Source organism: Trichomycterus rosablanca, chromosome 5, assembly GCF_030014385.1.
Source record: "Trichomycterus rosablanca isolate fTriRos1 chromosome 5, fTriRos1.hap1, whole genome shotgun sequence".
NCBI lineage: Eukaryota > Metazoa > Chordata > Actinopteri > Siluriformes > Trichomycteridae > Trichomycterus > Trichomycterus rosablanca.
The window spans coordinates 3,512,345-3,656,523 of NC_085992.1; the positions used below are offsets into that span (position 1 = coordinate 3,512,345).

A 144,179-nucleotide genomic window follows, 5' to 3' on the forward strand; every position below is an offset into this window, starting at 1 on the left:
ATCTGGTTTACATTATGAATTTATTCATCATTAGCTGATGGTGTATCATATGGAGGATGAGCGGTTTACTGTTTGTAGTTATCTTTTTATTTACATTGGATTCAATAAGTATTCAGACCCCTTGACATTTGGCACATTTAACTGTTTGTGGATTTCATTTTGAATAAATATAATTGCCATTTTACCAATTAATTTACTCTAATTCAAGTTTTTTGAGAATTAATTGAAAATCAAAAACAGAAATCTCACAAAGGGCGGCACGGTGGCTTAGTGTGTAGCACTGTCGCCTCACAGCAAGAAGGTCCTGGGTTCGATCCCCAGGCGGGGCGGTCCGGGTCCTTTCTGTGTGGAGTTTGCGGATAAGAAAATGAATGAAAGAATGAAATCTCAGAAAGTCTAGAATTCATTTGGAGTCCACCTGCTGCAACATGACTTGACTGGAATTCATTTCGGAAAGGCACACATGGGTCTATAAGGGCCCACAAAGTCATGAGGTTCAAGAACCTAACTGTGGATCCTCGCAATCAAATTTTCATCATAGAATGTCATAGATAGTCATAGATCAGGGCGAAAATATAAAGCAACATGCGCAGCGTTAAGTGGGCCGAGGTTCCACAGCCGCCTCAATCATTTTAAAACAATAGAAGTTTGGCGCAACCTTAAACCTTTCTAGTTTTGGCAGTTGGGCCAAACTGAACATCAAGGCAAGGATGGGGGTGTAACAAAGAACCCAACTGTTGCTCTAAAAGTGCTTAGAATGTCAAGTACAGAGACGGGAGAACCTATTAGAATGGCCAACAGAAGCCACCGTTAAGTAAATGGATTTGACAGCTTATTTGGAGTTTGCTAAACAGAAAAAATGTCATCTTGCTAATACCATGAAACACGGTGGTGGCAGCATCATACTATAGGGCTGCTTCTCAGTACTCAGTGGCAGGAACAGAAAACCTAGACAGAACTGAAACAAATAAGTGAAAAGAGTGCATATAAACTCAGGCTCAGGCGAAAGTTCACCTTTCAACGAGACAGTGACCTGAGAAGTGGCTTTGGGGCATGTTATTCTTCAAATATCCTTAAGTGGTCCAGCCAAAGTCTAGACTTTAACCTTTAATCCAGTGATTTAAACACGGCTCTTTATGTGGCTCGTTTTCACATTTGTATTCTGAATGCTTGTTACACTTTTTTAAAATCAAAATATACATGAACAGGTCAATAATTTCCCTGATTTATCATTTGTAAATATGTTTTCTTAGACACTTAGACTTTAGTTTAATAGATATTAACGTTATTACACGTTAGGGAGGCTGATCATAATCTATCATAAAGTCAAGAGTTTCCATACACGTGCATTTCATGTATTTCAATGCAATCTAAGAATCTGAATTGTTTTGCTGATGTTCTTTTTATAAGACTAAATAATTGGAACATAATTCTTGACATACTAATGAAACATCAGAGGTTTGAGTTTGTTAATACATGTAATGTGTTTTTGTGATGAGACAGCCCCAAACCCTTAATTTTTATTAAAACATTTACTCCACAAGACAAGAAATGGTGCAAAATTGTCACTTTCTACTGTAAGTGACACCAGCTACCCAAGTTTTCATCATCCACTCACAGGTTATACTTATATCACTCCTCCAAGGACTATCAAGAAGAATCAATGCCAACTAATGTTGTTTTTATTATTTTTAGTATCACTATAATTACTATTACTGTACACATATTATTATTATTATTATTAGTAGTAGTAGTAGTAGTAGTAGTAGTAGTATTAATTATCATTATTATTATAACTGTTGTGGTAGCTCAGTGGTTAATGTACTAGTAATTATAAGGTTGTCACTGTTGGCAACCTTATTTGAATGCTGAAAATGTAAAAAATCTATATGTTGTTGTTGTACGCAGAAGTCTGAGTTCTATTATTAACAATAGCATTATTATGATTGTTCTTCTTATTATTATTAGGGATGTAATGATGCACCACAAGACAGTACAAAATGGATTCACATGTGTAACGATTCAAATCGGTTTACATGTATAATGAATCAATATTCACTTTAAACAGCAGAGGGCGCTGGCGCTATTCACCTCACCTGGTTGACGTTACTACAGGGTTGCCAGGTTCGGAATTTTCCAGCCAGATGTTTTCATGTGAGGATACCTCTCTACTCTTTGTTTGTATTATTCATTTATTTATTTAATGTGCGATTTGTTTTAAAATTTCATTTACACGAAAAGGGAAACGTGCAGCATTGTTTTGCATAGTTTGTACCTATCTCAGAAATAAAAGGGCATTCATTATTAAGATAAATAAAAGATAAGCACAAATACAGTATTTTATTTTATATTCAAAGAGAAATAATAAAAGGAAACGGTCATAATTTGTCTTCAATTTCATTTTGTTTTAAAAAATCAGGAAAAAATTGTATCGTGAACCCAGTATCGTGAATCGCATGGCATCGTCTGTAGAGTGTATCGTTACATCCCTAATTATTATTATTATTATTGTTGTTATTATTATTATTGCACAATAACAAGTACAATGTATGCAATATGTCATATGTGTACATATGTGTTTTTTAAAAATATACTGTTGTGTCTTCTAGTGATAATGGAGCTCAGAACCTAAGTTTCTTACCCTAAACTGTTACTGAATTGTGATAATAAACATGATTTGATATAAAAGCAACTTTTTTGTGTTTAATTTAAAACTGTCCACATTAACAGACATTTAGAACATTAAAAATACTAGAGGGTGGAGGGGGTATGAAATCAGAAACAGCAATGATTATAAACCACAATAATAGAATGAAACCGTGACTGACACATGCAGACTAACACGTCATTTCACTTACTGTTCTCCCTTTCAGGTACATACTGATTTAGAAAGTGGGTTTCAGATGGATTTCGGACACCGGGACCCCATGTTTATTGGTTACACAAAAGGCTCTGGCAGTGTTAGGGCCTCTCACGGGTGGGCTGGCTGCAGGCAGCCTATTGAGGTCCACCACACCCAGCCGCTTTGATAGCTTTCCACAGAGTGGTTTTGATCATGTTCAGAGAGAGACGCCGCACCTTGTTTAGATGTTGGCGAGGGTGGTCGACACGGTTGGCCTGGCCAACGGACATTTGTTGCAGTTTAAACACTGCATCACACAACATGGAGCGCAGTCGGCAGTGCAGATTAACAATGCAACTGTATCATTGTTTACAACTGGTAACAATTTAGTGGCTAGAGGTAGTAAAATGTGTATAACCATTGTTTCCCAGCCAAGCAACATGACAGAGCTTTACGCATGCCAACGCAGTGCATCAACGCATGCCGCACAGCAAGTGACCCAAGAGCAGACAAAATTAGAAAGTAAACCAAAGCACATTACACAACGGTGGGAAGTAACACGTTCATGCACTTTGATGGCGGTGGGATTTTGGTTTGACTGTTCAAAATTAGATTGTTGCTACATTGGAATATCTTTTTAGGGGTCACCACAGTGGTTAATAACCTCTTTATTTTAATCCAGGCTTGGTTAGGCTATCGGTCACCCCACTCCTGACATAACCAAACATGTCTGTGTAGATGTCCGACCATCCGATAGCACCACTGAGATTAGCACCCAGGATCTCGGCAGTAGTGGGCCAGCATGATTTACCACTGTGCCACCCAAACGCCCCTGTAACATTGGAATAAAAAAGCAACAAAAGGTATTAATCTAGATAAGGATAGCCATACTGCGCACACATCAATAGTTGGCTCTAGTTTATTAGGCTATAGTTGATTAGGGTGTGGCTTTCTGTACACAAAGCTGATCCGCATATGAACTCATCTTGTGCAGGTGGAAAGATGCAGTCAGCTCCTGCACACGTGTCAGAGGGGGCATGTGTCAGTCTTGCTCTCCTCAATCAGGGTGGGGATCAGCATAATAAAATTGGGTTATTGGATACGGTAAGAAAATGCATAAACAATATACACCGATCAGCCATAACATTAAAACCACCTCCTTGTTTCTACACTCACTGTCCATTTAATCAGCTCCACTTACCATATAGAAGCACTTTGTAGTTCTACAATTACTGACTGTAGTCCATCTGTTTCTCTACATACCTTTTAAGCCGCTTTCACCTTGGTCTTCAATGGTCAGGACCCCCACAGGACCACCACAGAGCAGGTATTTGAGTGATGGATCATTCTCAGCACTGCAGTGACACTGACATGGTGGTGGTGTATTAGTGTGTGTTGTGCTGGCATGAGTGGATCAGACACAGCAGTGCTACTGGAGTTTTTAAATACCGTGTCCACTCACTGTCCACTCTATTAGACACACCTACCTAGTTGGTCCACCTTGTAGATGTAAAGTCAGAGACGATCGCTCATCTATTGCTGCTGTTTGAGTCGGTCATCTTCTAGACCTTCATCAGTGGTCACAGGACACTGCCCACAGGGCGCTGTTGGCTGGATGTTCTTGGTTGGTAGACTATTCTCAGTCCAGCAGTGACAGTGAGGTGTTTAAAAACTCCAGCAGCGCTGCTGTGTCTGATCCACTCATACCAGCACAACACACACTAACACACCACCACCATGTCAGTGTCGCTGCAGTGCTGAGAATGATCCAGAATAATACCTGCTCTGTGGTGGTCCTGTGGGGGGTCCTGGCCATTGAAGAACAGGGTGAAAGCAGGCTAACAAAGCATGTAGAGAAACAGATAGACTACAGTCAGTAATTGTAGAACTACAAAGTGCTTCTATATGGTAAGTGGAGTTGATAAAATGGGCCTACTTACATTATTAACAGCTTTCCACAATGTAGTCCCACTAAATAGTGCAATTTGGTTTAGTACATTCTGTTCTGTTAGTAACTTATGCAATTCAATATAAACCTAAGTGCACCAATTTAAGCTGATATTCACTCTTGCGGTCACAAATGTATTTTCCCACTGTAAAATATTTGCCTCAAATTGCTTTTAATGTTTTTATGTTGTTTTTTCTGTACAGAGAAACGTTTTGTAACTGTGAAATGCTTTTTCACATCTGCACAGTTTCTTTTCATGCAGTTTAGAGCAGGATTAATATTGACAATCCCTGCCAAACAAATAATAATAAAGAGCTTTTCAGGACTGAGTAGTTTGTATTTAAACAGCCGCATTACAATAATATGTATATCAGGAAAACCACATTTTACATTGTTTAAATCGAATTAATTAAAAGCAAAAAGCATACATGACCCTAAACCACTGTAAATGATTTCTGTTATTTCTAGCTGTCTGTCTGCCTCAGATAAAACCAATAAGAGAATGAAAACATTGTCAGCTAAATTTGTTAGCCTTGCAGTGGATAAAAGCCTGAATAATAATAATAATAATATTTTGGTTTATAGCTGCTATTCCGGCCACAGTCTACATAAAACTTGGGTTATTTTGTTATTTTTGCAACCAAGTCATCGTTAAAGTATCAGCCAGCAGAGGTTGCAATTGCATCTGTTATGAGGTCCCGTCCGGCTCCCACCTTGTATGAACAAGCCAATCGTTGTTCATGTAGCCGCCAAACCCAGCCGGGTGGCAGAGCTGAGTTTCGAAACGACGAGTTTGACATGTCATCTTGGTTGTGCTAGCATGTTTTACCGCTGTGCCACCTGAACGCCACAGCACTCCTATTTCTATTCGGGCTTGGGACTGACACTTTCGGCCACCCTCTTCCTTGGACATTATCCGATCGTGTCCATGCAGACGCCAGACCAGCTGAGATTTGAACCCTGGATCTCCAGATCTCAGCAGTAGCGAGACACTGTCTACTTCGAATTTACCCTCATAATGTGTTTTAATTTATACAAGTCAAGTCAAATTTATTTATATAGCGCTTTTTGCAATAGACATTGTCTCAAAGCAACTTTACAGAATCCAGGACCAACAGACCAAAAACCCCTATTGAGCAAGCCGAGGGTGATAGTGGCAAGGAAAAACTCCCTTAAAATTACAGGAAGAAACCTTGAGAGGAACCAGACTCAGCAGGGGCCATCCTTCTTGGGTAGCCTGGAGGAAACTTTAAATAAATAGGATTTACACAAATGATACAAACACAAAATTAAATTGAACTGAAAGTTATAACTAGCAAAAAATAATTAGAGTTCTTCATTGTTCAGTTCAGTCTGTGATGAAGTCCGTTGTAAGTTCTTGACATTTTTGGTGCAAACACACCAGGTTTCCATCCCATCTAGCAGGAGAAGCATTGTTGGCACTGCAGTCTCGACTTGCAATCTTCAATAATTTAGTTATTAGACATTTTTTATGTCACACATGCATACAACATAGAATGTTTTGCCAATTATTCAGCTTGTTATGTTTAGCGAAAGAAGGACTGTGTGTATTCCAAGAACAAAAACTTCATGCTATGAGCTGCTTCACTGCAAATGGTATTAAGGCATTACATATAATCAAAGGGAGGAAATGAATAAAGTGAACCAGAACATATAGGAGGAAAATTTAACTTATCAGCCAAGATAATTACACCAGATCTTTCTGTTCACGTTCATTTATTTACGTTAGGACCTGTATGTTTTCCAGATAGTTTGACTTTAGAATAATAGGTGATGAGCTGTTGGGGGAACTTTATCTGGTCAGATTAATCGCTAGTTTTTTTATTTGTACATTAGTCTTTTACTGTGATTCACTGAGAGCAATACATGTGATGTTGTAACCATTACCAGACACATATAAATCAATAACTTTCTTTCTTAAATCTTCCAGAATTTTTAGTTTAGTGCATATAGTGTGCTGATTTTTGAGACCCTTCAGTCCTAGATGTCTAGGCTTCAACGCCACTTATCAATTAAAACTGGTTAACTGGTTGATGGAGTACTTAGATAAACAATTACTTTTTCACACATGGATGTTGGCATTTGATAGCTTTTATTTCCCTTTAATAAATTAATTGTTTAGCAGTTTTAAACTGTATTTTTGTATGCACAAAATGAAGTGTGATGAATCTGCAGGAACAGAAACCTCATAAACATGTCTACGACAAATGTGAGCTATTTTTTTCCCCGCAAACTCACCCCCTCCACACTCCCACGCTATTCCTCCCAGTTCCAGATAACCAGTGTTTTAAGATTCCAAGCCAGTGAGTTTTTATCAGTTCTTAGTGGCTGACTGAAAGACTTTAGACTTTACCATCACTCCATCTATCAATATGCTATTTCAAATGGTAGGTAAAGATCTAGACCCAGTCGTCCCATTACTCTCCCTCCAGTCCACAGTTTTCTCAGTGTCACTCCTATTTTTATTTGTCAGATTTTCAGAAAGCAGTGCAAGAGCACATTGTAGTAACATTATTAAATACCATTAAATACTTTTTTCCCAATTGAATTAGGATTATTTTTTCATCTTAATAAAAACGTATGCCCTAAAAATACGGACCATGGTTGGGAAGAGTTCTAAAGGCATAGGGTGGGCACAGAAGTTATATTTATCACATACAGATTGTTCACTGCACATGACCTGGCTTATAACATTCAAACTGTAAAACGCGGTGGTGGCTGCATCATGCTATGGGGGTGCTTCTCAGTGCCAAGGACAAGAGGATCATTAAAAATTGATGAAGGGGTGCAGCCGAATACAGAATCATCCTTAGAGAAAATCTATTGGGCAGTAGTAACTCAGTGGTTAATGTGGATCAGCCATAACATTAAAACCACCTCCTTGTTTCTACACTCACTGTCCATTTTATCAGCTCCACTTACCATATAGAAGAACTTTGTAGTTCTACAATTACTGACTGTAGTCCATCTGTTTCTCTAAATGCTTTGTTAGCCCCCTTTCATGCCGTTCTTCAATGGTCAGGACCCCCACAGGACCACCACAGAGCAGGTATTATTTAGGTGGTGGATCATTCTCAGCACTGCAGTGACACTGACGTGGTGGTGGTGTGTTAGTGTGTGTTGTGCTGGTATGAGTGGATAAGACACAGCAGCGCTGCTGGAGTTTTTAAACACCTCACTGTCACTGCTAGACTGAGAAAAGCCCACCAACCAAAAATATATCCAGCCTACAGCGCCCCTTGGTCAGCATCCTGTGACCACTGATGAAGGTCTAGAAGATGACCAACTCAAACAGCAGCAATAGATGAGCGATCGTCTCTAACTTTACATCTACCAACTAGGTAGGAGTGTCTAATAGAGTGGACAGTGAGTGGACCATCCATCACTCATATCAGCACAACACACACTAACACACCACCACCATGTCAGTGTCTCTGCAGTGCTGAGAATGATCCACCACCTAAGTAATACCTGCTCTATGGTGGTCATGTGGGGGTCCTGACCATTGAAGAACAGGGTGAAAGCAGGCTAAAAAAAGTATGCAGAGAAACAGATGGACTACAGTCAGTAATTGTAGAACTACAAAGTGCTTCTATATGGTAAGTGGAGCTGATAAAATGGATAGTGAGTGTAGAAACAAGGAGGTGGTCATAATGTTATGGCTGATCGGAGTATATGGTCACAATTGTAAGTCACTCTGGATAAGAATGTAAATGTATCACTCTACATGAGATGAGATTAAGTTAGATGCTGCTTTCTGTCGTAGCTTCCCGATGATTTAAAGAAAACTAGATTAAATAAATTAGAAATGAACACCAGAATATGAAAATAGCAACTCGCAGCTAATATGTGCTTGTAAACGGAATAAAAAATCTCCCATGATCACACTGTGCTAGAGCTCAGAGGGACGAGAGCATCAGCGACAGGTTCTCTGGTTACACAGTGAGATTACACTATCATCAGAGAGCCTCTCTGAACCTGTTGAATTCAGCAGGAGCTTAAGCAGAGGGGCCCACTCCGCCCTTAGAGAGGTTTGCTTTTATGCAGTTGATTCCTGCTTACTGATAGAGCTCATGGGAATGTAAACTTTGTCTAAACTGAGGAGCAGTCCCATGTTATGATGCTCCCACCACCATACTTCACTGTGGGGATGGTCTTCTTGGGTTTTTTCTTTATCAAAACAGCTAAATTATTATTATTACTATAAAAGAGTAAGATTTTTGTTTGGTCTTTTGTGACGGGTGTAGGAATGGAAACTCACTCACTCACTCACTCACTGTCTTAACCGCTTATCCAGTTAGGGTCACAAGGGGGGGGGGGGGGGTGCTGGAGTCTATCCCAGCTTTTCAATGGGCGCAAGGCACACAGTAACACCCTGGACGGGGCGCCAGTCCATCGCAGGACACACACACACACACACATTCACTTATAGGGCAATTCAGTGTCTCCATTTAACCTGACTGCATGTTTTTGGACTGTGGGAGGAAACCCACGCAGACACAGGGAGAACATGCAAACTCAGCACAGAAAGGACCCGGACCACCACGCCTGGAACCCAGGACCTTATTGCTGTGTGCTGACAGTGCTACCCACCGAGCCACCGTGCCGCCCTATATGTATTTAATAATGAACAAACGTGATGAGAGTTCTATGTGGAGAATGGTGCTGAGGATAGAGACCAAGAAGAGGAAGACCAAAAAGGGGGTTCAGGTGATTGGTGTGGCAGAGGAGGATGTTCAGAACAGGGTAAGTTGGAGATGAATGATCTGCCGTGGTGACTCCTAATGGGAGCTGCCATAAGAAGAAGAACGTTTCTCTCTTAACCTTCAATTGCTTAGACAGATTACTGTCACAGTCCTGTTAGTCGCTTTGGATAAAAAAGCGTCCGCTAAATGCTAAAAATGTCAATTTAAATGTACATGCAGGTGAGGTGAATTGGAAATACAAAATAGTTCATGACTTACTGTGTTAACATTAAAACTTGTCAACTGATGAATCTTGTGTAAGCAGTAACTACCTGTTCTGCCATGAATGTAACCAAAGTGTGTAAAACATGACGTTAAAATCCTAATAAATAAATGATATATTTACATTTTCTGCATTTAGCAGACGCCTTTATCCAAAGCAACTTACAGCACTCTGACAGTATACAGTCTAAGCAATTGAAGGTTAAGGGCCTTGCTCAAGGGCCCAACAGTGGCAACCTGGCAGTGGTTGGGTTTGAACCAGGGACCTTCTGCTTACTAGTCCAGTACCTTAACCGCTAGGCTACAACTGCCCTATGAAGTCCAAAAATGTCATGTGTGTATACTGCACTGCAGAGTAAACTAAAAAAAAAACTCAAACAAAAGTGGTTGAATACTTTTACTCCAACCAATCACAAACAGCTTCCTCATAAATCAAGAGTCCAGAATCAGAATGTGAGTTGAAACAGTACCGCTGGTATTTGAGTGAACTGAGCTGACGTGCCATAGTTTAGTCTGTCTGGTCTTAACAGCGACTATAACAGGCCCATAACAGCCAGAAGAGCTTAAAGTGCCATCAAGCACACCCAAATATCACAGCTGTGTTTGGCCTCGTCTGTCAGCGCAACAACTGAGAATGAAACTCAAGAGGCCACTTTGTGACGCCTGTTGCTGTGGAAACCGCCTCATTCTCACGTCACAAGTCTGTGATTCATGGTGTGTGTCGGTGTAACTGCTGCTGAAACACTTTCTCTCAGCAAACACAGCTCTCACACTAAATTGATTGCAATAAATAAAGACTTAGAAATGGTAATATAATGGACATGAGTGCATGGCTCGTTTAAAATGCTAAATCATTTTAGAGTTCCCAGCTGCTAATGAAGATGAATTTTACAGCCTCTGGAACAGAATGCCTATTTGCTTTGAGTATCTCAATGGTATCTCAGAAACATGTGCACGTTTATAAGAACAACCTTTTTAAAACATAGCGCTTACATTAAGCGTTCCATGGCCAACAGCGCCCTCTTGTGTTTGGTAATAAGAAGTTGCATGGTGGCTCAGTGGGTAGCACTGTCTCCTCACAGCAAGAAGGTCCCGGGTCCTTTCTGTGTGGAGTTTGCATGTTCTCCCCGTGTCTGTGTGGGTTTCCTCCGGAAGCTCCGGTTTCACCCCCAATACAAAGACGTGCAAGTGAGGTGTTTGTTTGTTTGTTTATTAGGATTTTAATGTCATGTTTTACACTTTGGTTACATTCATGACAGGAACGGTAGTTACTCATTACACAAGATTCATCAGTTCACAAATTTTAATATCAAACACAGTCATGGACAATTTTGTATCTCCAAATAACCTCACTTGCACGTCTTTGGACTGTGGGAGGAAACCGGAGCCCCCGGAAGAAACCCTCCACACAGGGAGAACATGCAAACTCCACACAGAAAGGACCCAGGACCTTCATGATGTGAGGCGACAGTGCTACCAATCAAGCCACCATGCCGCCCGGACATGAGGTCACCAGTTCAAGATTGCGAATTCAAGTCTCAGCACAGCCAGGTTGCCACTGTTTGCCCCTGAGCAAGGCCCTTAACCCTCGCTGAAATTGTATTCAGTCATAATTCTAAATCACTTTTGATAAAAGCACCTGCTAATTGACCCAAATGTAAATGTAAACGTGTCCTGTCCAGGGTCTGGAGAAAGCTGACTTACTTCGACTCTGATCAGCATAAAGTGGTGGTAAAACAACACTAATGATTAAATTAATTGAATACAAGGGCGGCACGGTGGCTAAGTGGGTAGCACTGTCGCCTCACAGTAAGAAGGTCCTGGGTTCGATCCCCAGGTGGAGCGGTCTGGGTCCTTTCTATGTGGAGTTTGCATGTTCTCCCCGTGTGTGCATGGGTTTCCTCCAGGTACTCCGGTTTTCTCCCACAGTACAAAGCTGGAGCCTAATGGTAACGGTTATTACTGGTTACACAAGATTTATCAGTTCAAAAATTTTATATCAAACACAGTCATGGATCATTTTGAATCTCCAATTTACCTCACTTGCATGTCTTTGGACTGTGGGAGGAAACCGGAGGAAACCCACACAGACTCGGGGAGAACATGCAAACTCCACACAGAAAAGACCTGGATTCCACCTGGGGCTCGAACATGTGAGGCGACAGTGCTAGCCACCATGCCTCCCGGACAGGAGGTTGCCAGTTCAAGGTTGCCTCACAGCAAAAAGGTCCTGGGTTCAAGCCCCAGGTGGGGCGGTCTGGGTCATTTCTGTGTGGAGTTTGCATGTTCTCCCTGTGTCTGCGTGGGTTTCCTTCGAGAGCTCCGGTTTCCTCCCACAGTCCCAAGACATGCAAGTAAATGTGTCCTGTCTGGGGTGTGTTACTGCAATGCGCTGAGTGATTCTGGAGAAAGCGGACTCACCACGACTCTGACCAGGATGAAGTTGTGAAAAAACAACACTAATGATTACATTCATTGATTAAACATAATAAACAATGCAAGGAAATGTATAAATTAGTATCGAATAAAATAATTAGTTAATTATGAAAAAGTTAATATCTAAAATATTCGTAATGATTAAAAATGAAATCACAGCTCTAAAGATTTTCACTTTTGTGATGTGTATGAATGATTTATAAACAAATCTGCACATTTACAAAACTGTGGCAGTTATTTACATTAGATTAGATTAAAATAACTCATATAATTTCAGTAAAAGGTTTCTGGGTACTGCTCATGAATCTTATTTGTAGGTAATTATTATGGTCTTCTCTTCCTTTACAGATGGCATGATGGATGTGACCTGATTATTATTTAAATGCTGTCTTATCATATATACACCGACTAGGCATAACATTATGAGCACTGACAGGTGAAGTGAATAACACTGATTATCTCTTCATCACGGCAGCTGTTAGTGGGGGGGATATATGAGGCAGCAAGTGAACATTTTATCCTCAAAGTTGATGTAAGAAGCAGGAAAAATGGACGAGCGTGAGGATTTGAGTGAGTTTGGTCTGCAGTGGTCAGTATCTATCAAAAGTAGTCCAAGGAAGGAACAGTGGAAAACCGGCGACAGGGTCATGGGCGGCCAAGGCTCATTGATACACGTTGGGAGTGAAGGCTGGCCCGTGTGGTCCGATCCAACAGACGAGCTACTGTAGCTCAAATTGCTGAAGAAGTTAATGCTGGTTCTGATAGAAAAGTGTCAGAATACACAGAGCATCACAGTTTGTTGCGTATGAGGCAGCAAAAGGGGGAACAACACAATATTAGGAAGGTGGTCATAATGTTATGAATCTGGTTTTTAACCCACGCGGTTATGTGAGGTTCCTCCACAAGAGGGAGATGTTAACACAGTTCTGATATACAGGGTGTCCCTGAAGTCTGGATAAGTAGGAAATATCACTAACTATATGTTTACTAAAATACACACATATACAGTATGTTGCATCACAAATAGTGATGCACATTAAAAGTATTATTGATTAAATTGTAATGAATTAAAATGTTGTTGAAAAATGTATTAAAATTGATTGAAAATTAGGACAGTGGTAGCCTAGTGTGTAGAGCTTTTGGCTATCACTTGAAACGTTGAGAGTTTCGAATCCCAGCTCTGTTATGCAGCACCTGTTGGGTCCTTGAGCACAGCCCTTAACCCTGGCTGCTCCAGGGGCGCCGTACAGTGGCTGACCCTGCGCTCTGACCCCAGCCTCCAAACAAGCTGGGATACAGGAAGAAAGAATCTCGTTGTACTGTACGCATGTATATGTATATATGACAAATAAAGGCATTCTATTAAAATATGCATTTTGCGTATGTGTGCAGACTTTAAGGACACCCTGTGTTTTACTTTGACAGTGCAAGAAAAAGAGTGGTACCTATTTACATTCTCCAGAACGTGAGCTACAAAGTTTTAACATCAAAATAGTTTACCTGGATCAATTATTACAGTAGAGTTAATACAATAGAAATCAACATTCTCACTAGTTGGCAGTTCAGATATTTCTGTAGGCAATTATGGCTATTTAAAACCATCAGATGTCTTTACACACTTTCAGCTGCCACGTACAGTAGGTGTCATGTATCATATTTTTTTGGGCTTTTTCAACATTCATTTTGGTTCAGAAAACCCCCAAACATCACAACACAGCTGTGTTTCCTGTGTGACACCTCATTCTGTACATGTGAGTTACACATTTACATCTGTGGCCTTGATCAGGGGCCCAACAGTGGCAACTTGGTGATGGTAGGGCTTGAACCCATCAACCTTGTGATTGCTATGCCAGTACCTTAATGAGCTACTGCCGCCCTTACACATCAAATCTCAGACGCTTTTATCCAAAGCAACTTAAAGTACTGTGACAGTCTAAGCAGTATACTGTCTACGCAATTGAGGGTTAAGGGCCTTGCTCAAGGGACCAACAGTGGCAACCTTGAACCAGTGACCTTTCGATTACTAGTCCAGTTTCTTAACCACTAGGCTGCAACTGCCTATTTTTTATTCCCCACATCTCATATTCATGGCATTATAATAATTATTTTAATGTTTTATTATTATCATGCAAATCAAAATAAATTTGATTTGACTTGACTGCAGAAAAACGTAATGAAATGTACAATAAAAACACTAATTATACATACACATAAACAATTAATTGTATTTTAAAATAATACATTCCAGCAGGATAAATGGGCGAATCTTAACCACAATGCTGTAAAAGCTTAAAAAAAGAGTACTGTACACCAAAATGCCAATTTTCTACGATTTTTACTATAGTAAAGTAATGACGGTAGGTGGCGCAGCTGCAAAAAAGTTTGTGAACCCTTGAACAATCACTAGCTTTTCATTCTTTTCCATACTGAGCTCTAAATGATTAATGACTACATATTATAAAGACAATTATAATTATAAATGAGTACAAATTAAGGTAATTTTAAATGTATACATGAACAGTATAGTATATCCTTACATTTACATCTTCTGCATTTAGCAGACGCCTTTATCCAAAGCGACTTACATTACTGGGACAGTATACAGTCTGAGCAATTGATGGTTAAGGGCCTTGCTCAAGGGCCCAACAGCAGCAGCCTGGCAGTGGTGGGGCTTGAACCAGCGACTTTCTGATTACTAGTCAAGTACCTTAACCGCTCTGTAAATGCTTGCGGCAATGAAAACGTTGAGCTTCTTTAAGGTATTGTTAAAGTAACTAGCAGGTAGGATAAAGAGGTACTTGAATCTTTTTTGCAGACGTCAGACACAACACATTTTTGTTTGTTTTGTTGTTTAATAAGTCTTACCGAGGGGATTCACCATGCAAAATACTAAATTAAATACAAACTGCAGACCCAAAGCAATATTTTACATCAGATGTCAGACCTGAGATCAGCTGTGTGAAAGAAAAACTACTTAGGCAGGGCTACAGAAACCTAAAGACCACAATAACCTCAGCAGAGAAAACCACCAATCATCTGTTGTCGCTACTACTGGATCAGACACAGCAGCGCTGCTGGAGGTTTCAAATACCGTGTCCACTCACTGTCCAGTCAGAGATGATCGCTCATCCATTGCTGCTGTTTGAGTTGTTCATCTTCTAGACCTTCATCAGTGGTCACAGGACGCTGCCCACGGGGCGCTGTTAGCTGGATATTTTTGGTTGGTGGACTATTCTCAGTCCAGCAGTGACAGTGAGGTGTTTAAAAACTCCAGCAGCGCTGCTGTGTCTGATCCACTTATACCAGCACAACACACACTAACACACCACCACCATGTCAGTGTCACTGCAGTGCTGAGAATGATCCACCACCTAAATAATACCTGCTCTGTGGTGGTCCTGTGGGGGTCCTGACCATTGAAGAACAGCATGAAAGGGGGTAACAAAGCATGCAGAGAAACAGATGGACTACAGTCAGTAATTGTAGAACTGCAAAGTGCTTCTGTATGGTAAGTGGAGCTGATTAAATGGACAGTGAGTGTAAAAACAAGGAGGTGGTTTTAATGTTATGGCTGATCAGTGTATAATGTGAATCTTTGTAGTGTGTCCTATTACTTTTGATTTATCTAACTTGATACTGAGGCCTTAATTACCTTCAGGAATAATAAAGTCTATCTATCTATCTATCTATCTATCTATCTATCTATCTATCTATCTATCTATCTATCTATCTATCTATCTATCTATCTATCTATCTATCTATCTATCTATCTATCCATCAGAAACAGACATTAGGACATTTACATATGGTACATGTGTGTATTTGTGTGAAACGAAGCATAATATGTCTTTTGAACTCATTTTAATTTAACCTGATCTGAACCAAAAAGCTCTTTGAGATAATACTGTTTAAAAGGTGCTGTGGAGAAGATATCATCATCAGCTTATCAAAACAGAAGCTTTACTATAGTGTGAAAGTGAGTCCAGTATTCTGTGACTTCATTTTCAATAGTGAATAATGGCAACACTCCATGCATGACATGGCTCATACAGATACCCCCTCTATGTTAGTGTGTGGTGCTTTGTGCTCCAGGCAAATCTGCATATTAATACAACCTACTCACTTAGTCCAGTCATTTATTCAGTGTCTCGGGACACTCTCGCTGAGCGTGAGCACAGTGATTACAAATGGTTTATTGTTTTTATGGCATTATCATTTAGTCTGACTGACTGACCAGTACTCAAGAGTACTAAAGACACTTGTCACTGGAGGTGTTATGAATAAAGACATTGCACCAAAGTACCAATACCGAGGCTGTCGAAAAATAGTGCAGAATATTTTGTACTATGTTTTTGGAACAATAAAGTACATAACATTATGACCACCTTCCTAATACAGTATTGTGTTTGTCCCCCTTTTGCTGCCAAAACAGCCTTGACCCATTAAGGCATGGACTCCACTAAACCCCTTAAGGTGTGCTGTGTTATCTGGCACCAAGATGTCAGCATCAGATCCTTCAACTCCTGTAAGTTGTGAGGTTTGGCCTCCATCGGTCTTGTTTTTCCAGCACATGCTCGATTTGATCGAGATCTGGGGACCAAGTCATTCGGAGACCAAGTCAACACCTCAAATTCATTGTTGTGCTCCTCAAACCATTCCTGAATAATAATAGAAGATGATAGCCATATTATCCATGCTAAACAGTTTGAATCATTCTTGCGTAATGTATGCTGGTTAGAATGTTACGTTTTCATGAGAAAGAAAGCAACACATGTTTTTGTTGATGTGAAATCCAACACATATACTGTATATGCATGCTGTACAGATACTGTATTTGTAGACGATTTCCAATGTCTCTCTATCTATCTATTTCCTCGACTGCTCCCGTTAGGGGTCGCCGGCGGATCTTAATCCGCATTATTGATTTGGCACAGTTTTTATGCCGGATGCCCTTCCTGGCACAACTCTCCCTATGTATCCGGACTTGGGACCGGCACTACAATGCACTGGCATGTTTTTGGACTGTGGGAGGAAACCGGAGCACCCAGAGAAAACCCACGCAGACACGGGGAGAACATGCAAACTCCACACAGAAAGGACCCGGACCGCCCCACCTAGGGATCGAACCCAGGACCTTCTTGCTGTGAGGCGACAGTGCTACCCACTTAGACACCGTGCCACCCACGATTTCCAAACAGTCATCCGAAATGTTAAAAAGGTAAAAATCATGCATTGATGTCCAGGTGTATTTTCATATTTATATTACACGTGTTTTTACTTATAAAAATAACCTCATTATGCAAGGATAACAGTTTGGATTATCAGAGTGGAAATGAGTATATAACCAGCGTGTTTACATAATGCAAGAGAGAGAGAGAAAGAGAGAGAGAGGGGGAGAAAGAGAGAGAGAGAAAGAGAGAGAGAGCATGACAGCGAGAGGATATAAAGAAATGACTGTGTTGAACCCAGAGTCTCAGAGTTGATGCTCTCATATTTAACAGGGATTTTCATGCGGGTGGACAGACACATACAGGTAAGCCAGCACTGATGCGGCATAACTACACATGGGTATTACAAACAATATTAATATTTAATAATAACATAATTTATAACTTCATTTTCCACCTAATGTGTTTTCTTGTAATCAATAATGTTTAATTGTTTATCATACAGTTAAATCAAACATTTACACATGGCAGTATTGATACCTTTTAATTTTCTGTGACAGAATGAATGTAGACAAAAGTGGTCGTGCACTGTAATCTCCAAAGCATGGTGGTATAAAGTGTCAATCATCTTCTGGACGATCTTAAATCACGATCGACCTGGTTTTGACCTGTTTAATGGGACCATTCAGAGGCGGCACGGTGGCTAAGTGGGTAGCACTGTCACCTCACAGCAAGAAGGTACTCGGTTCGATCCCCAGGTGGGGTGGTCCAGGTCCTTTCTGTGCGGAGTCTGCATGTTCTCCCCGTGTCTGCGTGGGTTTCCTCCTGGTGCTCCAGTTTCCTCCCACAGTCCAAAAACATGCAGCCAGGCTAACTGGAGACACTGAATTGTCCTATAGGTAAGGCAAGGCAAGGCAAGTTTATTTGTATAGCACCTTTCATACACAGTGGCAATTCAAAGTGCTTTACATAAGGAAAAATTAAAAGTGTTAAAACATTCCTGGGATCTAGAACCTCAGAAAGACTTCTTGCAAACATTTAGTTACAATTAAGACAACATGAAATTCAAACAAGAGAGATAAAAATTAAGAACATGAAAAATTAAAAGAAAATATTGTAAAAAGGTACCTAGCCTCTAGGATGCATACAGTGCATTATATTACCGGTACCAAGCCCGGATAAATAGGGAGGGTCGTGTCAGGAAGGGCATCCGGCGTAAAAACTGTGCCAAATCAATAATGCGAATCACGATCCGCCGGCGACCCCTAACGGGAGCAACCGAGGAAATAGGAATGGGACCATTCAGCCTTATTTTATAGACAGAGAATTCTAGAGTTATAGTCGACCATAATCACAAAGTCAATTGATGGAATCAAACGTTCTACATCAATAAATGAATATGCTATAAATCATGTTTCTTGGACAGTTTGTAAAATGCATGAAAGCAAGAATCTGTGATTTGATGATGATTCTTGATCTTTTCCAACATTTCCAACATTTTTACTGATCAACTTCATTGTATTGTTTCACTGTAAATATTTAGAGACATTTACAATTTGATTCCTGCAACACACTAAAAAAGTCGGCACACTTTTTACACTGAGGACACCAGAATTTCTGCCCTTTCTTGCATGACTCAGGACTCTGTGGCACCATACATTTTAAATAACAGATAGATCTGGACCTCAGGCAGGCCGCACAAGCACTCTGTGTGTACGAAGCCACACTGTTGTAGCATGTGCAGATTAAGGCCTGGCATTGTCTTGCTGAAATGACCACAGACTTCCCAGGAAAAGATGTTGTCCTGATGGTACCTTCACTCATTTAACATTTTCATATACTGCGGTGATGAAATTGAAGTGAATTGATTTGTATCATTTGATTAAAATTGACAAATTTCTAACACTCTCTAAGGCTACTTGAATATATCTGTTCTGCACATCCGGATCTGGATACTTTCATGTTTTGTACATTTTTGTTGACACAATTGCTAAAGCTCTATCAGACTAGATAAAGACCATCAGTATACAGCAAGTTTACATCCTGCCACAGATTATTACTCAGATTGAGATGTAGGCTTTAATAATTTCTATTGTAGCACAACACTGGTTCTTGGTTTTAACCCATTCCAGTGTAGCTTTGGTGGTATGTTTAGGCTTACTGTACTGCTGAAAGGGAAACTCAACGCCAGTCTCAGGTCTCAGCGATCATGATTGCCCTGTGATCGCCCACGTCCCAGTATCTGATGCTGGCGAGCATAAATAACTCGGTGCTGCCGCCTCCATGCATCACTTTGGGAGTGGTGTTGGGTTCCTGCCAGACAATTTCTAGTTTCCTGTTCCACATTTACTGTGTATACAACATGCCAAATGAATCTGAAAAGGCTTTTCTGTCAAATAACGGCTTTCTTTTTGCCACTCTTTTATAAAGCCTTGCTTTGTGGAGTGTTTAAAGATATGGTTGTTCTATAATCAGCGCCATATGAGCTTTGGATCTCTTTTTGGCCTGTGGCCTTTTGTTTGCTACTCTGACTAATAGCTTTTTTACACAGATTTTTTGTAGACAGCATTCTTTTTACAGAGTCAATGTTGTACTATATTCTGTTCATTTTTAAACAATGCTCTGTGGGACGTTTGGGATTTTTTATGACCAGATTATACACAAACTTTATATATTTTTTAAACTTCAGTATTATGGTCTGTTTCGATAAGATCTGTCAGACTCGCCACAGCAGATCATTCTGGTCTGCATACCTGATTTGGCACAGTTTTTATGCCTCCTTATTTTATCCAGACTTGAGACTGGCAGTGGGAGAACACTGACAGATTTGAACCCCTGATCATGATGATTTTACTGCTGCACCACAGATTCATGACAAAGAATTCAGATTAAAAAAATATCATTTAAATTTTTAATATTACATAATATTACATATTTTTATGTATTAATAGACCCAATCCACTTGATGTCACGGGGCAACTAATTTTTGTTTTGTGTATTCTGTCCATTAGTATAAATAGAGCTGCTGGTGTACTGGTGTACTCAAACTTTAAGTAGAACTACATTTACTTGCAATAAATGGTAGCCTAGTAGGTAGACCTATGGGTTGCCAACTGCATGGCTGTGGGTTTGAATCCTGGCTCTGCAATGCAGTCAGACTCTTAAGCAACACCCCTAACCCTCTCAGCTCCAGGGGTGCTGTACATACAGTATGTGATATGTGGAAAAAGAATTTTATTGTACTGTACATGTGTATATGACAAATAAAGGTGTTCTATGTTATATATCAAAACAACTATTTTACAAAACTAAATAGTTAACTTTTAACCTTTTAAACGTTTTGCCACCCCTGCATGAGGTGTTTTGTAGTATGTATTTGCTATCATAACAACACTGTCTGCTCTTGTAATGCTTGATGCAACTGGATTCTCAAGACAGGGAACCTGAAAGCAGTTTCTTAAAACAGCATTTCTCCAGATCTAGCTCCTAGATTCTATTTTGTAAATGTTCACTGGCTAGAGATTTGGCCAACACGGTAACATTTTAGGGTCTCCTGGATCATCAGGGTCTACAGGATGCCCCCTTTCTGCCAGCAAGTTAGTGTGTGGTGTTTACTGGATTGTGCTGAAACTGGGGAACTGTGTTCTATGGTCAGATAAAATAAAAGGAGCTCATAGTAATAAACACCTAAGATGGGTTTAATGTAAAATTAGGAACGGTCAACAGAATGTATGTTTTTGTGTGTTGGAGGATCTGTAAGCTTTTGTTTTCTTAAACTGCATAAAGTATCAGCATGTTTTAAATAAAAATGCGCCTTTTGTAATGGAGCTAATGAGATGCATTTGGAATTTCCAGCAGTATAGTGATCCAAAGGATACCTTACTCTGCACACAAAATAGATTGATTAGCACTGAATCAAGATTGACCATTGGCCATGACCACCACAGGCTTCTAATCTTAAACCAGTTAAAAAACTGTGGGTTAAACTGAAAAAGTTCCACAAAAAGTCACTCTCAGATTCTCTGCTCTGAATTTTCCCATCACATCAAGAATTTCTGGAAAAAATATTGGCAGATAAAGGCACAAAGGTACATAATTCTGGGTGCCATTAACTGTGACAAGGTTTAAATATATTTTTATGTTTTACCCCTCTTTACCAGGGGTCCCAATAATTCAGGAGCTGCATCCACACAGTCCACAGTTCTGAATGAACAAAAGTGTAATTTGACCATTACTCTCACCAATTACAATTATGTTTGTCATCTCTTCCACTGTCATATTGCTTAATTATTGATGCTTCATTTCTTTTGCTTATTACCTAAAGGATCAGAGAATGAAAGTATTACTCTTTACCGCCGTTCTCCTGCACATGGGTTACACGATTCCACAAAACCGCTTGTCCTGCTACAAAAAGGTCCTGAAAGACAGTGAGTGCCCTAATGTCGGACAGGACAGGATGAGACGCATCGACTCACTACAGAACCACTACTGGGAAGACAACGACTGCACCGTGGTGTGTTACTGTAACTTCAGAGAGCTGCTCTGCTGCCCCAGGTATTGGCACTGTTTGACCACTAGATGTTGCGTCTTGTAAAGTTGTGACCCAGAGTGAACCTCAGAGGATGAAAGGCTGTGGGAACCAGCCACAGACTAAAAGTGATACCATTGTACCTAGCATGAGTTTCCTATTAATAAACAGCACAGCATGAACGTTGCCCTACTTCTCTGACTCACAGACCTAATGAGCCACAGGGCACATTCAGACACAAATACCACCTAAAAATAGAGCATTAATATACTCTTATAAAACATAATTAAAACAATTCGCTCAGGTCCATGAATAAAGTAGGATATTTAATGATTCTGTAAAATAAGAACAGATCTAAATGATTACTAATATGCAGACATTTAAAGACAACCATTGTCAAGTGTCTTAGTGAAGCGTTCAGGGCAGCTGCCTTGACATAGAATCTAGAGGTGTATTAAACTATTATATAACATTATTTTCCCTTAAATTGTTTGTATAACAATGGTCAATCACTCTCACACATTGCTACTATCATCTACAAATTCTCAACTGAGATCCCTAAAAAGGATCACCCCCTAGTCATCCTCCTAACTGTGCATTGTGAATCATTTTTCAAATAGGTTCATCACGGCTCCAGTCAAATGAAACACTGGAAAATTAAGTCATGGAGCTTCATTTTGTTTTATAGTCAATGCTATGCTATGAAAGTCAACTGATTTGTGTAGTTTCTATAATGTTAAATGACTTATTAAACCTATATACACAGATTAGCCATAACATTAAAACCACCTCCTTGTTTCTACACTCACTGTCCATTTTATCAGCTCCACTTACCATATAGAAGCACTTTGTAGTTCTACAATTACTGACTGTAGTCCATCTGTTTCTCTGCATGCTTTGTTAGCCCCCTTTCATGCTGTTCTTCAATGGTCAGGACCCCCACAGGACCACAATATATCCAGCCAACAGCGCCCCGTGGGCAGCGTCCTTTGACCACCGATGAAGGTCTAGAAGATGACCGACTCAAACAGCAGCAATAGATGAGCGATCGTCTCTGACTTTACATCTACAAGGTGGACCCACTAGGTAGGAGTGTCTAATAGAGTGGACAGTAAGTGGACGGTATTTAAAAACTCCAGCAGCACTGCTGTGTCTGATCCACTCATACCAGCACAACACACAGTAACACACCATTACCATGTCAGTGTCACTGCAGTGCTGAGAATGATCCACCACCTAAATAATACCTGCTCTGTGGTGGTCCTGTGGGGGTCCTGACCATTGAAGAACAGCATGAAAGGGGGCTAACAAAGCATGCAGAGAAACAGATGGACTACAGTCAGTAATTGTAGAACTATAAAGTGCTTCTATATGGTAAGTGGAGCTTTATTTATTAGCTTTTTATCTATCATTACTGAATCTCAATAAATCTGAAGCTGACCATAATTCATTTAAATGAACTCACATCACCCACGCCGGTTACAACAGATCCATCAATTATGTGGCCAGCAAAGTACATAAACTGAAAATCTAAATCAATTTAGGGTGACAGGATTTACTGTGGCTTTTGACGTAGAACTGTCACACATTCAAACTGTCTTATAATCAATTGTGCACCCAATTGATTTATGAATTAATTTAAACACATTTTGGTTTATTCTATGCTTAATAAAGACAAGGATGTAATTTGTCCTGTTTGCGATATTTTACTTTCTTAAAACAGTACTTTACAACAAACTGGATAACGTTTATCCTTAAAGCAAAGTTAATTCATTATAGCTATTAAGTTTAAAAACGCTATTTTTGTTTCAGGCAAATCTTCTTTGGACCAAAGATCTCCTATGTGATTCCATGCAAAACATCTGAACTTGCACTCTGAGGGCAGAGCACCATTCCATGCTACTTCTCTTGTTCATCATACAGTAATACTGTTGACAATAAACATAATCTAAATAATATAAAGTGTTTAATGCCACAATACAGTACGGGGAAGAGGTATTGTACCATCAGGACTAACAGGCTAAGGGATAGCTTTTTCCCTAGAGCCGTAGCCGCCATCACCTTCCCCCACACACACACACACATGTGGAGGCACGCGCACACTTGGAGCTGGAACTTACGTCCCCCTACTAAACACACTCACTCACAGGACTTGAATTAAACTGGTCAAGAACTAATACTATCACTACTGACAATCTGTTATAAATTATTATACAGAATGTGCTATGTGTGACTGCTATATATGTATGCATTAGCCTGAATTGTCTTTCTTTTTCTTTTTTAAGCTGTGTTTTTAGAGTGCCAACTAAATTTCGTTGTAGAAATACAATGACACATAAACTTTTAATACTTTAACCATATAAGCTCTCTGGAAACTAAAAAAATGAATAAAAATGATAAGCATTAAAGAAAATAGCCAACAGTTTTATTTATTTCATAAAAATGTTTTACACTATGGAAGTGGTTACTGTAAATAGTATTTTTCTTTTTCTGGAAATACATAAATAAGGTATTTTTAAGTAAAAATGTTTTATTGTAGGCAAAGTAAGCACTCGGGTGGCGCAACAGTAAATTACACTATAGCTTACTCCAGGCGAGATTCAGTGTTCTAATTCCCAGCAGTTCTATCAGCTATGATTGGCTATGTTTGAGGGTATGTGGATGAGGATCTGTAATGGATTGGCATTATGTACTGGGTGTGTTACTGCATTGTGCCCAGTGATTCAGTGACCCTGACCAGGGTAAAGTGGTTGCATGAAATAAAAAGAAATAAAAATAAAGGGTCATGGGCGGCCAAAGCTACTTGATGCACGTGGGGAGCGAAGGCTGGCCCGTGTGGTCCGATCCAACAGACGAGCTACTGTAGCTCAAACTGCTGAAGAAGTTATTGCTGGTTCTGATAGAAAGGTGTCAGAAAACACAGAGCACCACAGTTTGTTGCGTATGGGGCTGCATAGCCGCAGACCAGTCAGGGTGCCCATGCTGACCCCTGTCCACAGCTGAAAGCGCCAATAATGGGCACGTGAGCATCGGAACTGGACCACGGCGCAATGGAAGAGGGTGGCCTGGTCTGATGAATCATGTTTTCTTTTACGTCACGTGGCTGTAACGCCGGGTGTGTGTGCGTCGCTTACCTGGGGAACACACGGCACCAGGGTGCACTATGGGAGGAAGGCAAGCGGGCGGATGCAGTGTGATGCTTTGGGCAATGTTCTGCTGGGAAACCTTGGGTCCTGCCATCCATGTGGATGTTACTTTGACACGTACCACCTACCTAAGCATTGTTGCAGACCATGTTTATCCTTTCATGGAGACGGTTCCCTGATGGCTGTGCCCTCTTTCAGCAGGATGATGCGCCCAGCCACAAAGCAAAAATGCTTCAGGAACGGTTTGAGGAGCACAACAACCAGTTTGAGGTGTTGACTTGGCCTCCAAATTCCCCAGATCTCAATCAAATCGAGCATACAAATCAAATCAAATTAAATCACTTTATTGTCACGTCACATTAACGCAGGTGTGAAAGGTGAGTGAAAATCTTAGGTGCATAGTCCCTCACAGTTGCAATACACATTAATTACAAAAAATATACACATTAACTTACATAAAACTTATATAAAACTTACATAAAAGTAGCACCATGTGATTAAAGACTCTTTATGTACAGATGTACAAAAATGATAAAATGTGAATGAATATAAATATATAAAATTTTGAATAATAAGTCTGAGATGTATAGTTATTGTACAAGATATGAGTTATTCATGGTATGTGTGCAGGTGTGGTGAATATAGTTCGAGTGAGTAAAGTATATTATAATATATTATAGTATATTATATAGTACAGTATATATACAGTATATACTGTATGTCGTTATTCACTGAAGCTTAGCTAGAAAATGACATTTTTGAGGTAAATATTATTGTTTATGTGTAAATGGTGTCTTGGTAGTGTATGAAAATTTACCAGATACATGGGGGGGCTAAATAAATGTTAAATACCACATTTCAAAGGAACAAAACTTTTTAGTAAGTGTATGCCTTAAGAAAAAGGTCCCAAGTAATAAACATGTTGACGCTTTAAATATTTCAGTATAGAATTTAGCAGCTGATCAATGTACTGACTTTTACAATCCAATCTGCAACATTTTGAAAACATGTAATTGGTGTAATGAAAGTAAAAATTATTAATGCTTTAGCTGGTATGCTACTCCTAATTTTATTCTCTTGAGCAACACCCACCTAACACAGATATTCAGATAGGCCAATTTGCCCCCTTCGTACACACCTTTTGTGTTCTCTGAAAACTCTGAGCTGTTCATTCAATAGTAATGTGGCAACTTCAAAGTGCTGTGGCACCTCAGGTTCTCCTGGGGTTTTTCTATTGTTTAAAAACACTGGGCTGCCATTATCTCTCCATCCCAAGTGCTGGAGGGGGAAAGTGAGAAGTGTTTTCTAGTGCTTGGTAAACATACAGGACTATGGTAACAGTATGATGGTAATTGCAGCCTAGACACTTTAGCATGTGAGAATGTCCTTCATTGTGCTTTGAGCCTTCCAAATGGAGCAAATACATCTAAGCCACAGTCAACCTTAATGTAGTTTTAAACAGGTTTATTTTAAATAATTTGTTTCCTTGCTGCTGAGATTCCAAAATTTGTATATATTTTCACAACAGTTTAAACAAGGAAAGTACTATAATATAATAATTATTTGTCATAATTGTTTAGCTATTTTAGAAACACAGGTAGTACAAGTTGTAGCCACAGCTCAAGTCAAAGGTTTACATACACTAGGACAATTGTTTTTCTTTTTTGTGACTGAATTGAACTTTCTTGTCATTAGATTAATCAGCATCTCAACATGTGTGGCATTACCATCGGGTCCTTCAACTTCTGTACCATGCAAAGTGATTCGTCCTACAGTGGTAGCTCAGTGCTTTTGGGTACTGAACTATTGACGTCAAGCCCCACAGCTAACACTGTTATAAGTTTATTATGTTTTCCAAAACAATATGTACACACGTCATATACACATCTTTTTTTTTACTGATTCTGGACCATTTCCCACCAAGTAAACATTAAGCCTAGCAGATAAGGTACTGGACTAGTAATTAAAAAGTGGCTGCCAGGTTGTCACTGTTGGGCCCTTGAGGAAGGCCCTTAAGCCACAATTGCTTAGACTGTAAGTCGCTTTGGATATAAGCATCTGCTAAATCTTAAAAATTTAAATGTAATTTGATTATGCATAAACTGAATCACAGGAAACCCACATAGACACATAGACTACAGTGCATTTTAAGATGTGGAATTCACTAAATATATTGATTTATTTGGATTTTAACGTCATGTTTTACACACTTTGGTTACATTCATGACAGAAACGGTAGTCACTCGTTACACAAGATTCATCAGTTCACAAGTTTAATATCAAACACAGTCATGGACAATTTTGTATCTCCAATTCACCTCACTTGCATGTTTTTGGACTGTGGGTGGAAACTGAAGCTCCCGTAGGAAACCCACACAGATACGGGGAGAACATGCAAACTACACCCAAAAAGTAGGACCCTGAATGCTCCACCTGGGACAGTGACAGTGATACCCACTGAGCCACCGTGCCACCCTATTGTCTTTTCTTGGTACATAGTAGAAGCTAACATGTAAAAGTACTATTAACTCAATTCCTATAACAACAAACAGTTTTAATATCCAGCATTCAGGCAAATTGATCTACTTTTATTCAAATAAGATATTTTTAAGTAAAAATATATGGATGGTTTAATTATATGCAATGTAAGCACTTTGGTGGTGCAGCAGTAAATTACACTATAGCTTACTCCAGGTGGGATTCAGGGTTCATGTATATATAACCGATATATTGTATATATTTACTTCTATATTTATACTTATATACCTGTATATATTGTTTATAAGAATAGATACACTACTGATGCACATCTAAATGCCAGAATTATTATAATTAATTCAGAGGTTCTAAATACTATCTTCCCAGTGAAAGTTAATGCTTCTACTACAATTTTAATTTTAATGCAAATTATATCATTATAGAATTTCAGAATACTCACAATAACCCTTTTTATATTGTGACCCTTATTTTTATGTGAATTTGCTCCAGTTAACCAGTCACTGAGAATGGTTGCAGTGATGCAAACCAAATAAATGTTATTAGTGTTAAAATACATGTCTTATAAGTGTATGTACGATTTAATCTGAAATGTTGGTTCAAAATGTGTGTGTACAGGAAAAGTAAACATTAACATGTAAGGACTGAGGACTGAAAGCCATCTTGTCTCCTCAGTTATCTTCTTTTGTTTCACTGTGGCTTTTTGGCGCCATTACTGAGCAATCTGTAACTTAATATGGCGGGCGAGTGTAAATACAAACAGCTGGGCAGCTTTTAAAATGTTACTTGCTTTTCTCAACCATTTTTGACTTTTTTTATGTCGTAATGCTTATCTTAATTTAAAACATTCGGTTCTGTGTGTTTATATGCGGTATTAAAAAACCCAACCTGTGTCATTTAAACCCTACAGGAGAATCAAAACAAATCAAAGAATAGTTTTGTTTTTATGACCCATTCCTGCCTGGTTACCGCCTTCTATTTTAAATCCTTGCTTCAGCCAATGGGAGCTCGCCTATTCCTCGCTCCGGGCGAGTGTGAATGCTAATGTCTCATTCCCCACTATATAAGCGCACTACATAGGGCAGATCTGAAAGGCTTCTACGGGTTCACCTAGTGCACCGAGTGTTTAAAAGAACGCTATTTGAAACCTAGCCCGAATGCAACGGCTTTCTTGGCCAGCCAATGGGAAGGGAGTATTCGCGCTCGCGCTGCGCAGATTCGAATTTTAAACGCGCCTCGGCCAATCAGAGGAGGGCGTAGAGGGTGGAGCCTCGAGGACGATTTAACGAACTTTGTGCGCCACACAGCAGAGAGAAAACAGCGCTTCGTAGTTTGGTAGCTTCTGTACTGAGAGAGAGATTCAGCGTCGTGCTTACAGGTAATTTTGCTATTTTTTGGTTTATTTTCGATCATTAAAGTGTTTCATGTGAGGAATTGTATGTTGTTTTCCTCAGGTTTTAAAATATATATTCATGTGTATTGAGCTTACAAAGCTTGCTTGTTTTATATTTACTAACATACTAAGTAGTAACGTTCAATAGTAGTTAAAACATTCACATTATCTCATTTGTGTACTTTTTATATGCTTGTGAGCCGTTTGGGATTTGGCCAGATTGCACTTTGAGTTGAGTTTAAATACTTTATATATTTACACAAATTTATGTGTAAAAGTTTAAATATAATGTATTTAATTGTGTTAAATAAGAGAGGTAAGTCTGGCCTATAATCCTAAGGTAAATTTTCTTTAAAAAGTAGTTAAAAAGTACACAACTTATAAACAAATAATGTAAATGTAAACAACCTTCATATAATCAATTAATTGTAAAGATTATTTGTAAGAATTAGGAGATAAAAGTAGTTTTAAACTGGGGTGTTTTGAGTCGTCAGCAGTTTAGGCGGGAAATAAAATGGAGGGAGAGCTGCTGTTGCTTATTGTTCGTCTGATCGGATTAAACCAGTTTAGACCGGCACCCAGCGCGCATGCGCATACTGCCAACTCTCGCTTCCCTGTTATTTGTGTTCGCTGCTGTTCGTTTGTGTGAAGTCGATCTAACGTTTAAACAAATCCAATCCGATTTTAGATTTATCTACAGCCATGGGAAAGGATCCCACCAAACCCAAAGGCAAGACCTCGTCCTACGCGTTCTTTGTGCAGACCTGCCGAGAGGAGCACAAGAAGAAACACCCAGACACTCCGGTCAACTTCTCAGATTTCTCCAAGAAATGCGCCGAGAGATGGAAGGTGAGTTTAGAAGATTTTTTTGAAGAATTTTATATATATATATTTTAGAAGATTTTATATATATATATTTTAGAAGATTTTATATATATATATTTTAGAAGATTTTATATATATATAGTTTAGAAGATTTTATATATATATATATAGTTTAGAAGATTTTATATATGTATATCGTTTAGAAGATTTTTTTTGAAGAATTTTATATATATATATATTAGAAGATTTTATATATATATATTTTAGAAGATTTTATATATATATAGTTTAGAAGATTTTATATATATATATATAGTTTAGAAGATTTTATATATGTATATCGTTTAGAAGATTTTTTTGAATAATTTTATATATATATATATATATATATATATATATATATATATATATATATATATTAGAAGATTTTATATATATATATATTTTAGAAGATTTTATATATATATATATATATATATATATAGTTTAGAAGATTTTTTTGAAGAATTCTATATGTGTGTGTGTGTATATGTATATGTGTGTGTATATGTATATATATATATATATATATATATATATATATATATATATATATATATATATATATATATACACACACACATATACATATACATATATACATACACATATACATTCATATATACACACACCCCTATAAATATAAAAACATACACACATATTTAAATATATATATACAGTGTATCACAAAAGTGAGTACACCCCTCACATTTCTGCAAATATTTTATTATATCTTTTCATGGGACAACACTATAGACATGAAACTTGGATATAACTTAGAGTAGTCAGTGTACAGCTTGTATAGCAGTGTAGATTTACTGTCTTCTGAAAATAACTCAACACACAGCCATTAATGTCTAAATAGCTGGCAACATAAGTGAGTACACCCCACAGTGAACATGTCCAAATTGTGCCCAAAGTGTCAATATTTTGTGTGACCACCATTATTATCCAGCACTGCCTTAACCCTCCTGGGCATGGAATTCACCAGAGCTGCACAGGTTGCTACTGGAATCCTCTTCCACTCCTCCATAATGACATCACGGAGCTGGTGGATGTTAGACACCTTGAACTCCTCCACCTTCCACTTGAGGATGCGCCACAGGTGCTCAATTGGGTTTAGTCCATCACCTTTACCTTCAGCTTCCTCAGCAAGGCAGTTGTCATCTTGGAGGTTGTGTTTGGGGTCGTTATCCTGTTGGAAAACTGCCATGAGGCCCAGTTTTCGAAGGGAGGGGATCATGCTCTGTTTCAGAATGTCACAGTACATGTTGGAATTCATGTTTCCCTCATTGAACTGCAGCTCCCCAGTGCCAGCAACACTCATGCAGCCCAAGACCATGATGCTACCACCACCATGCTTGACTGTAGGCAAGATACAGTTGTCTTGGTACTTCTCACCAGGGCGCCGCCACACATGCTGGACACCATCTGAGCCAAACAAGTTTATCTTGGTCTCGTCAGACCACATCTCTGTGGAGAGCAACAATTCTATTTCTCACATCCTCAGAGAGTTCTTTGCCATGAGGTGCCATGTTGAATATCCATTGGCCAGTATGAGAGAATTGTACCCAAAACACCAAATTTAACAGCCCTGCTCCCCATTTACACCTGGGACCTTGACGCATGACACCAGGGAGGGACAACGACACATTTGGGCACAATTTGGACATGTTCACTGTGGGGTGTACTCACTTATGTTGCAGCTATTTAGACATTAATGGCTGTGTGTTGAGTTATTTTCAGAAGACAGTAAATCTACACTGCTATACAAGTTGTACACTGACTACTCTAACTTATATCCAAGTTTCATGTCTATAGTGTTCCATGAAAAGATATAATGAAATATTTGCAGAAATGTGAGGGGTGTACTCACTTGTGATACACTGTGTGTGTGTGTGTGTATATATATATATATATATATATATATATATATATATATATATATATATATATATATATATACATATACATATACATAGTTTACCACATGTTTAAAATCTCATTATAGTGGTGTAGCAGTATACAAATATTTTTTTAATGAGTCCCCATTATTTGATGTTAACCAAATAGGCCCTTGTTTCCACATGTATTTTACTCTAAAAGTGCAAACTATGCTCCACATTAGCTCAAATGTGTTAATAGGACCCTGTAACGACTTAAGCAAATGCAACTAAATTTTTTTTAATGGCCCCATGAGACACAAGCAAGCAGGATCATTCAAATGATTCAGCAAATGTCTCTTTGCTTGCTGTAAATAAATGGCGGGGACCTGGGGGGGTTTTGTAGAGCGTTTGTGAAACTCGAGAGCTGAAAATGAATGTGGGGGAGTCGTTTTCAGGAGTGGGCTGTTTTGATTTTACCATCTGGTGAGTTGGTAGCGATTCGGCTCTGCAATGTTGCCCTGTATTAGGTGGAGGATAGTTTTGGAAAAATATTGAATGTTAATTAGTAAATGTGTTAATAATTTTTGGATATTCTTGTATTATAAAAAAAATCAAATTAATCAGTAACGAAGCTGAAAATTAATGGAACTGTGGTTGCTTAATTAATTTAGGTTTAATGTTTTCACTACATCTTGTGGCAGCTGGTTCAATGACTAATGTATTTTGTTCTTTAGACCATGTCTCCTAAAGAAAAGACCAAGTTCGAGGATCTGGCCAAAAACGACAAGGTCCGGTATGACCGTGAGATGAAGAACTATGTGCCACCCAAAGGTGCTATGAAGGTGGGGAAGAAGAAGAAGGACCCAAATGCCCCAAAGAGGCCACCGTAAGTGCACAGCATCCATTATTTATTGTTTGTGAATCGACCTATCACTTGCTTGGTCTATATACTCACTGATGGCGTAACTTCCTCTACCCAGATCTGCTTTCTTCGTCTTCTGCTCGGACCATCGGCCAAAGGTGAAGGCCGACCACCCGGGCATCTCCATCGGTGACATTGCCAAAAAGCTGGGAGAACTGTGGTCCAAACAGACATCCAAGGATAAGGCTCCGTACGAGCAGAAGGCGATGAAGCTGAAGGAGAAATACGAGAAGGTAACACGCACTTCTGTGCCCGGTCGTCTGTCCGTTATTTCTTTTCGCTTCGATTTCCATCTGATTTTCACTCGAACCGTTTCAGGACGTCGCCGCGTACCGCGCCAAGGGAGCCAAACCCGACGGTGCCAAGAAGGGCGGACCAGGAAGGCCGACCGGCCGAAAGGCGGAAGCCATGGATGACGACGACGACGACGAAGAGGAAGACGAGGAGGAGGACGACGACGACGACGAGGACGACGACGAGTAAACTTATCAGGATCAGGAAACTTGAGCTGTTTTGAGTTGTGTAAAATGCATTTTTAAAAGCATTTTGAATATTTCCAAAACATGTACAGGGATGTGTATAGATGAAATACATTAAGGTCATGTACTGTTTTGTAAATTTTTAACAGCTGGTTTTGTTAAGCACTGCTTGTTTTGGTTTTTTTTTGTTGTCTGGCTGTGGTTTTTCTGTCTCAACTGGTTTCCACTGGCTCTGTAAGGAAACTGAGGAACAAGATTTGTAGTTAAAGCCTCAAAATGTTTTTTTTTTTAGACTTTGAGCTTTAAATTTTGTTTAGACATGTTTTTTATAATAAATCTTTTGAATATTATCTGGTTCGTTCTTTATTCTTTAATAAACATGCCTTAACCAGTACTTACCATTATAACCGATACAAGCAGTCAGGGGCCCAACCGTAGTGACCTTACAGATCTAACTTTCTGTGTGGAGTTTGCATGTTCTCCCCGTGTCTGCGTGGGGTTTAATATTGCTCGGACTGTATACTGTAACTCATGTAAGTCGCTTTGGTTAAAGGCCGTGTCTTAAATGCTGAAAATGTAAATGTTAGTACATTAGTACAGAACCTTAACCACTGTGCAGTACCTGTGTGTGCGTGTGCTTGACTGGCCGTCCTGCAGTCCAACTCTGCCTCCCATTGGAGACATTTCAACATAATCTTTGTAGTTTTGTTCTATTTATCACTTTAATACTAGTTATTATTGGATTAGATTAGATTCAACTTGGTCGTTACACATGTAAAAGTACAAGGCACCTAAATGCGGTTTAGCATCTAACCAGGAAGAAGTGCAATAAGCAGCAAGTGCAGGATGTACAGTATCTAAGCTCTACATGATTTACAGGATATACAGGTGAATGTATTATAAACATGATATATACTGTAGATGGGAGTGCAATAGACATATACAGATTTAAAGTGCTTAATGACTTAAACTTCATTTACATTTTTGGCATTTAGCAGATGCTTTCATCCTAAGCAATTGAGGGTTAAGGGCCTTGCTCAGGGGCCCAACAGTGGCAACTTGGTGGTGGTGTTGGGGCTTGAACCAGCACCCTTCAGATTACTAGTCCGGTACCTTAACCACTAAAGCCATCACTGCCACTAAATTACTTTATTATTTACATTTACATTTTCGGCATTTAGCGGAAGCTCTTATCCAAAGCGACTTACAGTACTGAGACAGTATATATTGTCTAAGCAATTAAGGGTTAAGGGCCTTGCTCAAGGGCCCAACAGCATCAACCTGGCAGTGGTGGGGCTTGAACCAGTGACCTTTGGATTACTAGTCCAGTACCCTAACCGTTAGGCTACAACTGCCCCAGAAAGATAGATAAATATATAGATTTACATTTTCGGCATTTAGCGGACGCCTTTCTCCAAAGCGACTTACATTACAGTGACAGTATAAGGGCCTTGCTCAAGGGTCCAACAGCATCAACCTGGCAGTGGTGGGGCTTGAACCAGCGACCTTCTGGTTACTAGTCCAGTACCTTAACCACTAGGCTATGGCTTGCCCCTATTATAAAAGTAGTTCATGCCCTTTCTCTATGTAATGACCCTACTGACTAAAAAATACAGAGTACTGGGACTAGTAAAGAGAAACTGGTTCTCAGAAGAGGGATGTATGACATGTATGAACTTTAATCACTGAGCTACTGCTGCCCCCTAGTAGGTGTGAAGGTTTCTGCTGAAGTATGTTTCTGTACAGGGTGGCTGAAGGATTTCAGTATTTCTTACATAAAATTCATTCATTTAGTTAAAAAGTTGAAATGTATTTTATTTAGGGGGTGAAAAGAATGTAAGGTTTGCTGTTGATGGTTCTCAAGCATGTTGGACAGGGACTATATGTTTAGTAACAAAAGGCAGTGGGAGCCACCAACAGTATGAAAAAACTAAGCTTCGTCTTTCTGATTCAGATTCAGACCCTTTTCCTTCCCTGAGGCTTACACAGACATTACTGTAAAGAAAACCTACATCCAGACCAATGAGGTATGCCAACTTAAAAGCGTTCACTGTATATAGGATGTGTATCGCTACTGGTTTATACACAGCGCCTGAAGTGTGGGGAAAACATGTTGTAAGTAACAATGAATGTTACTTGTCTTGTACTAGGGCGGTAGTAGCCCAGTGGTTAAGGTACTGGACTTGCAATCAAAAGGTCACTGGTTCAAGCCCCACCATTGCCAGGCTTTCACTGTTGGGCCCTTGAGCAAGACCCTTAAACCTCAATTGCTTAGACTGTATACTGTCACAGTACTGTAAGTCGCTTCGGATAAAAGCGTCATTATGAATCATCCAGAGCCTTATTTTAAGGGGGTAAGTAAGAGATGCCTTTAGCCACAGTGACAATTGCTAGAGAACACAATTCAAGCAACCGAGTCTCCTCAGTTCCCAAACCATTAAAAAGTCTCATTAATAGGAAAGGTGATGGAACACGGTGGTGGTAAACCACCTCCGTCCCAACTTATTTGAGTGTGCTGCTGGAATCGAATTCTAAATTGTGGTGGTGGTGGTGTTAGTGTGTGTTGTGCTGGTATGAGTGGATCAGACACAGCAGCGCTGCTGGAGTTTTTAAATACCGTGTCCACTCCCTGTCCACTCTATTAGACACTCCTACCTAGTTGGTCCACCTTGTAGATGTGAAGTCAGAGACGATCGCTCATCTATTGCTGCTGTTTGAGTCGGTCATCTTCTAGACCTTCATCAGTGGTCACAGGACGCTGCCCACGGGGCGCTGTTGGCTGGATGTTTTTGGTTGGTGGACTATTCTCAGTCCAGCAGTGACAGCGCTGCTGTGTCCGATCCACTCATACCAGCACAACACACACTAACGCACCACCACCATGTCAGTGTCACTGCAGTGCTGAGAATGATCGGTCCTGTGGGGGTCCTGACCATTGAAGAACAGCATGAAATGTGCTAACAAAGCATGTAGAGAAACAGATGTACTACAGTCAGTAATTGTAGAACTACAAAGTGCTTCTATATGGTAAGTGGAGCTGTTAACATGGACAGTGAGAAACAAGGAGGTGGTTTTAATGTTATGGCTGATCAGTGTATATATATATATATATATATATATATTCAGAAACTACACTCGTACACAAAACAGGTAAAAATATTTTCCCATTTATTCTTTTGAGATAAGAGTGGCAATATAACTTTATAAGTTAAGATATTTACACCATCATTGATCAGGCTCACTGTATCTCAAAATGTTAATTCAGAAATGACTGTTTTTACATTGTACAAAAAAATAGCAAAGACTGTGAGGATCCTTTTGCTCTGGTAATATTATCCAGTAAATCTGAGCAGAATTTACATACAAAAGAAACATTATCGATTCCAAACACTCATCGATGCGATATAAAAAATAAATATATATAATCCTCATTTATCATCATCACCCTTTGTTTATAAACCCATTTACCATGATTTCCCCCACAGCGTGAAAAAGCAGCTTCTTCCAGATGTGCCAAAGACAGGAACACTGGAGCTTCAAGTCTTATCAAAAGAAGGATGACGAGTCATTAAAAAACCCTAAACTATACAGTATAATGGAGCAGTGATGAGTAAAAACAGTGGTACTGTATCATTCATGTACTTCCTCCTTTAACACTAAAGGACTAAAATCATCATGAAGACTGATGAACGTCTGTAAACATGCTCAATAATGGAGCAAAAATATACACATCTATATCTCAAAATAGAACAACACTATGGTCATGGCTGGTGCGACGTGAAAATGCAAAACGTCCTCATCAGACATATTTACATGGTTAACCCTTCCTGCAGGAGGAAATCAGGGGGCTGCGAGTTCTTCATGAGCACGTCATCGGGTTCATACCGCCATAATATTGTTCATTTCCCATTGCTGCGTGGTCTTACCGTTGTCACAGTCGGAGAGGAAGACTGTGTGTAGGACGTCTGAACGGTCTAAGCATTGTCCAGAGGGTACGTGTGTGAAGCGATGCAGATCCTGAATAAGAAATACAAACAGAAGAGAAGAAGCTGATGAAGGCTGTACAAGTCCAGCAATATCTGATTACTCAGTAGGTCAGGTTTCATTTTGTCTGCTTTTTGTTTGTAAGTTTGATTGTTTATTAGGATTTTAACGTCATGTTTTACACTTTGGTTACATTCATGACTGGAACGATAGTAACTCGTTACACAAGATTCATCAGTTCACACGTTTATATTGAACACAGTCGTGGACAATTTTGTATCTCCAATTCACCTCACTTGCACGTCTTTGGACTGTGGGAGGAAACCCAAGCGGACACGGGGAGAACTTGCAAACTCCACACAGAAAGGACCCCGGACCGCCCCGCCTGGGGATCGAACCCAGGACCTTCTTGCTGTGAGGCGACAGTGCTACCCACCGAGCCACCGTGCCGCCCTGCTTTTGTAAGTGAAATCATGTTAGAAGTTGGGTTGCCAGATGTTCTGGTTTTATTAAGGTAGGATTCAGCATTGTACAGTCTACATTCTGCTTCTTCTACTGCTAAAATCAGATTGCAGCAATGCAAGTGTTGGCTAGAGTAGTATAAAGTGTACCACCATTGGACTCTGGCTCACATTCCCTGTAGCAACAAATTACGCCTTATGCCTAGTTCACACTACACGATTTGCCGGCTCGGGAGCAACTCGGCGTTCGCTCGGCGATCGAAACTCGGCTCTCAATCGATATGTGTGAACTACTCAACAACTCGATCCGAGTGGCTCACCGAGCGCTCGGCGACTGAAGAGAGATATCTAGCTTGTTGAATATCTGGATCCGAGTTGCCCGACTGGCAATTACTGCTATGTCGAACAGCCAATGAGAACGCAAGACACGGTGTGAGGGGAAACGCAGGGTAGAAGTTGTAAAAAGGTGGGACAGAGGCGTAATATAGTTTATATCAGAATACATCAGCACACACACAAGTTTTACAGGATTTCTGACCTTATCGTTCTCTACAAAACACCCACGCTGCCTTGCAAAAATATTTATTAACCCCCAACTCACTACAGAACAATCCATGCCGTTCCTATTTTTCCTTCTTGTTTTACGCTGCACATCGGCGCACAAACTTTGATCGCTCGCTACTTGTTGACGTGCATTTTTGGACGTGGTATCATTAAACCCCTCGTCACTTCTCGCGTGTGTTTTCATGACAGAACGTAGTTTGGGAGACCGGAGAAGCTCGCCTGCGATTCCAATGGTTCCAATGATTCCAATTCCAATTCACACCGACTTAAAAAGACTCCCGATCGCAAGAGATCCAGTCGTGTAGTGTGACCTGTACAGCGACCTGACGACTTAGTGTAGTGTGAACTCGGCATTAGCATCTTGACAGACAAAACAGTGCCTGACATTCTAGCTAAAAGTCACCTGCTTTAATACATTGTGCCAACTCATGAGATTTTAAAGGCTAAAACTGAGCCAGGATTCTGATCTTGTGCCTCAATCTAGCAGAAAGCTTTTCAGAATTATGGCAGGACCAATGAGGACCAAGTCAATCTTGTTTATTATATGCAAGTCAAGTTTAACAAGTCAACAAATCCATGTGAAATTATGGTGTCCACATACTTTTGTAAGTACTGTACTGTAAGGGAGTGAACTTGCCTAATTTAGCTAAAATACACACAATTGTTTACATTTTCGGCATCTAGCAGATGCTTTTATCCAAAGCGACTTACAAGGGCCCAACAGTGGCAACCTGGCAGTGGTGGGGTTTGAACCAGCGACCTTATGCTGACTAGTCCAGTACATTAACCGCTAGGCTACAACTGCCCTACAATGTCATACTCAATTTGTCAAGACATTCTTATGGCACAGCGGTCCATAAACACTAGCTCTGAGATCCGGGTTTGAATCATAGCTGTGCTATCGGCCGGCTGGGCGTATACACAGACATTCCTTGCTTGACATACAAGTAAGAACATTCTAGCCCTCTGATAAATAGTGAAAGCTCTGGGCTTTTCCAAAAGTATTGTGGGCTGTGGACTCCTGATGATATCGCAGCATTCAACAAAGTGTGTTATGATCAAGTGTTTTATGATAAAGAAGCTTCAGATCAAAGCAAACATGTCATTTTTGGAAAGTCCAGGTAGACGTGTGAGCTAACAGCATGGCTAGAATGACTAACATTGCAGAAATTACCGTGTTTACTCACCTTAAAGTACCTCCACTCTGTGAATTCGTTCAGGTTGCAGTGTGTGATGATGACGGAGGTGTCTGAACCCTTGGTCAGACACTGGTCGTACTGCATCAGCTGGTTTGCTTCGTTTATTCTGAACAGCTGTAACACGAACACCAACACCAATGTCAATTACACACGATACTTTATTTAATGCCACCTTACATTTTTACCGGACCCTTAAACAATGCTTCTAATCCAGCGGCCTGCGACACAAATTACGCTCACACCTCTGGACATTAAAAAACACTGTATTGATTCATACATTTATTTATTCAAACATTTATTAGGATTTTAACGTCATGTTTTACACACTTTGGTTACATTCATGACAGAAACTGTGGTTACTGGTTACACAAGATTCATCGGTTCACAAGTTGTAAATTTCAAACAGTCATGGACACTTTTGTATCTTCAATTCACCTCACGCAGACACAGGGAGAACATGCAAACCCCATCTGGGGATTGAAACTAGGACCTTCTTGCTGTGAGGCGACAGTGCTACCCACTGAGCCAACGTGCCGCCCCCCCATTGATTCATAAATAACATCACCAATTCTTATGGGTGTCTAATTTAGTATTTCACTTGGTGTTGCAAATAATCCTGCACGTTTTCAATAGATTGGGGAGTCGTGCGTCTACACAGGCACGATTGGCTATGTCTAAGAAAGAGTGGCTGAACAGCTTAGGCATTAAGAGATGCACTTATCAGTGTGCTCTCAGTGCCGGTCCCAAGCCTGGATAAAATATATCCAAAGTGACTTACAGTTCTGTGACAGTATACAGTCTGAGCAACTGAGGGTTAAGGGCCTTGCTCAAGGACCCAACAGCAGCAACCTGGCAGTGTTGGGGCTTGAACCAGCAACCTTCTGGTTACTAGTCCAGTACCTTAACTACTAGACTACAACTGGGATCTGGCACCAAATCAGATATGCAGACCATGACCCGCTGTGGCGGCACCTAAATACAATAGCATGCAACGTTATTCATCTCACCTGATTTCCTCCCATTCTGTGGCAGGGTCCGATCTCCACATTTCCTCCGTTGGTGTGGCCCATGCTGTCTATGCAGTAGCTCGTCTCAAAGCCACGGATCTGTGAGCAGAAACATGGATCATCTCAGCACACACACTTCCATTTGTATAGCTATTACAGCACCAGAAGTCTACACCTCTAATAGAAAGTGAAGTAATTACATTATCCAGTTGTATTCTCATTTGGTTCTCTGTTTTATAGATTTAGTAAAACACATTTCTTCATTAGCTGCATTTTTTGTACTTAATGACTTATTAGCAGTGTGATTGGAGTACTAGAGGTCAGGTGTTTCTGCAACACCCATTGCTAACAGGAGTAGGCTGTTTGGGCAGGGGCGTTTCCTATCTCAAGGTGTTTTTATAAGGTTTTACATCTTTAGTCATTTGGGTAGGTTTGTTTGTTTGGATTTTAATGCCATGTTTAACACGTGTGTCATTTAATGGCTACAATATGTATTATGTATCTGGCTTTATATTTTGGTCCATTTTATATTTTCATCTTTATTTTTAGGGTTGCGAAGTAGTTTAGGACTGTTCTTGTGTAAGAGCTTCTTTTATGGTTTCAGGCATTTGTACTTGTTCTCTTTCCCTGGTATTTGGGTAGGTAAGTCCAACACAACTGCACTGAGACCCTTGAGAGGAGGTGGACTCGGTCCGGTCCTACACAAACTCTGGAACGATTAGTTTGTGGTGAGAACGTGGTCCCATCTCGATCCGACTGCACTAGTACGACGTTGGACGTTTTAATATGAGCTCCACACAACTTCCTCACAAGTCTGGAGAAGCACAGAATTTCCAGGACGTGCCATCAAAGTGATTTGGGAATTCTGCTAATAATGATTACCCTGGTATGTCATTACTACGGCTATAAACAGATGCCATCTTTGTAGTGGCTCTATGTTTAATTGCGTAGAATTTTGCACCAATCCAAAACGCCGGACCATTTTCCTGCATTCAACTTCCTTCGATTTCAGACACATCTGACCAAAAGCGGAGTGAACAATCTCACGTGGTTTGTTGTGATGCACTTTGAGCGCTTGTCCCTTGGTTCGGTTTCTGTTCACACGGAGAAAAATTCAAGCGCATCAAAGTAAACCGACTCATCGACTGATTCAGACCAGAGCAAACGGTTCACATTTACGGCATTTAGCAGACACCTTTATCCAAAGCGACTCATGTCACAGCATACAGTCTGAGCAATTGAGGGTTAGGGCAACCTGGTAGTGGTCAGCGACCTTCTGATTCTGACCTTCCAGTACCTTAACCTAGGCTACGACTTGCCCTAGGTTACAAACTGAGGTTCATAATGACATGCTGAAATGATCTTGTGGAAAGTCTTTACAGAGGATTGGAGGCCATTATAGCCATAACGTGGAAGGTACAACTTATTATAATGCTCTTTATATTGAAATCGTATGCCTGACAAGATCAGCTTAGGTGTCTACACACTTATGGGCATATTTACATGCACTCCAAACAATTGTCCAATCGTTTAATGCTTCACATATGGCAGAAGATCCGTGTAAATCTACACCACTAATATTAATGAAGGCTAATAAGTTGATGAAATACATGATGGTCGGTTACCTCTCCCCATTCAACGTTTTTAGGAGGCAGGGGGTAATAGGTGGGGATGTCGTAAGCAATCTCTTCCATGAACCACTTGAAGCTCTTGCAGCGGTGCTCCTCCCTGAACTTCTTGAGGCCGCTGATGTCTCCGTAAGCCAGAGTGAGCGTCTCAGGGCGGCTGGCGTAGAAATAATCCTTATAGTCGTCCCACCAGACCTCCACCACACGCACGTAGTTCTGCACACACGTAATACAGCAGACAGTATTAACACACTAGCAAAAACAGACAACAAATCTAATAAATGCACCAAGCCGGGGCTTTATATCTAACCAGCAGTAAAGAGAAGATCGTGCTATTAACATCGATTTCAAACTGAAGCTCACTTTGGACACATTATGTTCAAAGTAGTAGAACCCATTCATTAGAAAAGATAATGTGGCATGGAAGAGTTGAGGGTAAAAGAGGAAGAGGACAGTCAGCAACTAGATGGATTGGATGGAGTCACTGCTTCTACACTGCTATGCTCCTAGACAGGGTGTGGCTGCGTTCAGTGATGCCTTTATCCAAAGCGACTTAAGACTGTATACACTGCAAGCAATTGAGGGTTAAGGGCCGTGCTCAAGCTGGCAGATGTGGGACTTAATCCAGTGACCTTCCGATCACCAGTCCTGTAACTTAACCTCTGAGCTACCCCTGCCCGCCGTTTATGTCTCTCGTCTGCATGTCTGTATTTATTGTTTTGTGTCTAACCCTCTTTGGGTTGCTACTCTGCCATAGAGGTTTGATTAATGAAGTGTTGCAGAGATGGTTGACCATCCAACAGGTCCCCATCTCTGCCCAAGACTTCAGAAGCTCATTTAAAGTGGCAGTCGTGACCTTTCACTGTTCGATCACAAAGATCCACAGACGGGTTCTTGGGCTTCATGGTTTGGCAATGCTGTGTAAACCGTGGGCTCTTACTGACCCAAACTATGATAACTACGTCCAAATAATAACTGCAACAGGTGAAATCCAGTTCTGAATACACCCATCAGACATAACATTATGACCACCTTCCTAATATTGTGTTGGTCCCCCTTTTGCTGCCCTATACGCAACAAACTGTGATGCTCTGTGTATTCTGACACCTTTCTATCAGAACCAGCATGAACTTCTTCAGCAGTCTGAGCTACAGTAGCTCGTCTGTTGGATCGGACCTCACGTGCATCAGTGAGCCTTGGCCGCCCATGACCCTGTCGCGGGTTTACCACTGTTCCTTCCTTGGACCACTTTTGATAGATACTAACCACTGCAGACCGGGAACGCCCCACAAGAGCTGCGGTTTTGGAGATGCTCTGACCCAGTCGTCTAGCCATCACAATCTGGCCCTCGTCAAACTCGCTCAGATCCTCACGCTCGCCCATTTTTCCTGCTTCTAACATCAACTTTGAGGATAAAATGTTCACTTACTGCCTAATATATCCCCCCCCACTAACAGGTGCCGTGATGAAGAGATAATCAGTGTTACTCACTTCACCTGTCAGTGCTCATAATGTTATGCCTCGTCGGTGTATATCGCAATGGTAATTAAAGAGAACAGGATGCTCCTGATCATAATGTAGAGTGCCACAGCAAAGGTTATTCCTTTTTAATTAATTTTCAAATAACATGTTTTAACTTTGTCATTCTGGGTGATTAAGTAGACTGATGGTACAAAAGACCAAAATAATATCCTTTCAAAATCATTACATTCTAAATCCACTGTATATTATATTATATCATGTTAACAGAGGCAGACCTTAAGTGTCGGTGAAGAGCCTACATGGGCCGGGGGCGGGTTGCCCTGCCAGCCCTTCAGACGGTAGATGTGTCCCACGCGAGAGCATGGAACAAACAGTAGTTGTCCTCCACACTGCCAGATCTATACACAACAGAGAAAACAGAGCTGAAAGGTCAGATGCACAGAACACAAATCCTGCATTTAAAGAACACAAATCTTTACCACTGGTACATGTTCTAAAGACATCGGATTCAGTAAGGTATGACGATTTTCTATAGGCAGTGTAAATTACTGACAGATAATTCCACGCATGTTTCAAATGCAATTCTTAAACATTCATCTTTGTGTCTCTTTTTAGCTGGGAGGTTTTGTGGTTCAATTTATATGGTTTATTAAATATTTTGTGCTGTTTTCAACACTTTCTAAGTGAGTACTAATTAGTCTAAGAGCACCGTTTCTGTCATGAATGTAACCAAAGTGTAAAACATGACGTTAAAATCCTAATAAACAAACAAACAAACATTGGAACGGATTGCGAGCGGTAGCCTAGTGGGTAGAGCACTGTTGGGTCCTTGAGCAAGGCCCTTAACCCTGTCTGCTCCAGGGGCACTGTACAATGGCTGACCCTGCGCTCTGACCCCAACTTCCAAACAAGCTCGGATATGGGAAGAAAGAATTTCATTGTACTGTACACATGTACTGTACAGGTCCTTCTCAGAAAATTAGCATATTGTGATAAAGTTCATTATTTTCCATAATGTAATGATAAAAATTAAACTTTCATATATTTTAGATTCATTGCACACCAACTGAAATATTTCAGGTCTTTTATTGTTTTAATACTGATGATTTTGGCATACAGCTCATGAAAACCCAAAATTCCTATCTCAAAAAATTAGCATATCATGAAAAGGTTCTCTAAACGAGCTATTAACCTAATCATCTGAATCAACGAATTAACTCTAAACACCTGCAAAAGATTCCTGAGGCTTTTAAAAACTCCCAGCCTGGTTCATTACTCAAAACTGCAATCATGGGTAAGACTGCCGACCTGACTGCTGTCCAGAAGGCCATCATTGACACCCTCAAGCAAGAGGGTAAGACACAGAAAGAAATTTCTGAACGAATAGGCTGTTCCCAGAGTGCTGTATCAAGGCACCTCAGTGGGAAGTCTGTGGGAAGGAAAAAGTGTGGCAGAAAACGCTGCACAACGAGAAGAGGTGACCGGACCCTGAGGAAGATTGTGGAGAAGGGCCGATTCCAGACCTTGGGGGACCTGCGGAAGCAGTGGACTGAGTCTGGAGTAGAAACATCCAGAGCCACCGTGCACAGGCGTGTGCAGGAAATGGGCTACAGGTGCCGCATTCCCCAGGTCAAGCCACTTTTGAACCAGAAACAGCGGCAGAAGCGCCTGACCTGGGCTACAGAGAAGCAGCACTGGACTGTTGCTCAGTGGTCCAAAGTACTGTTTTCGGAAATCAAGGTGCCAGAGTCTGGAGGAAGACTGGGGAGAAGGAAATGCCAAAATGCCTGAAGTCCAGTGTCAAGTACCCACAGTCAGTGATGGTCTGGGGTGCCATGTCAGCTGCTGGTGTTGGTCCACTGTGTTTTATCAAGGGCAGGGTCAATGCAGCTAGCTATCAGGAGATTTTGGAGCACTTCATGCTTCCATCTGCTGAAAAGCTTTATGGAGATGAAGATTTCATTTTTCAGCACGACCTGGCACCTGCTCACAGTGCCAAAACCACTGGTGAATGGTTTACTGACCATGGTATTACTGTGCTCAATTGGCCTGCCAACTCTCCTGACCTGAACCCCATAGAGAATCTGTGGGATATTGTGAAGAGAAAGTTGAGAGACACAAGACCCAACACTCTGGATGAGCTTAAGGCCGCTATCGAAGCATCCTGGGCCTCCATAACACCTCAGCAGTGCCACAGGCTGATTGCCTCCATGCCACGCCGCATTGAAGCAGTCATTTCTGCAAAAGGATTCCCGACCAAGTATTGAGTGCATAACTGAACATAATTATTTGAAGGTTGACTTTTTTTGTATTAAAAACACTTTTCTTTTATTGGTCGGATGAAATATGCTAATTTTTTGAGATAGGAATTTTGGGTTTTCATGAGCTGTATGCCAAAATCATCAGTATTAAAACAATAAAAGACCTGAAATATTTCAGTTGGTGTGCAATGAATCTAAAATATATGAAAGTTTAATTTTTATCATTACATTATGGAAAATAATGAACTTTATCACAATATGCTAATTTTTTGAGAAGGACCTGTATATGTATATATGACAAATAAAGGATATTTTAAATGCTACACTGGCTAAATGGGCACAAATGTCCACAGACACACTTCAAAATCTTGTTTAAAGCCTTTTCAGAAGAGCCTGTTTTAGCTGTGAAAAAGGGTGAACAGAGCTCTACGTATATTAACGCCCATTGGTATGGAATGTCCAACAGGCTTATGGTCATAGTATTTGTACAATTAACAAAGTTGAATGTTTACAAAGCATTTAAATGTACAGTTCTTTCGTAGGTAAAATACTAACAAGATTATGCCAGGGAATTCACATCAGTAAACATCTTCAAAATGAGGGCAGAAAATCGAGGAGCAGAAAATCGAGGAGTGGAAAAAAACCCTTTTGTTTACCTTATACGAGATCTCGAAATTCTCTCCTCCCCAGATCTGCAGACCAGGGTCATAGAGGCCGAGCTCGAAGAAAAAATCTCGCTCTATAGCGAACAGCCCACCAGCCATAGCAGGAGACCTAACGTCCAAAAGCAGACAGGAGTCAAACCTCACACAGTAGTTACATGAAGTCATTTATAATTGAACATATTGGGGTATAAACGTTGGGAACCCAGTTTATCCATGGTTTTAACTTTCTGTTCCAGTTCATGAGCCATGTACTGTATCTACAACAAAGACCAGTGTGACAGCATGAAAGTCCTGCTAAGATTAGGAGTAAACTGGGTTCTAACACTTTAGGGGATAAACAAAAATTAAGGGGTGCGCACATGAAGAAAACATCCAATGGGTGAGTGAAAAACAAACAAACAAACAAACCGATTTTGACATGTTCATGTTTCACCACCTCTTTCGTTCTTTATCCTGGTCAGGGTCGTGGTTTGTCTGGTTTTCCGAAATTACTGGGCACAATACAGTAACACCCACCATCCTCGACTGACCAATAGCGTGTCTGAGAACTCGAACTCTGGACTAGCTGGGTTTATTTAGGTATTGTGCAATGTAATTTGCTTGATACTCCTGCAAACTACTAATGGACACAGAGCAAAACTACAATTCCAGAAATCATGAAGCTGTTCTCTTTGACATTATGACCAGTTAAAGTTTAGTGTAGTCCAGACAGACCATGTTACCTCAGTGACCAGTGACAACATCAGGACTGGTACCACTGGTATTTTAACATTTTGTTTGATGATTAAATCTGCAAAAATTCCACTGTTGGAGTAGAAATATTTGTTTGAATATGCAATATGGACGTCTGTTTCCTTGATTGTTTCTGATTACAGCCGGTGACGTCTTTCTAAACTGGTCAGACTGCGAGTACGTAGAACAGTGGTCTCTTGTCAAGCTTGGAAAAAAAACTGTCTGCCATGAACAGAAAGCTGTCCCTGTCCACAGTCAAGTAAGCTTTGCAGTGTTGTATGTTTCAAGACTGTTGAGCAAGAAATGCCTAGTTCACACTACACAATTTTTGCCCTGATTTTCGCTTGCCGACTGGATGGCGCTAGATTTGCCGGCTTGGGAGCAACTTGGCGTTCGCTTGGGGATCGAATATGAGTGAACTGCTCAACAACTCGATCCAAGCGGCTGAAGAAAAAAATCTAGCATGCAAGATATCTGGATCAGTCGGCCGACTGGCAGCGAGTGCGGTGTCGAACTACAGCCAATTGTAATGCAAGATAAGGGGTTTGGAAAAGGTGGGACAGGGGCATAATATAGTTTATATCAGAACACATCGGCATACACAAATTTTACAGTATTTGTAACCTTATCATCAATGCCAAACCATAATATCCACGCTGCACTGCCAAAAACAATTTATTAACCTCCAACTCACTACAGAACAGAGAATCCCTGATGGCCTGCTCCAAAATCAGCACCTTTATGCTGGACAAAAGTTTGGTGCTGACCACACAAGGACAGAAAAAGCAGAAGCAAAGATTTTTATGGCTACAGACCTCAGCTGTAGTTTATAAATCCTGTTTATAACGAAGCTAAAGCAAGTTTATGATCGATTTAATATCTCCTGTTGGCTTTAATAGTCCTAAAACTCCAGAGAGGAACTAAAAAGTAAAAAAGCAATGAAAGTTCTCAGTCAAAACATTCTGAAGCTGAAATATTACGGTTCTAGATACTCAAAACCAGAGTGTGACATGGTGAGAGGACCATGTAGAATGGAGATGAAGCATGCAGTGACTGAAGAGACAAGATTTTACTCTCATGTACCGTTGATTTTTGAGTCTTGAATGAAATTACCTTCGTTTTATTTGATTCGTTGGTTTTGACACGGTGCCAGTAGTTGTGATTACTACATGGATCAATGACATGACGTGTTTTTGTGTCAATTATACCACAGTGCTGTGGAATTCTCAGTTCTGATTGGTCAAAATATGTCGATATTGTATTCGATTGATGCTCATTTTACAAGATTTAAAACCTGATACAAAATCGCACACTATCAATTAGATGTTTTTTATTATGATATACTAGGCCAGTCACAATCCTGAAGCAGCAAAGCATCCATACATCATAACTGTCTACGAAATAAAACTACAAGGGCTTGAGAATCATCAAGAAATCCTGATGGGCCAGAGAATTCCTGGATAACTCGCCGCTGCTCCAAGTTTTCTTTTCAAACTGTATGTTGTGTTTACTTGGTTGCATCGTCAGACTTTTAATCAGAATTAAGAAGGAGGCCAAATACACTGTCGACCAAGTCAGATTTACAGTATATATAGCGCTTTTCACAATGAACATTGTCTCAAAGCAACTTTACAGAATCCAGGACCAACAGACCAAAAACCCCTGTTGAGCAAGCCGAGGGCGACAGTGGCGACCCATCCTTCTTGGGTCCCAGATAATATCCCGAATAACATCCGTCTGCAGCCGAGAGCAGCTAGACGGGCTGGGAGTGACTCTATAAGGTCCTGGTAGGTTCTCACAGGTATCTGGAGCCATGTTGACTGCAGCGCCTCCCACAGCTGCTGGAGGGGGCCTGGGGGAGGAGCATGACGATCGAGGTGGTCCCACAGACGCTCAGTTAGATTCAGGTCTGGGGAATGAGGGGGCAGGGTAATACTTGGAAGTCTTAGTCATACTCTTCCAACCAATGTCAGACATTTCTAGCTGGTCTTGCTGGAAGATCCCATCCATCCCAGGCCAGGGAAGACAATCAGCATGTATGGGTACATGATCTGCAAGGATGGATTCTTACCCACATGGATATATGGACTCGGAGAATGTCACAAAAACATTCCCCATACCATAACGCTGCCACAGCCATTGAAAGTAAGAAGTGGTCATAATAATCTGACTCGACAGTGTATTACGGCAGTGGTCCCCAACCACCGGGCCGTGGACCGGTACCGATCCATGGGTCATTTATTACCGGGCCGCACAGAAAGAATAAATAATTAGAGATCGCTACAAGAGCAATTACATTTCCAAAACTCTTCGGGTGTTATTGTCTCCAATCACCACTAGGTGGGAGCAGCGTCTCGTTGCATCGAAAAAAGCTCAGGATTCACACTGATTTTCCATTCTATAGCCATTCTATTTTAAATCCTCCCGCCCCCGCCGGTCCATGAAATTATATCTTATATGAAACCGGTTTGTGCTGCAAAAAAGGTTGGGGACCTCTGTATTACGGTATTGTACAATTAATCACAAAAACTGTTTTTGGGGCTCCTACAGAACATTTCAGGCTGCCACACCAACACTACTGGCTATTTTTTGGGAGTGCTGGGGGTCCATTGGGAAGGGGGTGAGTGTCCACTTGTCAGTGCGCTCTCAGTGCTGGCCCCAAACCCGGATGTAATAAGGAGGTCTGCGTCAGGAGTAAGAATGGTGGTACGTTGATCAGAATGATCTGCTGTGTTGACTCTTAACTATGGGAGCCAAAGAAGGAAAAGCACCCTGCTTTTTTTATTTAAATTAGCATTTTATTTTATTAGCATTTCACATACTGCCTCATCTTTTAACGGATGAAGGTTTTTGACAGTCCATAGTGCCATAAAGGTATAGAAGGTAACTCCGTCAGCTTAAAATTTGGTGCACCAAATGTGGTGGCCTTCTGTACTTTTACAACCTCTTATGGATCGCATTTAAAAGCATTTCGAATTTCACCATCGACCCAGACGTTTCATATATTAGAATATACTTTTAAACTGAGGGTTAGAGCTGTTAGCATCTAGCCTTGTTAGTAAATTGAAAGAATCAAGCCCACCACCAGAGATCTGTTCATTGTGGCCCCCAATTAGTTTAAAATTAAGTAATAAATTACCGATAGGGCTCAGTTTTAGTTAATCTCATCTGCTTCTCTCGGCTACCGAGCGGGACTCGTTTCCACAGCATGCTCCAGTCCCATGCTCCTCGGGCAAAGCCATCGTCGTCCCCACCGCCCTGGGGCTCGATGGAGTAAGTCTCCCCATTAATGGAATCAATCAGAGGCACCGTGCACACCGTTCTAACACCAGTGATGGATGATGGAGGGGGAAGGAAGGGGCGAAATCCATGCAAACGCACACACACACACACACACACACACACACACACACACACAGGGTGGGGGAGGACATACACACAGGAGAGAGAGACAGACAGGGGGTTTAATGGTCATGCTGTGTTCCCAGTGTTTACCGATAAGGTTCTGTCTTATTCTTTCTCTTCTTCTTCTCTCTGCTGTTCAGAGGAACCCTTTTCCACAGCAGGCTCCAGTCCCAGGCTCCTCGTGCTAGGCCGTCCTCGTCTCCGCCCTGCTGAGGCTCTACCGTATAATCATTGCCGTCTATGTAATCTATCAGAGGAACTGTGCAAGCGGTTCTGTAAAACGTCAACAGCACAATAACATGGCCAGGTTATGCTGTACAGCAGGAAGCAGGTAGCAGGACCTGTGGTGTGATTGTAAAGTCTTAAAGTCCTGCAGAAAACAAGAAGCTAGACGGTGAAATTCCTAAGAGTACAATTCAATCACCAGTGGGAAACAATCGCTTGTACTTCCGAATTGGACAGATAGATCACTGAAGTTTTACTGACCTGGTGTTACTGGTGCTGCTGTGATGATTTAGTCTTACGTAGATTTATTATATCAGTTCATTTACATACATTTACCTCTCAGTATATTTACATATTGTTTACCTATTATCTATTTATTTTGGATTATGTCCATTCCAATGTATTTAATGTGCTGTTACTTATCTGTACAGCATCCTTGGATACCCTGAAATGCACTTATTAAAATAAAAAAATACAAATATACACTGATTGGCCATAACATTAAAACCACCTCCTTGTTTCTACACTCGTTTTATCAGCTCCACTTACCATATAGAAGCACTTTGTAGTTCTACAATTACTGACTGTAGTCTATCTGTTTCTCTGCATGCTTTGTTAGCCCCCTTTCATGCTGTTCTTCAATGGTCAGGACCCCTACAGGACCACCACAGAGCAGGTATTATTTGGGTGGCGGATGATTCTCAGCACTGCAGTGACACTGACATGGTGGTGGTGTGTTAGTGTGTGTTGTGCTGGTATGAGTGGATCAGACACAGCAGCGCTGCTGGAGTTTTTAAACACCTCACGGTCACTGCTGGACTGAGAATCGTCCACCAACCAAAAACATCCAGCCAACAGAAGATGACCGACTCAAACGGCGGCAATAGATGAGCGATCGTCTCTGACTTTACATCTACAAGGTGGACCGACTAGGTAGGAGTGTCTAATAGAGTGGACAGTGAGTGGACACGGTAAAACTCCAGCAGCGCTGCTGTGTCTGATCCACTCATACCAGCACAACACACACTAACACACCACCACCATGTCAGTGTCACTGCAGTGCTGAGAATGATCCACCACCTAAATAATACCTGCTCTGTGGTGGTCCTGTGGGGGTCCTGACCACTGAAGAACAGGTTAAAAAAGTATGTGGAGAAACAGATGGACTACAGTCAGTAATTGTAGAACTACAAAGTGCTTCTATATTGTAAGTGGAGCTTATGGACAGTGAGTGTAGAAACCAGGAGGTAGTTTTAATGTCAATATCACAAAAAAAAATGCTATTATTTATACTCATTTGCATGTATCCATTTATAAAACCTTTAATAAAGTTCTGTCGTATGTAAAGGACTAAACAATTCAAAATGAAAACTTTAGAAAATGTGTTAAAGCTGAGCCGTCTTCACTTCAGATAATAAAATGACTTGAGTGGATACGACTGGTCAGAAAATGTAATATTAACCTATACATTTATTCAAAAGAATTGATGTAACCAAAGGTGTCACCCTAATCGTTGAATAAATTAAGCAGATCAGTACGTATTTAATATAAATATGCTCAATTTCTACAGCTTGTTGCTGCCCTTAAAGTTCAACCTGATTAAACTCGATAGTGCGGAGCAATCTCGTTTTAAACTAAAATTAATTTCATACAAAGCTGTCAGTATAATGAATTGTTTACATTCTTAACGCTCTGTGGTACAGCCAGCGTAAAGCGGTTTTACCATATATCATGTGAAAGGCTTAAACGCTGTGGTGAGTGACGATATGAGCCCCGCCTCGCAGTGAGCAAAGCTCAAAACGCTTCTCACGTAATAGCGACCTATAAGAACGTTTAAATGACCTTACCGGTCCTTGGATATGGGGGCCACCAGCGGAGCGTACCAGTTTATCCCAACTTCACAATGAGCATCCAGGTAGATCAACACCTGTGGAGAGGAGTTACAGTCAGTTACAGGGTTCATCACTGGGTTAATGCAGGTTTGTCTTATGCCAAGTGCTCAGTACAGACTATAAATCGATGCTTGTGTGTTCTTCTGTCCGTCTGTGCGTCACTAAATCCGTCTGTCTGTCTCTCCATCCACCCATATGTCCTCCTGTCTGTTCTTTACTCTGTCTGCCATTTAATCCATCCATCCACCCACTCCACCCATCCATCCATCCACCCATCCATCCATCCACCCACTCCACCCATCCATCCATCCACCCATCCACCCATCCACCCACTCCACCCATCCATCCATCCATCCATCCACCCACTCCATCCATCCACTCCACCCATCCACCCACTCCACCCATCCATCCATCCATCCACCCACTCCATCCACCCACTCCATCCATCCATCCATCCATCCATCCACCCACTCCATCCATCCATCCATCCACCCACTCCATCCATCCATCCATCCATCCATCCATCCATCCACTCCATCCATCCACCCACTCCACCCATCCATCCACTCCATCCATCCACTCCATCCATCCATCCACTCCATCCATTCCATCCATCCACTCCATCCATCCATCCATCCACCCATCCATCCATCCACCCACTCCACCCATCCATCCATCCACCCATCCACCCATCCACCCACTCCACCCATCCATCCATCCATCCACCCACTCCACCCATCCATCCACTCCATCCATCCACTCCATCCATCCATCCACTCCATCCATCCATCCACTCCATCCATTCCATCCATCCACTCCATCCATCCATCCATCCACCCATCCATCCATCCACCCACTCCACCCATCCATCCATCCACCCATCCACCCATCCACCCACTCCACCCATCCATCCATCCATCCATCCACCCACTCCATCCACCCACTCCATCCATCCACTCCACCCATCCACCCACTCCACCCATCCATCCATCCATCCACCCACTCCATCCACCCACTCCATCCATTCCATCCATCCACTCCATCCATCCATCCATCCACCCATCCATCCATCCACCCACTCCACCCATCCATCCATCCACCCATCCACCCATCCACCCACTCCACCCATCCATCCATCCATCCATCCACCCACTCCATCCACCCACTCCATCCATCCACTCCACCCATCCACCCACTCCACCCATCCACCCACTCCACCCATCCATCCATCCATCCACCCACTCCATCCACCCACTCCATCCATCCATCCATCCATCCATCCACCCACTCCATCCATCCATCCATCCACCCACTCCATCCATCCATCCATCCATCCACTCCATCCATCCACCCACTCCACCCATCCATCCACTCCATCCATCCACTCCATCCATCCATCCACTCCATCCATCCACTCCATCCATCCATCCACTCCATCCATTCCATCCATCCACTCCATCCATCCACTCCATCCATCCATCCACTCCATCCACTCCACCCATCCATCCACTCCATCCATCCACTCCATCCATCCACTCCATCCATCCATCCACCCACTCCACCCATCCATCCATCCACCCACTCCACCCATCCATCCATCCATCCATCCATCCACTCCATCCATCCACCCACTCCACCCATCCATCCACTCCATCCATCCATCCATCCACCCACTCCATCCACCCATCCATCCATCCACCCACTCCATCCATCCATCCATCCACTCCATCCATCCACCCACTCCACCCATCCACTCCATCCATCCACTCCATCCACCCATCCACCCACTCCATCCATCCATCCATCCATCCACTCCATCCACCCATCCATCCATCCATCCACTCACTCCATCCATCCATCCATCCACCCACTCCACCCATCCATCCATCCACCCACTCCATCCATCCATCCATCCATCCATCCACTCCATCCATCCACCCACTCCACCCATCCATCCATCCATCCACTCCATCCAAGTTGGAAGCATTTAATTACTTGATTTTTTTATACACCTGTTAGCAAGTTTGTGATGAGGTTTTGTTTCAGGTATTCCAAATGTGCAGCCCTATAATAATTTACATTACATCTATAACCTACACATGCTACCAAATAGCCAGTGCAAGCAATTAAGGATTAAGGACCTAGTTTAGGGGCACAACAGTGGGGCTTGAACCAGCCACCTTCTGAATAACTGTCCAGTACCTTAACAAAGATCAAGCCAGCATACCTGTCCCACAGTGGCTTTGCGTGCTCCTATACTCCTGGCCTGGATCAGTCCTTCCCTTTTCTCATTGCGGAAGAGCTTGACTAGCCCATTCCACTGCTTTATGTATTCCTCTAGTCTCTCTTTCAGGTGAGCTAGAAGAAAGAATGAAAGAAAAAAGACATGAAAACAGTTCATATGAAAAAAACAAAAAATCCCAAGTAAATCCTCTCTGGTAATTCTTTAAAGCTGCAGAATGTCATTTCAAAAGATCTGGGGGATTTAGTGACCTCTCTGGATAAATGATGCTACTGCGAGCATCTACCGCGTCTCGGTGTGAGCGAGTCTTACCTTTGTTGCTGAAGTCATCGATCAGGACGATCTCGGCCAGGTACTTGGGGGGCGTCCTCTTGATGACGCTGTGTACGGTCCTCATCAGAGTGGACCAGCCTTCATTATGGAACACTATTATCACACTCGATGTCAGCAGGTTCTCATTATAGTGCCAGTACTTACACCTGAACAAGACACACACAGATGCAAACAAATGAGCTAGATGTAGAGCTGTACAAAGGTGTACGCTGGCATGCTGATTCAGTAAATCCCAGCATTCTCTTGTCTACTCTCTCCAACCTTGGAGTAACCGGTTCGGCATGGCAATGGATGGCCTCCTACCTGGAAGGGTGCTCTTACCAAGTGTCATGGAGGGGATCTACAGTACATCTCAACCGGTGTTCCTCAGGGCTCTGTACTTGGCCCACTTCTTTTCTCTATCTACACCCGCTCCTTGGGTAAGATCATAGCCTCCCATGGCTTCTCTTACCACTCCTATGCAGATGATACTCAGCTCATTCTGTCATTTCCTCTGCGAGATATCTCACAATGGATGTCGGTTCATCATCTAAAACTCAATTCCAGCAAGACAGAGCTGCTACTCATTCCTGGAGATCAATCTCCAACCCAGGACCTAGTCGTCTCTCTTGATGACCAGATCAGAGCATCTGATAATGTAAGGAGCCTTGGTGTCATCCTGGATAACCAGCTGACCTTCTCTCCGTGTAGCCAACATAACGAGATCGTGCCGGTTCCTTCTCTACAACATCAGGAGGATTTGTCCATTTCTCTCCATGGAAGCTACTCAGATTCTGGTGCAGTCACCTGTAAGCTCACGGTTGGACTACTGCAACTCCCTCCTGGCAGGAGCTCCCATGTCCACTATTAAACACTTGCAGCTCATTCAAAATGCAGCTGATCGCCTGGTTTTTAACCAACCTAAACACTGCCACATCACCCCACTGCTGCCACATAACCGCACTGCTGCCACATCATAACCCCACTGCTGCCACATAACCGCACTGCTGCCACAACATAACCCCACTGCTGCCACATAACCGCACTGCTGCCACATCACCCCACTGCTGCCACACCATCACCCCACTGCTGCCACATAACCGCACTGCTTCCACATCATAACCCCACTGCTGCCACATCACCCCACTGCTGCCACACCATCACCCCACTGCTGCCACATAACCGCACTGCTGCCACATCATAACCCCACTGCTGCCACATAACCCCACTGCTGCCACATCATAACCCCACTGCTGCCACATCACCCCACTGCTGCCACATCATAACCCCACTGCTGCCACATCACCCCACTGCTGCCACATCACCCCACTGCTGCCTCATCATCACCCCACTGCTGCCTCACCATCACCCCACTGCTGCCACACCATCACCCCACTGCTGCCTCATCATCACCCCACTGCTGCCACATCACCCCACTGCTGCCTCATCATTACCCCACTGCTGCCTCATCATCACCCCACTGCTGCATTCTCTTCACTGGCTTCCTGTAGCTGCACACATTCAGATTAAAACACTGATGCTCGCCCACAAAGGCAAAAATGGACCAGCCCCGAGCTACCTTCGATAAAACCCCGCTCTGTACCACACAACCTCCGAGCCACTAGTCTCTCTCGACTTGATCCTCCACCCAGGACTCAAGGAAGACGAGCATCAGCATCAAGGCTCTTCTCTGTACCGGCACCCAAGTGGTGGAACGAGCTTCCTCTGTCTGTCCGAACATCTGAGTCTCTCGCTGTCTTTAAAAAATAATTAAAAATCTTCATCACCTTTTAACTAAGCACTTAATCTGACTTGTACTTACTTACTTACTAACGCTCTTATTCATTTCTTGGTTCTAACAGGGTTTCAGCAGATTTGTGTTCTTGGACTGTTGTTGTACTTAAACTAGAGTAAGGAAATGTTCACTATGGAAGCACTTCTGTAAGTCGCTCTGGATAAGAGCATCTGCTAAATGCTGAAAATGTAAAATGTAAATGATTCATGCAGCTTCAAGAAGCTAAATGTTGCTTCATGCACCTTCTCAGATGCTTGTTACTCACTGCTATTTGCTGTTAAACAAGATGAATCAGTTTAGTAATCTGTCAGCGACGTTGGGGAACCCCCCGGCATAGAGTAATGTGATTGGCTGAGTGATCTTAAGCCCTGCGATAGACTGGCACCCTGCCCAAGGTATTCCGGCCTTGTGCCCAGTGTTTCCTGGATGGTCCTGACCAGGATAGAGCGGTTGATGTAAATTAAACTATGTAAATTACTGATAACCAAACCGTGGCCTAATGGCTTCAGAGAATTATAGACCGGAAGATTCATTCAGTCAGATGACTGTTAAAATTTAGAAACAAAAACCCATTTTAAACATGTGTCAACAATAAATGTAAACCCTAATAAAGTTATTTTGGCTAGTTAGCCTAACAAAACTGAGAATCTAAAAGAGGCAGGAACCTAAACAGTACCCGGATTGTTTAACTGATATAAGCAAGCTGCACGGAAGGTTTCAAATTCTGCTGCTGTTGTAACACGATCCACACACACACACACACACACACACACTCACACACACACACACCTCCCTGTGTGCGGCAGGAAGGCAGTGTTTCTCAGTATTTCCTCTCAGCTGAACAGAGCAATGCAAGACCGAGTGCATTTCCTCTCTCGCTCGTCCTCCTGCTTTATTTAACAAATCAGCGAGCAGCATTCGCCCTGGAGAGCTGGCACTGAGCGCCAACGCTGAAGCAGTGAGTGACTAATTTTAGCCTGTTTGAATACAAACGGATCACTCTCGGTAAAGAGAAAACAGGGCTGCGGTGTTACGGGAAGCTCTGCACGACAACAAAGAGCTTCAGATTTACTCTGAGAGAGAGAGAGAGAGAGAGAGAGAGAGAGAGAGAGAGAGAGAGAGAGAGAGAGAGACCACGACTTTGTATTTAGAAAATGATTAACTTTCAACAACAGAACCACATCTGATGTGGAGAAACGTGAGCCAGTAATATCATGGTATCTCTTATATGCTCACTTGAGACTTATTTTTCTCCCAGGATGCATTGTGCAAGTGTGAACAACAGGGATGCAAATTTAGTTTTATCCAGCTGACGACTGACTGTTAACTGACAAGCTTCAGGTGTCCCACTAATCACTAAGGCCTAGTGGTAGCCTAGTGGCGAAGGGACTGCCCCACCCACTGTCGGGCCCTTGAGCAAGGCCCTTAACCCCCAATTGATTAGATAATATGCTGTACTGTAAGTCGCTTGGGTAAAAGCTAGGGTTGGGCGGTATGACGGTATACCGCGGTATTTTAAAATGGTGACGGTATTTTAAAAATGTGAAGCGGCAAATTTCTGCTTAAGGTCCACCTTGAAAACGGAGACTTTAAGACCTGCGCGCATCCACTTACTTTTTGAGGCGATAACACAAAAGCTAAGGAGCTCTCTACATAGGGTGTGTTCAAACACCTAGTGAGCTGCCTTTCTGTCTTACTGCCTACACAGGCAGCTGCCTCGGTAGAGAGGATTCTATTAAGTCAATGACTTTATTATAAGGCAGGTTATTCGAACGCGCTACTTAGACAGCGATTCCATCGGGTTTTGCTCGCTAAGCTAACAGTTAGTATCTTGCCATTCAAAACCATGGGATGGGGTGGCACAACGCGCTGGCATGTCGATATAACATCTCTTTGTACCGAATACGGTTACATTCACTGACAAGCCCGAACTTGCAAAAAAAACACACTTGTGCAAGTTTATACAATATAATATTATCTCTGTGTGTGTGTGTGTGTGTGTCGCGCTCACTCTTCGCGATACTCGGATTTCGGATTTGAATTCCGACAATAAACAGCTTTTATTATGACTGATTAATTCCCCGTACTGATGTGAAGCAGAATTGGTGCATTACAGCCAATAAGAACGGCGCAAAAATGAAAAGAACATATAGAACATATATATAACGGTTCCCAGAGATGCGACTCGGTTCATTTGAAAGAGCCGTTCAATAGAATCGGATCGCTCGCGAATGACCCATTACTAACAGAGAGACGTCCGCACGAACCCCCCAACCCCCCCGTATTACCGCGGTATTTTATGAAGACGGTATGACGGTATGAAAATCGGCAATATCGCCCAACCCTAGTAAAAGCAGCTGCTAAAAATGTAAATGTCCCATCAAAATATAAAATAAACAAACGTTTTTGTTTGTTTATTAAGATTTTTAAGTCATGTTTTACACTTTGGTTACATTCATGACAGGAGCGGTACACAAGATTCATCAGTTCACAAGGTTATACTGAACACAGTCATGGACAATTTAGTGTCACCAGTTCACCTCACTTGCACGGACTGTGGGAGGAAATCGGAGCACCAGGAGGAAACCCACACGGGGAGAACATGCAAACTCCACACAGAAAGGACCCAGACCGCCCCACCTGGGGTTCGAACCCAGGACCTTCTTGCTGTGAGGCGACAGTGCTACCCAAAAAGCAGAAGAATAAGAAAACATTAACGCTTCTCCTGATAACATAAGTAAAGCTAATACAAAACAACAAGATGCAAAATATCCTAATTATTTTGGTTACACATACACCCCAGTTCCTACTGTTTTCCAATGGTAGTTCAGCTTAAACTATTTTCTACTTGCAGGATAAAGTCCACTGCTGTTTTCAATCTTGCAAACAACCCTATCACAACATCAGCAGTAGGTCATGGTTTAAAACTCTTGTTTTCTTATAAAACATGTATTTAGTAGATAGCAGGTTAATCCCACAAATGTTTTAGTATGTGACTGTGCCTTTTAAAGGGTCATGTGCATTTTTTAATTAAAATAATAAATATTACATATGAAACTTTTTAACTCCAACTGTCCGCCTACTGTCTGGTCAGTGCTCCAGAACGGGTGGTAGCGGAAACACCACACGTGATGGAGAACTCCAAATCCCATTGCAAGATCGTCTAAGTATTTGCAGATGATATTCTTAATACCATGTCAGCTGCGATAGCTATTATCATGGCTAGCTAATAGATTATTTAAACGTCAAGGTGGTGGGTCCGTTTTTTCCATGTGCGTAGGGTGGTTAGGAGTGTTTGTGTGACTATGAGGGTCTAAATTATATGGCGCTTTTAATTGCAAGTGAATCCAAGAATTTAAGCAGTTTTAGGGGGAATTGTGTTGTGATGGTGTTCATTTGTTGGCATGAGTAGAGGATGTGTTTAACAGAAGTTCTTGATGTACAGAGGGGGCAAGTCGGGGCCTGGTCTCCTTTTACCAAGCATGTATGGGTCAATTTGGTGTGTCCTCTTGGTGTGCGGCATCTTGTGTATAAACACTGTTCCCATCATTTTTTGGGGTATTGAGCTCTATCAGCGTTTATCACTAGGATGCATAAACCAGTACATTGTAGCTCGGATAAATAGGGAGGGTCGTGTCAGGAAGGACATCCGGCGTAAAAACTGTGCCAAATCAATAATGCGGATCACGATCCGCCGGCGACCCCTAACGGGAGCAGCTGATGAAATAGAGAGAGAGCTCTATCAGCATTTATGGTAGGGTGGATCTCAGAAGGAGATAGAAGATATACTTTATTTGTCATATATATATATACATGTGTACAGTACAATGAAATTCTTTCTTCGCATATCCCAGCTTGTTTGGAAGCCGGGGTCAGAGCGCAGGGTCAGCCATCGTATGGCGCCCATGGAGCAGACAGGGTTAAGGGCCTTGCTCAAGGACCCAACAGTGGTTGCATAGCAGAGCCTGGATTTGAACCGCGAGTCTTCTGGTTGACAGCCCAAAGCTCTATCCACTAGGCTACCACTGTCCCCAATTATCTTGTAAACTATCTTGTATAGTTCGTTGTTGGTATGCGTATCCCATTCTTTTTGCCAAGCTTCTGCGGCGTATGCTTTTATGGCTGGTCTGAGATCAGATGTTGGGTAAGGACATAGTCGGAGCGGGGACGTTACAGCTTGCTTTGCAAATCAGAGGGTTAAATTAAAACACTGTGTATATGCAAGATGGGCCAAAAATATCTTAGAATTAGAAGCATTCTGTAAGAAAAATGTTTGGAATATTAATTCAGGTAATTCCGATAATGCTGGAAAAATAAAACAGTCAGGTAGCAACAGTGCACCCAAAACTCCTATGTACAGTCAGTCAAGCTGTACTATCAGGTTTGCATCTGAACAAACACCGGTTATAACATGGCTATTCACACTCCGGAGTCATGTGACTCACAGTGGAAAAGACACTTGGACAGAGACTTCCTCTTTACGATCGTGGTTCATGTGTAAACACAGAAATCTGATCTGTTGGCAGAACTAATAAAAGTGCCAGTGACTGACTGTAAGAGTGATTAAAGTCTAAGAGATTAAAGTGGTATGTTCATGAATCCATGATGCCACATTTAGTGTTTGTTTGTACCGTCAAGTCACCTGTACTGTACCTAAGCACCCATGCTTAACTTAGCTACCCTATTGTCCCCTAGATTCTCCCTTTTTATCTCCCCATAGAGTCATTTCCAATTCCTGATTGTTCCTGCTTGCACAACCCCCATCTGCGCAAGAGGATCTGGATCATCACATGGCCCCTCCAACACAGACGTCCCAAGTCTCCCGGAAGTTCCTGGAGTCTCCCGCATATACAGAGCGGCTCCCTGATGCACGCAAGTCAGATAAAATCTCCCGGAATCTAGAACGAGCGGCCAAGAGCGACACACACGCGCACACACGCGCACACGCAGGCGACACAGACTTTTTTCCCCATCGCGTATTAAATCCGTGATCTGATATACAATCTAGTGCACTGTGTAGGGAACATAAATCAATTGTCTAATATACTGTCTAGTGCACTAAGTAGGGAACATAAATCTATGATTGAATATACAATCTAGTGCACTATGTAAGGAACACAAATCATCATCTAGTTACACTTTCTAGTGCACTATGTAGTGAACATGAATGCGTTATCTAATACACTATCTAGTGCACTATGTAGGGAGCATAAATCTGTTATCTGATATACAATTTAGTGCACTATGTAGGGAACCTAAATCCGTTAACTAATAAGCTACCTAAAGCATTATGTAAGAAACATAAGTCTATTATCTAGTACACTATCTAGTGCACTAAGTAAGGAACATAAATTCTTTTCTAATATACAATCTAGTGCACTATGTATGTAACATAAATCTATTATCTTTCACACTATCTAGTGCACTATGTAGTACACATTAATGTGTTTGTGAGGCGAACAGTTAGCTTAGGAGCTCAGTTAGCAGCTCCTAAAAGTTTTTGTTATCACCCATATCCTTTAGTGTGTGTGTGGGGGGGGGGGGGGGGGGGGGTTTCGGTGTCTGGGTCTGGGGGTACCTCCCTGAAATGAGTTTTTGCAACTTGGGATGTTTTCCCAACACGTTTAGCCTGTGGCCACTTTTTTTTATCACCTTCACTAAGGTCCAAGTGACTCGTCCCACTCGACTACTTGGTATCCACCAATGTTTAACTGGTGAACCGATTGTCCTTTTTGGAGCTGCTCGGACGCGGCCGTCAAGCCATCGCAATTTTGCCATTGTCAAAGTCTCTCGGATCCTTGGAGTTGCTTGTTTTTTTATGCTTCCAACAGATCAACTTTAAGAAGTGACTGATATGTCTCAGCACAGGACAGATGTTATTTACTTCTGTCAGTAGTATGAACGTTGTGGCTGATTGACGTGTTTGACCCTGCAGTCGGCTTTACTCTGCTGTTCGGGTCGGTCGTGCTCTTACAAAGCTTTAATCAACACCTTCAACTGGTGCAGAATCCAAGCCTATTAGTATGTGCTGAGATTATACAAAATACATAATAACTCACAGCTACAAAAGTTCTGCAACAAACTTAATGTCTTGAGTCTGTTGATGCATGTTCAATAATCCAGGTACACAAATCCACAAAGTTGAATCAGTTCATCTGGACACAAGTTTGTTGTAGAGAAACGTTTCGTCACTCAATCCGAATGACTTCTTCAGTCTGAGCTGGTGGTGTGGATACCCCGACCTTATATGCAGCCGATTTGCATAACGACCGATCACCGCCCATTGCATAACAATGGAACCGGTGATCAGGTCCATATGCAAATCACAGTGACCATTAATTACAACGGTTATGTGTGTCTTTCACACATGATTGGGGTATAGCTTCTGTTACGGCGTTGTAAGATGGTGATAGATGTACTTGTGAAGAGGGAACGACCATCTCTGAACCATGGAGGGGGCCCGAGAGTACATTCGGATTGAGTGACGAAACGTTTCTCTACAACAAACTTGTGTCCAAATGAACTGATTCAACTTTGTGGATTAAGCAATAAATGTTATCCTGAGGCGCCATCTGCTGGCAAGGCTGAACCATTACACCAGTAGACATTCTAAAGTTTCCAGTCGGGCCACAGACTACTGCCAGTTTGTTGTGTACACCTGCCATATTAGTGACAGAGATGAAGCCAGATATAGCATAGAACAGATAGGCTTGGTCTGGAGGACCTGTTTAACTACTCTGACTAGTCGGTAACAAGTTTATCCTGATCAGGGGTCAAATTCGGTGCAGCAGGAGCAACTGTGCATAAGGAAATAAATGCCTCTTTTGCACTGCATGGTAACCTGTGATAGGGTGTGTTTTTAAATCCATGATGACATTTAAAAGTTCTGTACCTGAATTCTCTTTGTTTTTTGTTCCGTTTTGTTCGGCTGCTCATGTAATTACGGAATAACAGAGCAAATCATTCTGGTTCACATGGATCTGAAGTCACTTGCGATTACAAATGATGGAACTGCTGATTCATAACATCTTCGCCGATGAGCCACAACTCTGAAACCCTTGACGTGTAAAGTGAATAAGAGTGAATATCTCATTACAAAGACATCAATCAAGGGATCAAATATATTAGGTAGTAAAGGATCAGTCAGTTATTGAAGCTGATCATTTATTTTTCAAGTAATAGAGAGTCAACTCACAGCTTTACATTGCATTACACCAGCATCAAGCTTCAGTTAGCTAATAGAGCATATATATACAGGGTATCTGCAGGTATTGGGAAATAAAATTTAAGACTTTTTAAGACTTTTTAATACCACTCTGAGACAAAAATTAAGACCACTGTCGCAGTAACAAAGCAGCAAAAAGCACACATCAACATTATGTTTACAGACTTTATTGTAAGCATGTAAGTGCTGTATTTTCTGTTTAACCAATATTTAATGATTTAAACTTAAATGAACAGTTTTGTATAAACCAAAACCATTTATACTTATATTTTGTATAAACCAGAACCGTCTGTACACTGAAAAGGGGGTCTCAGTTTTCTGCTCGGGAATAATCTGTCCTGTTACATCTTAGCATAATTAAACAAGTTTATTTCTTAATTATTTGTCATTATACTAAGAGCACTGCTTATTTTCTGCATGTTCTATCTGTTGCTCCGTTACGGCTCTGTGTGTGTGTGTGTGTGTGTGTGTGTGTGTACGGCTCTTTATTATGCCTCTCATTGTGACTGATTCATTCCCTTTACTGATGGAAGCTGAATGGGTGGATTACAGTCGATAAGAACTGCGCAAAACTATTAAAAAAAAAAAATACACCTAACGGCTCCCAGAGGCGCGACTCGGTTCATTTCGTTCATTTTAAAGAGCCGTTCAATAGAATCGGATCCTTCGCGAACACATGAATACAGACTGGCAGATCGCAGACAGTCACACACACTAGCTGTCGGTCGCGAACGAGCTCTTTGAGCCGACAATTTTCTCCGTGGCACGGGCAGGCACTCCACAGGCAGAAGTGGTCAAATTGAAGAGCCATTTTGGAGCAGAAAGAGCCGACTCTTCTCGGTGAGCTGAGCCAAATGGCTCACCAAAAAGAGCCGGAATTCGCATCACTCTTAAACACAGGCGGAGCAGTTTTCATTTTAGGCTCTGTGACTTTTTTTATTTCTCTAATAAGGGAACTATTCGGTCAGATAGTTATTTGTAGTGAAAGAAATACTGTTACGATTTCAAGCATTTTCAAGCACTTTACCCAAAATTCCAGCACTTTTCAAACCTGGAAAATACGACATTAAAATTCAAGCATTTTCAAGGATTTCAAGCACCCGTACGAACCCTGTTATTAAATAAAGCAATAAGCCACGAGAGGCCGTGCGTTACTGTGATTTTAGCACGGTAAAACTTCTTTCCCCGTGCTAAAATCATAACAGTAACGCACGGTCTCGAGTGGCTTATTGCTTTTATAAAACGGCGGTCAACATAAAATATAATAAATACAACAATGTTTAATTCATAAATGTATTTATTGTGTATAAACTTACAATAAAGCATTCTTCCGCGACGCAAAATAGTTCGATTAACAGTGTTGCTAGGCAACATGAGGGCGAAAATAACATTACATTTTTCTTTTCAGTGGCGTATTAATATGGAATGATGTGAGGTGGTCCTAGGTGTGAGTCCAGAGCGGTACAGAGAACAGAGTGGCGACACTCCCATAGGGAACCGTTGGAAAGGGGGCGGGACATATTTTCTGTGCAGCTTCCGGGTTGTGGAGCTCTGTATAGTTCCAAACATCCCATAGAGCCCCATTCATTTCCACTACTTATCAAGCATTTTTAGCTGTTTGTTGCTTTGTTTTAAAAAAAATAATGAATTTGATGTCATTAATATACTTAATACTGTTATTATTTAGCATTTGCTCAGCACTAAATGTTACATGTTTATCTTAATTAATAGGTATAACTGAATTTAGCTTAGTCAGCTAAGCTAAATTATTGACACTAGAGTCTTTTCACCTAAAATTGATTAATTAAAAGTTGATTAATCAAGAGTCTTGTTACAGAAATGATAATAAAACATCAGAGCCATAATAAATCATTATACTTTTACTTTCATTCTTAAGTACATTTGAAGGTAAATTTAGTTTAGTACTTTAGTGGAGGTAAAGAGTATTTTTACTTTTACTACTACTTTTACTGGAGTAATATGTTACCTTGGATATCTCTACTTCAACTCAACTACATGGTTTGTGTACCTTGTCCACCACTTACATTAGACAAAATGAACTAGTGCATATTAATTATGAATTAATTCATGTATTACATGTAGGAATAAATTATTACTTACTCATGAAATAAGACATGAATTAATGCTATTTCCTGTACCTGCACTATAATGTTAAAGGTATTGGTACGGTAGTGTGTTTATGAATCTGTTCATTCAGTGCAGGTAAACCTTATGAATCCAGCCACATGGCTTAGTGTTTAACCAAAATGATTATTATTATGAATCCTCAGGAAAGTGAAGGGAGATTAGTTTATGTAAAAAACAAAACATAAAAAACTGTCTAATCTCTGTACTGTATATTGTCTCTACTACTTAATGATATCGCATTATGTAATGTATGCTAATATAATGTACTGTGTGTTAACAAGAACGACCTATTAAGTCATTATAAACATCAATCTTCCACTTTATATACCAAATTGATATTAAAGCAGATGCAGTAAATGTAAACGCAGTTGAAAATACCCAGAAATTGTACAAATGTTTATTATTTACTGTTTAATATTTCACTCACTGCTGCCTGTCCCATATGAGAACATGACAGCGCCGGGTTTGTTTGGAACTATTGGAGGGTGACATGAACCACGTGACCGCGTAGCGGCGAGATCAAGGAGTGTCGCAACTCTCTCTATCTACGGCTCTGTGTGAGTCTATCGGGGATTTTACAACGGCTTCGAACGCGGCTCAGCCAATCAGATTTTAGGACCGTAATGAGCGTAAGGTTACCTCAAATTAGCGCCCCTCGGAACCATTAAGACTGCCGTTGGTTCCGCTTAGTTCAGTCCGCCGTTTAAACAGTTAAACTATTTGCATACGAAATCTGGAAATTACGAGATACAATCCGCGAAAATAAAACCTAAATTATATTTACACTCTGTGGCATTTTTAAGACCAGTGGCAGACGAATTTAAGACTTTTTAAGACTTTTTAAGGATCCGCGGACACCCTGTATATATTAGGGCTGGGCGGTATGATCAAAAATTTGTATCAGGGTATTTTTTAAGATTCTGATGGTTTTAAGTGTATCACGGTATGTTTTATTTACATGTGTGTGGCTTATTTTACTGTCATAAGTACATAGAATATACACAGTTTTAATTTCACCATGTATATAATGAAGGTTTTCATACTATAAGCTTTGTTTGGCCCTACAACATGACACAATATATGATGGAATCATTATGTGTGAAACAGTTGCAATAAATAAAATTTTTATTGTTTATTTAATATTTAAGTGTTGTACAACTACCCTTACGTCTCCCTTTATCAAATAAAGCGGCGATATGGCGGTATTTAAAAAATACATACGGTATGAGGAATCAATTACGATATACCGAATGTACCATCATACCCAAGCACTAGGCGCATATACAAGAAGAATAAATATAACGAATAAATAGCTGCTGTCCGAAATACAACCTTGGGTTGTAAAGACATTGTAAAGCTTGTTTGAACAGAAGTAGCATAGCAGTGGCTCCCTACACGCCCAGCACAGATAAATCAAGTGAGACATCAGAAAGATGCTGTCAGCTAGAGTGAACATTATTACTGGAGCTGGAGGTGGCAGAGATGAAGATGTTGTGATTCTCATTGGGGGTCAGAAGAATGAACGAGATTAAGAAAGCGTTTATTTGAAGGACGGCACAAATACAGGTGCATGATAGCGCAAAGCTCTATCCACTAGGCTACCACTGTCCCCAATTATCTTGTAAACTATCTTGTATAGTTCGTTGTTGGTATGCGTATCCCATTCTTTTTGCCGAGCTTCTGCGGCGTATGCTTTTATGGCTGGTCTGAGATCAGATGTTGGGTAAGGACATAGTCGGAGCGGGGACGTTACAGCTTGCTTTGCAAATCAGAGGGTAAAATTAAAACACTGTGTATATGCAAGATGGGCCAAAAATATCTTAGAATTAGAAGCATTCTGTAAGAAAAATGTTTGGAATATTAATTCAGGTAATTCTGATAATGCTGGAAAAATAAAACAGTCAGGTAGCAACAGTGCACCCAAAACTCCTATGTACAGTCAGTCAAGCTGTACTATCAGGTTTGCATCTGAACAAACACCGGTTATAACATGGCTATTCACACTCCGGAGTCATGTGACTCACAGTGGAAAAGACACTTGGACAGAGACTTCCTCTTTACGATCGTGGTTCATGTGTAAACACAGATGTTTACAGATGTTTATCTGATCTGTTGGTAGAACTAATAAAAGTGCCAGTGACTGAATGTAAGAGTGATTAAAGTGTAAGAGATTAAAGTGGTATGTTCATGAATCCATGATGCCACATTTAGTGTTTGTTTGTACCGTCAAGTCACCTGTACTGTACCTAAGCACTCATTGGGGGTCACAAGAATGAACGAGATTAAGAAAGCGTTTATTAGAAGGACGGCATAAACACAGGTGCATCTCAAAAAGTTAATTTATTTCAGTAATTCAATTCAAAAAGTAAAACTCATATATTATGTAGATTCATTACACACAGTGATATATTTCAAGCGTTGATTTCTTTCAATTTATGGCTTACAGCTAATGAAAACCCAAAAGTCAGCATCTCAGAAAATTAGAATATTACATAAGACCAATTAAAAAAAGGATTTTTAATACAGGAATGTTGGTCTACTGAAAAGTCTGTACAGTATTCGCACTCAGTACTTGGAGGCGATCAGCCTGTGGCACTGCTGAGGTGTTATGGAAGCCCAGGTTGCTTTGATAGCGGCCTTCAGCTCGTCTGCATTGTTGGGTCTGGAGTCTCTCATCTTCCTCTTGACAATATCCCATAGATTCTCTATGGTGTTTAGGTCAGGCGAGTCTGCTGGCCAATCAAGCACAGTGATATTGTGGTAATTAAACCAGGTATTGGTACTTTTGGCAGTGTCCTGCTGGGAAATGAAATCAGCATCTCCATGAAGCTTGTGAGCAGAGGGAAGCATGAAGTGCTTTAAAATTTCCTGGTAGACGGCTGCACTGACTTTGGACTTGATAAAACACAGTGGACCAACATCAGCAGATGACATGGCTCCCCAAACCATCACTGACTGTGGAAACTTCACACTGGACCTCAAGGAACTTGGAACTCAAAAAGGGGGCTTTTGGTCTGTCGGTCCTTTTTGGAAAAACTCAGATGCGGCATTGCAATCTGGCCATTGTCAAAGTCTCTCAGATTCTTGAAATTGCTTGTTTTTTTCATGCTTCCAACACATCAACCTATTTTAATTATTCTTCAGGCCACTCAAGAAGTCTGGTTCCTCTCAAGGCTTTTTCCTGTACATGTAAGGGAGGTTTTCTTGCCACTGTCACCCTCAGCTTGCTCACCAAGGGGGTTTTTGGTCTGTCGGTCCTGAATTCTGTGAAGTTGCTTTGAGACGATGTCTATTGTAAAAAGCGCTATACAAATAAATTGGCCTCCGACTCCCTGCGACCGTATGGATATTGCTTCTGTTTGAGCATTCAAGTTCCTTAATGGCTCATTAGTGGGTTTTCCATCTCTTCCAACTCTTTGCGAATTTTGAAAATGCGCATTAATAAAACCTGGATGGAAAAGCTCAAAATTCGAAAAAAGACCCAAATATCGCAAAAATTTGTTTTCACGCTTGAACGAGGTGGAAACGTTAGAATATCGCATCGCCGAAATGCAAAAAAAAAGGATGGAAACGGGTTTTGCGAATAAACGATGACGTTTACTGCTGGAGGGAGGATTGGAATGTGTGTACCATCCAGTGCACCGTACACCTGTGGTAGGTGCTGCGCTGCATAATTACGCTGTGCTATTTCTTCTGCCTCCTGCGCATTCGGTAATACGACGTAATGTTTCATTAGTTTTGATGTTATTGCTTGGCATACAGCGTGTACACTACGGTGGACTGTTTCGCCCACTACCCTGTACTCCACACAAGTGGCCAGCTTGTACAAGGCAATAGCGATCCTCTTTTCAGTCGGCACGGGTGACCGGTGACTGTAAACTTTTGGCTCTACAGATGACCCGATCATGGTACATAGCTCATCAAAGGCTGATTTTGACATTCTTAAATTCTTCATCCAAAGATCGTCTGAAAAATGGTTCTGCACAACGTGCTCCCAAAATTGTTTAGTGTGTTTACGTTCCCAGATGCGAGGTGAATCGTCGCCGTGGCACGGAGATTTGAGCCCACATTAGACGGGCCATTGCTCGTCCTGCCTGACGTCTTTTAGCTGCTCGTTTCTCTGCAGTTTCTCTTCTCGCTTTTTTTCTGCCCATATTACGTAAATGCGCATTACACTTGCGAAACGTTCGGATGGAAACCCGGTTATAGATTATTCCTCTAATTCTATCCATTCTTTTCTTCTTTTACCTTCGACTCTTCTGAGCATAGCTGTCTTGTCCAATGAGGGTTATATAAAAGCAGAACATCAACGTGGGCAAACTAGGTTTGTCTGAAAGAGAAGATGCACTGTGATCTAGTTCTCATGGGAGTTGTGCTACTACTGTTGCACTGAGCCTTTGTTCCAAACTCTCACTTCTGGCCTGAACAATAAAGCCCTATTGAAGAGAGCAGTGCTCTGTCGCTGGCCTGGCCTTCCTCCATGTAAACCACAGAACCCACGATTAACTGTGTTTCACTCGGTTGTTTGTGTAGAAAAACATGCTGCTGCAGTCTCGGGGGTTTTACCAAGGCGGCCACAGTGCCAAATTTCCTCTATTGTTTTTTTGCATGTCACACATATGCAGAAAACACATTGCTTTGTGTTGCTTTAGCTGATATACAGAATGATCAAACCATGCATTAGAAGTAAACTTCTAGTGTTTCACAAAAGTAATTGCCTTTAGATAAGCCCGACATCCATCAAGAGATTGGAGAACTAAAGGGAAAGAGATAAGCTTATCATGCTTACCATTCTGACATGGCTAGCAGAGGAATTACCCTGCAGCTATAAGCTGTAGGTTATTTATTGACAGGTTTGCTGGTAAACCTGCAGATATACTCACTCAGAATGTTAAACTGAGGGTTAAAAAGAAAGAGTTACAGAGTAAATTCCAGCTGGATCACACCTTTGTTTGAAAAGCAGGTGTGGCAGAACGGACGCTAGCCGAGTATATACGGGCGTGTTTGCTGGAAAAGCTTGTTCCTGAAAGAATTCAGCCCGAGCCGGACTTCTCTTACCGCGCAGGCTTCAATTCGCTTTGGAAACGTTTTCTCGGCTACTTTGTTTGCTTCAGACACTTTAGCGCAAACAAAGAAAGTCCTGAAACGCACCAGGCTGGCATGAATGAGCTGGCATGAGTGCAGCAGCTCAGTGAATAGTTCTGCGAGGCGTAATCAAATATCTGCTTCAACATGAGAGGAATCTTGTGTCCACGGGAAACTGAGTCAGTGCTCTCCTGTTGTGATTCATAAGGTGATGGACTGCATTTTTTGCATGGTTGAACAAACCATGACAAGAATAGAACTGAACAAAATGCCACAACAGAGAAATTCGAGATCATTCGAGTTCAGTCTCATTTCATCGACACATTTATGACATTTTTATTTCTCAAAATGAAATCCTTCCATTACAACATGATCCAAAGTCTGGATGCTGCGATCGGGTGGTGCAACTGTAACCTACGCTAGCCCTCTACCGCTGCAGTTCAGGGATCTGGGGTTCTAATTAATATATATTTATTTATATTTTAATGTTTTCAACTGTTTTTTACTTTCTTACACATAATAGAAATAGAAAACAAACTTAATTACTTATTTATTGAATAATTAATACAATAATTAATATTTATAAGAATAAACAAAGCCATTTCATTGGATTGTAGGAGTGAAGACAGTAGCTGTAAGTGCAGTTTTTTTTTCAGCTTTGCTTTTTGTTCACTGTTGTTTCTGCTGCTTTCAGGTCATCTTTCAATTCCTTTTTTTTTTTATATATATATTTTTGTTTATGCATTTTCTCCTTTTTCTCCCTGTTTAGCGCGTCCAATTGCCCGATTGCATCACGCTTCCTCTCCACCAATGCCGATCCCCTCTCCGATTGAGGAGAACGAAGCTAACCCACGCCCCCTCCGACACGTGGGCAGCAGCCGTATGCATCTTATCACCTACACATTGACGAGTGCAGTGCAGCTCAGCGTTGTTTACGGAGAGACACACCCTGACGGCACTCTTTTCTCATCTCTGTGCAGGCGCCATCAATCAGCCAGCAGAGGTCGTAATTGCACCAGTCATGGGAGAGAGAGCCCATATCTTAGTCCCGCCCATATCTGAACAACAGGCCAATCGTTGTTCATGTGGCCGCTCAGCCTTAGCCGGTAGGCAGAGCTAAGATTCGACACGATGTATTCGAGATCCCAGCTCTGGTTCCAGCATGATCCTTCAATTCTTTTTGAGTAACTCCTGGCTTTTCTTGTACCAGACTTATCATAAGTTTGATGGAACACTGGGAACTCTTGTGTGTTTGCATTTGTTTGGGGACGATTTGCAATTCCATGAAATGTACACAAATTATTTAAATGATTCTCTTCACTGGCTTCCTGTAGCTTCATGCATTCAGATTAAAACACCGATGCTCGCCTACAAAGCCAAAAATGGAGCAGCCCCGAGCTACCTTCGTGGTCTAATCAAACCCCGCTCTGTACCGCGCAACCTCCGAGCCACTAGTCTCTCTCGACTTGATCCTTCACCCAGAACTGGAGCACCCAAGTGGTGGAACGAGCTTCCTCTGTCTGTCCAAATATCTGAGTCTCTCACTGTCTTTAATAAATGATTAAAAACCTTCATCACCTCTTTACTGAGCACCTAAGCTGACTTGTACTTACTGACTAACGCTCTAATTCATTTCTTGGTTCTAACAGGGCTTTAGCAGATTAATGTTCTTGGACTGTTGTTTACATAAACTAGAGTAAGGTAATGTTCACTATGGAAGCACTTCTGTACGTCGCTCTGGATTAGAGTGTAAATTTAAATGTAAATGTAACCACTTATACTGAGAATTTTTTGGCACCATGAAGATTCTTCAGTTTTACAATGATTGTCATATAAAATCAGCTGTTTTATAATCTTTAATTTCCTTCTGGATCAATAACTTGTCTGTCTGTCTGTCTGTCTGTCTGTCTGTCTATCTATCTATCTATCTATCTATCTATCTATCTATCTATCTATCTATCTATCTATCTATCTATCTATCTATTCATCTGTCTATATATCAATCAATCTGTCTATCTGTCTGTCTGTCTTTTCTATCTCTGTCTATCTATTAATCTGTCTATTGATCTATTCTATCTATCTATTGATCTATTCTATCTCTGTCTATCTGTCTATCTGTCTATTGATCTATTCTATCTATCTATCGATCTATTCTATCTATCTATTGATCTATTCTATCTATCTATTGATCTATTCTATCTCTATCTGTCTATTGATCTATTCTATCTATCTATTGATCTATTCTATCTATCTATTGATCTATTCTATCTATCTATCGATCTATTCTATCTATCTATCGATCTATTCTATCTATCTATTGATCTATTCTATCTCTGTCTATCTGTCTATTGATCTATTCTATCTATCTACCTACCAATCGACCGATCGACCGACCGACCTACCGACCTACCTACTAATGAATCCAGGTATAAAGAGCAGGAGAAGATAATTAACTTCTTTCAAAAACACTCTGCAGTATAAAGAGTATAAAGAAATAAAGCAGCTTAAAAAAAACTTACATAATTCATTAAACTAAGGGTGAATTCAGTCATATTAAAGAGCTACGAAGCCACGACAAGCGATTCCAAGGACGAGGAAACTTGCTATCTTAAATACAAAACCAGTCTCATAGTTGGCATGCTGCATTTTTCTAATACTGTTATATCAGAGTGTAAAAACCGAGCGTCAAAGCAGTACAAGGTAAACAGCACCAGCCAGCTTCATGTGAAACAATGCACTGCAGTGCAGAAGCGGTTTTGCTGCATATTATGTGAATGCAGCCTGAGGGTGCATTCAAACGTGAAAGCCACTGCACAAATTGTCGTTTTGTTCGGCGCTCGGCTTGATCGGTGCGGTAAACGTCACCAAAGTGTGAATATGAGACGAATCTGCTTTTGTGTGGAATAACCGTCAGATCCAGTCTGAAAGCTCCACGTGTATCTGAGTTTATCTGGATTTGTTTCACTTTTAAACTTGGAGTAAAAGAAGGAGACAGGAGCACTAAACTTCTCTTCATTATTACTGCGTCGCTTTTACTGCGTCATATCAAACAGTTCGTCTCATTGGAGGCGCTTTAAAAAGTTCTAGCGCTGTAATTAACCACCCCTCTGCCCCAGCTGTATCTCCCAGCACTACAATCAACGTACACACACTAACCTGCATACACACACCTCCCAGTACGATACTTACTCCTCATGCCGCAGGTCTTTGACGGTCCTGTCCAGTGATATCATGTCGCTGGCCACCATGTTGAAGCCGAATTCCTTAATGCTGGATTGCACCGAGTCTTTATACTCCTCTCCCAAAACGAAGGGCTTGCTACCCTCCCCAGGTCCTCCAGGGACCCCTGGAGGTTCGGGACCTTTGAGCTCGAAGTTGCCCAGGCTCCCCTTCATCAGAACAGGGTCCGAGTAGCGATTAGTGTGAGGCTTAAAGGTGACGTACTGCTTCTGAATGATGTTCTGCTGGTCCTGGGCCTTGAATTTTGGGTTCAGGTTGTCTACTGCGTTTTTTTGCCTGATGGCATCCAGGTCTACCTCCACTCCCTCCACCTGTGGCCAGGGCACCACGGCCTTGAACTTATCTTCCACCTCGTTGGGGAGATTTGGTACAGGGTTTGGCGCGTCTTTTTCTCCCTGAAAACAGAAACAAAGAAACACGTCACGGAATTAAAAGAACCATCAGAATTATGAGCGATTTGAATTAAAAGTATACATTAACAGTCCATTAAAACCACCTCCTTGTTTCTACACTCACTGTCCATTTTATCAGCTCCACTTACCATATAGAAGCACTTTGTAGTTCTACAATTACTGACTGTAGTCCATCTGTTTCTCTACATACTTTTTAACCTGCTTTCACCCTGTGCTTCAATGGTCAGGACCCCCACAGGACCACCACAGAGCAGGTATTATTTAGGTGGTGGATCATTCTCAGCACTGCAGCGACACTGACATGGTGGTGGTGTGTTAGTGTGTGTTGTGCTGGTATGAGTGGATCAGATACAGCAGCACTGCTGGAGTTTTTAAACACCTCACCGTCACTGCTGGACTGAGAATAGTCCACCAACCAAAAATATCCAGCCAACAGCGTCCTGTGATCACTGATGAAGGTCTAGAAGATGACCGACTCCAACAGCAGCAATAGATGAGCGATCGTCTCTGACTTTACATCTACAAGGTGGACCAACTAGGTAGGAGTGTCTAATAGAGTGGACAGTGAGTGGACACGGTATTTAAAAACTCCAGCAGTACTGCTGTGTCTGATCCACTCATACCAGCACAACACACACTAACACACCACCACCATGTCAGTGTCACTGCAGTGCTGAGAATGATCCACCACCTAAATAATACCTGCTCTGTAGTGGTCCTGTGGGGGTCCTGACCATTGAAGAACAGGGTGAAAGCAGGTTAAAAAAGTATGTAGAGAAGCAGATGGACTACAGTCAGTAATTGTAGAACTACAAAGTGCTTCTATATGGTAAGTGGAGCTGATTAAATGGACAGTGAGTGTAGAAACAAAGAGGTGGTTTTAATGTTATGGCTGATCAGAATAGGTATTATGTTTCTGTCTGTTTATTTTATCTTATCTTTATGTTTTGGTTTATTTTATATTTTCATTTTAATGGGTGTAAAAGAGGTTAAAACTGTTCCTGCATCGTCTTGTGTACGAGTTTCTTTTCTGGTTTCAGGAACGTGTATTTGTTGGCTTTCCTTGGTGTATTCGGGGCGTACGTACTGGTTATGATTAACAGGCAGTTGATCACCTAGTGCCACGTCCACTTTGATGACACCGCCCTAACACTACATGCTGATAGGCACAGATCCAGTATTGTCAGAATCTTATTCACAGTATTGATACTATATAGTTTACTATACCTAACTAAGTTAATATGTATCTTTAAAAACCTTTTAACAACATATTCCTAACCAATCCCATTTTTTGGTACTTTGCGGTAAAACAAAAGCTTACACTTGGTTATTTATTTATTTGGGTTTTAACACCATGTTTAACACAGGTTTATTTTATCTTGTCTTTATGTTCCTGCAAAGGATCAATAAAGTATCTGTCTATCTATCTATCTATCTATCTGTCTGTCTGTCTGTCTGTCTGTCTGTCTGTCTGTCTGTCTATCTATCTATCTATCTATCTATCTATCTGTATGTCTATCTATCTGTCTATCTATCTATCTATCTATCTATCTATCTATCTATCTATCTATCTATCTATCTGTCTGTCTGTCTGTCTATCTATCTATCTATCTATCTATCTATCTATCTATCTATCTATCTATCTATCTATCTATCTGTATGTCTATCTATCTGTCTATCTTTCTTTCTATCTATCTGTCTGTCTATCTGTATGTCTATCTATCTGTCTATCTTTCTATCTATCTGTCTGTCTATCTGTATGTCTATCTATCTGTCTATCTTTCTATCTATCTGTCTGTCTGTCTATCTGTATGTCTATCTATCTGTCTATCTTTCTTTCTATCTATCTGTCTGTCTATCTATCTGTCTATCTATCTGTATGTCTATCTATCTGTCTATTTGTCTGTCTATCTATCTGTCTGTCTGTCTGGCTGTCTATCTATCTGTATGTCTATCTATCTATCTATCTATCTATCTATCTATCTATCTATGTATCTATCTATCTATGTATTTATCTGTCTGTCTGTCTGTCTATCTGTCTGTCTGTCTGTCTGTCTGACTATCTCTCTACCTGTCTGACTATCTATCTGTCTATCTTTCTTTCTATCTATCTGTCTGTCTGTCTATCTGTATGTCTCTCTACCTGTCTGACTATCTATCTGTCTATCTTTCTTTCTATCTGTCTATCTGTCTATCTATCTATCTATCTATCTATCTATCTATCTATCTATCTATCTATCTATCTGGCTGGCTGGCTGGCTGGCTGGCTGTCTATCTATCTGTATGTCTATCTATCTGTCTGTCTGTCTGTCTGTCTGACTATCTCTCTACCTGTCTGACTATCTATCTGTCTATCTTTCTTTCTATCTATCTGTCTGTCTGTCTATCTGTATGTCTCTCTACCTGTCTGACTATCTATCTGTCTATCTTTCTTTCTATCTATCTATCTATCTATCTATCTGTCTATCTATCTATCTATCTATCTATCTATCTGGCTGGCTGGCTGGCTGGCTGGCTGTCTATCTATCTGTATGTCTATCTATCTGTCTGTCTGTCTGTCTGTCTGTCTGGCTGTCTGTCTGTCTGTCTCTCTACCTGTCTGACTATCTCTCTACCTGTCTGACTATCTATCTATCTATATTTACATTTTTAATGCTGTTAAGGGGGTGAGAACTGATTCATGGCTCTCTATAGGAATTTGCTGTGCTGGTTCTGAATGGTCCCCATAGTGGACGTGTCACTGCTGTTAGCTTAGCATAGTCAGCTAGGACATATGACCATACATTGTATATAATAACTGTTATAGAGGATTGAAATGTAAATATTAGAATGACATTGATGTAGATTGTTAATAAGCTGACTGACAGTGTTTGTAATTTACACAATCTTATTTTCTTTACATTAGAACGTTGGCTAGGAGGCTAAGCCTGCTATCTCCATGACAACCATACAGGTTAGCCTAGCATGCTATAGCTGGTTTAATAGTATGCACCGAGACATGTACATTTAATCTGCAAAATAAATAAACACGATCCGGTATTCTTATCAGCTAAACAACGAAATATTAAATATGATACTGACCTGCTTAGCGAATGGAGTTTCATCTTCTGGTTTAGGTGACAGAGATGACCAGAGCACGACCAGTCCCAGAAATGTACCGATTACTAGCAAACTACGAAGAATAAACCCGACTTTTAATCTCATTATATATATATATTTTAGGGCTGTCAGATAAATAAATAAAAATCTAATTACAGTTCACTCAAGGTTAAACAGCTCTTCGGCTCCGGGTGTCTGAACCCTGACTGATTCTTCAGCACTTCCCTTTATTTTCATAGGGAGTGAATCACAAGTGAGTCGGTTCTTTCGAACGATTCAATTAAAGTAACAGGTCACAATAAAACGAACACGTTTCTGTTTTAGACTTAAACCTACGGATCCCCTAAGGTGACATCCCCAAAATAACTCGTGGGAACGAGATAATTAAGTCGTGGCCACGACTTATGCTGCCTTCAAGTCCTCCTCGGAAGTTCCTACTTACGAGTTCGGAGGTCGTAATTACGACATGATGTGCGTTCAAGTGGTTTTTGGTCGGGTAGAAATGGACGCCATGACAAAACTCCTTTTGTTTATGCTTTTATTGTTGTGTAATCAAAAACAGGTGGATGAATGTACATAAACAACACAAAAATATCTGTGCACAAAGTATCTGCTCATGAGGCAACACTTTTTGGGTTCTTCTGATCAGCTTTGTTGCTATTCTTCATCAGAACAAGTGCACGTTGTGTACAAAATGTATACAAGCTTGAACTTTACATTTAACATGCAAAACTACCGCTAATAAGCTCAAAACTTTTACCGTTTACTGTAGGGGCAGCATCCATACCAGCAGTCGCCATGACGTTTTGTTAATGACACGCCCCCACATCGGACACTCGGGGCTCATCGAAAAATCTGAGTTTCCCACTGGTGAATACGACATTGAGTTGCCGTTCATGTGCCCTCATCTCATAAATATGATATTTTCGACACGACTTGAAGGTAGCATTGGTAAGGAGTCGGAATGAGATCGTGGCCACCACTTAAAAAGGTTGCGTATGAAACTGTATAAGTATTAGCTTATATAAAGCCAGGCTTACCTTTCTTGGATGGCCATGTACATGAATTCCCCTACAGCATATATCCGATTCTGTATGATTTGTGTAAGCTGTGAAAATAAAAGGATCTTGTTACCACACCTTACTAAGTGGTGGCCACGACTTAACTATCTCGTTCCCACGCCTTATTAAGTGGTGGCCACGACTTAATGATCTTGTTCCCACGCCTTATTAAGTGGTGGCCACGACTTAATGATCTTGTTCCCACGCCTTATTAAGTGGTGGCCATGACTTAACTATCTCGTTCCCACACCTTATTAAGTGGTGGCCACGACTTAATGATCTTGTTCCCACGCCTTATTAAGTGGTGGCCATGACTTAACTATCTCGTTCCCACGCCTTATTAAATGGTGGCCACGACTTAATAATCTTGTTCCCACGCCTTATTAAGTGGTGGCCATGACTTAACTATCTCGTTCCCACGCCTTATTAAGTGGTGGCCAAGACTTACAGTGTATCACAAAAGTGAGTACACCCCTCACATTTCTGCAGATATTTAAGTATATCTTTTCATGGGACAACACTGACAAAATGACACTTTGACACAATGAAAAGTAGTCTGTGTGCAGCTTATATAACAGTGTAAATTTATTCTTCCCTCAAAATAACTCAATGTACAGCCATTAATGTCTAAACCACCGGCAACAAAAGTGAGTACACCCCTTAGTGAAAGTTCCTGAAGTGTCAATATTTTGTGTGGCCACCATTATTTCCCAGAACTGCCTTAACTCTCCTGGGCATGGAGTTTACCAGAGCTTCACAGGTTGCCACTGGAATGCTTTTCCACTCCTCCATGACGACATCACGGAGCTGGCGGATATTCGAGACTTTGCGCTCCTCCACCTTCCGCTTGAGGATGCCCCAAAGATGTTCTATTGGGTTTAGGTCTGGAGACATGCTTGGCCAGTCCATCACCTTTACCCTCAGCCTCTTCAATAAAGCAGTGGTCGTCTTAGAGGTGTGTTTGGGGTCATTATCATGCTGGAACACTGCCCTGCGACCCAGTTTCCGGAGGGAGGGGATCATGCTCTGCTTCAGTATTTCACAGTACATATTGGAGTTCATGTGTCCCTCAATGAAATGTAACTCCCCAACACCTGCTGCACTCATGCAGCCCCAGACCATGGCATTCCCACCACCATGCTTGACTGTAGGCATGACACACTTATCTTTGTACTCCTCACCTGATTGCCGCCACACATGCTTGAGACCATCTGAACCAAACAAATTAATCTTGGTCTCATCAGACCATAGGACATGGTTCCAGTAATCCATGTCCTTTGTTGACATGTCTTCAGCAAACTGTTTGCGGGCTTTCTTGTGTAGAGACTTCAGAAGAGGCTTCCTTCTGGGGTGACAGCCATGCAGACCAATTTGATGTAGTGTGCGGCGTATGGTCTGAGCACTGACAGGCTGACCCCCCACCTTTTCAATCTCTGCAGCAATGCTGACAGCACTCCTGCGCCTATCTTTCAAAGACAGCAGTTGGATGTGACGCTGAGCACGTGCACTCAGCTTCTTTGGACGACCAACGCGAGGTCTGTTCTGAGTGGACCCTGCTCTTTTAAAACGCTGGATGATCTTGGCCACTGTGCTGCAGCTCAGTTTCAGGGTGTTGGCAATCTTCTTGTAGCCTTGGCCATCTTCATGTAGCGCAACAATTCGTCTTTTAAGATCCTCAGAGAGTTCTTTGCCATGAGGTGCCATGTTGGAACTTTCAGTGACCAGTATGAGAGAGTGTGAGAGCTGTACTACTAAATTGAACACACCTGCTCCCTATGCACACCTGAGACCGAGTAACACTAACGAGTCACATGACATTTTGGAGGGAAAATGACAAGCAGTGCTCAATTTGGACATTTAGGGGTGTAGTCTCTTAGGGGAGTACTCACTTTTGTTGCCGGTGGTTTAGACATTAATGGCTGTATATTGAGTTATTTTGAGGGAAGAATAAATTTACACTGTTATATAAGCTGCACACAGACTACTTTTCATTGTGTCAAAGTGTCATTTTGTCAGTGTTGTCCCATGAAAAGATATACTTAAATATCTGCAGAAATGTGAGGGGTGTACTCACTTTTGTGATACACTGTAACTATCTCGTTCCCACGCCTTATTAAGTGGTGGCCAAGACTTAACTATCTCGTTTCCATGCCTTATTAAGTGGTGGCCATGACTTAACTATCTCGTTTCCATGCCTTATTAAGTGGTGGCCACTACTTAACTATCTTGTTCCCATGAGTTAATAAGGCGTGGCCATGCATTATTTATTTTTGGGGGGATGTCACCATAGGGGCTCCATATAAACCCCTTTTCTACAACGAAGTATTAAAAATATTTTAAGTTTTGATTTTGAGAATGAATTCGAAATATTTTGAGAATAAAGTTGAAATTATTTTCAGATTACATTTACATTTTAAGCATTTAGCAGACGCTTTTATCCAAAGCGACTTACACAATGATCTGAACACGATGAGCAGTTGAGGGTTAAGAGCCTTGCTCAGGGACCCAACAGTGGCAACTTGGTGGTGGCGGGGCTTGAACCGGCAACGTTCTGTTTACTAGTCCAGTACCTTAACCACTGAGCTATCACTGCCCTGATTACAGTTGAAATGATTAGGACTTTACCATCATGTTTTACACTTTGGTTACATTCATGACAGGAACGGTAGTTACTCTTCACACAAGATTCATCAGTTCACAAGGTTATATCAAACACAGTCATGGACAATTTTGTATCTCCAATTTACCTCACTTGCACGTCTTTGGACTGTGGGAGGAAACCGGAGCAAACCCACACAGACACGGGGAGAACATGCAAAGTCCACACAGAAAGGACCCGGTCTGCCCCACCTGGGGATCGAACCCAGGACCTTCTTGCTGTGAGGTGACAGTGCTACCCACTTAGCCACCGTGCCACCCGGGGGGTGTGAGTGTTCGCCCTGTGATGGACTGGTGACCTGTCCAGGGTGGTTCCAGTTCATTGTACCCACTACAACCCTGAATCAGAAAAAATGGTGGTAAAACAGACAATAAATGAATGAATCAATTAATATTTTCATTTAATAAAAGTCATTTCTTTGTACTTTTGTCAGATAAGTAAAAGTTGAAAGGAATCAACAAATATTAACAGATTCTTGTTGTACTGCAATTTACAAAATGTCCCAACTTTTCTGGAAATGGGGAAGTATGGTTTGTAAAAGTTATGAATAGTTAATATACTAGTAAGATCAGGTATAGTGAGTCACTGAAATTGGTTTGTTCGAAAGAATCGACTCGATTTATTGAATCAAATCAGTAATATAGATACACAATTAGCCAGCATGTGCATGCGTTCTCGTGTGTGTGTGTGTGTGTGTGTGTGTGTGTGTGTGTGTGTGTGCGTGCTCCTGTTAGTTTAATCTGTGTGCTGAACAAACACGGATATTGGCTCAAGCACACGGATATTAAAACTTCAGTGTTTGCTGCTGGAGTGAGATTCAGGGTTAAAAAAGGGAGTCCCACATGGATGTAACGTCTCACCAAGTCTGTTTTACATCCATGAAGAGGAAGTGATGAAAAAGGCAGAACAAGGATGGATGGAGGATTTAGGATTGGTGGAAGGACCATTAGCAATCTCAGTCATGCTGATGACATTGTACTATTGGTCACATCACCAGAAGAACTACAGGAGCTGGTGTGTTGATTCGAGAATAATAATAATAATAATAATAAGTTCAACTTATATAGCGCCTTTCACCAAGCTCAAGGTCGCTGTACAGTATAAAAAGTGAAAACAAACGACAACACGCAAAACAAGACAAAACAAAAACAAAACAAAAACAATTCAACAGTGTGTAAGGATAGGTTAGAGATATAAGTTCAAGAAGTAGAATGAAAATGTTGTGAGAAGAGATGAGTTTTTAGAGACACCTTGAAAGCAGAAAGAGAAGAAATAGAGCGAAGAGTCGAGGGCAGAGAGTTCCAGAGTGTTGGGGCGGCAACGCTGAAGGACCTGCCACCCATAGTGGACATCCTAAATCTAGGAACAGAGAGCTGATTTTTGTCTGATGACCTTAGTCTGCGTGATGGTGTGTGGCGTGTGAGGAGTTTAGTAAGATAGGCGGGAGCGAGACCATGAAGTGCTTTAAAAGTCATGACCAGAATTTTATATTTAATGCGCATGGAAATTGGCAGCCAATGTAGTTCTTCCAAAACAGGGGTGATGTGGTCAAACTTTCGGGTAAATGTCAGGACCCGAGCAGCTGCATTTTGTATGGTTTGCAGGGGACGGAGGGTTTTGGCGGGAAGTCCGTGCAATAAGGAATTGCAGTAGTCCAAACGGCTGGTGACAAAAGCGTGTATCAGTGTTTCCGCCACCTCAAATGAAAGATATGGACGGAGACGAGTAATATTGCGAAGCTGAAGGAAGGCTGATTTGGATAGTGATTTCACATGAGGACCGAATGAAAGCAGAGGGTCAAACAGAACACCAAGATTGCGTACACAGCTGGAAGGTGTGATGGAAACATTCCCAATGAGGAGGGGAGAGTTTGTGAAAGAGGAAAGTGAAGTTTTAGTGCCCACGTAAAGAAGCTCAGTCTTAAGGGGATTAAGCAGCAAGAAATTTGAATGCAGCCAGGATTGAAGTTCCTGGATACACAAGGTGAGCGAGGCGGGAGGAAAAGAGATGGATGGTTTGAAGGCAAGGTAGAGTTGGGTATCGTCTGCGTAGCAGTGAAAGTTAAGACCATGTCTGCGTATGATGGAACCAAGTGGAATGATATAAATAATGTATTTTGTATATACAAAAGTAGAGAAGAAACATAAAATGCTCATAAATGCTCATAAAAAGAAAAACAAAAGTAATGAATAAATAATAAATAAACAAAAGTAATAAATAACAGGTCCTGACTTGACCAAGTGGACTCCTTCTTATATTTGGCAAGTAAAGGATCAAATACTACAGAATGTGCCGGTAAAGTGAAGTCAAGAATGGCAACGGGCATGGTGATTATACACCACCACCAAGCTACGATTGATGTAAACCTTGGTCTGGACAGTAGCCACATGTGGATGTGAAGCCTGGACACTGAAGAAAGAGGAAGAAAGATGCATTCAGACATTTGAGAACAAGTGCATCATAAAATCTCATGGAGGAAGATCATCACCACTGAGCAAGTGTACAAGATGGCCAGAATAGAAAAGAGCTCCTGAAATACATTAATTCCCACAGGTTATGTTACTTTGAGTGTGTGATAAGCAGCCACATAAAAACATTGAATGCAGTGTTATGAAGGACTCAGGACCAGGAATACCAAGAATAAGCTGGATTTACTTGACTGACATCACAACATGCGACCTGAGACGTGGCTAAGTGAGTAGCACTGTCGCCTCACCGCAAGAAGGTCCTGGGTTCGATCCCCAGGCGGGGCGGTCCGGGTCCTTTCAGTGTGGAGTTTGCATGTTCTCCCCGTGTCTGCGTGGGTTTACTCCGGGTGCTCCGATTACCTCCCACAGACCATAGCCGTGCAAGTGAGGTGAATTGGAGATACAAAATTGTCCATGACTGTGTGTGATATAACCTTATGAACTGATGAATCTTGTGTAATGAGTAACTACCGTTCCTGTCATGAATGTAACCAAAGTGTAAAACATGACGTTAAAATCCTCAAAACAAACAAACAAACAAACAAACATAGGGCATTGGAGAAAGCTGACCCATCTGTGCAGCCAACCATCACAAAGCCATGATGGTGTAGTGGTGTGATATGACATTTACATTTTCAGCATTTAGCAGACGCCTTTATCCAAAGTGACTTACAGTACTGTGACAGTATACAGTCTAAGAAATTGAGGGTCAAGAGCCTTGCTTAAGGGCCCAACAGCAGCAGCCTGGCAGTGGTGGGGCTTGAACTAGTGACCTTTTGATTACTAGTCCAGTACCTTAACCGCTAGGCTACAACAGCCCCTACTGAAATGAAGTGTGAAGGTTAATTAGTCATGTAACTACAAAGCAACTCGAAGCACATTTAAAATACATGTTCTTAAATTATATCGATGGTGATCATGATTACTATTATTATAAAGTATTATTCTTTTTTACATCCTGGTTTATCCTGGTTAAGGATGCGCACCATCCTATAACTTCAGACGTAACGAATATAATAACAAACAATAAACAGACTTTGTAAAGGCATGAGAATATAATATATATATATATCAGGCATAACATTATCATAACTGTGATGCTCTGGTTATTCTGACACCTTTCTATCAGAACCAGCATTAACTTCTTCAGCAGTCTTACAGTAGCTCGTCTGTTGGATCGGACCACACGGGTCAGCCTTCGCTCCCCACGTGCATCAATGAGCCTTGGCCGCCCATGACCCTGACGCCGGTTACCACTGTTCCTTTCTTGGACCACTTTTGATAGATACTGACCACTGCAGACCGGGAACACCCCACAACAGCTGCAGTTTTGGAGATGCTCTGACCCAGTCATCTAGCCATCACAATTTGGCCCTCAATCCTCACGCTCATCCATTTTTCCTGCTTCTAACATCAACTTTGAGGATAAAATGTTCACTTGCTGCCTAATATATCCCCCCCACTAACAGGTGCCGTGATGAAGAGATAATCAGTGTTATTCACTTCACCTGTCAGTGGTCATAATGTTATGCCTAGTCGGTGTATATATATACTGTATATGCATGATAATAATACAGGATAGGTATAATGTAAACTCCAGGTGTGCTATTGTTCAAATAAACAAGCCTGAAGGTGTTTTGTGTCTGTAGGGAATGTGAGGGAATGGGTTTCTTTATCATGTGTGTTACTCAGTAGTCTGATTTATGTGTTAATGTAAAGCAGCTCTACTGGTTCAGCACCTGAATGGCCTGCAGAAAGAAGCTTCTCCTCAGTCTCTCTGAGTTTCCCTGACCGCAGTAGAGAGAGTTTGGCTGGTTGAGGTCTTTCACCATCTTCCTGGCTTTGGGGTAGCTGGACTGCAGGTCAGGGAGCTCTGCACCCAAACTGGGCTGTGAAGACCTCTGTCAGGATGCACTTCATGGTGGAGGTGTAGAAGTTCTTTAGTATCCTGGAGGGCAGTCTAAAATCTATCGAGCATTTAAGGTGGTAAAGACGCTGGTTGCCTTTCTTAAGTCACAGAATAAGATCAGTAGGCACTGATGGTAGTACCTTACAGTCGATTCGATTATTCCTTTTCTTAATAGTGTGTTTTGGATGATGTCTGAAGCAGTAAATAGTGCTGATTATGGTAAGTTGTTAAAGTCTTTGTACATTTTACTTTAACTGTGATTTATAAATATAACACTTGCACTCGAGAGCCTGAACTAAACTAAAGTGTACAGTTTAATTTGACCAGCAGAGGGAGCCAAATCTCCATGTTTAAACACAGAACCGATTAGCCTCAAGCATTTATTTCAGGGATGGACAATTAAATTACCCAAGAGGCCACATGAGGAACTGGGACTGTTGTGGAGGGCCGGACCAATAGACTGAACCTAATTAAGCTCTATATTAATATTATATTTATAAAAATTAGTAATTTATGTGGTTTAATAAGCTATTACTAGTGAGAGTAGATGTTATAATTATAAACACTGATCAGCCATAACATTAAAACCACCTCCTTGTTTCTACGCTCACTGTCCATTTTATCAGCTCCACTTACCATATAGAAGCACTTTGTAGTTCTACAATTACTGACTGTAGTCCATCTGTTTCTCTGCATGCTTTGTTACCCCCTTTCATGCTGTTCTTCAATGGTCAGGACCCCCACAGGACCACCACAGAGCAGGTATTATTTAGGTGGTGGATCATTCTCAGCACTGCAGTGACACTGACATGGTGGTGGTGTGTTAGTGTGTGTTGTGCTGGTATGAGTGGATAAGACACAGCAGCGCTGATGGAGTTTTTAACACCTCACTGTCACTGCTGGACCGAGAATAGTCCACCAACCAAAAATATCCAGCCAACAGCGCCCTATGGGCAGCGTCCTGTGACCACCGATGAAGGTCTAGAAGATGACCGACTCAAACAGCAGCAATAGATGAGCGATCGTCTCTGACTTTACATCTACAAGGTGGACCAACTAGGTAGGAATGTCTAATAGAGTAGACAGTGAGTGGACACGGTATTTAAAAACTCCAGCAGCACTGCTGTGTCTGATCCACTCATACCAGCACAACACACACTAACACACCACCACCATGTCAGTGTCACTGCAGTGCTGAGAATGATCCACCACCTAAATAATACCTGCTCTGTGGTTGTCCTGACCATTGAAGAACAGGGTGAAAGCAGACTGAAACAGTATGTAGAGAAACAGATGGACTACAGTCAGTAATTGTAGTATTTTTTCTTTTCACCAACACATTACAATGAAGCTGCATACACTCGCAAACACACATGAACGTACAAACTTACATAAATGAAACAAAAAAAAAACAATGCAGCTGTATTGTGTGTATGATATACACTTATTTATGTTTGATTCCTAATTATCAATGACCTCATGTGGGTCAGTCAGTGTCGGCCCAAGGGCCATATGTGACCCAGAGGCTGTACAATGCCTAGGTCTGATTCAGGGAGCTCATTATTACATAGAGACTACATATACAAATAACAACTGTCCTGTACTACAGTGTATCACAAAAGTGAGTACACCCCTCACATTTCTGCAAATATTTTATTATATCTTTTCATGGGACAACACTATAGAAATAAAACTTGGATATAACTTAGAGTAGTCAGTGTACAACTTGTATAGCAGTGTAGATTTACTGTCTTCTGAAAATAACTCAACACACAGCCATTAATGTCTAAATAGCTGCAACATAAGTGAGTACACCCCACAGTGAACATGTCCAAATTGTGCCCAAAGTCAATATTTTGTGTGACCACCATTATTATCCAGCACTGCCTTAACCCTCCTGGGCATGGAATTCACCAGAGCTGCACAGGTTGCTACTGGAATCCTCTTCCACTCCTCCATGATGACATCACGGAGCTGGTGGATGTTAGACACCTTGTGCTCCTCCACCTTCCACTTGAGGATGCGCCACAGGTGCTCAATTGGGTTTAGTCCATCACCTTTACACATGCTGGACACCATCTGAGCCAAACAAGTTTATCTTGGTCTCGTCAGACCACAGGGCATTCCAGTAATCCATGTTCTTGGACTGCTTGTCTTCAGCAAACTGTTTGCTGGCTTTCTTGTGCGTCAGCTTCCTTCTGGGATGACGACCATGCAGACCGAGTTGATGCAGTGTGCGGCGTATGGTCTGAGCACTGACAGGCTGACCTCCCACGTCTTCAACCTCTGCAGCAATGCTGGCAGCACTCATGTGTCTATTTTTTAAAGCCAACCTCTGGATATGACGCCGAACACGTGGACTCGACTTCTTTGGTCGACCCTGGCGAAGCCTGTTCCGAGTGGAACCTGTCCTGGAAAACCGCTGTATGACCTTGGCCACCATGCTGTAGCTCAGTTTCAGGGTGTTAGCAATCTTCTTATAGCCCAGGCCATCTTTGTGGAGAGCAACAATTCTATTTCTCACATCCTCAGAGAGTTCTTTGCCATGAGGTGCCATGTTGAATATCCAGTGGCCAGTATGAAAGAATTGTACCCAAAACACCACATTTAACAGCCCTGCTCCCCATTTACACCTGGGACCTTGACACATGACACATTTGGGCACAATTTGGACATGTTCACTGTGGGGTGTACTCACTTATGTTGCCAGCTATTTAGACATTAATGGCTGTGTGTTGAGTTATTTTCAGAAGACAGTAAATCTACACTGCTATACAAGCTGTACACTGACTACTCTAAGTTATATCCAAGTTTCATGTCTATAGTGTTGTCCCATGAAAAGATATAATGAAATATTTGCAGAAATGTGAGGGGTGTACTCACTTTTGTGATACACTGTATTTAAAACAAAGGGTTTTTTCCTTGACCTTGGCAGGACACCATTCTTCCACGTACTCTCTGAGTAGTGAGTGTGACTCGCCCCATTACAATGAGGCCACGCAACAAAGTTAAATGACATTATAAAACTGAACAAATCAATCAATTAATTTATCATCTTTTTATGTTGAGTTTGGATTCAGGTAGTAGCAGGATCAGTATTTATGGAAACAAAGAAGGAATGAAGGGTTTTTGTGCTTTGGGGTTGATAATCACAGCCATCGACCCACTTAGACCTCACCAGAATAGGAAATTAAGTGATATAAATAATGATGCACGTTTAATCACACTTCAGTTCCCTTCAGCTACCACGAACAAGGACGAGTGTGCAGACTGGTGCAGCTCATTATCTCTCTCTCTCTTCTTCTCTTTATTTCTCTCTTCTTCTCTCTGTCTATCTCACTCGGTTTATAAAACACACCGGACGGAAGTGTAGAGTCCAGCAAAATATTTCCATTATCTTCTTTTATTTTCATGTTTTACTTCATCATAATCAGGGACTTGGTGTGTCACTCTACACAAGCGCTCCTAAAACAGTTTTTAAAACCATTGATGTTCTCCCCGTGTCTGTGTGGGTTTCCTCCAGGTGCTCTGGTTTCCTCCCACAGTCCAAAGACGTGCAAGTGAGGTGAATTGGAGATACTAAATTGTCCATGACTGTGTTTGACATTAAACTTGTGAACTGATAAATCTTGTGTAACGAATAACTATCGTTCCTGTCATGAATGTAACCAAAGTGTAAAACATCATTTTAAAATCCTTAAAAATAGGCCGCTCAGGTGGCACAGCGGTACAAACACACGATGGAACCAGAGCTGGGATCTGGAATACATCGTATCGAATCTTAGCTCTGCCTACCGGCTGAGGCTGAGCGACCACATAAACAGCGATTGGCCTGTTGTTCAGATATGGGCGGGACTAAGCCGGATGGGGTCTCTCTCTCATGACTGGTGCAATTACGACCTCTGCTGGCTGATCGATGGCACCTGCAAAGAGATGAGAAAAGAGTGCTCTCAGGGTGTGTCTCTCCGTACACAACGCTGAGCTGCACTGCGCTCGTCAAAGTGTAGGTGATAAGATGCATACGGCTGCTGCCCACGTGTCGGAGGGGGCGTGGGTTAGCTTCGTTCTCCTCAATCAGAGCGGGGATCGGCATTGGTGAAGAGGAAGCATGATGCAATCGGGCAATTGGACGCGCTAAAAAGGAGAAAAAGGGAGAAAATGCATGAAGAAAATATATATATATATATAAATCCTAATAAATAAATATATGGTCCCGTCTAGACAACTGATTCCATACGTTCCTTTACGAGTCCATGTAGAATTCTGATGTAGTGCATGTTGCATTTTTTGTTAGCACTGAACTGACCACTGAAAGGACATTGACTGTGTCTGTTCAGAAAATAAACGTTGAAGAATTCAGTTGATTAAAAGCCACCGTCATTTTCCACCGCACGCATGAACACACTTGTCTGGAGGAACCGCAATGAATAAATGAAACGACACATTTATTGTCTGTTGTAGAGAATCTCATCATGTTCCTGTTTATTTGCCTTTTGACAGAAAATCCCGGGTTTATATCGTTGACATGCAGTCGGTGCCAAGAGTCTACGGAGCTTTCTGTCTCGATTCAAAGAACGATAAATGAACAGCTTGTGAGACACACATTACAAATGTAGGCACAAATATTTACACAGATACAGAAACAAAACTATGGCGTTTATTATAGGAATTACTAACGGGAGGCTTGTCACTGTAATTACGTCTTCTGCAAAGGATTATAGGCAGTTCATTCACAACTCGAGCAGTTTGCTAAATTAACCCTGGAGAGAAGTCTCATCTCTCCCCACTGTTCCATAAAAATGCATCAGATTTATGAGGTGTGGACAAAACGTTACAATAAAACAGAAATATACACAGAAAATACCTTTATTGAGCTTCAAACTAACTAACGGGTCTAAATCCCTGAGACATCAACAAACCTTGCTCCCCTCATGACCTCCTTAAGGCGAAAGCGTTTAAACCAATGGTACACACACTTTCGGATTATGACGTCCTTCCCGTACACTTTCATCAGCGCTTTGTGCGTCTCCATCACCGTTTTAGCCAATTTTTCTTACCATATAAAAGCACTTTGTAGTTCTACAATTACTGACTGTAGTCCATCTGTTTCTCTACATACTTTTTTAGCCTGCTTTTACCCTGTTCTTCAATGGTCAGGACCCCCACAGGACCACCACAGAAGCAGGTATTATTTGGGTGGTGGATCATTCTCAGCACTGCAGTGACACTGACATGGTGGTGGTGTGTTAGTGTGTGTTGTGCTGGTGTGAGTGGATCAGACACAGCAGCGCTGCTGGAGATTTTAAATACCGTGTCCACTCACTGTCCACTCTATTAGACACTCCTACCTAGTTGGTCCACCTTGTAGATGTAAAGTCAGAGACGATCGCTCATCTATTGCTGCTGTTTGAGTCGGTCATCTTCTAGACCTTCATCAGTGGTCACAGGACGCTGCCCACAGGGCGCTGTTGGCTGGATATTTTTGGTTGGTGGACTATTCTCGGTCCAGCAGTGACAGTGAGGTGTTTAAAAACTCCAGCAGTGCTGCTGTGTCTGATCCACTCATACCAGCACAACACACACCACCAACATGTCAGTGTCACTGCAGTGCTGAGAATGATCCACCACCTAAATAATACCTGCTCTGTGGTGGTCCTGTGGTGGTCCTGACCATTGAAGAACAGCATGAAAGCAGGTTAAAAAAGTATGTAGAGAAACAGATGGACTACAGTCAGTAATTGTAGAACTACAAAGTGCTTCAAAAATCTGTTTTAGGTTCATGGCATGTCCGATACTTCAACCCAGTCATCTGGCCATAATGATTTGGACCTTATTAAACTCAGTCAGGTCTTTATGCTGAGCAGATCTTCTGCATTCAACATGTGAAGTATGAGGAACCTCCATCAGCCCGACATTTAATAGACCCCGAGAGTGACGTGCACAGAGCAGGTTCAATTATTCAGCACATGTGAAAGCAGGGAGGGTGAAGTTCAGAGGTTTGGTGACATTGCTGCCATGCAGTTACTTCAAGTGTGTGTGTATGTGTGTGTGTGTGTGTGTGTGTGAATGCACATCATTTAAATGCTGTTGATGTCTGATGGGACTGAAGAGTCATCTGCTCTTCCGGGGACTGAAAAACATCCTTTGAATCTGATGTACCTGCGAAAATAAAATAATGCAGCTATTTTAGCGCCATTAGTTCCACGCATTTATTCTGGGGATCCTGCAGATCACGACCTGTGTGAGTCAGCGAATGACACGTCTGACCTACTGACTAACAACGAGACGAGAAAAACAGAGACTGTGGGAGCTTTGTGAGAGTGTGTAGAGCTGGGGGGTCTAAACTTTTCTTGTTGGGGGCCAGATGGAGTAAAAATATGCAAACACGGGGTGACAGATTCCTCTATAATAAAATAAAGTAAAAATATAACAAAGCGCCGCTCAGCGGTAAAATACACTAGTACACCAGAGCTGGGAATTCGAATACACCATATCGAATCTCAGCTCTGCCATCCGTCTGGGCTGGGCAGCTACATGAACAACGTTTGGATGTTGTTCATCCAGGAAGGGAGCCGGATAGGGACCTCCTAACTGATGCAATTACGACCTCTGCTGGCTGATTGATGGCGTCTGCACAGAGTCGAGGAATAATGCTGATCAGGGTGTGGCTCTCCGTGCACAAGGCTGATTGGCATATGAACTCGCCTCGTGCAGGTGAAAAGATGCAGTCAGGTACTGCACACGTGTCGGAGGGGGCGTGTGTCAGTCTCGCTCTCCTCAATCAGGGACGGGGGTCAGCACCAGTAGAGAGGAAGCATAAAGCAATCAGGTAAAAATTGGACGCGCTAAAAATGGGGAGAAAAAGTATTAAAAAAAAGTATATACAGTGTATCACAAAAGTGAGTACACCCCTCACATTTCTGCAAATATTTCATTATATCTTTTCATGGGACAACACTATAGACATGAAACTTGGATATAACTTAGAGTAGTCAGTGTACAACTTGTATAGCACTGTAGATTTACTGTCTTCTGAAAATAACTCAACACACAGCCATTAATGTCTAAATAGCTGGCAACATAAGTGAGTACACCCCACAGTGAACATGTCCAAATTGTGCCCAAATGTGTCGTTGTCCCTCCCTGGTGTCATGTGTCAAGGTCCCAGGTGTAAATGGGGAGCAGGGCTGTTAAATTTGGTGTTTTGGGTACAATTCTCTCATACTGGCCACTGGATATTCAACATGGCACCTCATGGCAAAGAACTCTCTGAGGATGTGAGAAATAGAATTGTTGCTCTCCACAAAGATGGCCTGGGCTATAAGAAGATTGCTAACACCCTGAAACTGAGCTACAGCATGGTGGCCAAGGTCATACAGCGGTTTTCCAGGACAGGTTCCACTCGGAACAGGCTTCGCCAGGGTCGACCAAAGAAGTTGAGTCCACGTGTTCGGCATCATATCCAGAGGTTGGCTTTAAAAAATAGACACATGAGTGCTGCCAGCATTGCTGCAGAGGTTGAAGACGTGGGAGGTCAGCCTGTCAGTGCTCAGACCATACGCCGCACACTGCATCAACTCGGTCTGCATGGTCGTCATCCCAGAAGGAAGCTGACGCACAAGAAAGCCCGCAAACAGTTTGCTGAAGACAAGCAGTCCAAGAACATGGATTACTGGAATGCCCTGTGGTCTGACGAGACCAAGATAAACTTGTTTGGCTCAGATGGTGTCCAGCATGTGTGGCGGCGCCCTGGTGAGAAGTACCAAGACAACTGTATCTTGCCTACAGTCAAGCATGGTGGTGGTAGCATCATGGTCTTGGGCTGCATGAGTGTTGCTGGCACTGGGGAGCTGCAGTTCATTGAGGGAAACATGAATTCCAACATGTACTGTGACATTCTGAAACAGAGCATGATCCCCTCCCTTCGAAAACTGGGCCTCATGGCAGTTTTCCAACAGGATAACGACCCCAAACACAACCTCTAAGATGACAACTGCCTTGCTGAGGAAGCTGAAGGTAAAGGTGATGGACTAAACCCAATTGAGCACCTGTGGTGCATCCTCAAGTGGAAGGTGGAGGAGTTCAAGGTGTCTAACATCCACCAGCTCCGTGATGTCATCATGGAGGAGTGGAAGAGGATTCCAGTAGCAACCTGTGCAGCTCTGGTGAATTCCATGCCCAGGAGGGTTAAGGCAGTGCTGGATAATAATGGTGGTCACACAAAATATTGACACTTTGGGCACAATTTGGACATGTTCACTGTGGGGTGTACTCACTTATGTTGCCAGCCATTTAGACATTAATGGCTGTGTGTTGAGTTATTTTCAGAAGACAGTAAATCTACAGTGCTATACAAGTTGTACACTGACTACTCTAAGTTATATCCAAGTTTCATGTCTATAGTGTTGTCCCATGAAAAGATATAATGAAATATTTGCAGAAATGTGAGGGGTGTACTCACTTTTGTGATACACTGTATATACTGTATATATATTGTATATTAGAGCTCCCTGATTACTAACAATTCCACTATAATGATTAATGATCTATCATCCACAGTGTCGTGTAAACTAAGATTGTGTTGATTTCACTCACCAGTTTATATTCCTAATGGGAAGATTATTATACTCCTTTAAATTAAACATACCCACTTCTCATCTTCTGCGTTCTCGTCTAGTTTGTGTTTCTCTGGAGCCGCTGTGTTTATCCAAAAGCTTGGGAACGTTAATGTAGGTGTAACGTTAATGTTTTGAGTCGGGGGAAAGAAGACGGAGTGAGTTTTAGATTTGTTTTATGCGATAGTGACACCCAGTGGTCAAACAGTTCAAGCTGTTTTTTAAAGCAGTTTGGACATCCCTGCACTAGAGCAGGGGTTTTCAACCTTTTTGGACATGCGCCCCCCTCCGTGTGCCGACTGCGAACTTTTAGCTCCACAGGCAGAATTAGTCTGGCACGGCTACGGCTCTGTAATAATAGCCAGTTTAATTTTTTAAGCTTTTTAAGGTAAGCGAGTCACACAAAATGTTTCTGTAGCTGGTGTTTATATACAACCGCAACATCCATTAATAACAGTAAAAACGGAGAGATGACTGAGAAATGAAATGTACGTTTTGCTTCATATGAATCGACTCCTGAATCACGTATATCGATACTGTGAACAGAGCATCTCTCTTAAAGACACACACAGACGCTATAACAGCAGTCATTGTTTTGTCACCGGTTTATCTTCACTGTTAGCCCTATTTTATTTTATTTTTTTAATGCATTTTTCTCCTCATTTTTCCTCCCGATTTTGTGCATTCAATTTGTCTTCCGCTGCTGACAGACACCAGATTTGCATCCAAGGAGAGCACACCGCTGCCCACGACTTCTGTACACGTGTACAGCCCTCCTCTTCTCAGGAAGCACGGACGTCTCTTCTGCCAATTAGGGTCCTTACACAGCGTATGAAGACCCAACCAACCCACATATAGTCCGGTCCCAAACGGTGGCCAATTTGTATCTGCTGCAGGCACTGCCAATTATGCCCGCCAGATGGTGCCCAGCCGACCGGTGGCAACACCGTGTTAGCCTTATTTTTAAGGGTTTTTTGAGACTGAACTGGACAACATTAAACGTGCGTGTGTGCGTGGTCAGCGAGACTAATCAAATATGTCTCCTGTGGGTGAAAAATGAATTGCTTTAGTTTAAAAGTAAAAGTAAAAAAAATTTCGTAATGCCATGCCCTCAGGACAGACACTCGCGCCCCCCCTGGACAAGTACTCCCCACAGGTTGAAAACCCCTGCACTAGAGTGCTACAACATTAACACTGTGCTTTATAGTAGGAGTGGTGTGACGGTCGGGGTAATTAACGCTCGCTCAGTGTGCAATTCGCTCTATGTGACTTCATCTGAACCTGAACTTTTAATTAGCAAACGACTTCTGATCCATGCTCACTAATCTGAAGCTCTGATCCTGTAAATCCTGATGAACCTGAAGGATTTAATCACACATGATTGACATTATTTGTTTATAAATTTTAAGGTGATGTTCCATTAATGACAGGACAAGTAGTTACCCATGATTCATCAGTTCAAGTTCAATATCTCCACTTGCACGTCTTTGTACTGTGGGAGGAAACCGGAGCTCCCAGGAGAAACCCACACAGACACGGGGAGAACATACAAACTTCACACAGAAAGAACCTGGACCGCTTCACCTGGGAATCAAACCAAGGACCTCTTTGCTGTGAGACGACAGTGCTACCCAGCAAACCACCGTGCCACCCTAAGACTGCTATTAGCCTTACAAGGGTAAAACATTGTAGTATACAGTAGGTCCTAAAGGCCTGGGTTTGATTCTTGCTTCTGGTCCCTGTCTGAAAAGTTTTGCATGTTCTTCTCATGTCTGTTGTTTTTCTCCCATCTTCCAAAACATGCTGAAAGTGAATCGACTATATCAAATTTCCCCTAGAAGAGAGTTTGTGTTTTAATGTGTGTGTGTGTGTGTGTGTGTGTTGTCCTGTGATGGATTGGTGCCATGTTTAGGGTGTATTCATACCTCCAGTTCAGATTGGTGCCCTGCCTCGACAATAAATAAATGAGCACAGCGGTGTATTACGCTAGCCCACTACCGCTGGGATCCGGGTCAGAATCTCAGCGGTGTTATTCCGATATGAAGTCTGCACAGTCGTGATTGGCTACGTCTGAGGAGGTGAGGGATGGCGGAAGCCCTGCGATGTATTGGTGCCCTGTTTTCCCGGTGGAACTGGACCTGTCGTGACCGTGACCAGGATAAAGCGGTTGATGAAAATGAAATGAAAGGTCCAAAGACTTCTTTCCAGAAGCCAGACCCCCGTCAGAGCTGATCCATTATTCATCAGCTGGTTCTGATCTGCGTTTCTGTGGCTTCCATCAGTAAACGAATGTGTGTTTAGGACCAAATTGCTCTGAGAGGAAAATATAAAATCATCCTCATCGTTCTCTTTTCTCTCAAATAAAGTGATTTATAAACGGTTATGAAATAATAATCAAACTCTTCAGTCAGGAAGGTCATTACTGCTGCTATCTGCTTCTTGTTTAAATCTGGAGATTCTCTCTCTCTTGCTCTAATGTGGGATCATAATGATTTCTGATTCCTAACGCTGGAGACGACAGAGTCATAAATTATAAGTGAACGACTTCCTGCAGTAGATGTGTGTGTGTGTGTGTGTTTGTGTTCACTCATGCATATGGGTGATATTCTGGGTTTTGTCCAAATGCCAGATTGCATTATGCTTCCTCTCCACTAATGCCGATCCCTGCTTCGTTTGAGGAGAACGAAGCTAACCCACGCCCCCTCCGACACATGGGCAGCAGCCGTATGCATCTTTTCACCTGCACTAGGTGAGTGCTAATGCGGATCAGCCTTGTGTACGGAGAGATGCACCCTGATTAACTCGAGGTCGTAGTGGCATCAGTTATGAGGAGACCCTATCTGGCTTGCTACTACACCATCCCAATATGAATAACAGGCCAATCGTTGTTCATTCGAGATCCCAGCTCTGGTGTGCTAGCGTGTGTTTTTACTGCCGCGCCACCTGATTAGGGTCACAGTGGGTCTGATGCATGCTGGAAACTCGGGGTGCAAAGCTTGAGGCTGAGGGTTGAGTAATAGTGCCCATGTGCCCACGTTTGTCAAGAGAACTCAATTTTTTTGTTCATACAGAGTCTGTTTTATCACCAGAAAGGCCGGGAACACACACACACACACACACACACACACACACACAGGGCAATTTTAGTGACTCCAATTAATCTGACTGCATGTCTGTGGACTGTGAGAGGAAACCCACACAGACTCGGGGAGAACATACAAACTCCAAACAGAAAGTACCCACAATGCTCCACTTGGGAATCAAACCCAGGACCTTCTTGCTGTAAGGTGCCAGTGCTACCTACCCGCCAAATATTCTTCCTCTGTTTACTGAGAGGAAAGCATGGTGGTGCAATGGGTAGCACTGTCACCTCACAGCAAAAAGGGCCTTGGTTTCCAGACATGGCGACAAGGGTCCTTTCTGTGTGGAGTTTGTATGTTCTTCCCGTGTCTGTGTGGGTTTCCTCCGGGCGCTCCGGTTTCCTCTCACAGTGCAGACACTTGCATTCAGGTCAACCTGAGATACTATAAACTGACCTGTGTATGGGTGTGTGTGTGTGTGTGTTTGCCCTGTGATTGACTGGTGACCTGTCCAGGGTGTTTCCTGCCTTTTGCCCAGTGAATCGGACCCACAGCGACCCTGACCAGGATGAAGTGGTGGTGAAACAGACAATGAATGAATGAATAAATGAATGGTTTGAGTGGTATTTTATTATCAGAACAGAATCAGTGCTGTGAAGAGATCAAATGAGTTTGGATCTAAAACTGTGGTGGTGGGCAGGGACAGGCGATGACGTAAACCCTGTCCAACTAGAGCGTCTAAATAATCTGCCATCTAAAGTTGGATGTCAGTTCGAATCCTCTCTACTTAGGCAGCCACCCAGGTAAACAGTGGTCAGCAGGGCAGCTCAGTAGTTTTTCAGACTGACCCACAGTCATGAATCTTTAATCTGATCGTAAATGTTGTTGAAATGAGTTCAAGTTTAAACTCTGTTTTGTTTTAGGCCTTATTGTTTTGTTTCAAGCCAAGAAAGAAAAGTTCATGAATTCTAGATGTGATGTGAACTCTGCTGCACGGCTTTTATCAGACACATCAGTACTGTTACAGTTCTAACAAGCTTGTTCTATTAAATTCCAGACACAGTGAGAAACGTCCTCCGAGCTTCTGGGACGTCTGTGAATTCGGCTTAGAGAGAGAAATACTCATTATTTTCTCAAAAATGTTTGTTTTTTTAAGTGTGAGTTTTGAGACCCAGACACGTTCCAAAGTGCAGAAATAAAAGATAATGTCTGTGTGCTAAATTTACTAAATCAGTGAATTTAAGGCCGGGTTACAGCAGTTTATTTATTTTTTACATTTATTAAGATAATAGAAATTATGTTGATTTAAATGGAATCAGACGGGCGGCACGGTGGCTAAGTGGGTAGCACTGTCGCCTCACAGCAAGAAGGTCCTGGCTGGGTGGGTTTACTCCGGGTGCTCCGGTTTCCTCCCACAGTCCAAAGACGTGCAAGTGAGGTGAATTGGAGATACAAAATTGTCCAGGACAGTGTTTGATATAACCTTGTGAACTGATGAATCTTGTGTAATGAGTGACTACTGTTCCTGTCATGAATGTAACCAAAAGTGTAAAACATGACGATAAAATCCTAATAAATTCAGGTTTGTTGAATTTGACCTGTGAATTTGCATCTGTGTCCGGCAGATGACTGATTTGCTATAAGGTGGCACTTCACGTTGCTTCACAGTTAATCTAAAATGTTGGAAGTGCTAATTATCGCAGTGTATTTATTATCTCTGATTTATTACAACAACCCTCATTAACACAGAATGCTAACTGCTACTTGAACAGACGAGACAGATTATCAGCATTCCCGCAATAATTATGAAGATAAATAGTATTTATCAAGCCTGTGAAACTAGAATCAATTCTTTAAGTCACAATCAAAATGCTAAATTACAGCTGAAAACTAAGCTACAACCGTGGACTATTTCCAGCTAGGGTGGCCACTTCGATAACCTCAAAAAGGAGGACATCAGACCCCAAAAAGGAGGGCATGACAGTGTATAGTCAGGATAGTGTCGACAGCACACAAAATTAAAACTTTAATTGATTTAATTTTGATGCAACCAAACCAAGTATAAAATCAGCACATTAATGAAGGTTCTACTCACCACATTTACAGTCGACTTGTGATACTTTAGTACAGACAGCATGAAATTCATCTTTACTGTTGTTCCAAATGAAAGTGTGGTGATCGACCAATCACAGCTGTACGTTGTGTTCTGATATGTTTGTAAGCCAATGACAAGCAAATGAATTATTATATTAATTAAATATGATCGTTACAAGCATCCAGTTAGCCTCCAAAGGAGGACAGATAGATGTCCATCCAGGCATTGTACTTGATGGCGGACAGGCAGTCTGTCCATCCTAAAACCAGACATACCAGACACCCTATTTCCAGCATAAATTAAGTTTATGATATGATCAGGCATTTAAACCTTGCATATAATTTAGGATATATATTAAATATTGTTTGTAGCATAACATTTTCCTCTCAGCTGACGGATAGAGACTTGTTGTGTGTTGTGTTTATATCCACTTGTGCTGCCAGACGCGAGCAGTTGTAATAAACGGTTTGCTAAAGAGCACCGCAGAACACTAAACAAGCCACTAATGACTTGCTGAACTGTACATTTATCTCCTGCATATCATTTCTGTGATCGTATCCTGAACTAGCACTGATACTGATCAATAAATCAAAGCTAAACTGATCGATGAATCAATTCTACATGGTACATGTGTAATTAGTAGATCTATTTAATGAGGTCACATTTAGTGGTAGCTCAGTGGATTGGTAATCAGAAGGTCGCTGGTTCAAGCCTCACTAGTTGCTTTTGTTGGGCCCCTGAGCCGCCAGACCCTTATGTCTTGATTGCCTGATTTGTATTCCGTCATAATTGTAAGTCGCTTTGGATAAAAGTGTCTGTTAAATTCCACAAATGTAGATCTGTTGGCTTGTTTTCCCTCTTCTTTAATAATCCATTTCCATTAAATAACGATTCTACTGTTTATTTTTTATTTTTATTCATTGATTTTTTTTTAAAAATAATGCATTAAATACCAGCCAGGCACCAGAATCCTGCTTTTATGCCCTAATGAAGAAAAATGATGAATATTTACATTGAATTAGTCTCAGTTTCCGGCCTTAACAGCCTTCACATTTCTGGGAAGCTTTTCACTAGATTTTGGAGCATCACTGCAGTGATTTACGCTCATATAACACGAGAGCATTGGTTACATGGATGACTGGTGTTGGGAAATGGGGTCTCACAATCTATGTTCAAGTTTACCAGCTGTATTTATAGGGCTGCGATCAGGATTCTGTCAAGTTCCTCTACACCAAACAACTTTCTACATGCAGCTTACTTTAGGTCCACCGACATGATAGAATAAAATAATAATGATAATAATAATAATAATAATAATAATAAATAATAATAAATAATAATAATAAATAATAATAAATAATAATAAATAATAATAAATAATAATAAATAATAAATAATAATAATAATAATAATAATAATAATTAACAACAATAATAATAATAAATAATAGTAATAATAATAATAATAAATAATAATAATAATAAATAATAGTAATAATAATAATAATAATAAATAATAGCAACAATAATAATAATAATAATAATAAATAATAAATAATAGTAATAATAATAATAATAACAGCTTGTTTGGATGCTGGGGTCAGAGCGCAGGGTCAGCCATTGTATGGCGCCTCTGGAGCAGACAGGTTAAGGGTCTTGCTCAAGGGACCAACAGTGGCTGAATGGCAGAGCTGGGACTCTCAACCTTTCAATTGAGCACAAAGCTCTACCCACTAGGCTACCGCTCGTGCCGGTGCTGGTGCAAAGATCCGGAACAGTTTTGCAAAGAAAAATAATAATGATTCAATTAACTTGTACTTGAACGCCCTCTTGTGGAGGCTTTACATTACATCTTGTAAACCATAGTGGGAGCAGATTATAATACTGTATAATATAATAGCAGAGAGAGTAAGATGCATTGTTTGTGTTGCCTGGGTTGTGTAAAAAATCCTGGAGTAACATATTGAGGTAAAAAATGAACTTACTTCATCTGACTGTCTGTAAAAGTTCTGCATGTTTTTCCAACATCGCCGTGGGTTTCTTCTGGGTAAACTGGTTTCCTCTCACCTCCCAAAAACTTGCCGAAAATTCACAGAATGCACTAATGTGCCTCAAGGTATGACTGAGTCAGTGTGTGAGGGTGAACTGGCACTATGTCCAGGGTGTATTTCCTCCTCACGTGTAGCGCTTGTGGGTGTTGTGTGATCTAGCACGACCCCGTTCAGGAAGAACACGTTACTGACAAACCAACAAAACACATGCAGATGAGAATCTTCCAGCATGAGTGAAAAAAACACAAGCTGTAGGTAAGCTTTCTCTCAGTAGGTAAAGACTCATGACTCTAGCCTTAACTACAGCATGTATGGGGAGCACAATTTGGCCAAAAGTATTTGGACACCTCTCTGTGAGCTTGTTGGAGTGACCTCTATGTGATCATTTTGGCTAGAACAACAACCTCTCTTTGAGAAGGCTTCTCACAGGACTTTGAATGAAGTCTGTGGAAATTTGTGTCCATTCACTAGTACAAAAGAGCATTTGTTTGGCTGGGCACCAACGTCGGTCAAAAAAAGCCTCAATTAATGTTCCAGCTCATTCAGGTCAGGCTCTGTACATCTACATTTTCGGCATTGAGCAGACGCCTTTATCCAAAGCGACTTACAGTACTTTGACAGAACTTAGGGTTAAGGGCCTTGCTCAAGGGCCCAGCAGTGGCAACCTGGCAGTGGTGGGGCTTGAACCAGGGACCTTTTGATTACTAGTCCAGTACCTTAACCACTCACTCACTCACTTTCTTAACCGCTTATACAGTTAGGGTCGTGGGAGGATGCTGGAGCCTATCCCAGCTTTTCAATGGGCACAAGGCACACAGTAACACCCTGGACGGGGCGCCAGTCCATCGCGGACATACACACTCACACACACACATTCACCTATAGGGCAATTCAGTGTCTCCAATTACCTCCAGAGCAGGTATTATTTGGGTGGTGGATCATTCTCAGCACTGCAGTGACACTGACATGGTGGTGGTGTGTTAGTGTGTGTTGTGCTGGTATGAGTGGATCAGACACAGCAGCGCTGCTGGACTTTTTAAATACCGTGTCCACTCACTGTCCACTCTATTAGACACTCCTACCTAGATGGTCCACCTCGTAGATGTAAAGTCAGAGACGATCGCTCATCTATTGCTGCTGTTTGAGTCGGTCATCTTCTAGACCTTGATCAGTGGTCACAGGACGCTGCCCACAGGGCGCTGTTGGCTGGATATTTTTGGTTGGTGGACTATTCTCCGTCTAGCAGTGACAGTGAGGTGTTTAAAAACTCCAGCAGCGCTGCTGTGTCTTATCCACTCATACCAGCACAACACACACTAACACACCACCACCATGTCAGTGTCACTGCAGTGCTGAGAATGATCCACCACCCAAATAATACCTGCTCTGTGGTGGTCCTGTGGGGGTCCTGACCATTGAAGAACAGCATGAAATGGGGGTAACAAAGCATGCAGAAAAACAGATGGACTACAGTCAGTAATTGTAGAACTACAAAGTGCTTCTATATAGTAAGTGGAGCTGATGAAATGGACAGTGAGTGTAGAAACAAGGAGGTGGTATTAATGTTATGGCTGATCATATCTATCTATCTATCTATCTATCTATCTATCTATCTATCTATCTATCTATCTATCTATCTATCTATCTATCTATCTATCTATCTATCTATCTATCTATCTATCTATCTATCTATCTATCATCTACATTGCCATGGTGCCACCAATTATATGAACTTACTTTTCCACCTCAAATCCCAAACCAAACCTTCCACCCAGTGCAGATGTCCATTTGCCCCATGCTGCCATCTTACCACAAGTGATCTCACCCAGGAGAGCCTTGTGAGTGCCACATCATCTCCGGCTCTGAATTCTTTCACCAGCCACTCACCTCCAGCCATCACACCGCTGTATGTTCCATTAGACACACTAATTGTTCTTAAACAGACCTTGAAGAGTTCGTTTCTCCTGGCCAGACGTTGAGAAAAATTAGCGAGTGTTTGGTGTGACTTGCTGGAATTGATGTTCAGGTCTTCACCACATCCTGCTGTCATTATTCTTCTGAACGACGGGCCCGATGGCGGCAGGAAGGCGGGCGGTCCGAGTCGTGATGGGCGAGCACTTTTGTGTACTGTAGTGTGTAATCAGAAGTGTTTGTTATGATGTTATCGTGAAGCGAAGAGGAAACCCAAAGAACCGCTATGAGCTCTGATAGTCGAACACAGCAGGAGACCAGGACAGACGTGAACAAACCCAGAACCATCCTCTCACTTCACATCCAGATTGTTTGGCTTGTTTTACATTTTATTTTGTCACCTAGAGAGTCATAAAAGAAGGTAAATGTAGAACATATATACTGAAATGGATTTCAAGAAGTACAGCGGTACTTTGAAACCAAACATCAGTCAGTTCTGGGAGTGGCGTCAAGTTTTAAGGTATTTCATCCCATAAGGATGTTTGGGAAACCTTATCAGCTCCACTTACCATATAGAAGCACTTTGTAGTTTTACAATCACTGACTGTAGTCTATCTGTTTCTCTGCATGCTTTGTTAGCCCCCTTTCATGCTGTTCTTCAATGGTCAGGACCCCCACAGGACCACCACAGAGCAGGTATTATTTAGGTGGTGGATCATTCTCAGCACTGCAGTGACACTGACATGGTGGTGGTGTGTTAGTGTGTGTTGTGCTGGTATGAGTGGATCAGACACAGCAGCGATGCTGGAGTTTTTAAACACCCCACTGTCACTGCTGGACTGAGAATCGTCCACCAACCAAAAATATCCAGCCAACAGCGCCCCGTGGGCAGCGTCCTGTGACCACTGATGAAGGTCTGGAATGATGTCTGTGACTTTACATCTACAAGGTGGACCAACTAGGTAGGAGTGTCTAATAGTGTGGACAGTTTCATTAGTGGAGGAACTTATGAGCAGAGTAATGAAGAGAAGTTTAGTGCTCCTGTCTCCTTCCTTTACTACATTAAACCACGTTAAGCTTTATTTTTAACCAGAAGCGTTTTAGACTCTGGGAGAAGCTGATTCTGATTCCTTGAGCTGTAACACAAGTTTAAAAGTGAAACTGTGAGGAAAATCCAAATAAACACAGATACATGTGGATCTCTCAGACTGGATCTGATGGTTATTCCATACAAATGCAGATTCGTCTCACATTCATACTTTGTGAGGTTTTACCGCACCGCTCAAGCCGAGCAGTTCATTGTTAATTTGAAATTAAATAAATTAATTAAAAAAAAGGCTGAACACGTCGAGTTTAAGGGTACAAGCGTCTCCATGAAGTGCGTCGAGTTTAGGGGACGTCGAGTTACATGGTACCACAGTAATTGCCCTTCTTTCCTGATTGCCTTTGTTAGTGCACGACTTAAAACCCGGTTGGGGCAGCACGGTGGCCCACAACAAGAAGGTCCTGGGTTCGATCCCCAGGTGGGGCGGTCCGGGTCCTTTCTGTGTGGTGTTTGCATGTTCTCCCCATGTCTGCGTGGGTTTCCTCCAAAAGCTCCGGTTTCCTCCCACAGTCCAAAGACGTGCAAGTGAGGTAAACTGGAGATACAAAATTGTCCATGACTGTGTTTGACATTAAACTTGTAAAGTGATGAATCTTGTGTAACAAGTAACTACCGTTTCTGTCATGAATAGAACCAGTGTGTAAACCATGACGTTAAAATCCTTATAAATAAATAAATAATTAAAACCCGGTTGCAACAACCTGACGAGCGACGACTGCAAGTAAACACTTTCTCAAATTAAATATTAGTCTTGTGTGTGGCTTTGAAGAATTTCAGCTCGTTCATGTTTGCACGACGGCTTAGAATCCGACTCTGTGCTGTTTTTGTTTTTTAAATACAAACCAGGCCACTTCAAAACGTTACTTCTGTTTCTTTTCTGTTATTTAGATGTAACCTTGCTTTTGCATCTTCAGCCTAAGCAGCTCACAGACAGATTACGTTACGATTTTATTAGGAAGTTATTGATAGAAAGTGGAATTAAATAGAAAACTAATAAAAACCTCCGGAGTCCTTGTGCTGTTCAAGAGTATTTAATGAATTCACTGCTGTGTTCAAATCTTATTCACACAATTCCTGGATCTGCACTCGCAACATTTAGATCAGCTAAAATACATCAGTAAAAAGATAAATAAGATTTCCTGCATAAATCATTCTTGTCTTCATCTTTGGCAAATGTTGATCAATTTCTTTTTAAAACACATGACTATAAACACACACACACACACACACACACACACACACACACACAAGTCATTATTATTATCTGTAAATTACCACTATTATACTCAATCACTTTCTTAACCGCTTATCCAATTAGGGTCACGGAGGGGGTGCTGGAGCCTATCCCAGCTTTTCAATGGGCGCAAGGCACACAGTAACACCCTGGACGGGAGGCCAGTCCATCGCATTCGCCTATAGGGCAATCCAGTGTCTCCAATTAACCTGACTGCATGTTTTTGGACTGTGGGAGGAAACCAGAGCTCCCGGAGGAAACCCACGCAGACACGGGGAGAACATGCAAACTTTACACTGAAAGGACCCGGAACGTCCCACCTGGGGATCGAACCCAGGACCTTCTTGCTGTGAGGCGACAGTGCTACCCTCCGAGCCACCGTGCCACCCCTCATTCATATAACAATGTATTACTAATAATAATGTATTATTATTGGTCATATTGTATTTAAATATATATATATTTAACTATTAACAATATCTTTATTTCTATAATTATTTATAACAGTAGATACACTACTGCTCCTATTATTATTACAATTTGCACACACTTTTTTTGCATACCATATATACATGCACATTGTACATTCGCTACACCTTACTTTATTTGTATTAGTTTGTCTTTCTTTGCTTGTTAACCTACTGGAGGCCCGACAAGGAAGCAAGAAGGTCCTGGGTTCGATCCCCAGGTGGGGCAGTCCGGGTCCTTTCTGTGTGGAGTTTGCATGTTCTCCCCGTGTCTGCGTGGGTTTCCTCTGCGTGCTCCGTTTTCCTCCAACAGTCCAAAGACATGAAAGTGAGGTGATTTGGAGTGTTGGGAAATTGTCCATGACTGTGTTTGATATAAACATGTGAACTGATGAATCTTGTGTAATGAGTAACTATTGTTCCTGTCATGAATGTAACCAAAGAGTAAAACATGACGTTAAAATCCTAATAAACAAAACTGGAGGCCAATAATTTCCCTTGGGATAAATCTATCTATATCTGTCTGTCTCTTGACCAAATTCAAACATGAATTGACCGTTCTTGGTCTTCATGCTGATCAGATCTTCTCCGGCCCAACATTAATTATATCCTGGACATTTTTATTCACGTTGTGAGGACGGATGTGGTCTAAAAGGTTTTGGCTTGTCTGTGCAAGAACATCATTATTAAAAACATAAACTATAAGCAGGAGCAGGTGATGAAAATAACTTGAAATGAGAAATTAAAAATAAATCGACTGTTTTGCTCAAAATCCTAAAATTTAATTTAAAAGAACTTTATAAGCAGCAAATCAGGATCTGAGCGTAATATTTGCTGATGTGAGATCAGATTATTAAAATTTGGTCACTGTTCACTGTTCAGAGTTCAGACTCTCAGGTAGCAACATCACATCTGTAATACACCCCCCAAAACATCCCCCGAATTCTCTCTCCTCCCTCTGTAGCATCCAGATGTTTTTATCCGTCCTGTTCGGGCTCCGTCTGCTCAGCACTGGCTGCAGCGTGAAACCAGCTGCTAATGAAGTCGTTATTTAGGAAGATCCTCCGTTATGTTTTTCTCTTCTGTCTTTGTGGAAACGTTCACCTGCAGAGAGGAGATAAGAGACTCGTACTGAGCGCTCTCGGCTTTTTATTGTTCTGAATGTTTTATATTAATGTGACGCTGGAACGTTCTGAATCGCTGAATTCTTTCTTCTGCTCGACTCCAGAGCTCAAAATTAATGCCTGTGATTATTTAGTGCATTTTGTATAATCACCTGAGCAGAACAATACAATTAAGAGGTGCTTTGCCAGTGAAATTTTTCTTTTACTATTTGCTTATAACATGGATTTAATAAGCACTGAATTATATTGTTTGACATACACGATATGGACAAAAGTATGTGGACACCGAACGGTAACCTTATTTTATACTGCATTCTGAAAACCGTGGCCCAACCTACACACACACACTTTTTTTTAGGAATGTCTCTATGGGAATTCATGCCCAACATCTGCAAGAATAATTTAAACTAAAAGCGACTGTTGTTTTTACATTGATGCTTTCAACAGAAAGAGAAGAGCACCGAGTGGCACAAATAAACAGAACGTCAGGACAGCAAGGACGGAGGAGACACGAAACGCTTCGTGAAGACGTACAAGGACACGCGGCTTATCGTCTCTGTTGTTACCGCTGAGAACGTTCCATCAGCTGTACGAGCACTGAGTGAACAGACGGATCTCAGAGAGCTCATGATGAAGGAGGTCATTATAAAATATAAAATCTTAAAGGTGGTGAATGAGAGACGATAGTAAAAGGGCTGATTAGAACACGGAAGAGAACGCTGACAGTTCCCGACTCAAACACCTCTCAGCAAGCCAGATGCAAACAAACAAGCACCTCTGAGGAAGAGGAAATGAACAAAAAACCTTAATGATAAAATAATTAAAATAAAGTAACTGCTCACTAAAAAATCTGACAGATCAATAGATAGACAGACAGAAAGGTAGGTAGATAGACAGATAGATAGATAGATAGATAGATAGATAGATAGATAGATAGATAGATAGATGATAGACAGATAGACAGATAGATGATAGACAGATAGACAGATAGATAGATAGATAGATAGATACATAGATAGACAGACAGATAGATAGATAGATAGGTAGACAGATGATAGACAGATAGACAGATAGATAGATAGACAGATACATTTACATTTACATTTTCAGCATTTAGCAGACGCTTTTATCCAAAGCGACTTACAGTTATGACTGAACACAATCTTTTTGAGCAATTGAGGGTTAAGGGCCTTGCTCAGGGGCCCAACAGTGGCAACTTGGCAGTGGTGGGGCTTGAACCGGCAACTTTTAGATTACTAGTCCAGTACCTTAACCACTGAGCTATCACTGCCCCGTTATTTAGGAAGATCCTCCGTTATGTTTTTCTCTTCTGTCTTTGTGGAAACGTTCACCTGCAGAGAGGAGATAAGAGACTCGTACTGAGCGCTCTCGGCTTTTTATTGTTCTGAATGTAAACAGATAGACAGACAGATAGATAGATAGATAGATAGATAGATAGATAGATAGATAGATAGACAGACAGACAGACAGACAGACAGACAGACAGACAGACAGACAGACAGACAGATAGATAGATAGATAGATAGATAGATGATAGATAGATAGTTGATAGATAGATAGATAGATAGATAGATAGATAGATAGATAGATAGATAGATAGATAGATAGATCAATAGATAGATAGATAGATAGATAGATAGATAGATAGATAGATAGATAGATAGATAGATAGATAGATAGATCAATAGATAGACAGACAGACAGATAGATAGATAGATAGATAGATAGATAGATAGATAGATAGATAGATAGACAGACAGACAGACAGACAGACAGACAGACAGATAGATAGATAGATAGATAGATAGATAGATAGATAGATAGATAGATAGATCAATAGATAGACAGACAGATAGATAGACAGACAGATAGATAGATAGATAGATAGATAGATAGATAGATAGATAGACAGACAGATAGATAGATAGATAGACAGACAGACAGATAGATAGATAGATAGACAGACAGACAGACAGACAGACAGATAGATAGACAGACAGACAGACAGACAGACAGACAGACAGATAGATGATAGATAGATAGATAGATAGATAGATAGATAGATAGATAGATAGATAGATAGATAGATAGATAGATAGACAGACAGACAGATAGATAGATAGATAGATAGATAGATAGACAGATAGACAGACAGATAGATAGATATATAGACAGACAGATAGATAGATAGATAGATAGATAGATAGATAGATAGATAGATAGATAGATAGATAGACAGATAGATGATAGATAGATAGATAGATAGATAGATAGATAGACAGACAGTCAAACAGCGACAGATAGATAGATACAGTAGATAGATAGGATCAAAATGTGAGCCGCCTTCCTAAATAATCAGCCGTCTGCCATGTTTGTCATTTTTTTGTGAGAAACGTGTCGCACTGAATGCTGGGATTGCCTTCAGAGCTGAGAAAGCTTCGGACGCTCCCTCGTTATTCAGTCAGATTATCACTCAGAATGAAAACACCTCAGTAGGAGCATTTTAGGGATCTAAGAATTTAGACACGCCCTCTTCTCGGGAGTGTAGGATAAAGTAAAATGCTTCTATGTAGGGAGATCAGGAGGTTTTCAGACAGACCCATGAATCCTCTGTGACTCCCTGCTGGTCCCAGTGGAGAGCAGGTGAGGCCTGATGCTGCAGTTCAAAGTGATTGTGTGAATGTGTGAAGCCCTGAGAGAGATAACTGGATATATTCCTGCCTTAGCACCTTGTGGAAAGTGGGTTATTACATATTAATGGGGGCGGCACGTTGGCTAAGTGGGTAACACTGTCGCCTCACAGCAAGAAGGTACTGGGTTCGATCTCCAGGTGGGGCGGTCCGGGTTCTTTCTGTGTGGAGTTTGCATGTTCTCCCCGTGTCTGTGTGGGTTTCCTCCGGGTGCTCTGTAATGAGTAGCTACCTGTCTTGTCATGAATGTCACCAAAGATTGTAAAACATGACGTTAAAATCCTAATAAACAAACAAACAAACTACATATTAATGGCAATTTTGGAATAATACTAAAAAAAGGTCATGGTTGGGTGTCCGCATACTTTTGGCCCAACAGAAGATTTTTAAGGTGAATTACTTAATTAACACATTAAATACTTTTAATTTTCTTAAATTACCTGAATGAAAGTGACATGAATGAATGAAACGATTATTTAACGTCCTCGTCTAATAAAAACTCAGTCTGAAATCAGCTCTTTATAAAACGGACAGATATTGGTGTTGCACATGAGCCATCGCCTCATGAATCTATATTTGTAACTCTGGAAATTATTTTTATTAGAATAAATTAGCAGCTGAAACGCTCGTCCTGGTCGAAGCGTTTTGTTTCTGTTGTACAGCGGTGATTCACCGTCCGTCTTCAGAGGAAAAGCTTTTAGGTTAAATGGAGCTCGTGATGCTTCTGCAGGGCGTTTAGGAGCTTCGTGGAAACCTGCAGCTTCTGTTATTAAGGGGTTTATGAGGAATAAATATGATTTCCTTTTACACTTGATCATATTTATTATTTGGTTTTGTACTTGTTTACCTTTTTCAGGTTCTGTTATGCTGAACATTTACTCATTATAAAATATGCAAACGTTACAGTGATGGGAAAGAGGATTTTATGCTGTTTGTATTTATTATCTAATATACATTACAGGAGAAGAAGGTTCAGTGTTGCTTTACTGGCAGAGGGATACAAATATACGTCATGTTTACCCTACAGACTTAAAAATGTAAAGAAATTAAATACAGAGGCATGAGCATGGGTCTATTGTGCTAACCCACCATCACTGAGATCTGGGTTTGAATCTCGTTGGTGGCAGACATCCCAAGTCTCCCGGAAGTTTCAGGAGTCTCCCGCATATACAGAGCGGCTCCCTGATGCCCGGGAGTCAGATAAAATCTTCCGGAATCTAGAACGAGCGGCCAAGAGCGCACACACACATGTATTAAATCCGTTATCTGATATACAATCTAGCGCACTGTGTAGGGAACATAAATCAATTGTCTAATATACTGTCTAGTGCACTAAGTAGGGAACGTAAATTCATATCTAAAATACTATCTAGTGCACTATGTAGGGAGCATAAATCCGTTATCTGATATACAATTTAGTGCACTATGTAGGGAACCTAAATCCGTTAACTAATAAGCTACATAAAGCATTATGTAAGAAACATAAGTCTATTATCTAGTACACTATCTAGTGCACTAAGTAAGGAACATAAATCTATTATCTTTCACACTGTCTAGAGCACTATTTAGTACACATTAATGTGTTTGTGACGCGAACAGTTAGCTTAGTAGCTCAGTTAGCTGCTCCTAAAAGTTCTGTTATCACCAGGGTCGAGGTCCGGGTCCGGGGGTACCTCCCTGAAATGAGTTTTTGCAACTTGGGATGTCTGTGGTGGTATTGGCCTGTCGGGCATCTACACAGACTCTCAATCACATCCCGTGGGCAAGTCTATCCCACTCCTGGCACAAAAATAATTTTTCAAACATTGTGTGATGGCTTGTAACTGATCCTCCACCGGATCTCACAGTGGGTGCAGGACACTTGTAGCCCTCTACAGGTGTGTAACCATTAGGCGATTTAGTGTCGGACCAACCTGAAAACTTGACGTAATGGTAAAGATGACGTCACTCCAGTCCTTTATATATATATATTCTGCGTTTTTCTCCCAAGGTGGGTATACTGCTGCTCGTCGAGGTGGATATACTGCTGCTCACGCCTCCTCCGACCCGTGTGCAGCCCTTAGCGGAACCCTTTTCCACCCATGCACTCTGCACAGGTGCCTCTATCCACCAATCAGGGTCCTTACACAGCGTTCATATAAAAATCTGAAGCGAAGATCGAACCCAGGACCTCGGGAACCAAGTAGCTGTGAGTGCTGCACTCGTTCAAAACTCACAACCGAACAGAATTTGTTTCTGCTGACAGACGTGAGTCTGATTAAAATGTATAAGTGTTATCATGATGAGAAAGAGCTGAATGAGTCACTTCTGAACTAACAGAAAACACAGAAGGAAAATTTGATCAGATCTCTCTCAGATAAAACGAGCTTTTGTGCTTCTTCGGCTTCAGTCTGAGAACGAGGTGGATGGTGAACGTTCTCCGAATCTTTTTGTGCTCTGTAACAATGTTGATGTGTGGTGAGATTACAGGATCTTAGCTGCCGCTGTACCGAGGGTTTATACTCTCTCATTTGTACGTGGGAAATGAAAAATGCAGAATTTGACTTCACGATCGTGTCCATTTGATAAAAAATGAAAAATTTCTGCACTTTGTAGAAGTTTCTCATTGTTATTTTTTGCACTGACTTTATTTAAAGGATGAAAATGAACTTCGGTGCATTCCAAAGCTGTGTGGCACACAGTTGCAGGTCCCATGGTCCTGGGTTTGATCCTTTTTTTTTTTTTTTAAGGGTACTTTGATTTCTTCACACCTTCCGAAAGCATACAGAACATGGATAGACTGTTCTAAATAGTCCCTTGTTGGCGTAGTAATTTGTCTTCTGCTGCTGGTGGATCCCTGGTTGCAGTCGAGGTGGGTATATTGCTGCTCACGCCTTCTCTGACCCGCGCGCAGCCCTTAGCGGAACCCTTTTTCACCCATGCACTCTGCACAGGCGCCTCTATCTGCTAATCAGGGTCCTTACACAGTGTTTGAAGACTCCACCCACATAGTCCGGTCATCCCCCCCTAGCAGAATCATGTCTGCTGCAGGCACTGCCAATTATGACCGCCAGATGGCGCCCTGCCAAATGGTGGCAATGCCGAGTTTCGAACCGAGGAGTTCAGAATCTCGGCGCTGGTGTGTTAGCAGAATATCCCACTGTGCCACCTAAGCCATAAACCATTATTCTGACACGTGAGTAACACTGTCATCAGTCAAGCGAGCTTGCAATCGAGGTGGGTATACTGCTGCTCAAGCGGAACCCTTATTCTATTATTCTATGGCCTCTCTATCTGCCAATCAGGGTCCTTACACAGCGTTTGAAGACCCCACTCACATAGTCCGGTTCAACTTTTTAGATTAGAAATGTCTTTTTGTATTTATTGTACTGCTGTCTATCTGCACTGTGTGTATTATATTGTCTTGCACTTTTTGTTCTGTGTTACACCCTGATCCTGGTCCTGGAGAAACGTCGTTTCGTTTCAATATGTACTTGAGCTGAAATGACAATAAAGCCTCTCTTGAACTCTTGAACTTGAACTTAAGAACTCGGCACTGGTGTGCTAGCGGGATATCCCGCTGCGCCACCCGGGCGCCATAAACCATTATTCTGAAATGTGAGTAACACTGTCATCAGTCAAGCAAGCTTTATATTGTTGCTGTGCTACTCACTAAACCTCACCGCAGTGAATCTGTGCTTTTAATAGAAACTATCAGCCCGCTAATGCTATTAAATTATTTCTAATAGGATTTGAAGCTTGTTAAGGCGCATTATTGATTCCTTAATATTTCTATTATAAATAGAATGCAGACGCAGAATGATTTTCCTTTTGGTTCCGGCCACAACGGGTTCATATTCAACACCGACCAATTCAATTAGGTGTTAACAGCGGGGGATCTTAAGGGACGTTAAACATTAACGCTGCTGAACGGAGCTTAAAGAAACAGAAAAACAATACAGAGATCAGATTAACACATCAGTGCCGAACAAACACTCACATTCTCATTCTCAAGGGTTTAAACTTTCGCCTTCTATCACTCTCATAAATAAACTCTCATTAACCAGCTCGTATTAATGAAAGGAGCTTTAATACAAAAAATAGTGTCATGTGAGATCTTACACGATACGACATTTATTACTGAACAACATTTCCTATTAACGTTATCGTATCTGAATTCAGGATCAGAAGAATTATAAAAGCCTTAGAAGGGTCCTCGAATTTCTATTAGTGTAGAAAGGACTTGTAAGGGTTTTGTAATCTATTAAAAAGTGATGGCAGTCTTTATTTATTTATTTTTATTATATACATAAATTGTGAGCTGTTCTTTTTCTGTCATTAAATGATTGGAACACATTAATTTATCCAAAAAAGTGCTGGGTCAAAAATACACTACATGAGCAAAAGTATTGGGACACCCCTTTTAATTTTTTAATTCATTCGTTTCAGGTGTAATAAATCAATTATTAAGGAGATTACGGCTAGCACACCAGCTCCGAGATTCTGAACTCCTCGGTTTGAAACTTGACGTTGCCACCGGTCGACAGGGGGCCATCTAGCAGGCATGATTGGCAGTGCCTACAGCAGCCACTGATTGGTCTGCTAGGGGTGGGGTCTTCAAATGCCATGTAAAGACCCTGATTAGCAGATAGAGAGGCGGCTGTGGGTCAGAGGAGGCGTGAGCAGCAATATACCCACCTCGACTGCAATTAGGGATACCCCAGCAGCAAAAGACAAATTCATTCATTCATTCATTAATTAATTAATTAATTAATTAATTCATTCATTCATTCATTCATTGTCTTATCCGCTAGGGTCGCGGGTGGGGGGGTGCTGGAGCCTATCCCAGCTTTTCAATGGGCTGGACAGTGCGCCAGTCCATCGCAGGGCGGACACACATACACACAGACACACACACCCATTCACCTACAGGGCAATTCAGTGTCTCCAATAAACCTGACTGCATGTTTTTGGACTGTGGGAGGAAACCGGAGCACCCGGAGGAAACCCACGCAGACACGGGGAGAACATGCAAACTCCACACAACACTAAGCCACCGTGCCGAAAATGCATAAATAAAATGGACAAATAATAAAGGAGATGACACGCTTCCAACAGTTTAGGGATGGCACTGTCCTGTTCCGGCTCCAGTGTCATGGAATGAACTGGAACATCAACTGAGGCTTTCTTGACCAACATCAACCAGCCATATAATATAAATTCTGTCATCTTATAACTAAACTACCACAGATTCCCATCGACATCCTACTTCTAACTTTTGTGAGAAGCCTTAAAGCTGAACAGATACCACTTGTGAAATGAATTGTCCATAAAGCTCATGGTAAAACATCCACGTACTTCATCAGATCAATCCAGTCCGATGTTTTCCACACACACAGTGAATCTGTTCGTTCTGTTTCTTCCTTTACTTGTAAGATTTTTTCCTGAAGGATCTTCAGGCTCCGGCTGAGTAAACATCCTGAGTATTCAGATCAGGTCTCTGCTTAAGAGCCGCGTCTCAAACCCAGAGATGAACAAAGCCAAATATTCGGCCTGAGGAAGCGCGAGCGTTTCTGAAGAGCCCAGCAAAGACCAGAGCCAGGAAAAATCAATAGTGGGTGTCTGTACTGGGAGCAGTGGGAAGAGTGTTTGTGTTCAGAGAGATTCTGGAAAATCCTTGGCTCTGTCCATCACGCTGCACATGGACTGTGTGGCCAAACATCAACCGCTGTATCTGCCTCCAGTCTTCTGGAAAGGCTTCCAACAAGATTTTGGAGTATGCCTGTGGGAACGTCTGCCTATTTAAACAAAGAGAAATGATGCTGGATGCAAGGGCTTATCGTATCTGAATTACAGAAGCCTAATGGTTCTTAAATTTTTATTTTTAATTTCTACTGATACAACTGTGATGCAGTTGTAGCCCAGTGAACCAAAAAAGTCGCTGGTTCAAGCCTCACCTCTGCCAGGTTGCCACTGTTGGGCCCTTGAGCAAGGCCCTTAACCCTCAATTACTTAGACAGTATACTGTCACAGTACTGTAAGTCGCTTTGGATAACATTTACATTTTCAGCATTTAGTGGATGCTTTTATCCAAAGCGACTTACAGTTGTGACAGTATACAATCTAAGCAATTGAGGGTTAAGGGCCTTGCTCAAGGGCCCAACAGTGGCAACCTGGCAGTGGTGAAGCTTGGACCGGCAACCTTCTGATTACTGGTCCAGTACCTTAACCTCTAGTCTACATTTGCCCTATAAGAGCATCTGCTAAATACCAAAAATGTAAATGTAAACATTTGCACTTGTAAAGGACATCTTGTAATATGATGGCCGTCTTAATATTTTTATATAATAAAAGACACTCAATGAGAATTTGGAGTATGACTGTGGGAACTTCTGCCTATACAAACAAAGAGAAATGATGCTGGACGCAAGGGCTTATCGTATCTGAAGTACAGAAGCTTCAGAACTCTAATCCTAATAAACTAATCCAAACTTTGGCGGGACCTCAATGGTCCTTAAAGTTTTAAAATGTAAAAAATAAAAATTTGACATCTTGTAATGTGACTGCAGTTTTAGTCTTTTTTTATAAGTAAAGGGTCTTTATATAATGAAAATGACCTTTAATGAGAATTTGGAGTATGCCTATGGGAACTTAAATGGTGTTCAATTGGGTTGAGGTCATGGCTTTGTGCAGGTCGCTCTGTATGGAGTTCCTCCATACCAAACTCATAAAATCAAGATCTTCATGGCCCTTGATCTGGGCACAATCTCGCTACATAGACGCATTTTACGTCGTCCTACACTCCCGAGAAGAGGGCATGTCTAAATTCTTAGAACCCTTAAAATGCTTCAACTGAGGTGCCTTAATTCTGAGTGATAATCAGACTGAGCGTCCGACACTTTCTGAGCGCTGAAGGCAATCCCAGCATTCAGTGCGGCACGACTTTGCAAATGTAAATACATTCTTATAGATTTTTAATCTGTATAAAGGTGCACACATGTCGTTTATTTGTAAATTCGGGCTCATCAAGAACAGTTTATTCGTTTTTGGTACACAGAGGGAGGGTTGTGCCACCTCAGCCCACTGATTTGAATGGCCTGAGGCTAACTGTGTTAGCTTAGTGAGCTAAAATTGCGGTGACTTAAGTAGTGTGTCTAAATAATCTGCCTTATGAGTTCCATGTATTATTAGAATCCTCTCTGCTGAGGCAGCTAATCAGGTAGGCAGTAGGCAGCAAGGCAGCTCACTAGATTTTCAGACAGACCCACAGTGTATCCACCTCTGAGGAACTTCAGAGACCTGCATCTTAAACCTAAGGTGACCTGAACACCTTTAAGTTGAACTGGAACTAAAGGACAGATTCCAAAATTTGGTTTAGACTAGCGGAGGGCGATGAAGCCGATACCCACAGATTAATGCCCATAGATGCACAACAAGCTCACGATCGAGCGTCCAAATACTTTTGGTCATATAATACATCAAGTTTCCTGCTGTTCCTCCATCCTTGAAGAGTCGAGTTAAGGGAGGTTTTTAGCGGGACAGTTCTGGGCCAGCTTATCCATGGCTGACTGGCTGAAGGCCAAGGGTCTCGGCGTCTGTTACTCCAAGGACCAAACCCAGTTAGACACTGTAATTGTTTCTAATGGCAGGGCACCTTCAATTTCTCTGAGCCGCTCCACTGGGGCGAGTCCGACTAAAGAGGCCGAGCGAGCTAGAAACTGGTGCAGAGTCCCCAGAAGAGCCGACCGTCACCCCCTTATATTTCCTTCACCGCAGACAAAACACCCGGGGTGGAGATGACGGATGCGGTCGGGCTAACAATGTTTTCTTCTTTAGCTCGGTCGCTCTGGATGCCTGCTGTTCTGTAGAAAGCAGATATTGAGCGCCTCGGGACTACAGTGTACCCTGTAATTGATGTCATGTACCGTAACCGCTCTGGAAAGTGTTTTTGCCTGAGAGATGCACTACAGAAATATTCCCATTCTACAGGACATAGACCCCCGAGACCCCTCTGAGTCAGAACAGGCAGCAGGGATTTTAATTCCACATAAAACAAGACTTTACCCACCAGTGCTGAGATCTCAAGCTCTTAGGTTTGAATCTCAGCTCTGAGGATTTCTTGACCAACATCATTGCCAAGCTAAACAAATGCTCTTCTGAATAAGCTGGCACAAATTCCTATATCTTGTGAGAAGCCTTCTCAGAATACTGGCTGCTGTTATAACTGAAAAAAAATCACACAAAGGTCGCTCTACTTTATTACCATTTGTTTTTGAAACAGGACATCCAACAAGCTCATGGTCAGGTGTCCATGTACTTTTGGTCATATAGCTTATCTGTGCACTCTTAGTGCTGGTCCCAAGCCCGGATGAATAGGAGGGTCGCGTCAGGAAGGGCGTCCGGTGTAAAAACTGTGCCGGATGAACGATCCGCTGAGGTAAACAGGACCCAAGATGCAGAGCATAAACAAGCAACCAAACAATCCTAACTGGGACCCACGACTGTGGTCAGCCAACCAGCTACTCGATCCACCAACAAACGATCCGCTGTGGTGACTCCTAACAGGAGTAGTCGTAAGGAATCAGTAGTTCATCATTGGTCTAGTTTAGTTTTTGTAACTCGGTTCTCGTGGCAGAAGTAGTAGATCGGCCCGTTTCAACTCCAGATAGACTACTATTCCCAGAAGCCAAGGTGTCGATTAGCGCTAACTTGCAGCACCTGCGAGTTTATTTATTTAATGCTGTCGCTGTACAGTTCACACTACAAGACTGGATCTCTTGTGATCGGGAGTCTTTCAGGTCGATGTGGCTTTCACACTACACGACTGATCGGTGATGGGGGGTCACACACTACACCATCTATCACCATTGGAATCGCAGGCGAGCTTCTCTGTTCTCCCAAACTACATTTTGTCACGAAAACAAACACGAGAAGTGACGAGGGGTTTAATGATACCACGTCCAAAAATGCACGTCAACAAGTAGCGAGCGATCAAAGTTTGTGCGCTGATGTGCTGCATAAAAACACGGAGGAAAAAAATAAATGAATCTGAGTGGATTTGGCAACGTGAACAACTTGGATTGTTCTATAGTTAGTTGGAGGTTAATAAATATTTTTTTGCAGTGTAACGTTGGTGTTTTGTAGAGAACGATAAGGTCAGAAATCCTGTAAAACTTGTGTGTGTGCTGATGTATTCTGATATAAACTATATTATGTCCCTGTCCCACGTTTTACACTCCTCCCCTGCATTTCCCCTCACACCGTATCCCGAGTTCTCATTTGCTGTTTGACACAGCACTCATAGCCAGTTGGGCGACTCAGATCCAGATATTCGACAAGCTAGAAATCTCTCTTCAGTCGCTCGGATCGAGTTGTTAAGTTCACACTTCTCAGCATTCCGTTGCTTCTGTTTTGGAAGCCAGCGCCCGTAAAGTGAATAGATTTTTCTGTTAAATCAGACTCGCGAGTTGATTCCTCTCCTAAACTATTATTTCCCTGTTTTTTTTTTTCAGTTTAGATTTTGGGAACAAGCATTCGGGATCTCGACTCGTGTGTCAGTTGATTGGTGGATCAAGTAGCTGGTTGGCTGACCACGGTCGTGGGTCCCACCCAGGGCTTTTCCTTTCTTTTAGTCATAGTTAAAATGTTTTGGTTCTTTGATTGTGTTGTGCATCTTGGGTGCTGTTTCCCTTAATGGGTTTGTCTTAGTGGTACCAGTCCACCAACACCAACCCCCCCCCCCCAGTGTTTTATCTTATTACCATCTATTAATTTTAGATTTTTATTTAATTTTCCGTCATGATTGTTCTGTATTATTAAAGCAACACAATAAAACGTATTTCTAACAAATGTAAAATCCAGTGTTCCTGTTTCTCACTTATTTTTCTGGTTATAATTTCTCTGTTCTGGTAACTTTAACATAAATGGCTGAATACAAAACAGCTCCTGCAAACTGAAGTATCAGCATTTTTTACAGAAAAACTGACTGCCCAGAAAAATCTGTCCAAAAACTTCACGGACACTTAAGCAATGAAACATGAGAAGTGAAACCAAGCGGCAAACACGATGTGCTGTCCAGTCCATTCACTATTTATTCTTAAACTGGAGCTGAGAGGACCATTACTCTTACTTACTCCAACTTTACTCAGAACCCAGCCGAGTGATACAGGATTAGTACAAAATAATATTATAGATCATACACACAGAGCTGTGAAAAAGTATTTGCTAATTTCTCACATTTAAATGTTTTGGATCTTTCAACTAAATTAAACCTCAAAAAATACGACAACAGGAAACACAAAATGTAGCTTTTATAACATCATTTTATTTATTAAAGATTAGGATTTATTCAAGTCGTTGATGCGTTCTTGGTTAAGTTATGGTAGGTCGGCGACTTCTGGAAAGGTTCACCACTGTTCCGTTTTCTCCATTTGTGAATAATAGCTCTCACTGTGGTTAGCTGGAGACTTAGAGCCTTAGCAACTGCTTTACAGCAGATGGTATCATCTTTCAGAAGGCTGTCAAAAGGTTGCTGGTAATTAGAAGATTCAAGTCCCACCACTGATAAGCTGCCACTGATGGGCCCCTGAACATGGCCCTTAACCTCAATAGCTTGAACTGTATTTAGTCACAATTGTTGCTTTCAAATTTCACCTTGGGGATCAATAAAGTAATCAGTCAACCAACAAATCAATCAATCTATCAATGAATTAATAAATCAACCAACCAATCAATTGACCAACCAACCAACCAACCACTCAAACAACCAACCACTTAATCAATCAATAAATTAACAAACCAACCAAACAATTAATTAATCAGTTAATCAACCAACCATTCAATCAACCAACCAACCAATCAATAAATAAATCAACCAACTGACCAACCAATCAACCAACCAACCAATCAATAAACCAACCAACCAACCAACAAATAAATCAATAAATCAACCAATTAACCAACCAATCAATAAATCAACCAACCATTTGACCAACCAATCAATGAATTAATCAATTAATCAATCAATCAATTAATCAACCAACCATTCAATCAACCAATCAATACATCAACAAACCAACTAACCAACCAGTCAGTCAATCAACCAACCAACCAATAAATCAATCAATCAGTTAATTAAGAAATCAACCAACTAACCAACCAACCAATATATTAATCAACAGACCAACTAACCAATCAACCAACGAATCAATCAATCGACCACCAATTAAAAAAACCAATTAATCCATCAACCAACCAACAAACCAACCAACCAACCAATCAATAAATCAACCAACCAACCAATCCATCTATTCATCAACCAACCAACAAACCAACCAATCAAAAAATCAATTAACCAACCAATCAATCCATCTATTCATCAACCAACCAACAAACCAACCAATCAATAAATCAACCAACCAACCAATCAATCCATCTATTCATCAACCAACCAACAAACCAACCAATCAATAAATCAACCAACCAACCAATCAATCCATCTATTCATCAACCAACCAACAAACCAACCAATCAAGTGTTCGCTAAATGCCACCAATGTAAATATAAACATCATGCAATTTGCCAATCAGTGCTTTTAACACCATGAGTTACAGATTTGAACCTCATCATACGTTTCTCAAAACTTCCCGCTTTATTTTTTACCTTCTCATTTCCGTTCCACACAGTTCCAGTATACCAGTACCGGTCTGATACCGTAATAAACCCAGAGTTCACCAGGTAAGCATCGTTCTGGATCTGAGCTCATGTAGGAAAATTAGAAACAGAGAACATGAGCAGATGCTGGTGATTTATGAGCTGGACTGTGAGATGAGTGTAATCCATCACTGCTGTACGGACCTGTTCTTTCCTACCGGCGTGATCTTTAATGCTCACTGACATTCCAAACCTGCAGCTCTGCTTCCATCAGTGATGTTCAGGCTGTAAATACACGGCGGCTGTGTGATGCTCGTGTGCTGCTGCCGGTAATCGGTCCTGACAGGTTTGGCTAATTCATTATTCCCTGTAACGTTACCTGATCCAGACGGGAGGCCGTGATGGTGCTGTTTCACTTTTCTCCACCTGTAATGTCGTGCTGTGTTCATATGCTTATCATGAATGCTCTGGTTCTGTGACGTGTATGAATTAGATGTGATAATAAAGCACCAGTCACATTGTGATTGGTTTTTTGGCTGTCGAGTGTCCCGTCTCTTAAATTTGGCAACTTTAAACTGTAATTAATTTCAGATCAGATTTAATAGCAGTCCTGGCTGCTATTCGTATGCTTTTCTCACTGGCGCTGCTTTCAACGTTCATAAATGAACAGCTTGGAAAGCCATTAAGCATCTCTATCTCCTCCCTATAATTTGGGCTGATGGTAGATACTCAAAGTTGGTGTTGAATGCAGATGATATGACAGATACACCAATCAGCCATAACATTAAAACCACCTGCTTGTTTCTACACTCACTGTCCATTTTATCAGCTCCACTTACCATATAGAAGCACTTTGTAGTTCTACCATTACTGACTGTAGTCTCTGCATGCTTTGTTAGCTCCTTTCATGCTGTTCTTCAATGATCAGGACCCCCACAGGACCACCACAGAGCAGGTATTATTTAGGTGGTGGATCATTCTCAGCACTGCAGTGACACACACCCTGTGGGCAGCATCCTGTGACCACTGATGAAGGTCTAGAAGATGACCGACTCAAACAGCAGCAATAGATGAGCAATCTTCTCTGACTTTACATCTACAAGGTGGACCCACTAGGTAGGAGTGTCTAATAGAGTGGACAGTGAGTGGACATGGTATTTAAAAACTCCAGCAGTGCTGCTGTGTCTGATCCACTCATACCAGCACAACACACACTAACACACCACCACCATGTCAGTGTCACTGCAGTGCTGAGAATGATCCACCACCACATAATACCTACTCTGTGGTGGTCCTGACCATTGAAGAACAGGGTGAAAGCAGGCTAAAAAGGTATGTAGAGATGGACTACAGTCAGTAATTGTAGAACTACAAAGTGCTTCTATATGGTAAGTGGAGCTGATAAAATGGACAGTGAGTGTAGAAACAAGGAGGTGGTTTTAATGTTATGGCTAATGAATCCCAACCATATTTAACAGGGTTGAGGTCGTCCATACCAAACTAGTCAAACCATGTCTGCATAGATGTCACTTTGGGTATAGCAACACAGTCACTGGGTGGACACAGGGTATGATACGGGCCAGTAAAAAGCTGCTCTGACCTAAATTGCAGAACACACAACATTTGTCCACCTCTTAAGCTCCTACAGTTGGCACGTGGGAGTTGAAACTGGACATTGGAGGTCCTGTGGTCTGGTATAAATCCAGTTCTCACCTTGATCATGTACTCGGCCAAAGAGATGCACCGGGATGCAGTAGGACGATCCACCTCAGAACTTCCAGAGTTGAGGATCCTTCTGCTAAAGTCCTGGTACCAGATACCACAGAAATCCTCAAGGGTCTTGTGGAGTCCACGCCTCAGTAGGTCAGAGCTGTTTTGCTGCCATAGTATTTCGGTTATCTGTCATCTGTGCTCATTTTAGAGGCTCTTTCACTACAGAATACAGAGATCTCAAACGTCTTGCAGTACACTGGGAAAGTGTGTGTTCAACCTAAACAAATACATTAACATTTCACCATCACTGCCAGTATTGAGAGACAGGAAATGGATTATTGTGCAAACGACGGTTGAACTAAACATACTTTCATTGAAACCTGAATGCTTAATGACCGACGTTTATCTGAAACGGTGCAGAAAAGCGCTCAGTCAAAGAGAAAAAAAATGAAATTCCGCCGTCGAGAGACCATTATTTTGAGGTGGTGAAATGCCAGACAATTAAATTACCGTCTCCGTGACGCTGCTCTCGAGATGAACGGCTGTCTGTTTGGAACAAATGAGCACACCTATGACCTACAACATTACCAAAGCCCATTACATCCCTGTCTCCTGCCCGCAAATTCCCATCTCCTGCCGTCTGATCAGAGTAGCTGTATATCTACAGCGAGTAATTGCCTGCAGGAGAATCGGAGAAGGTTCGGAGGTTCTCAGAAGGACGAGCGGAGACCTGGAGACGCTGCAGTGTGTAACTCTTATTAAATGAAGTCCTGACCTAGAAAGTCGGCGATATTCAATAATAGAGCAGTCGGGGGATTTTCATGCGAGTCTTGCGAATTCATAGATCATACGCCATCAATGTCACAATCTAATAAAAGCGTCCGCTTGATCTGTAAAAAGAAACACAAAATACTTTGTAGTAACATATATCGGCCAGAGAGGTCTCCAGATCCCTAAACCCCAACGCACTGTGTGTTTATTACACTTGTGGGCATTATTGTGGAGTTACATTCACATTCACAGTATTTAGCAGAAGCTTTTATCCACACCAACTAACAATTGTGACACAATGCAAGTGTGTCCAGTTTATATATATATATATTTTTTATTCATGCATTTCCCTGATTGCATCATGCTTTCTCTCCAACAATGCCAATCCCCGCTCTGATTGAGGAGAACGAAGCTAATCCACTCCCCCTCCGACATGTGGGCAGCAGCCGTATGCATCTTATCACCTACACTTTGACAAGTGCAGTGCAGCTCAGCACTGTGTATGAAGAGACACACCCTGAGAGCACTCTTTTCTCATCTCTGTGCAGGCGCCATCAATCAGCCAGCAGAGGTCATAATTGCATCAGTTATGAGAGAGAGAGCCCATCCGGCTTAAATCCCACCCATATCTGAACAACAGGCCAATCGTTGTTCATGTGGCCGCTCAGCGTAGCCGGCATGCAGAGCTGAGACTCGATAAGATGTATTCGAGATCCCAGCTCTGGTTCCAGCGTGTGTTTTTACCGCTGCGCCACCTGAGCGGCCTGTGCGTCCAGTTTTTACTTAATTGCGTTATGCTTCCTCTCTACTGGTGCTGACCTCCGCCCCAATTGAGGAGAGCGAGACATGTGCAGTACCCGACTGCATCTTTTCACTTGCACGAGGCGAGTTCACATGCGGATCAGCCTTGTGCACGGAGAGCCACACCCTGATCGCATTATTCCTCTACTCTGTGCAGACGCCATCAATCAGCCAGCAGAGGTCGCAATTGCACCAGTTATGAGGTCTCTATCCGGCTCCCTTACCTGGACCACAGCCAAACGTTGTTCATATAGCTCCCCAGCCCAGCCAGATGGCAGAGCTGAGACTTGATACGATGTATTAGAGAACCCAGCTCTGGTTCCAGCGTGTGTTTTTACCGCTGCGGCACCTGAGCGGCAGCAAGTGAGTGTTAAAGGCCTTGCTCAGGGACACAACAGTGGCAACCTTCTGATTACTAGTCAAGTACCTTAACCCCCACTCTTTGGGAAAGGTTTTTCATAAGATTCTGGATTCTTGATCTCTTTCCTCATGGTTTGTAGGACAAAATCTGAACTAAATAAACTGAAACATTTAGCGATTTATTTTTAGTGCTTGTTAAATATTATTTTCCACTAATTTTTTCTTGACTCTGAGAAAGAGACTCTGGAGCCGTGAGGGGTCCACTGTTCCCGTCTAACATTTTCTCACTATATTTATCTGCCTCTTGACTACATACTCACCAAGCAAATCCCAGCGTGATCCATTTTCCATTCAGTAAACGAGCAGAAACTCGGTGAAAGTGTCGATGGCTTCAGACTCGCTTTATTAAAGTGCAGAAAAACAGAACGAACGCTTTGATGGTCTGAGTTAAAATACCGAGTCCCGCTGTTCTGAAGTAGCTGACAATCAGAGCTGGAGGTGAAAAAATCACTGAAACAGATGAGAACTAACGGGACACTTCATTCAGAATTTTAGCTGTAATGGAAGCTCCGCGTGCATCGTGTTCTGGACGCCATTCAAAGTCAAACTCGATTACTTCTTAAATATTAGGCTTTCCTTTGATTACAGTTTACAGTTTATACCCAATTAACTGACCTAATTTAATTGTATTTAAAGTGAGATATTCCCTTAAATATTAATAAATAATAAAAATGTGTGTAAACACGTGTTTCCCTTTATTGCAATATTTAAAATGTTCTTTACTAAGATCCACAATCACATCCCAATCAGAAATCTTTTATCATTAATTAATTAATTCATTCATTGTCTGTTTTTCCCCTGCTGTATCTTGATCAGGGTCATGGTGGGTCCAATTCGGTGGGATACAGGTAGAAAACACACCCGACGAGTCGCCAGTCCATCACAGGGGGCTTCAGATTTTTCTTTAAAAATGTGGACACACTGTATGACTGGGTGGTACGATGGCTCGGCTCACAGCAAGAAGGTCCTGGGTTTGATTCCCAGGTGGAGCGGCCCGGGTCCCCATGTCTGTGTGGGTTTCCTCCCACAGTCCAAAAACATGCAGTCAGGTTAATTGGAGACACTGAATTGCCCTGTAGGTGAATGGGTGTGTGTTTGTGTGTGTGTGTCTGCCCTGCGATGGACAGGCGCCCCGTCCAGGGTGTTACTGTGTGCCTTGCGCCCATTGAAAAGCTGGGATAGGCTCTAGCACCCCCGGTGCCGGTACAGAGAAGAGCCTTGATGCTGATGCTGGTCTTCCTCGAGTCCTGGGTGGAGGATCAAGTCGAGCGAGACTAGTGGCTCGGAGGCTGCGTGGTACAGAGCAGGGTCTGATTAGACCACAAAGGTAGCTCGGGGCCGGTCCATTTTTTTCTGGCAAGTGACTGGACCAAAATCTGAGTAGCTTCCATGGAGAGAAATGGTTGAATCTTCCTGATGTTGTAGAGGAGGAACCGGCACGATCTCGTCATGTTGGCTACATGAGGAGAGAAGGTCAGCTGGTTATCCAGGACGACACCAAGGCTTCTTACATTATCAGACGGTCTGATCTGGGAGTCATCAAGAGAGATGACTAGATCCCGGGTTGGAGATTGATCTCCAGGAATTATACCATGACTCCATCCTCCTCTCCTCCCTGATGTCGTTACTATGGGGCTTAAATCAGCTAAGAGTCTGTCTCACTCCCAAAATGAAGGAAATAAATTAACCCGAGGGCTTCGTTTTATTAAGACACATTAAATCTTCCAAACTGCAATATAAAGCACAACAGTTTCCATCAGTTTCACACCAGGATGTGATGAGACTGACATAAATTTTATAGTAAAATACAGTAAAATGTCTGGATTTCACCAAACAGTAATGCCAAGTTCAGGTCAGGTCACTGTACAGTTCACACTACAAGACTGGATCTCTTGTAATCGGGAGTCTTTCACACTACACGGTTGATCGGCGATAGGGGGGTTTCACAATACACCATCTATCACCAACTGGAATCGCAGGCGAGCTTCTCCGGTCTCCCAAACTACGTTCTGTCACGAAAACAAACGTGAGAAGTAACGAGGGGTTTAATGATACCACGTCTGAAAATGCACGTCAACAAGTAGCGAGCGATCAAAGTTTGTGCACTGATGTGCAGCGTAAAATCAAGGAGAAAAAATAAATGAATCTGAGTGGATTTTGTTCTATAGTGAGTTGGAGGTTAATAAATATTTTTGCAATGCAGCGTGGGTATTCTGTAGAGAACGATAAGATCAGAAATACTGTAAAACTTGTGTGTGTGCCGATGTATTCTGATATAAACTATATTACGCCCCTGTACCACCTTTTTACACTCCTATCCTGCGTTTCCCCTCACACCGTGTCTTGCGTTCTCATTGGCTGTTCGACATAGCACTCATTGCCAGTCGGGCAACTCAGATCCAGATATCTGACATGCTAGAAATCTCGGATCGAGTTGTTGAGTAGTTCACACATAGCGATTGAGAGACGAGTTTCGATCGCCGAGCGAACGCCGAGTTGCTCCCGAGCCGGCAAATCTAGCGCCGACCAGTCGGCGAGCGAAAATCATGACAAAAATCGTGTAGTGTGAACCAGGCATTAGAGGAGGGAAAACATCTAGACTACAATTTAGGGAAATATTCCAGTAACGTTAGACTGATTGTTTTATTTTCCAGAGTTATAAAGCCGCTAATGGCCATAAAGGGCAAAGTTTTCCTTTTATCCATAAAGCAAAACTGTCATTTATGGATATTTTGTGACGGCGGTGGCAATATTCAGACTACTTTATTATTAATGCTTTCTGAATACAATATTTTAGGGTCTTATGTGCTACAATATGTGCTAATATATTCATAGTGTGAGATTAGCATAGAGCCAGAATGAACCTATTTCAGTTGTGTGAATAAACCATGAGAAAGATAAAACTGCTGTCATTGTGAAGGTGAAACGCAGGAGTTACTCGTCCTATTTGTACCTCTTTTGTCCCGCTAAATTAGCCGCTCTTTCAGTACCTGCTCGACCTTATTCATTATTTACAGATGCAATGAATACCACACATGAACAGCGTAAAAATCATAAAAACAGCACGAAAAGACGTTCTATCTTTATATGGGTGCTTGACAGATGAAGGTGAACGTTTAAAGTATAAATCGTCCTTTACTGCTCATGTTCACCAGATATCTTTTATTTTTCCTCTATTTTATATGTATTTATATCTCATGTGACGTCACATTACACTAAAATATTTAAATTTTTTATATTTACATTTTCGGCATTTAGCAGACGCTTTTATTTTATAAGGGCCTTACTCAAGGACCCAACAGTGGCGACGTGGCAATGGGCGCAAGGCACACAGTAACACCCTGGACGGGACGCCAGTCCATTGCAACGCAGACACCTATAGAGCAATTCAGTGTCTTCAGTTAACCTGACTGCATGTTTGTGGACTGTGGGAGGAAACCCACACAGACACGGGGAGAACTTGCAAATTCCACACAGAAAGGACCCGGACCGCCCCCCCTGGGGATCGAACCGACAGTGAGGCGACAGTGCTACCCACCGAGCCACCGTGCCGCCCATAGAGCAATTACTCACTCACTCACTTTCTTAACCGCTTATCCAATTAGGGTCGCGTGGTGGGGGGTGGGGTGCAAATCAATTATTTAAAGGAAATTCTATGCATCCAACATTGCAGCAGCAGTTAAGGGAAGGCCCTTTTTTATGCTATTCCAGCATGAGCAAGCTCTATAAAGACAAGAAACTCCAGTGTCCAGCACAGAGCCCTGACCTCAGCACCACTCAACAGCTCTGGAATGAACCGGAACATCGACTGCGACTTTCCCAGCCATATGAATGCTGTCATATTTTGACTTGATATGCATAAATTCCCACAGACATACTTCAAAGCCTGTTGTTATAGCTAAAAAGGATTACATAGAGGTCACTATAAATCGAATGTCCACCAAGATCATGGTCAGGTGTCTTAATATGTAAAATGTAAAATGACCAGTAACACAAACCATTAAAATCACAGTTCTTGATCGCCTGGACTTGGTGCCGGTGACAGAATAAGCGCTCGATGCAACGCCATAAATCTTAATTAAAGATTGTATAAAATATCCTGAGAACACGCTCCTCCAGGCTTTGATCAGAACCCAAATCTAATTACCAGACTTGCTTAACAAATATCAATATTCACTTCAGCCTTTATTACCACCACCAGCTGCCATTTCTAAAACTAATTAAAAATTCATTTAACAAGTGCAGCAGTCGGTGCAGAATAAAAACACTGCCTGTGTGTGTCGGAGTAAAAAACCCTGTCGCAGCCAGAAGTAGCTGCACTGAACACCATCTCACCAACACGCCAAACGAACACACAATTAAAAACTGAAATTAAACTACCCCACAACTTTATACACTGTGAGACCAAAAGTATTCGGACGCCTGACCATGAGCTTGCTGGACATTCCATTTTAAAAACAACCGATATTTAAACAGAGCGAATTCTGTGAGATCCTTTCAGCTACAAATAACAACAGCCTCTGTTCTGAGAAGGCTTCTCACAAGACTTTGACATACATCTGTATGTCTGTGGGAATTTGTACAGGTTGGGCACTGATGTTTGTCAAGAAAGCCTCAGTTGATGTTTCAGTTCGTTCCTGAGCTGTTCACTGCAGGACGCTGGAGACTTTCTAGACTTTGCTTTGTGCACAGGGGGGTGGTCACAAACTTGACAAGCTGTCAGGCACCAACACTACCAGCTGGAAGGTTCTGACCTCAACAGCAGGCCTGTAGAAATGTGGGCTGAGCTTCCACGTGATTTAAAACCGCTGCTGGAGGATCATTCGTCTTAAAAATCATTTTACACAAGCTCACGTGTAAAAAAAAAAAAAACCCCAGTAATTTAAAGCACTAAAGAACGAGCAGCATGTTGTGGCCTGATGAACTATTGTTTTAGTTTATATGTGCTGCTTCCAGGCTGCCACACTTCACCCTGCCAGAGCAATTACCAGCAGCAGCTTCATACGGCGCAGGAGGAAATTTATTCTCCTGGCTCCATTTCTGCTGACACGCGGCTCTAAAACAAGGTCCTGATAACCAGTCACAATGGCTTTGACTTCCTTCTATTTAATGGAGCAAAACAAAGTTCTGTCATTACATCTGAGCAACATCCATCATGGCCCGGCCGTGCTCTGCTAAGATTTTATTCTGTTTCTGGTGGGCAGCGGTGCAGTTCTGAACCGAGAATCGTTTCTGTAGATCTGAGGAAAAATGACTGCAGTGATAAAACAGTAAATAATAGGAAATATGAGTTTAAAAAATGACTTTGTTGATAATTCTAATTCTAATAATCATTTACCCCTACTAAACTGGTTTAAGTATGTTTGTGTATTAGGATTTTAACGTCGTGTTTTACACTTTGGTTACATTCATGACAGGAACGGTAGTTACTCATTACACAAGATTCATTTGTTCTCAAGGTTGTATTGAACACAGTCATGGACAATTTTGTATCTCCAATTCACCTCACTTGCCCGTCTTTGGACTGTGGGAGGAAACCGGAGTATCCGGAGGAAACCCACGTGGACACGGGAAGAACCACACAGAAAGGACCCGGACCGCCCCACCTGGGGATCGAACCCAGGACCTTCTTGCTGTGAGGTGGCAGTGCTACCCACTTAGCCATCGTGCCGCCCAGCTGGTTTTAGAGTGACTTAGAGCCAGTCCTTATTTGATTGTGAGCTGCGTCTGAATTTGTTCCAAAATGGGTGTGGGGGGGTGGGCATGCATATCTCTTTATAAAGGGTATAATCGTAGTCAAGTAAAATTGACTTATTTAGCGCTTTTAACAATAGAAATTGTCTCAAAGTCACCAAAAACCCTTTGCTGAGCAAGCCGAGAGCAACAGGGGCAAAGAAAAACTCTCCTAAACTTACAATGTAATTGTATTATGTAATTATAATTATATAACTGTGTACTACACCTATCAGACATAACATTATGACCACCGTCCTATTATTGTGTTGGTCCCTCATTTGCAGCCCCATACACAACAAACTGTGATGCTCTGTGTATTCTGACACCTTTCTATCAGAACCAGCATGAACTTCTTCAGCAATTTGAGCTACAGTAGCTCGGCTGATGGCCGGCCTTCGCTCCCCACGTGCATCAATGAGCCTTGGCCGCCCATAACCCTGTCGCCGGTTTACCACTGTTCCTTCCTTGGACCACTTTTGATAAATACTGACCACTGCAGACCGGGAACACCCCACAAGAGCTACAGTTTTGGAGATTTGGCCACCTCTGCAATCTTGTTAATTAATCTTACTGAAGAATAGTCATTGTCCTAATATAGTGTCCTTATAGAGATTTCTGGAAGAAGAAATCCTCTCCAGCTCCAGTCGCCATCCAGGGTAAGAACATCGAAGTAGTAAATACCTACAAGTACCTGGGTGTCCACCTGAGTGAACATCGATAGGCTGTATAGGAAGGACCAGAGCCAACTTTACTTTACTGGTGTGAGAGGCAAGCTGCTGCAAACTTTCTATGTCTGTGGTGTTGTGACATCTTTTATGGCTCAACAGGACCATTAGGAAGGCCGACTTAGTACTGGGAGTAAAATTGGACACAGTGGAGATGGTGATGGAGAGACAAATGCTGGTAAAGGTGTTATCTCTTATATTTATTTTAATTTACTCTATCTTTAACTGTATTTACTCTGTCCTGATGCTGCTGTTACACTTAAATTTCCCTCATGGATATAAATAAATGAATTTTATCCTACCGTAAAAAAAATATGTAAATCAAAACTGTAGGGATTTGCTGCTGGATGTGTTTCAGACTGTGTTTCAGTGCCAGTAGTTTTACATCCTACACAAACTCTTTCCAGAACGCCGTATACATTTTGATGCCACAGGGCTGCAGACGCAACCGCCATAATCAATCATCGTCTTTTTTACACAGCACACGCTGCCATCTTGAACTACTCTTTGAAATTCTGGCCCTAGGCAAGCCCCTAACATCACCCCACTGCTACAAGAAGTCTCGCAGAAAGAGAGAGAGAGAGAGAGAGAGAGAGAGAGAGAGAGAGAGAGAAAAAGAGAGAGAGCAGAAATGCCAACGGTGTCTAAAAAGATTTTATTTTATCACTGAGAGAGTTTAGGGTTTCAAGTTGACGCCCCCTCATGATGATTGGACAGTAAGCTAATGATCCACAGCTAAACCTCATGGAAAAATGAAAGTCCAATATACACTGATCAGCCATAACATTAAAACCACCTCCTTGTTTCTACACTCACTGTCCATTTTATCAGCTCCACTTACCATATAGAAGCACTTTGTAGTTCTACAATTACTGACTGTAGTCCATCTGTTTCTCTGCATACTGTTTTTAACCTGCTTTCACCCTGTTCTTCAATGGTCAGGACCCCCACAGGACCACCACAGAGTAGGTATTATTTAGGTGGTGGATGATTCTCAGCACTGCAGTGACACTGACATGGTGGTGGTGTGTTAGTGTGTGTTGTGCTGGTATGAGTGGATCAGACACAGCAGTGCTGCTGGAGTTCTGAAATACTGTGTCCACTCACTGTCCACTCTATTAGACACTCCTACCTAGTTGGTCCACCTTGTAGATGTAAAGTCAGAGACGATCGCTCATCTATTGCTGCTGTTGGCTGGATATATTTGGTTGGTGGACTATTCTCAGTCCAGCATTTATTTTGTCCCACTGATTCATCTGACCACAATACACGTTTCTACTGTGTGATGGTCCATCCTAGATGCGTCTGAGCCCAGAGAAGTCGACGCCGCTTCTGGACATGGTTAACATAAGGCTTCTTTTTTGCACAGTTGCATTTGTGCATGTGACTCCGTATTGTAGAGCTTGACAAAGGTTGTATTCAAATTGAATTGGTCTCAATTTTTTGCTGCAAAACCACCAACGCTGTGCCAAGATTTCTACCAAGTTCTGGAACATTACTGCTCAGATTCATTTATATTCAGGCAAAAAACTGAGGTCATGCATTTGAGTTGGATGAAACTTTGTGTTGGCTTGAGTTTCGGATGGGTTAAGGTCAGTGTCTGATCCTACACACCAAATTTAGCAATTTCCTTGCAGTAAAAGACCAAAAGATGATATTCTATGGAATATTATGATGTGGTCTAGCATTAGAAATGAACGTAATTGGATCTTGGTGCAGAGCAAGCCTCCAAAATCAACCACAGATCATCATTCCTCCTTCAACAAACTTTATACTTGGTGCTCGGTTCACTTGATATCTGCCAGGCTCATAATGAAGTGTCATTTATAACCCTGGAGAACACGTTTCCACTTAATTAAACTCCGCTGTTAATTTGCTTGAGACTGTTCCAGCGAACGCTTGGCATTGTTCGCGGTGGTTTTAGGCCCGCGTGTAGCTGCTCAGCCATGGAAACCCAATTAACTAAGCTCCAGGTAAGCAATTCTTGTGAATGCGTGGCTTCCAGAGACAGATTAGAAGATCGTTTATTATGCAGCGTGTGCCTTCGTGAGCTCGTGCGATGCTCTGATTTACATCTGCGCTGTTGTTGCTCTTAAAGATTTGACGAACTTACTTGTTCAAAGTGGCGGCGTGTGATGGAAATGGCTGGATCCGCTGGAATGAGCAGTTGAAGGTACACAAGTCAATACCCTCGGAACAAACATTAGATATTTCCCTGCACGTAATTAGCTGGGATGAAGAACGAGATGGATTTGCTTTAATTAAGTTTACAAACTTGTGGCTTGTGGTTCTTCAGAATTCACAATTCTAATCCGGTCTGTTGAGGAGATGCAGATTAAATTCTTACTTTGTTTATTTTCCTGAGGCAGCTCAGGGACAGTGGTAGCTCAGAGGTTAAGGTATTGGACTGGTAATCATGAGGTCGCCGGTTTAAGCCCCATCGGAGGAAACCGGAGCTACCGGAGAAACCCACGCAGACACGTGGAGAACATGCAAACTCTACACAGAAAGGACCTGGGTAACTGCAAGTAGGAATCAAGCCCAGGACCGTCTTGTAGTGAGATGTCAGTGCTACCCACCGAGCCACCCCAGGAGATATCGACAGGGTAATTGTATACAACTAGTTTGGAAGACTAGTCACTGGACGAAATGTGGGAAACACCCTGGACAGGTCAGCAGTCCATCACAGGGCACACACACATACATTTTATTATCGCCGGTTAACCTGACTGTATGTCTTTGGACTGTGGGAGGAAACCAGAGCACCCGTAGGAAACACACACAGACACGGGGAGAACATGCAAACTCAACACAGAAAGGACCCTGGTAACTCCACGTAGGAATCGAACCCAGAACCGTCTTGTAGTAAGATTTCAGTGCTACCCACCGAGCCGCCCGGGAGATATGAACAGGGTGATTGTATATTGTATATTGTATATTATCTCTGGTTAACCTGACTGCATGGCTTTAGACTGTGGGAGGAAACCGGAACTCCCGGAGGAAACCCACAGACACAGGGAGAACATGCAAACTCAACACAGAAAGGATGCAGATAACACCACGTAGAAATCGAACCCAGAACCGTCTTGTGGTGAGGCGACAGTGCTACCCACCGAGCCACCGGGCCGCCCCGGGAGATATGAACAGGGTAATTGTATATTGGATATATTGTATATTATCTCCAGTTAACCTGACTTTGGACTGTGGGAGGAAACCGGAACTCCCGGAGGAAACCTACTCATGGGGAGAACATGCAAACTCCACTCAGGAATCGAACCCAGGACCATGTTGTAGTGAGACGTCAGTGCTACCCACAAGCCGCCGTGCCGCCCTCATTCCCTCTTTTTATTGAATAAACCCACGCTATGTGTTTTAATATGCCAGCCTTGTTGGTCTTTAATCAGTTTTACTGCATCGTCTGATTCAGTAACAAACCTTCACCGCGGGTTCCTGCTGAGCCGCCGATACACACAATATAAACAGGCTGTTTTCGTATCAGCTTGAGCTTTTTATCAGCCCACAGACGAGTCATGTGGTAATGGAGAGTCGGTGCCGCATCGCCGCTGTTATTATGCAGCTTTTATACACAAAGCCACGGAATCTCAACAGGTGCCGGGTTTTCTACACCGTTTCTCTCCGAAGATAAAGTCAGACTGCAGTTTTTACCAATATTCAGCTTTTTATAGAGCTCAGAATGAGACAGGAGTAAATTTTTTATCAACAGAACCCAGAGTTTTGGACTTTGACTTTCAGCTTTGGGTTTTACAAGTTGATTTGATCTCGCCGAGACTTTAGGCTAGAGTCCGAGTCGAGTCACGAGACTTTAGGCTAGAGTCCGAGTCAAGTCATGAGTCAATATAATCTACACAAAACATATATTAGAAATGTAGCGTAGAAATAAACAAATAATCTGTAAATTCAGATAAAATACAACAACAGATTAGCGAGTGTATTTAGCTGTTTTACTTCGTGCCTTTACTTTCCTCGTCATTGTGCAAATGAATGTAATTTCCGTAACAAGAAGGTTCCAGTTAAAAGCTTCAACGTTTGGGGGGTGCTGGAGCCTATTCCAGCTTTTCAATGGGCGCAAGGCACACAGTAACACCCTGGACGAAGCGGCAGTCCATCGCAGGGCAGACACACATACACACACCCATTCACCTATAGGGCAAATCAGTGTCTCCAGTTAACCTGACTGCATGTTTTTGGACTGTGGGAGGAAACCCACACAGACACGGGGAGAACATGCAAACTCCACACAGAAAGGACCTGGACCGCCCCGCCTGGGGATCGAACCCAGGACCTTTTTGCTGTGAGGCGATAGTGCTACCCACCGTGCCGCCCTGTTTGAAAACTGTATTTGTAAAAGTAGAATTGTTTAACTTGTTTAAAAGTCTTGGGGTCCAGGCAGCAGCACATTGGTTTGTGTGTGTACGTATCCCTCAGCATAAATGCCTTTACAGATGTGCAGGTTACTCATTTCACACCCACGGCACCAACACACCCGTACGGTCACAGATGCTGTTTTCTTTTTTTTTGTTTATTTTGTGGTAGAATTTTGTCTTTCCTACCTTTCGTCCTGTGAATTGCACCCACCGTGACCCTGACCAGCATTAAACAGACAATGAATAAATGATAATCCATAAAAATTATAAAAATCATTAAATATTCACCCATCAGCCATAACATTAAAACCACCTCCTTGTTTCTACACTCACTGTCCATTTTATCAGCTCCACTTACCATATAGAAGCACTTTGTAGTTCTACAATTACTGACTGTAGTGCATCTGTTTCTCTACATGCTTTGTTAGCCCCCTTTCATGCTGTTCTTCAATGGTCAGGACCCCCACAGGACCCCCACAGAGCAGGTATTATTTAGGTGGTGGATCATTCTCAGCACTGCAGTGACACTGACATGGTGGTGGTGTGTTAGTGTGTGTTGTGCTGGTATGAGTGGATAAGACACAGCAGTGCTGGAGTTTTTAAATACCATGTCCACTCACTGTCCACTCTGTTAGACACTCCTACCTAGTTGGTCCACCTTGTAGATGTAAAGTCAGAGACGATCGCTCATCTATTGCTGCTGTTTGAGTTGCTCATCTTTGAGATGTTCATCAGTGGTCATACGACGCTGCCCACGGGCCGCTGTTGGCTGGATGTTTTTGGTTGAAAATTCATCTGCAGTCATATCTTTTGGGACTGGGTTTATAATTAATAAAACAGGTACAGATTAAACAGAAAACATTAAACTCACTCCTGATTAAAGGATGACTATAATTCCACTACTTTGTAAGCAGCGATGTTCTGTCTTTTAGAAATGTGATCAATAAAATACATCATAATAAAGATATTTTCAGCAAAGTGATGCTGTACTTGACATGAACCCTGGTATTATTACATAAAGGCACTATAGCATCCTTAAATATTGTATTTGGGACCATAATGTCATCTGGGAACTCATTTAAATCTGCAAGTGTAGGCAATTTACTGCTACTAAAGAGATTCTTGACATCATTTAACATACAATAAATCTTAAATGGATCAATAAAGCTCCTTAAGCCTCGGGCTTCGAACAAAATGTTCACTTATAGCCTGGTGAGGCATTAAAATAATGTCCAGCTATTAAAATTCAAAGCCAAAGTGGTAATTTTAGTATCAAAGTGTGTGTGTGTGTGTGTGTGTGTGTGGGCAATGCAGTATTGTATATTATACACCAATGAGCCAATACATTAGGACCACCTACCTAATATCCTGTCAAAACCTAAAGGTGTTCTGTACAGGGGGTCGAGGAATATCAATAGGCCAGTGGCATATAGGAGATTTCTTGTGATGCCATATAGAACTATTTATATTATACACTGATCAGCCATAACATTAAAACCACCTCCTTGTTTCTACACTCACTGTCTATTTTATCAGCTTCACTTGCCATATAGAAGCACTTTGTAGTTCTACAATTACTGACTGTAGTCCATATGTTTCTCTACATACTTTTTTAGCCTGCTTTCACCCTGTTCTTCAGTGGTCAGGACCACCACAGAGCAGGTATTATTTAGGTGGTGGATCATTCTCAGCACTGCAGTGACACTGACATGGTGGTGGTGTGTTAGTGTGTGTTGTGCTGGTATGAGTGGATCAGACACAGAAATGCTGCTGGAGTTTTTAAACACCTCACTGTCACTGCTGGACTGAGAATCGTCCACCAACCAAAAATATCCAGCCAACAGCGCCCCGTGGGCAGCGTCCTGATGAAGGTCTAGAAGATGACCGACTCAAACAGCAGCAATAGATGAGCGATCATCTCTGACTTTACATCTACAAGGTGGACCAACTAGGTAGGAGTGTCTAATAGATAGTGGACAGTGAGTGGACATGGTATTTAAAAACTCCAGCAGCTCTGCTGTGTCTTATCCACTCATACCAGCACAACACACACTAACACACCACCACCATGTCAGTGTCACTGCAGTGCTGAGAATGATGTACATATATATATAGGACAGTTGCTTTTTGCTGTTCATATTATTCATTTCTGTTTTACCACCACTTTTATCCTATTCAGGGTCACAGATTCACTGGGCAGGAAACACCCTGGACAGGCCGCCAGTCCAATACTGGACAAACACACACACATACACACACAAAAACACACACATAGGGGGACTTTAGTATCTCCAGTTAACCTGACTGCAATTGTTTGAACTGTGGGAGGAAACCGGAGCACCTAGAGGAAACCCACACAGACATGGAGAGACAAAAAGGACCCAGACTGGAAATCAAACCCTGGACCTTCTTACTGTAAGGCGACAGTGCTACCCACCGAGCCACCGTGTCGCCCCAGTTGGCATTATCTTCCACATGATCTAATTTATACACCCGTCTGAGAAATTTTTTCCAATTCTGAAGAAATACGAGCGGCCTCGGTGTACCACATGCTTCCTTATTCAGTCGAGAACATTTCAGAGACGGCTGCCTCTCCACTGGAAGTGAGTTTTCAGACCGACGTTTCATAAGTTCAGAGGAAACAAGAGATAAATAATGAATGAGAACTTTTTATACCAGAGTTTAATCCGAGCTGAAGGTTTAAGGCGGTCTGCTGAATTCCAACGAGACTCTTCCTGGATTCCGCTTCATGTTTGATTCATACTCCCGGGGCTGCGAGTGAGACGGCGTGGGTTAAAATCTCAATCAATTTTAATTCGGTTATGACATGGAGGATAAACAAAGGCAGATGTGATTAAATTGTGGAAGCCTAACGTGCCCTTGTGAGTCAAACAGTAAACAGTGTAACGGTAAACAGAGACCCTTGGAAAAGGGTAAGGAAGGTGAGCTTGTATCTAATGCAGTGGACGATGCAGTTGTGGTTTAATCTCTAAGCAAACTGTCCTCAATCTTTCATGCTTTGGAGTGTCCCCGATGTGATCTACTCTACATTTACAAATCTTTTCAGGCATCTCTGCTTTATTTTTAATACAATATAAGTCAAATCTGTTTGGCATTATGTTCTAGGGTCATTTATCTTGACATTGCAGACTACATTGCTCTCCTTGAGAACAGCCGAGAAGCTTATGAAGCCCAGTTTGCCACATCCAGCTCTTAAAGATCTTGAAGACCACTGCCAACATCACCCAGATTACACTAGACGGACACGACATCGTATATGCCAGCGAGTTAAAATACCTCATGTAGATGGTGCTCTGAAGTGCAGCTTCTTGGTGTGCAACGGTCAAGCTTGGGTAGCTTTCGGGAGGACGAAACTGATCTGGCGCTCAAGGTTAAGCTATTTCAACAGTCGTGCATCTCCATTCTCTCGTATGGCTCAGAGATCTGGATTCTTACCCACCAGATCGACACCTTTGCCAGCCTATAGACTACAGGCTATGCTAAACATCAAGTGGATATACAGGGGCACAAACTGACCAGACCACAACCTCTCAGTAAGGTCAATTCAACAGAGACAGTTGCGATTCATCAACCATTGTCTCTGAAGTGACCAGATGGGGGTTCAATAATAAATACGCCCAATAAACCCCAAAAGAAATTGAAATTAGAATCAGAATCAGCTTTATTCGCCAAGTATGCTTGCACACACAAGGAAATGCATATACAGCTAACTCAATGTCCTGTTAACTCGAAATGTTTTTTTTTTTTTTCCTTTTTCTCCCCCTTTATTGCATCCAATTGTTCAATTTTGCATCGTGCTTCCTCTCTGTCTATGCCGAACCCTGCCCAGGAGATTGAAGCTAACCCATATCCCCTCCGAAACATGGGCAGCAGCCGGATGCATTTTTTCCACCCACACATTTATGAGTTTGGCGCCACCTAGCGTTGCATGCGGAGAGACACACCCTAAGGGTACTCTTCCTCATCTCTGTGCAGGCGCCTCTAATCAGCCGGCAGAGGTCGTAATAGCATTCTGACAGAGAGAGACCCACATCCGGTTCTTTGTCCCATGCACCCCCCAACTGAGCAACCGGCCAATCGTTGCATATACAGCCACTCAGCTTCAAACCGGGGAGGTTCTGGTTGCAGTGTGTGTTTTTACCGCTGCGCCACCTGAGTGGCTCGAAATCTTTGAAACTCGACGCCCTTCGTTGAGAAATTTGTGGCCTTAAACTTGACATTTACCTTAAACTTGACATGTTTGACTGCTGCTCGGCTTGAGCGGTGCAGTAAAACGTCATCAAAGTGTGAATATGAGACGAATCTCCGTTTGTGTGGAATAACCATCAGATCCGGTCTGAAAGCTCCACATGTATCTGTGTTAATCTGGATTCTCCTCCCTGTTTCACTTTTAAACTTGTGTTACAGCTCCAGGTTGTGAGAAATTGTAGGAATCATTTTGTTTTTCAAGAGTCTAAAACACTTATCGTTAACGAAGGTATACGGTATTCCAAGATCAAGCATCTCCACAATTAAGAAGCATGAGTGTAGGTTTTATTGTATTTTTTATTCATTTGAACTGTTTTCAATTGTATTTTAGTGTTTTATATTATATTTGTGTTATTTTCAGTGTATAAGTGTCAAAAACAACCTCATTATTTTACATAAACCTAAAATATATGCAGTTCTACAGGACCATGGACACATTAACAGGTTTCCCAAACATCCTTAAACTCAACGTCTTTTAAACTCAACGCCACTCCCAGAACCAACTGACGTCGAGTTTCAAGGTACTTCACTGCGTACAAAAAATAGTAAAATAGCATAGATAAATAATAAAAATTACAAATGAAATTACAGTATAATACAGTATGTGTAAAGTGCAGTGCGACATGTAAACAACAGGTCAGTTATAATTAATAGTTATAGTTATAATAATTTTAATGGCCTTTGTGTAGGGGTCTGTAGCCAAAAAAAAGAAGAAGAAAAACCCATGGGAGCTCCTGTGAACCAGCCAACGCCCATTTTGTGATTGGTCTCAGGCTAATTAGCCACAGCTGTACCTAATGAGCTCATGGGATTTAAGAGGGCAGCTGGGGAGCAATCTTTGGAGACTATTTGATGTGACTCTGTTCTGGCTGTTTGAATTTGTTTAATTAGACTCTGTCCCATCGGTTTGCCTAGCTTTTGCCTTTGTCTGTTAGCCTTAGCCTGTTTAGCCCTGTTTAGCCCTGTCTTGTCCTGTCTAGTTCTTGTTTAGCTTAGTGTTTAGTAGTGATGGGCTGATGAAGCCTCGTGAAGCCTTGACGCTTTCCATCAAATTGGTTGGAGAAAAGGTTAATTTCTCGAGGCTTCATTTGCACACAAACCCCCCTGCTGGTCAAAACTATTATTGTCATTTCAACTGATGTGATGACCCCTGCCTCCCATGCAAGTGTTAACATGGGAATAATCACTGCCAAGAATAGAAATAAAAACATCTTAATATGATTTTGTGTGGTTAATTCATCCATCCATCATTCATTCATGATTTCATATATGATTTTTGTTAAGTGGGAAAAAGTAATATAGGTCTATTCATGTTTAAATTTTAGTGGTGTTTTTATAGGATTGTGTTTGTGAATACTGGTGAGATGGACTTTATTCATTTTTATTTAGAAACAGTATTTTTTCCACTGTGCTTGGACTCAGGCGGTTTCTCTTTTTTGATAGGACCTCTCCAGCTTTTGAAAAAAACCCTTTCACATAAATCGCGCCAGTACTCGAACCACTTCCTGAACCGGCGAGGCTTCACACGTCATCCGTGACGTCACTTGTTCTTAAAGAAGCAAGCCTCGATACGCGCTTCACGAAAGACTTCCTAGATTTCTCGACACACGCTCCGAAGCCTCGGCACAGTACGACCCATCACTAGTGTTTAGCCTTTAGGTTAGATTAGCATCGTTCATGTGTGTTTAGTTTAGGTTAGCGTAGCATTTAGCATAGATCACATTTGTCTGTCCTGTCTTGTTTAAACCTGTCTAGTGTAGTCTTGTCTTGTTTTTTGTTATTATTAAATACTTTTGATTCAGCATCTCTGCGTGTGTGTCTGCCCCTCGTCTCGTCATAGCCCATAGCGTTACACCAGTATTATGCGAGGATTATGAACAATGACGCCCAACCAACCGAGAAAGAGATCAGAGACCAGGATGCTACAATGATGATGATGATGTAGGGTTGTTGTCTTGTTGAAATGTCCAGAAATTGTTTTTTATTGGTTCATCATATGAAGGGGTACATTCAATGACCTCATAGTAATAACCTCATGGTACAGTTTGCACAGATTAAATAAATAAATAAATATATAAATAAAAACCACAGCCACATACCATGGTAATACATACCTAACATAGGTTTGGTGTTCTTTGGATTATATACACAACACTTCTTCCTAATTATTGCCAAAGTTTATTTTTACCTCATCTGACCACTGTTCTGATTATCTGCAACTCTTTAAATGACTACAAATCCCCTCCAGGACACATAAAGCTATCAGGGTCTTCTTTATCAGCTGCAATTTTAGATGGAGCCAAAACACGAACAAAGAAACCAGTGTTCCTTTGCTGGACCAGACAATAGAGATGGCATTTGATGGGGGAAAAAAAGATCTGTAAATCAACCAACATGGATGGTACGCCACTAAAACGCAAACCCGGGTCTCAGGCACAGTGGGCTCGCTTCATAAAGTACTGCACCACCCGAGGGCCAATTTAGAGATAATATTAGAATTTATTATCCATAAACAAGCATTAAAAGTCAACGAGTCCCCGCGCTGCAGACGTGCCGCTCCGATTCTCAGTGGAAATTAAACCCACTGTCTCATTTTACCGTCGGAACGTTCCAGCGCTGACAAATACCGTGTGCGGTGAATCTAACAGCCATAAATTTGCCAAACACGCTGAAAAGAAAAGCCGTAAAACAAAAGAGGCGGCAGTTTTCTTAAATAACAATCAGCCGAGCAGAGGAGTCAGTCAAACCAGCCGTAAATTCACAAAACCCTTCACGACAACGAGGATCTTTTTCTCTCCACTGTATTAGACTAATTAGTTTAATGGAGGTTTATTTCATCTTCCACCCACTTCTCCTGGTGAGGGCTGCACTGGCAGCAAGAACAGCTCAGACGTCTCTCATGGTCCCGGAGGTTCAGAATGTCCTGGAGGATTCTCAGAACCTCCTAATCCAGCTGTATGATATTATTTTTTCAGCAGTTCTGCTGTGACTTGCTTTTAACAGATCCTTGTGAGACTTCCAGAACACTTCAACTGGCTCTGTCTGAAAAAGGGGGAGGGGGGTGTGGCTGAGGTATGGC

At 41.8% G+C, this 144,179-nt stretch overlaps 3 protein-coding genes across 4 annotated transcripts; 2 read left to right on the forward strand and 1 right to left on the reverse strand.

Annotated features, from left to right (window-relative positions):
- The first annotated feature begins 17,706 nt into the window (after positions 1-17,706).
- Positions 17,707-24,273, forward strand: LOC134314214 (scrapie-responsive protein 1-like). Its single transcript, XM_062994762.1, has 3 exons — positions 17,707-17,747; positions 21,707-21,936; positions 23,723-24,273. The coding sequence occupies exons 1-3, from the start codon at positions 17,724-17,726 to the stop codon at positions 23,787-23,789; spliced, it is 321 nt and encodes a 106-aa protein (XP_062850832.1). The 5' UTR covers positions 17,707-17,723; the 3' UTR covers positions 23,790-24,273.
- Positions 24,274-28,823: 4,550 nt separating this feature from the next.
- Positions 28,824-33,446, forward strand: hmgb2a (high mobility group box 2a). The gene is made up of 5 exons (XM_062995528.1): positions 28,824-28,930; positions 29,634-29,794; positions 32,430-32,581; positions 32,676-32,850; positions 32,936-33,446. The coding sequence occupies exons 2-5, from the start codon at positions 29,648-29,650 to the stop codon at positions 33,098-33,100; spliced, it is 639 nt and encodes a 212-aa protein (XP_062851598.1). The 5' UTR covers positions 28,824-28,930; positions 29,634-29,647; the 3' UTR covers positions 33,101-33,446.
- Positions 33,447-36,247: 2,801 nt separating this feature from the next.
- galnt7 (UDP-N-acetyl-alpha-D-galactosamine: polypeptide N-acetylgalactosaminyltransferase 7) lies at positions 36,248-78,265 on the reverse strand. 2 transcript variants are annotated; one of them, XM_062994764.1, is made up of 12 exons: positions 78,143-78,265; positions 74,598-75,043; positions 55,156-55,322; positions 54,829-54,959; positions 52,557-52,636; positions 50,219-50,401; positions 46,339-46,456; positions 43,697-43,819; positions 41,937-42,155; positions 40,312-40,410; positions 39,293-39,418; positions 36,248-37,113 (listed from the first exon to the last, which is right to left on the reverse strand). In XM_062994764.1, exons 1-12 carry the CDS (start codon positions 78,263-78,265, stop codon positions 36,976-36,978), a joined length of 1,953 nt encoding a protein of 650 aa, XP_062850834.1. In that variant the 3' UTR covers positions 36,248-36,975. The 2 variants fall into 2 exon arrangements, with proteins under 2 accessions (XP_062850834.1, XP_062850833.1); XM_062994763.1 differs by lacking the exon at positions 50,219-50,401 and adding an exon at positions 50,575-50,757.
- Between the last annotated feature and the right edge of the window lie 65,914 nt (positions 78,266-144,179).

What these genes read in the sequence shown, in the direction of transcription:
- hmgb2a (XM_062995528.1), top strand. Translation starts at nt 29,648, where the DNA reads ATGGGAAAGGATCCCACCAAACCCAAAGGCAAGACCTCGTCCTACGCG. An exon ending in AATGCGCCGAGAGATGGAAG is followed by an intron (nt 29,795 to 32,429) that starts GTGAGTTTAGAA and finishes TTTGTTCTTTAG; the next exon opens with ACCATGTCTCCTAAAGAAAA. An exon ending in TGAAGGAGAAATACGAGAAG is followed by an intron (nt 32,851 to 32,935) that starts GTAACACGCACT and finishes GAACCGTTTCAG; the next exon opens with GACGTCGCCGCGTACCGCGC.
- LOC134314214 (XM_062994762.1), top strand. Translation starts at nt 17,724, where the DNA reads ATGCGGGTGGACAGACACATACAG. An exon ending in GGGTGGACAGACACATACAG is followed by an intron (nt 17,748 to 21,706) that starts GTAAGCCAGCAC and finishes TATTACCTAAAG; the next exon opens with GATCAGAGAATGAAAGTATT. An exon ending in GAGCTGCTCTGCTGCCCCAG is followed by an intron (nt 21,937 to 23,722) that starts GTATTGGCACTG and finishes TTTTTGTTTCAG; the next exon opens with GCAAATCTTCTTTGGACCAA.
- galnt7 (XM_062994764.1), bottom strand. Translation starts at nt 78,265, where the DNA reads ATGAGATTAAAAGTCGGGTTTATTCTTCGTAGTTTGCTAGTAATCGGT. An exon ending in GCCCCCATATCCAAGGACCG is followed by an intron (nt 50,402 to 52,556) that starts GTAAGGTCATTT and finishes CACTGGTGTTAG; the next exon opens with AACGGTGTGCACGGTGCCTC. An exon ending in ACTAAAACTGAGCCCTATCG is followed by an intron (nt 46,457 to 50,218) that starts GTAATTTATTAC and finishes TTTGGACGTTAG; the next exon opens with GTCTCCTGCTATGGCTGGTG.